This window comes from Uranotaenia lowii, chromosome 2, assembly GCF_029784155.1.
Source record: "Uranotaenia lowii strain MFRU-FL chromosome 2, ASM2978415v1, whole genome shotgun sequence".
Classification (NCBI taxonomy): Eukaryota; Metazoa; Arthropoda; class Insecta; order Diptera; family Culicidae; genus Uranotaenia; species Uranotaenia lowii.
The window spans coordinates 195681062-195825240 of NC_073692.1; the positions used below are offsets into that span (position 1 = coordinate 195681062).

Consider the following 144179-nt stretch of genomic DNA (forward strand, 5'->3'; position numbering starts at 1 on the left):
TTTGGCGCCGAATATTCGGCCGACCGAATATTCGGTACATCTCTAGTGGAGAGATAGAAACAGGGGAGGGAGCTCCCTTACATTTTCCAGCATAATTGGTAGGGTATTTGAGTAGTAACAAGGAATGTTTCTATAAACATTTTGTACTACTGCCTCCTTCCAGTGGGGTGATTCAAAGGAGAGAAGGAGGCTCCGTTACAATTTTCGCATAACTCGAGAACAAATCGAGCAAATGAAAACAAATTTGATATGGTAGGACATTTGGAATCGATAAATGGTAATATGCTTATTCGAGACTCCTTTCTCCTTCAATTGGGGATTAAGTTAGGGAAGAAGGGAGCTCACCTAAAATTGTTTTGCATAAACCAAGAACTTATCAAACAAATGGAACCAAATTTGACATGGGAAATCATTTAGGTACGCAGAATGATTCTATGATTATTTGAAACACCATCTTTTTCCAATGAGTACATAAAAAATGGGGAGGGGTTCCAATACAATTTTCTTGGTATAGAAGTAATCAAGCAGAAAAAAATTTGACCTGGAAAGGTATTTAAGTACAAGATATGTTTCTACAGAATTTTACAGACCCTTCTGCCTTGCAGTGTGGAAAGGTGAGGGACGGAGGGGTTCCATGTAAATGATGATGTATCGCTTAAAATTTATCAACCAACATAACCAAATTTGATATGAGAAATTGGATCCCTACCTCCTTCCAGCTGTTGCGGATGGGAAGGGGAAAGAAAGGCATCATACAAGTTTTTTGGTATGAACCGAGCACTTATGATACCTTAAAAAAACAATTTTAATAATTTCTTAAAATGTCATGAATTTTTGGAAAGTGTTGCAACGCATAGCGGGTCAGCTAGTCTATCTATATATATATAAAAATGAATTTCTGTCTGTCTGTCTGTCTGTCTGTCTGTCTGTTCCCTATAGACTCGGAAACTACTGAACCGATTTGCGTGAAACTTGGCAGGTGGGGGTATTGGGGGCCGGGAAAGGTTCCTGTTATGGTTTGAGACCCCTCCCTCTAACAGGAAGGGGGGGAGGGCTTTTTCAAACAAAAGACAATTTTTTGCATAACTCTAAAACCCATTATGCAAATGGTATCAAATTTGGCATGGGGTGGTATTTGGAAACGAGGAATATTTTTATGAATATAAGGTACCCCTCCCTCCTCTCAGTGGGTTGATAGGAAGGGGGGAGGGGGGCTACCTTACAATTTTTCATATAACTCGAAAACTAATCAAGATATTGGAACCAAAATTGGCACGGGAAGCTATTTGGATACGAAAAATATTTCAATGATTATTTGAGACCCCTCCCTTTTTCCAGTAGAAAGAGGGAGGGCCCTCTTTCATATTTTTTAAAAACTAAAAAACTAATAAAGCAAATGGAACCAAATTTGGCATGGGAGGGTATTTGGATACAAAAAAAAATTCTATGATTATTTGAGACCCTTCCCTCTTTCCAGTAGGGAGATATAAAGGGGGGAGCTTCTTTTATAATTGTTTACATAAATTAAAAACTAATTAAGCAAATTGAACCAAATTTGGCATGGGCGGGTATTTGGGAACGTGACATGTTCTAATGATAGTTTGAGAACCCTTCCTTCTTCCAGCGTGGAGAAGGGATAGAGGGAGGGGAGTTTCATACAATTTTTACTGCATAACTCAAGAACTTTTACAGCAAATGGAACCAAATTTGGCATGGAACGATATTTGGGTACGAGAGATGCTTCTATGAATATTTGGTGTCCCTCACTCCTTCAAAGAGGTGGATGATAAGGGGGAGGAGAGGTCTCCTTTACAATTTTCAGTATAACTGGAAAGTTGATCGAGCAAATTGAACTATATTTGGCATGTGAGTGTATTTGGATACGAGAAATGTTTCTATTATAAATTTAAGCCCTACCTTTTTTCAGCGGAAAGATATAATAAAGGGGAAAGGGAGGCTTCCATAGAATTTTTTAGCAGAACTCGAGAATTAATCGAGCGATGAAACCAAATTTTGCATCAAAAAGTATATGAGTACGGAAAATACATTTTCTATGTGAAACAATTCATTACTTGCAGTAGGAGGATAGAATTGGAAATATAGGAAGGGAAGAGGAAAGCTTACATTTAACTTTTTTTATTGCAAAATCCCAGAAATGGACAAAACTTAACATGGAAAATTGTTTTGGTATTATTCTATGATTATCTGACACACCATCCTCCTTTTAGTGAGAGTAGGTACATAGGAGGAGGGAGGTGGGCCCAATACAATTTTGTTAGCATAAATTTATGCTAACAAAGCCAACAAATGAAAAAAAATGTGGCATGGAAAGGTTACGAGATATGTTTCTACGATTGTAAAGAGGGGAAGAAAGGAGGAGGGTCCATATAAATTTTGTTGTAAAGCTTAAAAACTTATCAAGCAATGGAACTTAATTTGATATAAGAGATCTTATGGGAACGAAAAAACATGGGTATGATTATTAAAGTTCACGACCTCCATTCAGCAGGAGGCGAAGGGAAGGACAGGGGAGGGGGCTATCTTATCAGTTTTTTAGCATAAATCCAGAACATATCAAGCAAAAACAACCATATTTTATAAGGTAGTTTGTTTGCGTACGATTAATTTGAGACCCTCCAGACAAATTTATAAAGCTAGATTGAGAATATTAGTTTAAGTTATCTTTGTGTTACAACACGAAACTCCAGCTGCAGTTCTCATTTTATAGCAGTTGCTCATGAGTTATGTAATAATTTGATTTAAAATAATGCCAATAAAACAATGAAAATTTGAATAATTTTTGAAAATATCATTGGATTTTGAAAGGTGTAGCAAAGCACACCGGGTCAGCTAGTCTATATATATAAAAATGAATTTCTGTCTGTCTGTCTGTCTGTTCCCTATAGACTCGGAAACTACTGAACCGATTTGCGCGAAACTTGGCATGTGGGGTTATTGGAGGCAGGGGAAGGTTCCTATTATGGTTTGAGACCCCTCCCTCTTTCATGAAGGGGGGGAGGGGCCTCCCAAACAAAAGACAATTTTTTGCATAACTCGAGAACCCATCAAGCAAATGGTATCAAATTTGGCTTGGGGTGGTATTTGGGAACGAGGAATATTTCTATGAATATGAGGTACCCCTCCCTCTTTTTAGTGGGGAAATAGGAAGGAGGGAGGGGCCCTATCTTAAACTTTTTTGCATAACTCGAGAACTAATCAAGATACTGGAATCAAATTTGCCATGGGAGGGTATTGGAACACAGGAAATGTTTCTATGGTTATTTTTTACCCCTCCCATTTTTCAGTGGGGATGGAGGCAGGGATGGGAGGGTCTTCTATACAGTTTTTATTGCATAACTTGAGAACTATTCGAGCAAATGGAACCAATTTTTTCTTGAAGGAGTATTTGGGTACGAGAAAGGGTTCTATGAATGTTTGATACCCTTCGCTTCTTTTTGTGGAGAGATAGAAAGGGGGGGAGGGGACTCCTTTACATTTTCCAGCATAATTGGAAAACTTATAAAGTAAATGGATCTAAAATTGGCATGGGAAGGGTTTTAAAAACGAGAAATGTCTCTATGATATTTTGAGAACCCTCTGTTCTTCCTGTGGGGAAATTTTAAGGTGGGAGGGTGCACCCTTACAATTTTTTCATCACTCGAGAACTTTTCCAGCAAATGGAATTCCACTTGGTAGGGTATTTGAGTAGTAACAAGGAATGTTCCTATCAATATTTGTTATTACTGCCTCCTTCCAGTGGGGTGATAGGACGGAGAGAAGGGGGCTTAGTTACAATTTTTCAGATAACTCGAGAACTTATCGAGCAAACGAAAACAAATTTTATATGGGAGGGCATTCGGATACGATAAATGGTTATGTGCTTATTCGAGACTTCTTTCTCCTTCAATTGAGGATAACTTTAGGGAGGAGGAGAGCTCACATAAAATTGTTTTGCATTATCCAAGAACTTATCAAACAAATGGAGCCAAATATGACATGGGAAATCAATTGGGTACGAGAAATGGTTCTATCATTATTTGAATTACCATCTTTTTATCCAATGGGTTCATAAGAAATGGGAAGGGGGTTCGAAACAATTTTCTTGGTATAGAAGTAATCAAGCAAAAAAAAAATTCAAATATGACCTGGAAAGAAACTTGAGTACAAGATATGTTTCTATAGAATTTTACAGAACTTTCTGCCTTGCAGTGTGGAGAGGTGAGGGACGGAAGGAGTTCCATATAAATTTTGATGTATTGCTTAAAACTTATCAACCAATATAACTAAATTTGATATGAGAGTTTTTAATTACGAAAAAATGCGATCCCTCCCTCCTTCCAGCTTTTGCGGATGGGAAGGGGAGAGGGGCACTTTAAACAAGTTTTTTTTTGTTTTGAATAAACCGAGCACTTACGATACCTACAAAAAAAAACCAAATTGAAATAGTTTCTTAAAATTTATTTTATTTTTGGAAGGTGTTGCAACGCACACCAGGTCAGCTAGTGAAATATAAAAAATGATTAAACTCAGAAATTTGAACACTGGTACTTTTGAAACAAATTTTTAATGTTCATCGTTTCATCAAATTAAATTAAATTAAATTTCTAGCTAAATTTGAATTTTGAAAAACCCCTCCCTCCCTCACCCCCCACCCTGATTAAGCAAGGTCTTTGCGGATCTTTGTTTTACACTACTCAAAAAATTGAAAATCTTAATATTCCTTCGTTTCTCTCACATGTTTGTAGCTCATAAACTGACCTAAACTTTCAATTATCACTATGGGGCTGTTCACTAATTACGTCAGCACAAAAAGAGGGGGGAGATGTTTGCAATCTCTTAGCAGAAGGCAAGCATCTTTTCAACACGTTCATCGCCAAGAGTGTGTGTCGCAAAATACGTCTTAATTTGTATAGTTTGGAGAAACATTTTTTATTGAAAATTATCTCGGATTGTAACCATATTCTTCTCCGTATATTAGAAGAAATTTGGAACTGACACTGTAGGCACAATTTTCCCGTATGTTTGGATAACGTGCCGCTATTAAGCCTACCCCCATTCTGATTCTAGGCGAAACTAATCTTAAAATTAGTATCAGGTTTTTTTGCAGCCACGAACAAGTGATCACCTACTTAAACTTGCTCCAGAACAACTTCACGCACCCCAAGCTCAAAGTTAATGTCGATCAATGAGATTCATCGAATTCATTGCCAGCTTATTACCAGTAACAAGTAGGTGCCAGGGCATCGTACGAGTTACACGACACGACACTTAAAAACCAATTTTTAATAACCGGCTCAGCTAAATGCAACAAAAATGTTGTAAATTTTACATTCCACGGCAGATATGAGAAAATGCGAAAATGGTTCCAATCGGATCGATCTCCAAAGTGTCAACACATAGGCCTATTGCTCGTTCGGAAGGGAATTGCAGAGATTGATTTTGGCAGAGTGAAAAGAAACAGTCAGTGAATGACGCGCGAAGGGGGAAAACACAACTCCCCAGAAGCTGAGCGCAAAGGCGGACAACCGGTAATTAGGCATAAAAAATAGTTCTTAATACATGTTGCAAAATGGTTTGCGTTTCTGTTTATTTTTTTATTTTTGCTCTCGCGCACTTGGTCTGGGCTCTAAATCCGTCTTGTTTCGATTGCCTTGGTTCGGCACGCCAAATCTGCTTTTTTAACGAGTTGACCAGTTCTCTGCTGATGGTGAGTTGCTTTCATTGAGGGGTGGTTTGCAATTTTTCAATGACTCGTCCGGAGGTCGTAAGGCTATGGGAGCAGTTTGGTGCAAGGGTTTGTGTATGTACATGGCGGCGTGGTTCATAGATAAGGCTCTTTGGCTTATGTGTAGAACTGACGATTTTTTTTTGCTTTCTGGAAGTTCTCGGATTGGGCGTAGTTTCGGTTACTTTCTATGCATGTTAAGTTTTTGGCAATCACCCGGGGCCAGAACAGGATTTGAGGGTCATTGCTTCTGTGGGTGAAATTGGCAAGCAAAAGTTGTTTTGTTCTCCAGGGAAGTGTTCTGGGAAACAAAGGAAGTATAAAAATGGAAGGAAATCGATCGAATGGTATCAGTTGACTTCTACTTTTCATTCACTTAACATTCCTTTAACTCCTCACAGAAACTATAATGTCTCTCAAAGTAAGTCATAGGAACTTTTTGAATTCCAGTTCAAAACTAATAATTCTAATTTTTACACAGATCGCTGTTCTGGCTCTTGCCTTCATTGGAATGGTTGCCGCTCAGGGTTACCATCAGCAACAGCACCATTACGAGGAGGAACACCATGGACCAGTCCACTACGAATTCCACTATGATGTCCATGATGATCACACAGGAGATGTTCATGGACGCAAGGAGGAACGCAAGGACGATCACACCCAGGGCGAATACTACCTGATCGATGCCGATGGTTACAAGCGCACTGTCACCTACCAGGTCGATGGCAAGAGCGGATTCGTTGCTCAGGTTCACCGGGAGCCAATCAAGGGATACCAACAGCCACAACAGATCCACAAGGTCGTGGCTGCTCCAGCACACCATGGATATTATCATTAAAGGGATAGTTCAATCACGACTGAGCTGCATTCATTACTTCATCAATTTCTATTCATCCATCATCTAGCACAATGTAGATCAATTTGAATAAATGTTAAAATAATTTTGAATTATGGTTTTCTAATTGACAAACCCGAAATCGAACTCCACTGCAGTCATCGTCGATTCATCTTTTGTTTTCGATAAGAAAACTATCAGCTACCAAGTAAATTAAAACCATATTCCTATTGTGTGTGAGATAAATTGAAGTGTTCATGAAATAAATTAAATATGCGATAGAGAAACATGCAACAAATCGTGTGAACGAAAATCGAAACTAAACTAGTTTTCTGAGCTGTGTCTCGCCAGAGTAAGTTCGAAGCAAGATCAACCCACATAGACAAAAAAATTGCACAATGCATTTGAAAATATTTTCGGAGAAGGACTTTGATAGTTCAATTTTCTTCAACCGGTACTAAGGTGGCAGTTTAATTAAACTTTCATAATTCAATCAAAATAATCAATCGTTTTGAGGCATAATGTGATTGCACTACTTTTAGCTTAGTTGATTCTACACAGTCTTATGTATGCTGGGCCTATAGTATTTCCTCAAATTGCAATTCTGCATAGTCAAATTCAATGAAATTGCATTAATTTTGGCCATTTAATCACAAACATGGTTGGTCGGTTCCTTCCAAACAACAGCGAGACGGAAGAAAACAGCACTGTTTTCAGTTCGGCTTTCGAGTGCAATCCTCTTTCGCTAATCATGCTCTACCCGCTATTCGAGTTTATACGGGCTGTAAGCGACTCGGACAGCCAAGAGCACCCGAGTGTTGCAAACATCGCCTCAGTGTAAATGAAGAAAATATTTTGACTTCCATCACACAACGTACAAAAAATAACAACAATTACTTCCCCGCTGTCAGCGTTGCCACATTTAACCTCATTGAAAATAAATTGTCAAAAACCTGCACCGAAATGTGCACCAACAACCAAAATGGTCATCAGTTGAAAATATTTTTGAAAAAGTCTGTTTTTTTTGTTCGTTTGACAGTTGATTTCATTTCTGTGTTCTCAAAATTTCAAATTGAATAGTTCAAATCAAAATAATTACTTTTCAAAATCTCGAAGCTACTTTCAACCTACCTACCTACCTACGCATAAATCTGAATTCTGTCTTTCTTAATAAAATGTTCAATCGATTTAGTTTCTATTTCCTATTTCAAAATATCAAATTATGAACTCAAAACAAAATGATCTGTACCAAATCTTCAAAAATTTGTCTGTGAAGACAATATCTGTACCAAAAATTAAGGAAAAATCCGTAAGTACATATTCAGCATAATCTGTACCAGTGGCAAATTCACTGCTATTTCTTTTCTTGAAAAAATAACTGTCAAAGAAAGCCACAGGTGCCAAGTGGATTTGTCAAAAATCAGAACAGGACGTAGAAAAAATGAGGATTTTTCAGGATACCAGGATACTAGATTTATGGATATTATATGCAGCTCGACTTAAACTTCATGAATAAAAGCGGGTTTGTTCGTTGTTTTCATCATTTAAACTTAAAATTCGATTGTTATTGGGATGTTTTTTTGAAATCAGGACAATTCAGGAAATTTTGAAGGTAATTTTTTCAAAAATCAGGACAATTTAGGTGTTTTTGTTTAAAAAATCAGGACGGTCTCACAAAAATCAGGACAAATCCTGAAAAATTAAGACACCTGTCCCCTCATAAGGAGCGTTCGGAGAACAGCGTCTCTTAAACTTACCAAAAAATATACTGTTTTAGCTCTCATATTTTTCATGAACACGCGTAATAGATTTTCGGAGGAGGGAATTTCATCATCAGTGGCTGTGAATACTCTCGCTCACCGGGCGCGGTCATATGGAGGGGGTGTGTGATTACCCCCCCCCCCCCCCCAATTGAGAAAAATCTGTTAAGAATATACGACAATGCTCGAACTTCAGCGTTTCTCAAACAAATTGCAATAAAATTTTTCTTCAGATGCGAAGGACTTCTACTGGCAGCCCTTCTTTCATATCTTTTTTAAACATTGTAACTATTATTTAATGTTAAAGCTCTTAACCTCAATTTTTTTGCAGAAAAATCTAAGAAGTTTTGTTATGATACGTACTACTTTAGATCTACGAATAACTTTATCGTTTAGGAAACAATTACTACACTTTTCTCCGAAAATTTCATAAAGCTACATACATGGGGTTAATGACTAAATTTCAGTATCTACTTTTTCAGTTGCAACCATTTAAAATATTTGTTGAATTAATGTCGTTGTTTTTATTCGAGCCCCGCCATAAGACGTGTTTTATATTTCTTTATTTCAAGGTCCATTTCCAGTTATCTCATGTTACGGGTTTCTTAGTTGTAGCTTTTGACAACGATTGCCATTAGTATGGATTGCTAGATAAACACATTTTGAATCATTCTGTAAATTAAAATTGGTCAAGGCTTGGCTTTAAAGATGATTGTTGTGTAAACTCCTTGTACAAGCGGGGTTAAAGGTAAATAAATTTCAATTTAAGAAATTTTTTTCATTAAGTAACAAATAGAACACATACATGAAAAATATCGAAGGGCAGCATTTTTTCCATTTATTTTACCGTTGGCTGTGAACATGATTTTAATTTTAAAAAATTAGAACTTGAAATAAAGGGTATCTCTTGGTTTTTTTTCTGATAACTTTTTAAAAATTTCATTAAAATCATTAAAACACACTTTTAATAGGCAGTCCCGATTTTGACAGTAAGCATAATTAAGACAATAAAACTGGGTAGATAATTTCTATTAAGAAGATGCATTTAAATTTTAGAATCACACAAGAAGTTTAAAGATGTCCACAACACAAAAGTCTCAGTTTATTTAACATCTATGTGGAAGACTGCAAAACGTGTTGTTTTCAATAAAATCTGAGATTCATTTTGGTTAAAAATTTTTTATAATTTTGATCAAATTCCTGAATTTCCGTGGAAATATAAAAAAAAATCAAAGAGAAAACTCATGTAACTTTTTCTGATATGTAAAAATTATTCACTCATTTTATTGGCAGTCGTCAAGAAAGTTGGTCATTGTATCCAAACCTAAATTTTTAATGTATTTCTAACATTTAACAGTTTTTTTTAAATGCGCGAGTTTTTTAAAACTTCCAAATCAGTTAAAATCTTTTTTTTAAATTATAACTAAAACATCAAGAAAAAGGAAATTTTTATAAAAATGTAAGTATAATTTTCCATTTTATTCATTATATTTAACCTCTTTGTTGGAAAATTGTTACTATTCCAAACAAATGATTCAAATTTCAATTCATTCGATTCAGATTTGATGAAGTTCTAGAATAAAGATAGAATAGAATAAAATTTAGATTTAGAAATGAAATTCATGAAATGCAATTCACAATAAGAGATGAATTTAAGATTTGATTAAAAACAACATGATATTTTCGCATCATCATTCTGAAAAATATAACTGGATAAATAAGTGTTTAATCAGTTTAAAGTTTATTTCATTCACAATCAAAATATAATCTCAAATATTTGTTTCTCGAATGTTTAGTTGCGAAATGAAAATCATTTAAATTTCGTTTCGATTAATATGAATAATATGAATATGAAGAAGCTTATGAAAAATAAATAATGACATTTATAACAAGAGATTTCTAAATGAGCTCATAAAGTCTTCAAAACCTGTGAAATGTTATGCGCTGCAGGCCAAAATTGATAATAGTCCTAGTGCAAGATCTCATGCCAAATTTGGGCCAGATTGGATCACGGGAAGAAGTCGCTCAACAAGCCTGAAGTTTGTATGAGATTTTGAGACACTTTGTTCGAGAGAAACATGAAAAACCAGTTTTTCATCAATAACAATGGTTCTCGTAGGTCGAGAGGAGGTTTGGGAACCCTGCCAATGTGGAGTTTCAAAAAAGTGCTGAGGGAAACAATTTTAGTATATTATCCGAATAAAAGTGTCTTAAATTACTAGCGTTGAGTGATAATCATTCCTTATCAAGTCCTTAAACGCGGGGAAGTGAAATGTTATGGAATAAATTTGGCAGATATCCATAATTTGTGTTTTTTGCAAGTGGTGATACAATAAAGCTAGTGCTACGCCACCCGGTAAGCCCAGCATTTTCTTCCGCCCGGGATAGCATGATCCTTCCTGCACGAGATGAGCCCGAGTGAACTCAAAGATAAGTAGACTTTTTGTATTTTTATTTTAGTTTCAAATTGTTTAAAATAAGTAAAATTTAATGCTTTTAGATTGGGAACACATTCATTTCATTTTGTTTTTTTCTCCAGTTGGGTTTCCCTACCCAGCCGGAAATATTTCAGAAACATTTCACTACGTTTTGGTATTACGGAAACTTGAATGCAAGTTGTGGTACAAGTAAAAGCTCTGAAAGTTCTGACTGTTCAGTGCAGCTTTTTTCTTATATGAATAGAAAGCTAAAAATTGTGAAGATAAATCTGGAGTTTTTGAATCAAATTTCTATTCCATGCTTAAGCGAGGTGAGATATTGTCGGTTTAGCCGACAGCAAGGATTGAATAGTTTTTTTAAGAACGAATTTGTTTTTCTTACCGCTATTGTTGCTTAAGTAAAGGTTATCACTACGGAACATTTTAAAGTTTACATATATAGTAATCCAAAGTAGAGGTGATTTGCTGTTATTAATTTTTTTGTTAAATTTGTTTCGTAGATATTAGGTAGTTTAAATTATTCAGGTTTGTTTTGTGGTATATTTGGTAAGAAGTAATAATACCGTGTGAATCAAAACATATTGTGTGTGTGTGTGTGTGTGTGTGTGTGTGTGTGTGTGTGTGTGTGTGTGTGTGTGCGTGCGTGCGTGCGTGCGTGCGGGCGTGCGTGCGGGCGTGCGTGCGGGCGTGCGTGCGGGCGTGCGTGCGTGCGTGCGCGCGCCACATATACACTTAAAACATGGTGCCAATACTTTTTAATGTAACTGATTGCTCGGTATTTTTTTCCGATCACCCCACTTACTTCAAAGATCAACCAAAGTCATTCAACTTTATTTCAGTTATAATAACAAGTGGAGCTGTACGATTTTCTATGCACTTTAAGAAGAACATACTACTCTGAAAAAGGGTTTCGATTCTAAAAGCTAAGCTCAATTTGACTTCAGTTTTATTTCACTGGCGTTTGCATCGGTAAATTTGGACTTTTGGGTTTGTGTGGGGAAGTTGAGTGTCTTGTTGAGTGAGGGATCTCCATGGTTTTTGTTTCTTCTGTGGAGCCGGGCCTGCTGATGGTTTTTGTGCCTACTTATGGGTTTTTTGGGGAGGATTTTCCGCTGAACAGCTTGGTCGAGGACCGTAATTTCGTGTCTCGTTGGACAAGAAAGTTATTGGGTGTTGAATCGGAGCATGTCTTTTGGCATTGAACAGCAGTGGATTCGGTTTGCATCGCTGTTGGGTGTCGAGTTATTGCATGACTTATTTCCATGCAATACTTCACCCAGCAGTGATCTCGATTGAGTTTATTGTTTTTCAAGGCCAAAGGACATGCCCCTGTTTGCTAATAACTTTTTTGCCTAGTTACATACTGGGTTGCGGTTTTCGACAGGGTTGTTCGGGGAAAGGTTTCCTTTAGGGAATCTATGGGTTGGCGCAGGTGCCGTTAGCGGGCTCGGTTTCACGGAGAAGGCAGAATTGGTGTTGGTTTTTCGGTGCAAAATATTCAATTTGGGGATTCTGCGAGGAGTCTCCAAATCGTATTTCAATTCCAAATTGATTATTTTTTTCATATTCAGGGCTTTTGATAGGGCACACTACTTGGTAGATTCAAATCTCTTCGTGTTCTCGAATTTGATATACTGAACGGATGAAGAATGAGTTTATTTTGATTGAGAATAGGGTTGAATGATTCATAGAAATGAGTATTAAAAATGCTTTAAGCGTTATAAATATGATAAAATCAGGATTAGAATAAACTTTTGTATTTTAGACATAATCTTTTTTAAACGTAGTCCATTCATACTTTGAGATAGTTTGTCAAACGTGTGTACATGTATGTATATTATATGATATTTGTTAAGTTTAGATACTGATAAATGTTTCATCTACTACGGCAAACGCAGCTTTGAAATTTTATTGCACGTGCAATGAGATGTTATTATTAAAAGGCCTTTTTTGTCTTAATCAGTTAAGGTTTGGATTTTCATTCAGTTGATTTTTTGCAATTTCAATCTTGTTAAGTCAATCTTATTAATAACCAACTTATTTGGTTAATGAATTTTCTCCGTGTAATTGTGAAATCAATATGAGGCAAAAAGTTGATTTGCACTAATGAGTTTCCAAAAACGACCTTATTCGGTTATCACAACCTACATAAAAGTTAAAAATTGAAAATAACAAATAGGGGCTTTACTTCATAAATCGACAAAATTTTAATATTTTAAATATCTCCTGATAATATTCCGCGAAGTATAATAAAAGTAACTTTATTCTAAAAGGTCGTTTTTGAAAACACATTAGTGTATCAGGAACAAGGATTAGGAAAACAAGTTAGTTCAAACATAATTTAAACACATTCTAGCTTTTCTATTAAACTTCTTATTACTGCCTCAAAGATAGAAATAGGAGTTTCCTTAGGAAATATCTAGGAGCATAGGAGGTGTAGGAAAACTCGATCACACCATTCACCAAAATGGATCCTGATCTATAACCTCTCCCCTACTAACAAAAACCCTTTCCATGGATATTTGAATATAGATTCGCAGACGTACAGACGGTTTCCATTTTTTTTTTTTTTTTTTTTTTTTTTTTTTTTTTTTTTTTTTTTTTTTTTTTAAATATGTCTTTATTTGTATCAATTCATCATTACATTTATATTACATTTTTTCATTAAATTAGGTGTTCAGCTCAATAATGAACTGTTCAGAGCCCTATAGTTAACTAGATATTAAAAATTTATTTGTAAGAATTAAATTTGCTTAGCGCAATTAAGAATTTAATGTAGGAGAACATCCTGTAATGGCAAAAATATTTTAAACTTAAAACTAAACACTATCCTAAAATTAAACTAGTTATAAAGAGAACGAATCTCTGCGATGGAAGACTGCATCGATTTGCCTCTGAAGTTGGAGATGATTTTGTTGGCCATCTCTTCGATCGATTCAATGCCCGCAATCCGATGAAGATCTTCGGTGCTGTGCCAAGGTGGAAGCCGCAAAATCATTTTCAGAACCTTGTTCTGAATCCTCTGGATGGCTTTCTTCCTCGTCGCGCAGCAGCTAGACCAAATCGGAACTGCATACATTATCGCTGGTCGAAACACTTGTTTGTAGATAAGTAACTTATTTCGCAGACACAACTTGGATTTCCTGTTGATGAGAGAATATAGAGATTTAGTATATTTATTACACTTAGATTGAATATCTTCAATGTGATTTTTAAAAGTAAGATTCCGATCAAGTGTAAGTCCCAAGTACTTCACGTGATCAGACCATTCTAATGAAACCCCATGAAAAGTTATGGAATGATTTTCATTAGGTTTTAAAAAATTTGCTCTTGGCTTATGGGGAAATAAAATAAGTTGAGTTTTGGAAGCGTTAGGAGAAATTTTCCACATTTTCAAGTAATTCAAAAAGGAATTTAAATTTTGTGCAATCTACTGCGTACCACCCGTAAATTTCGACCTTTGGCTGAAAGCAAAGTGTCATCAGCAAATAATCTTCTACCTTTTCCTTCTGGTACATCAGGAAGATCAGAAGTAAAAATATTATATAAAATTGGCCCAAGTATACTACCCTGAGGGACACCAGCTCTAATGGGTGTCCTTTCAGAGCATGAATTTTGATAGCTTACTTGTAAGGTTCGGCTAGTCAAATAATTTTGAATAATTTTGGTGAGATATACAGGAAAATCAAATCGAGCTAATTTAGCTACTAAACCTTTGTGCCAAACACTGTCAAAAGCTTTTTCAATATCAAGAAGAGCAACACCAGTTGAATAACCTTCAGATTTGCTAGCGTTAATCATATTAGTTACACTCAAAAGTTGATGTGTAGTAGAATGTCCATGACGAAAACCAAATTGTTCACCAGGGAAAATAGAATTCTGATTAATGTGAATCATCATTCTATTCAAAATAACTCTCTCAAATAGTTTACTTAAAGATGGAAGCAAACTAATTGGTCGATAACTTGAAGGCTCTGAAGCACTTTTTCCAGGTTTTAAAATTGGAGTTACTTTGGCATTTTTCCATTTATTGGGAAAATAGGCCAAGTGAAAACATTTATTGAAGATTTTAACTAAAAAATTTAAAGTGCTTTCAGGCAACTTTTTAATAAGAATATAGAAAATCCCATCTTCCCCTGGGGCTTTCATATTTTTAAATTTTTTGCAAATCAATTTAAGTTCATCAATATTTGTCTCACAAGAACTTTCAAATACATTTTGTTTAGAAAGAATATCATCAAATTCAAGGGAAATTTGAGCATCAATTGGACTTACAACGTTTAAATTAAAATCATGAGCAGACTCAAATTGTTGGGCCAATTTTTGAGCTTTTTCTGCATTCGTTAAAAGAAGTTTATCCCCGTCTTTCAAAGTAGGAATTGGCTTCTGGGGCTTTTTCAGAATTTTAGTTAATTTCCAAAATGGCTTTGAGTAGGGTTTTATGTCCTCTACTGCTTTGGCAAAATTTTCATTACGAATGAAATTTAAACGACGTTTGATCTCTTTTTGAAGGTCGCAATAAATTAATTTCAAATAAGGATCCCTAGTACGTTGATATTGGCGTCGACGAATGTTTTTCAGTCGTATCAAAAACTGAAGATCATCATCAATTAAAGGTTGATTAAATTTATGTTTAACTTTGGGTATTGAAGCGGCTTTAGCATTGACTATTGAAGTTGTCAAATTTTCTACAGCCAAATCAATATCTTCAATTGAATTCAGTGGAACGTTTACATTCAAATTACGTTCAATAAAATTCCTATATCGCTCCCAGTCAGCTTTTTGAAAGTTAAAAGTTGATTTTAAAGGGTTTTCAATGGGATTTTGGGATAAAGAAAAAGTTACTGGAAGGTGGTCTGAATCGAGGTCCGCATGAGTAACTAATTGACTACAATGCTCGCCTAAATCCGTTAGAACCAAATCAATTGTGGAAGGATTTCTAATCGAAGAGAAACAAGTATGCCCATTAGGATATTCAACAGTGTAATAACCTGCAGAGCAGTCATTAAATAAAATATTCCCATTTGAATTTGATGAAATATTATTCCAAGATCGGTGTTTTGCATTAAAGTCACCAATAACAAAAAATTTAGATTTATTTCTGGTGAGTTTTTGTAAATCTCCCTTCAAAAAATTTTTCTGTTCACCGCTGCATTGAAAAGGCAAATATGCGGCAACAATTATAATTTTCCCCATAGAAGTTTCTAATTCAATTCCAATTGTTTCTAAGACTTTTGTATTGAAAGAAGAAAGAAGTCTAAATTTGAGACGACTATTGATGACAATAGCTACACCCCCACCTTGTCGATCAAGTCGATCATTTCGCAAAATTTTAAAGAAAGCATTGCTTTTCAAGTTATTGTCTGGCTTTAAAAAAGTTTCAGTGATGGCAGCAATATGTATGTTTTGAGTTTTCAAAAATAAAAAGAACTCATCTTGGTTAGCCAGCAAAGATCTAGCGTTCCAATTCATAATATTTAAACATCTATTTGGATCCATGAGGGAATCGTAAAGTCATAATAATTTTGTTAGCATAATTAAAAGAAGTTTGGAAAGCTTCAAACATTGAATTTGCTTTCAACATAAGTTGCATCATTTCCATTAAATTTTGATGCAAAAATTTTAATTTTTCCTCAGTAATCTCACCCAAATCAACAAAATTGTTAGGATCAGAAAATGAAAGAGAAGAACAAGTATTTGAATTTCGGGGATTTTCCCAAGCCTTCGCATGAACGTTGAGACTTGGTTTTTTCCCATTTTTATTAGTTATGCCTGGAGAGGGCAACCCATTTTCAACCACCTCTGAGAACGATAAACAACGAGTCTGTGGCGCAGAATCAGCCCAGGTAACATTAAAATCATTTCGGGTATTACCCAGCCGTGATTCCAATGTAGACCGAGGCTGACTGCGAACAGGCAGGTTATTTACCGGCCCGACGTGTGAAGACGAAAAAGAGGAAGAAGGAGAAGAAACTTTTCTGGAAACTTTGGGATTTTTCCTAGAAGCAATAATTTTTGCCCTGATGGGACAGTCTAGCGAATTCGAGGAATGATTACCTGCGCAATTTGCACACTTGAAAAATTCTGTTTTTGGTTTATCACCACCATAAAGGCATTTAGATTTTTCATGATCGAATGAGCCGCAAAGCATGCATCTGGCATTCATTCTACAATTTTTAGTGCCGTGACAAAAAGCTTGACAACGACGACATTGCGTAATATTTTGAAGGAAATTGGTTGAAGATTTTCGAAAAGGTTCGAATTTGACTCGACAATGAAACATAAGACGAGCCTTTTCAAGAATTTGCAAATTATTAACTTGATCCTTTTTAAAATGGATCAAATAAAGCTCAGGAGCAAAACCAACACTACTGGTATTATTCGTGTTGGTTCTTTTCCTCATTTGAATTACTTGAATTGGAGAAAAACCTAACAAAGAATTTAATTCATTTGTGATCTCATCCGGTGTCTGATCGCCGGTGAGACCACGAAGTACAACTTTAAAAGGACGATCACCTCTAGTGTCGTACGTAAAAAATTGGTGTTCTTTATTATTCAAATAATTTAAAATTTTTTGAAAATCATTAAAAGATTCCGCCAATATACGAGCAGTTCCCCTTCGACCGATCTGAAAAGAAATCTTCACATCCTTGACGGAAGTGACGATTTCTTTTCGAAAGGCATTGAAATCAGGAATCGTGACCGTTATTGGTGGAATCTTTTCGTTTTTAAGAGTATAAGAAGAAGAAGAAGGTTTCTTAGTACTCTTATCAGAATTAAATATGAATATTTCCTCATCACCGATGTTATGAAGGACATCGAATGAATTGGAAATTTCAACTTTTTTGGCAGATGGCCCTGGATTAGGTTCAGCAATCCGTTTTCTTCCGGCCCTTGAGCCGGCCGAAGACTTCCCCATGCTGGAAAGAAAAGAGAAAATATGAATAAAAGAAAATGAAAATAATTTTAGCACTGAAAAGTGCTGATTGAAATACAGGTAAGGAAAAAATAAATAATGTAAAAATGTTCCTGCAGGTACACAGCAACGATACGATGCTCCGGCGTACGTGTTGACGACTCAACGGTACAGATGGAAGTCAGACGGTTTCCATAGTTGGTGATATTGACCTACCTTTGTTTCTGAATTTTTTAAAGCTAGTCTTTGGAATATATAGGGACAAAAGGTTGTTGATTGAACCTAAAAAATATCCTACTAACATCCTTTCATGTTTCCCCCATTGACTACTAGGACGTGGCCGGCGCCGTTATTGATCTTATTCAAAGGGAGAGCATGAGTTTTGTGCATTGTGAATGAATTGCTAATCCCAAGCACCATTCTGTTGGCCCTTGCACAAAATTGATGGCCTCGATCAATCACGGAGTAGCAACCATTGGCGAGGTAGAACTTGTTCTGCTTAGCCACGCCAGCGATTATGGAATTCGAAATGCGTAAGTTGAGCAAAGCCCAATAAAATATGTTATCTGAAGTTTAACTTTTGTTTTTTTAATTTTTAATGAACGACCATATCTACACAGCATTTCAAGTTCCATGATTTAAGGTGGATATGAGTAGTCAACCAAGCTAAGCTAAGCTAATAACAATGGTTCTCGTAGGTCGATTTCTTTCAAAAACGGGCTTTCAGATGCTTCGATTGATCCTAGGCCGAGTTTCAGATCTTGTACTAGGCCTAGGATAAATTTTAGCCTGCAGCGTATAACTTTTTCAAAAATCGGGTCATTTGGGGCACTCTAGGCTACACACTGTATCCACAACTCCACCTGCCCCTTTACTCTTTCAAAGTGCACGTTTCTTCTTTTTGAAAGTTTGTAAAATCAAAAACTGAAGTTATTCATGAAAAACAAGCGGGACGTGGGCAAGAAAATGTCTTTTCAAAAAAAAGGATTGCAAAAGCAAATCTTTTCGTTTTCATTTTAACAAAATTTCATTTTAGCATAAAAATATATTCGAAAAAAAAATGCAACTCATTGTTTTGTGAATATCTTTCAAATGCAAGGATGGAAATTTTCAGCGAACCTGCTTAAAGCATGGATCATCTTAAATTATTGAAACGCATTAAAACGGGTCTATATCGGAGCTACTTTAACAAAATAAATATGTTTTGAACTCAAAATGTTGGTTTTCATTAAACTTTTAAGGAAAAATAATAATAAAAAAATTTAGAAGTGGTTTTGATGAAATTTCGTATTTTTCGTCGAATACCACTCATCATAAAGGGTGATACGGTCAAAATTTGGTCAATATCAACTTGACGTATTTCTTTCTACTTTGTATTTAAAAAATCTTGAACACCCCTCATTTTGAAGGTGTGTGTGTGTGTAGAATGTTGCTCCTATTTTGATTTTGGAATTCACTCTTTAGTTGTCAAAATGCCTTCCAAGGAAGAAGAGCAGCGTATCAAAATTTTGCTCGCGCATCGCGAAAATCCGAGCTACTCGCACCCAAAGCTGGCAAAATCGCTAAAAGTTGCCAAATCAACCGTTACAAATGTAATTAAAGTGTTTGGGGAACGTTTGTCGACAGCCAGGAAGTCTGGATCGGGGGGAAATCGAAAGCCGGAAGTCGCTGAGACGACAAAGAGAGTTGCCGGTAGTTTCAAGCGAAACCCTAACCTCTCTCTCCGAGATGCCGCAAATAAGTTGGATGTATCGTCTACAACCGTGCATCGAGCCAAAAAAAACGAGCCGGACTATCGACTGACAAGAAGGTAGTGACCCCAAATCGCGATGACAAACAAAATACGACGGCCAAAGCGCGATCCCGGAGGGTGTACACGACGATGCTGACGAAGTTTGACTGCGTGGTAATGGACGACGAAATCTACGTCAAAGCCGACTACAAGCAGCTTCCGGGACAGGAGTTTTATACGGTAAAAGGAAGGGGAAAAGTAGCAGATATTTTCAAGCACATGAATCTGTCAAAGTTTGCGAAAAAATATCTGATTTGACAAGCCATCTGTAACTGTGGTTTGAAAAGCAGCATTTGCATAGCTTCCGGGACTGTCAACCAAGAAATTGACGTGAAAGAGTGTTTGAATAAACGTCTGCTGCCTTTCCTGAAGAAAAACGGTGGTTCCGTACTGTTTTGGCCGAATTTGGCATCTTGCCATTACGGTAGAAAGGCTATGGAGTGGTACGCCGCCAACAACGTGCAGGTGGTTCCCAAGGACAAGAACCCTCCCAACACGCCAGAGCTCCGCCCAATTGAGAAATACTGGGCTATTGTCAAGCGGAACCTTAAGAAGACCAAAAAAAATGCTAACGACGAGCAGCAGTTCGAGGCAAACTGACTTTCTGCGGCGAAGAAGGTGGACAAGGTGGCTGTACAAAATCTGATGGCAGGGATTAAGCGTAAGGCCCGGAAATTCGGATTTGGAAAAGCGGAAGCCTAACTGAATATTTTTCCTGAATTTTATTCTACTCGGCTATACTCGGCTAAGACGGTGTTTGTCTTTTTTACTAATTAAACTTGAAAAAGAAATTTTATTTGATTTTTTAAATAAACGATTTCACCGATTTACACGCGTTTTCCCTTGACCAAATTTTGACCGTATCACCGTTTATCTGAAGCCATTGCGAACAATATTGTTCATTATGAAAATCCTAGTCTATATGTATTTAAAAAAGTATAAGAGAGCAAAGATGAAATAATTTGATCATATGGAAAAAACACTTTGGAAAAATCTTAATATTTGCTAGAAATAACTAATGATTAAAATGTGTGTAATAATTACGGATAGCATTAATTAGATTTAAAATGTTTGTATCTAGTTCTTAAGGGGGGAGTAGGGTCTAACATTTTTAAAAAATCGATTTGTTTATGGTTTTATTTTCTTATTGTAAAACATTTGAAGAATGTTGTGTCAAATTTTCAAGTCAATCGAAGCAAAACTGTAGAAATTATAGGCCTTTATCTCCTCTTTTCTAATACTGCAAGAATTCTAGAGCAGAAACTTCAAACGCGTTTTTCTCGAAAGCACATTTTTAAAGTCAGTGGACATCGTCATTTGAAACCTACTTCACCGATTCTTTTCAAATTTGGAACATATTCTCTACATATAAAATACCAAACCCCAACGATTTTCTTTTTTTTTACTTTGGGGAGATTTTACAGATAAAAAATGGCGGATATTTTCGTGAAAAATCGTAGTTTTTACTTCAAACAGCCACAAAAATTTCATTTTTTTTTAAGTTAAATAAAAGCGTTGGGGTCCAGAGAAACATCTATTAAAAATATTTTGCTCTGATTTTTTGACTTCAGATGATTCTGTGCTGAGATACTGTGTCCACCGCAAATGCTGTTTTCTAAAAGGCATCCTCGAATGTGCTCCGTCACCGGCTCATTTTTCAATATTTTTCTACGAAAAAATTACTAAAGGTTCTTTTAACAATGCTTTGTATAATGCAAAAAAATTGAATACATTTGTTTGAACGATAGCTCTAAAAAAAATTCGTGAAAATGGTGTTTTTTTATACCCGTTAGACCCTACTCCCTCCTTAAGTAAATACTGAATAAAGGTTTTTTTTATCAAAAAAAAAAAACTATTTTTGTTGATTTTTTTTATCAAATTGTCTAAAAACTCATAGCATGATGATTGGTGGTTTTGATTTTTTATCCATCCACCCTATGATCACCAGTAGTTTTCACTCATCTAGATTGACCAGTCAGTGGGCTGACATATGGTCATTCAACGTTGTTAAAATTATCCCTAACCCACTAAATGAACAGGTTACGATGATTGATTTGGTAACTATGGCTGGATGCAGCTTGTGCAGGTTTTAATTTTCGGGGGGACTGACCGAACAATATCTTTCTTCGTTTGTTGGTGTTTCGCGACTTTGGATTTGGGAGTGATATCCAAGGTCTGGTATAAAAGTTTGACCATGCATTAGGATTGTTATCATTCGCATCTCGTTTGCCGTGATCCTTAAACCATTCATTTGTTGGCCAGAAATTAAAGCTACGATGTTCAGAGTAAGTCTTGGATTTCTAAGTATTCATATATTAATTAACATATTTTGTTATAACTTCATACAGTTGATAGTCCTTATCAGTGCATTTATGGTGCTAACGGCAAATGCCCAGAATCATGGCAGCCATCACGGTCCATTGAAGTATATGTTCTCTTACACGGTTCATGACGATCACACCGGGGACAGCAAGAGTCACACCGAAACTCGTCACGGCCACAAAGTAGTAGGTCAGTATAGCCTCGTGGAACCGGATGGACATCGGCGGGTTGTTGATTACACTTCCGATAAACATACCGGATTTGTGGCTCACATTCGACGAGAACCTGTCGATCATAAACAGCAACCCTACCAGCAGCGCCCGATGATGTTGGGTCTGGCTCCTATGAGGGTGTATGCCGTTCCACCGGCAAGACCTGCACGCCACTATCAGCCACTGTACCAAGAAGCCGCCCCGGAAGTTGAACAGCAGGAACCGATCTTCAATTTTGAGCAATATGCTCAGGAGGATATTCGGCCTATCATTGAAGGGGGCCAGAGGCGATGAAGAACCACCGATGGGAGAAGCTTTACAAGACTTAGACTAGAAATTTAGAATTGAATGTGATGTACAGTTTTATAGATGCTAAAACAATTAAAATAAGTAATAAAAATGCTAATCATAAATGAAACAAAAACTGATTTTATTTTATCACTATTAATTTATGTAAATCCGAAAAATAAAAGCTTGAGTATTATCATATAGGGATGAAAGATTAAACAAATGGCAGATATGATTTTTTTTTAAAGAAGAGGTTAAAGTTTGTTATGAAAAATTCACTATGCTTGGAAAAATCAAAACAGTCCTTTTTTCCACGTTTTTGCGTTTTTTTAAAGTAAAACACACTGCTTCATGATGTGATAACATAATACTTCTTAAAGCAAGTATTGCAGTACAAATTCAGAATTTCGAATTATTATTGAATCATTGAGGCTATTTTTGAGTTTTTATAGATTTCTGAGAACAAAAAGCGATTAAAAACCAAAAATCTGTACAGCTCAAATGTGAACAAATTTTGGAACCTGCAAGGTAAAGCAAGTTATCTGAAATATTTAGATTTCACTTGATTCCAGACATCTAAAACACAAAGTATTTGACGATTTTCAAAAGATTACGGATTTCGAGGTTTTTCTCAACATGTTTTTCCTAGTATTTTTACATCCACCATCCCTTTTATTCAGATTAAGGGTGCCTTACCCCAGGTTTTTGAGTCGAAACATAATTTACTGCCAAAGAATTTTCAATTGAGTTCTAAGGAAGTTAACATATCAGCGTAACAACGCGAGAGGTTTTGAAAAATTTCGATGAATCAGGCTAAAAAATTAGAATTTAGTATTTTTTCCCACTGTATTCTGAATCATGGTCTGCAGTGTCAATTTTACTCTTTGGAACTCTTAACGGATGGAATCTCTATGGATTAAAGTCCCCTCTTTTCTTTTACCTATGGATAAAAAGCGAAAAACCTTTGAGGACTTTCAAGTCGGTTCTTTTTGAAGACGAGGATATTCGTGTACTATTTAAATCTAGGCATGTATGCGTTTATCGATAACCGCTCCAATGCAATGAAGTGAGGAGGCCTGCCAGTTTGATGAATACAACTTTTTTCACGCTGTGCGTAGGTGATATCTCAATTCAAAATAAAAAAAAAGAAAACTTCAACTCGTTTCCACTTTCGGGGGCAGGTTTTCATTAGACGAAATTAGATTTAGCTACTTGAAAACCGACACTATCGCCGAAGCTGATTCATTAGACGAATGACAGAGAAAAAAAAGTTGACCTGTAAACCTTGTCCGAGGAAGTAGTTATCAAATTAGCAGAATGTAACGGAAACTGATCGGTTGTATAAATTGGAGCACAAATTACACAATCCATATCATTCGTCCAACACTCTTAGCAGTAGAACTCAAGAATTCAACTAACAGCTCAAAATGGCTTTCAAAGTAAGAACATTTCGGGTTGGTGTAGAACTTTCCTGTTTAATAACTCGTAAATTTTCTCCAGTTCCTTCTAGTTGTTGCCCTGGTAGGTGCCGCAGCTGCCCAGAGCCTGCATCATCACGAGCATCATGAAGATGAGCATCATGGCCCAGCTGAGTACAAATTCGCTTACTCCGTCCACGACGATCACACCGGAGACATCAAGAGCCAGCAGGAGGAACGTCACGGAGACAAAGTCGTTGGCCAGTACACTCTGATCGATGCCGATGGATACCGTCGTGTGGTGGATTACTCCTCGGACAAGCACACCGGATTCATTGCCAATGTGCACCGGGAACCAGTCAAGGGACACCACGTCGTTGAGGCCCCCAAGAAGATCGTCAAGCTCATCAAGCCAGTTGTGGCCGTCCACCACGTTCAGCCAGCCGTCCAGGTACACCACGTGACTCCAGTCCACCACGTGACCCCAGTGCACCATGTTGAGCTGCACCACCACGAGCCGGAACACCATCATGTTGTGATCCCACAGGTCCACCATGTCGTCAAGCCAGTCGTCGTCGAGAGCCATCATCATGACAACCACAAATCGCACTCGCAAACCAGCTTCAAGAGCGGCAAAGTCAGCTATCAATACTAAACTAGGACTCTTAACGAATGTTGTTGTTGAACCGTTATCAAATAAATAGGACAATTAGGATTATGTTGAAATATTAGCAAGTGTGTTTCATTATTCCATTTTTATTCTTGAACATTTGAAAGAAAGTAAAAACAAGAATTGATTCAGTTTGTCTTCGATTCTTATTCAACATTTCAGATTTTAAAATCTCATATTATTTTTAAATTTGTCATTCGTATTCCATCTTGAAACTTGTATTCGTTTGAAGGATGAAATAGTTGTTCCTTAACCCTCATCCTTCCCAAGCAAAATGAAGGTCAATTTGTATCTTTGTACGTTTTCTACCTTAACAAGAACCGGTATGACATTTCTCTTCTTATCAATATTGTTTGATTGTGAGACCCTTGCGTTATTATTTATAATCAAAATTATTTATCTTTTTTTAAAGGATTTATCCCTGAAAATCGAATTTCTGAAACAAAACAGATTTCCGATAGGAATAAGGGATCGCAAATTCTAATCCTTCCCAGATAATTTTACAAATTAGAGTGTAAGTGGGGAGAAAGGAAAGAAGGAGGGGAGTTTCAAACAATTTTTACTGCATAACTCGAGAACTAAAACAAGAAACAGAACCAAATTTGGCATGGAACGATATTTGGGTACGAGAAATGCTTCTATGAATATTTGATATTCCTCACTCCTTCAAAACGGTGGATGAAAAGGGGGAGGAGTGGTCTCCGTTACAATTTTCAGTATAACAGGAGAGTAGATCGAGCAAATGGAACCATATTTGGCATGTGAGGATATTTGGATACGAGAAATGTTTCTATTATAAATTAAAGCCCCACCTGTTTTTCAGCGGAAAGATGTAAAGAGGGAAAAGGGGGCTTCCATACAAATTTTTTGCATAACTCGAGAATTAATCGAGCAAATGAAACCAAATTTGGCATCAAAAAGTATTTGAGTACGAAAAATGCTTTAATGAATATTTAGTTCCCACTTCTCCATTCAATGGGGAGAACGCAAGGGGGATGGTACTTCCTTTCAAGTTTATGCATAACTCAGGAATTTACTACGCAAATGAAACCAAATTTGGCATGGGATGGTATTCCAATACGAGCATTTTTTCTATGTGAAACAATTCTGTTCTTGCAGTAGGATGATAGAATTGGAAATATAGGAAGGGAAGAGGAAAGTTTATATTGAACTTTTTTTTTAACAAAATCCGAGAGAAGGACATAACTTAACCTGGAGAATCATTTTGGTATGATTCTATGATTATCTGACACACCATCCTCCTTTCAGTGAGTTGGTAAATAGGAGGAGGGAGGTGAGCCCAATACAATTTTGTTAGCATAAGTTCTCAATTTTTGCTAACGAAACCAATAAATGGAAACAAATATGGCATGGAAAGGTACTTGGTTACGAGATTTGTTTCTACGATTGTTATATACCCTTACGCTTTACAGAAAGGACTTCACTTAAAATTAAAATGGGTCATGGACCAGATGGCTTCTCTGTTAATGTCCTAAAAAATAACCATGAAACATTCTCGTACATACTCACACAATATTTTAACCAAATTTTAGAGTCAGGAGTTTTCCCGAACTGTCTAAAAATTGCGAAAGTTATCTCTGTTTTTAAGGCTGGCGATTCGCTTGACGTCAATAACTATCGTCCTATCTCGACCTTAAGCGTTTTTAGTAAAGTGATTGAGAAACTTCTTGTTAACAGAATTGTAGACTTTCTAAATCAGAACAATATACTCTATAAACTGCAATATGGATTTAGATCAGGTTCGAGCACTCAAATTGCCATCTCAGAATTAGTGGACTCTATCATATGTAAAACAGAGTCAAAAAATATTGTTGGGGCATTGTTTTTGGATCTCAAAAAAGCTTTCGACACTCTAAATCATGACATATTATTGTCCAAATTGCATAAATACGGTATAAGAGGAACAGCAAATAATATCCTTCGTAGCTACTTAGAAGATCGCAAGCAGTTTGTGGCTATTGAAAATACAAGAAGCGAATTGAGAAATATTGATATCGGTGTACCACAAGGGAGTAGTATCGGGCCATTACTTTTCCTCTTATATGTAAATGATTTATGTAACCTTCAACTTAAAGGCACAGCACGTTTATTTGCCGATGATACAGCAATTTTTTATTCAGAAACTTCACCTGATACTATAATTCAGCACATAGAAGACGACCTAAAACTGCTTTCAAAATATTTCAATTCAAACCTACTTTCACTTAATTATACAAAAACCAAATACATGTTGTTTCGTTCTTCACATAAAAAACTGCCTCGTACTAATGACCCAACTATGAATGGTAATACGATTGAGAGAGTTAGTTGTTTCAAATACTTAGGAATTTACTTAGATGAAACTCTTTCATGGAATCGTCAAATTGAACACCTGGAAAAAAAAATTACTCCTCTTTGCGGTGTTCTTTGGAAACTGAGAAATTTTGTTCCACAACATGTTCTCTTTAAATTTTATTTTGCGTTTATTCACTCTCATTTGAACTAAGGCTATGATCATTTAGTATCCGGGCAGTTACAAACGTGTGTATTTTAAAAACCATTCATTTGATCGAAAAACTTTCTATGGAGGTAATGAAGGTGTTAATATGACATTTAATGTAAAAATATATAAAAAAAATTTTATCAATAATTTTAAGAAATACTCTAACTTTTTCATAAAGTCTCTTTTTTATCTTTGCACACTTTTTTCAGTCAAGTATTGATTTATTTATTTTACCACAGAAGCAAAACCTTTGCAAAATCATGATATTTTACACTAATTCACCTGGAAAAACCAATTGGAATCTGGTTCGAACTTTTTCATGAGTTGGCATCTCGAAAAATTTGATCACTTAAATTCGGCTATATCATAAATTTCTTTGTCCATCAGAACACATCTGTCACATTGCGTAAAACCGGTTGAACAGATTGCGATCCATCGAACTTCTCATTATTAGTTATTTACTCGGTGTCTACTAGTCAGGCAACACTTTTTGCCAGCCGGAAACGGATTTACTGCATAGTTAAGCGGTCTACTTCTAGTTATTCTCAATAACCATAGTCTTTTTACCCATATTTGAGAGAAAGGGTCCCACTCTGATGCTTGGTTTGAACTTCGTGAGCATCCTAAAGTGGCTCCTTAACTTCTTAACCATTTTAGCAAAAAAAAAATTCAGAAAAAATCAACAGTTCATGAGTTTTCAAGTCGACAATGAAGAATTTCCGAGGTGATTGTGCAAACTAATTTTTACCATGTCTTTTTGCATCTTAAATATCTCAAACACACGTTAACTTAAAAATCTATCAAAAATAGGCAAGGTAATTTTTTTCATAACCAACACAACACTACTAAAGTTTTGCATATCCGAGCTCTAGTAATGTAGATATCACCGAAATAAAGTGCCCTGATACTAAATGATCATAGCCTTACCTTATTATGATATGGGGAAGAGCTTCTTTGTCCCACTCACAGAAACTTCAAACGCTCCAGAAGAGATGCTTGAAAAACATCTTAAAGCTCCCTTTGTTATTCCCTACCCTTCAGCTAAACTCTTTAAGAACGCATAACGTTCTTCCAATATCTGAACTCTGTGATTTGCAAACTGTTATATATGTCTATGATAATCTACACTCAATTGAAAATATTCAAAACCTCCATTTTACTAGGGGGTTGCGAGCTCATAACACTCGCCAGTCAGATTTCTTGCAACGAAGCCGATCCACAACATCATTAGGGCAAAAAAGAATTTCGTTTATTGGACCTACTAAATACAACACCTTACCAACTGAAATTAAAAATATAACCAATCGTTCCATGTTCAAAACCAAAGTGATACAGCTTTTGAAAGAAAAATTGAATCATTAAAACAGTCGATCATCAACCAGTCTTTGTTTTGCTTACCTTTTGTACATTTGTAGCATTAATTTCTAATAGTATTATTCTTTAAAAAAATTTTGTAGTTTGTAATTTTATCATATTAAATTATTGAACATAACTTGATAAAATAAGCAAAAAATAAATAGTGTAATAGTAAATATAGTATAATGAATCTCTTTAAAGGAAATTATTTTCCATTGAGATTCATATTGTAGTCAATTTAGTTAAATAATACATTTCCTAGCACGACATTAAAAAATTTTTGTGTTCCCAGCATGATTAAAATTTGCTCGCGTTAACTTTTATTATCATTGCTGCCAGACATGCTGAGAACAGTAGCGTCCATTACCAGGGGGCTCAATTGAGCCTTTTGGTGTGGGGGAGTGTGGTGGGCCGCTACAAAAAAAAGGAGGGGGTTCCATATACATTTTGTTGTAAAGCTTAAAAACTTATCAACCAATGGAACTTTGATTATTTGATAGAAGAGTATTATTGGGCTAAAAAAAAACGGCTATGATTATGAAAGACCACTACCACTATTCAGCAAGGGGTGAAGGGAAGGACAGGGAGGCTTATAAGAATAAGTTCTTATAGCATAAATCCAGATCATATCAAGCAAAAACAACCTTATTTTATAAGTTAGATGGTTTGCGTACGATTATATTGAGACCCTCCTTTTTCAAGGCGAAGCTTAAAGAAACAGACTAAAATTATCAGATCTTTAACACAAATTTAAAGAGCAAGATTTAAAAAAAAATAGTTAAAGTCATCTTTGTGTTGCTATTCGGAACTCCAGCTGCAGTTCTCATTTTTTTAGCGGTTGCTTATGAATTATGGTATAATTTGATTTAAAATAATGCCAACAAATCAATAAAAAATTGAATAATTTCTGAACATATTTTTTGATTTTGAAAGGTGTAGGAAAATGGAATGTACCATCAACGTTTCTACAAAACTTTATACGAAGACAATCATTTTTTATATATTAACGAAGCTTATAAATGTCGGACTAAAGATTTGGAAGCAGTTAGTTTGCTGTCAAGGGTTTTGGTGAATAGCAACTCATTTCCATTTCTGATGCACTTGTTTTACAAGTTACGATATCAATTGTTTGCTTTCAATACGAAAGTTTCATCACGTCAGTTTAACGGGTAGCATTAGAATAAACAAGCGTTTTGTGTTTATGAACTTTTCAGCATTTGAAATAGCATTTATTTGCACCGGTACATAAGACAGAATTCTCCTTAGTTTCTAGTATACCAAGGGCAATTGATAGTTGGTTGAGATGGTTGGTTGACAGGTCATTTGAATTACAACGTTTTAAATTTCATGTGAACCACTTTTTCTCATCTTACCCATTCGTTAAACTTTTCAACATGCTTTCAATGATAGACATACATTGTGTCAAATTATTGTTAACAAACTATCATATTTTTACATAATTTACAGAAGTCTTCATCTCGACAGCCTCACATATGCTAAAGTTTGCATCCCGCCAATAGAATAATTGTCTATTACTGTTGTAAAACTAACAGGGGAAGTCTTCATGGCGCCTAGCAGTCTCTTCAACTAACTATTTAAAAACAAATATTTTCGCCGGAAGTAGTCATCACGGTAATCTTTTTTAGGCGGAAGTCTGCATCGTGCCAAAAGCATCGTTTTCTATCAGGCGAATATTTCTCCATCTGCATTACGCCAAAAAATACAGATTCTTTAGGCGGAAGTCTGCATCGTGCCAAAACAACCAGATCAACTTGGCAGAAGTCTGCATCGCGCCTACAACAGTCAATTCAACTAGGCGGAAGTCTGCATCGTGCCAAAAGCATTGTTTTCTGTCAGGTGGAAATCTGCATCGCGCCAAAAACTACGGGTTCTTCAAGTGGAAGTCTGCATCGTGCCAAAACAATCAGTTCAACCTGGCGGAAGTCTATATCGCACCAACAGCAATCAACTCAACAAGGCGGATGTCTGCATCATGTCTTAAGTATCGTTTTTTATCAGGCGGAAGTCTGCATCGCGCCTAACGATTGATATCGATCAAACATTTAAACTTAAACGCTGTTGATGGAAGTCTTCATCGCGTTATTTTTACAGGCGGAAGTCTGCATCGCGCCATCAACCTTATAAAGCCAACCGAGGTCAGATATTTTCGAAATCTAACATTTCTACCGGGGCGATGTCTATATAGCGCCTCACAATTTTAACTCATCGAGCTATTCCAACTTGCAAAAACAACAATTCCAATTTGTAATCAAAACGATGGAGCCACTGCTAAACCAACAAGAATAATTGAACGAATGTTGAGAGCGAAACTTTTTCAGGCTTTAAAATATAAGTCAGTCAACGTTAGACAAAGCTATATCAATTTTTTTTTATCCATTTATCCGTTTTTTTTCTGCACGACGCCTAATCTACAAGATGGCTACGCATTTGCTATTCGGGAACTTACCTATCTTTTATGTTTGTCTTTTTGTAGGATACAAACAATTCACACACACTCACATTATGTTTCTGGTGCTTTGTTTGGCGGATGATAATACCAGCCAAATAATGCAACGATCAAAATGATCGACCATGAATAATAAATGAGACAAAAAAAAACGATTCGAAAAGGGATCGAATTCAGGTACTCTGATTACCTCTCCGACACCTTACCAATAGATCAAATCGTGAAGCTGTAGTTCTATAATTTAGTTAACTTCATAGAGTACAAAACGTACAAACAGACATATTGACTTTCATATTGCTTGGGAAGGATGAGGGTTAAGGAACAACTATTTCATCCTTCAAACGAAAATAAGTTCTAAGATGGAATATGAATGTAAAATATAAAAATAATATGAGATTTTAAAATCTGAAATGTTGAATAAGAATCGAAGACAAACTGAATCAATTCTTGTTTTTACTTTCTTTCAAATGTTCAAGAATAAAAATGGAATAATGAAACACACTTGCTAATATTTCAACATAATCCTAATTGTCCTATTTATTTGATAACGGTTCAACAACAACATTCGTTAAGAGTCCTAGTTTAGTATTGATAGCTGACTTTGCCGCTCTTGAAGCTGGTTTGCGAGTGCGATTTGTGGTTGTCATGATGATGGCTCTCGACGACGACTGGCTTGACGACATGGTGGACCTGTGGGATCACAACATGATGGTGTTCCGGCTCGTGGTGGTGCAGCTCAACATGGTGCACTGGGGTCACGTGGTGGACTGGAGTCACGTGGTGTACCTGGACGGCTGGCTGAACGTGGTGGACGGCCACAACTGGCTTGATGAGCTTGACGATCTTCTTGGGGGCCTCAACGACGTGGTGTCCCTTGACTGGTTCCCGGTGCACATTGGCAATGAATCCGGTGTGCTTGTCCGAGGAGTAATCCACCACACGACGGTATCCATCGGCATCGATCAGAGTGTACTGGCCAACGACTTTGTCTCCGTGACGTTCCTCCTGCTGGCTCTTGATGTCTCCGGTGTGATCGTCGTGGACGGAGTAAGCGAATTTGTACTCAGCTGGGCCATGATGCTCATCTTCATGATGCTCGTGATGATGCAGGCTCTGGGCAGCTGCGGCACCTACCAGGGCAACAACTAGAAGGAACTGGAGAAAATTTACGAGTTATTATTACACAGGAAAGTTCTTCACCAACCCGAAATGTTCTTACTTTGAAAGCCATTTTGAGCTGTTAGTTGAATTCTTGAGTTCTACTGCTAAGAGTGTTGGACGAATGATATGGATTGTGTAATTTGTGCTCCAATTTATACAACCGATCAGTTTCCGTTACATTCTGCTAATTTGATAACTACTTCCTCGGACAAGGTTTACAGGTCAACTTTTTTTTCTCTGTGATTCTTCTAACGGACGCACTTTATCGATAGTATCACCAACCTCCTATTGGTAAGTTTTGTTTCGGCTACCGAGCAGCTGCCACCGAAAGTGGAAACCTGGTATTAACGATATTTCTTATTTGCCGCACTTTGTTATCATTATCTCCAACGCGAAGTGGTTTCTCTTTTTCTACGACAGATCAAATGGACCGACAGCCTTTTTTGTTGATTGACATTTTAAGGGTTGCTTTCAATAGTTTACATTCTTCGTAAGGTAGCTACTTTTATAAGATATCATATGTCAAAATTAATGGATAATTCAGCCATCATGCTTCAGATTTCATGCTTCAGAAATCGCGTTTTGAGACAGCTGAATTCAAACTGAATAGAACATTGGTGTTAGATATGATTATTTTTAATCATACTAATTTTACTTTATGTTTGGAAAACGTTGTGCGACCTTATCTCAAACAATTTCAAAGAATATAAAAACCATTTAGATTGTTCCATCACTTTACAATTTCTATTGTAGGAAATTAAATAATAAGTCAAAACATTATTTTTATTCTTCGTCAGATTTTTATCACACTTTTTTTTTTAAATATATCTTTATTAGTATCAATTCATCATTACATTTATATTTCATTATGACATTAAATTAGGTGTTCAGGTCAATAATGAACTGTTCAGAGCCCCATAGTTTACTTATCACTTAAATTTGTTTATTCGACTTAAATTTGTTCAGCACAATTATGTATTTAAATGTAGGAGAGCATCCTGTAATGTAAAAAAATACTAATAATAAATTTAAAACTAAAAATTATCCTTATAATAAACTAATTTTTCTATCACACTTATTCTCCCATTTATCAAACGTCTTTGTAGTGAATGTTTAGATAATATATGTATGTACATTTTTTTATACTTAACGCAACATCATCTTTATTATTTTTTAATATTTCATAAATTAAAAACGTTATTTTGGATAATTTGGAATTTTCTATTCCTTAAAAGTATTTTTTTAAAAGATATTCACCGTCTTAGCCGATTTAGGTTTTACAGACTGAATAAAGGACGTAGACAACTTAAAACTAACATTTAACACCCGGTACCGAGATGGGAATCGAACACATGCCATCAGTGGACCAGCGATTACCGTTTCACCATGCTAACCACTCGACCATCGAGACGTACTTGCAATATTTTCAAGCCAGTCGGCGCTAACTATTGGCCATAAATCCAATGAAAAGTGAGTAGAAGAAAATATTACAAGGCGCACCAGTTAAGTATAATTGCTATTTACAGCGATACCAATCATTTAAGAACCAAATTGAACGTTTACGACGATTCAGGGATTAGGTTTCCGTATTATCGAAAAGAATGAATATGATCAAAACACGCTTTTGACTTTATTTTTGTAAAAAACTAAAACAGTCATAAAACAAACCGCGGCCGCGTTTGGCGGATTTTTGGAGCTCATTCATACTAACGTTTCTTCTCCGAAACATTTCCTGGAGTCAGGATAAAGTAGTGGAATTTCATGAGTCACGTCACTCGACTCGCAGATTAACCCCCAATATAGCAAAAACAGTGAACAAATAATATGGAGATATAAAATCTAAAACAATTGAGCGTCCCTCAAAACTTCTATGTGGAAATTTTCATCTCAATCCAATGCATAATAACGTCAATACCGCATAAACATTGAACAGTTTATATGGACGACCCCTTTGGACGATCTTTGACCCTGAGTTTGAAATCTGGAATCGATTGATCGTTCCTCAAAATACTCTTATGCAAATTTGCATCAAAATCAAATCTATAATAACGCCAATATCGCAAAAACATTGATCAGTTGATATGGACAACCCCTTCTACAAAATTTGATAACTGGAATCGATTGTTCGTTCCTTAAAATCCCCGTCTGCAAATTTTCATCTAAATACAATGCATAATAACTCCAATATCGCAAAAACATAAAAAAGTTGATATGGACGACCCCTTTGGCCGACCCCTGACTCTGAATTTTAATACCTGTAATCGATTACTCGTTCCTCAAAACACTCATGTGCACATTTTCATATCAATCCAATGCGTAATAACGTCAATAGAGTAAAAACACTGAACAGTTCATATGGACGACCCCTTTTGCCGACCCCTGACACAAAATTCAAAACCTAGAATCAATTGCTCATCTCTCAAAACCCCTATGTGGACATTTTTGTCACAATCCGACGAAAACTAACGTCAATATCGCGAAAACAATATTTGTCTTGTATGGACGACCCCCTTTAGAAAGGGTAATCCGAAAATCTGAAAACATTTTTCATCATTCCTGATCCTAATGAGTATCCATGCCAAATTTCAGCTCTCTAGCTCTTAAGATGGCTGAGCCTATAGAGGACAAACAAACAAACAAACAAACAAACAAACAAACCCACAGAAATTGCTTTTTATATATATAGACTAGCTGATCCCATACGAACTCCGTTTCGCTTTCAACTTGGAATATGTCATGACCTGTTTTTATGAAATTCAATTGCCAAGCATTTTCCAGCTGCACTTCCGAATTCATTGTTAAGTGATAATTGCACGGACACGTTCAGTATTTCGGAAATTACAATGTTTGGAAAAAATCTAATGATGGAAATATGTTTTCCTAGGTGTATTAACACTTCCGAGACCCTTTGTTGATTTGTAGCAAGCAAGGTCTCATAATAGTAAACAAAACAAACAAACATTTTCATGCTGCACCATTCGATGTAATTTTTGTACTCAGAAAAAAATCCATAACTCGCAACATTTTTGGAATTTTGAAGCGTTTTCAACGGTGGAATCTTTATAAGGCTTCTCATTGGCCATCTGGAGGAAAACCATCTAATTTTGGTCGATGGGCTTGAACTACAAACGTCTTAGAAAAAAAGTTGCTAGGTCGGGTAAGAAGGACACTTCAAGGTTGGGTAAAACGGACACATAAGTTTTTCCAGTTATTTTAATTTTTATATCGGTTTGATCTTCCATATGCTTTCAAAAGACCTTTGACTAGTGAAATTGTCTGTCAAAAACTACTCAGGTCATTAAAACTGCTTAAAGTTAATCCCTGATGAAAAAAGCCCTGTTAAAAACGAAATTACGAAAACCACACTGTTCCACAACCACACTGCTACCGGACTCGGACCAGTCGGCTCTATTTTGATTAAAAAACATTCTCGAATGCTTATTACAAAAAAAATGTACTAGAGATTTTTTTTCTGGTAATATCTACCTTTTCTACGCAGTGTCCGTTTTACCCGACCATTTTGAAAAACTGTAATTTGCAAGCATGTTTTAGATTGCTATAAAAACAGTCTAGATGAAGGAAATTTACTAATGCCAACGGTTAATATGATAGCAAACAACCTAAATTACCCATCTGACCGAAGACTGCGATGAAAAAGGCAATAACTGATTTTCTATTGTGATTCTACCTTAGGGTGTCCGTCTTACCTGACTTTCCCCTATAGACTGCTGACTATAGCTGACAAAATCGTTGAATATTCGAAAAATTACTGCTTGTGAGTGGTGGAAAAATATGCAAATACTGTCAAAAATGTCCACAAAGTTCAAATCAAGCATTGGAGTGAAGCATATGATCAGCAACTTCGGCTAAGAAGGGTCATCAGGGAAGTCAAGCCTCATACCAGCATTTTTAATTTTCAATAAGCGAAAAAGTAAGGGTAGATTGCTGAAATTTGAATTTTTTTCCTCCGATAAGCTGAAAGTGTTGCCTGGTAATGAGTCATGCAAACCTTACCTCCAACCACATTTTTCTTGTTAATTCCACAGCTCGTAAGCTGTATAGCCGATTCCGAGGCTATAGGACAGATTATTTCTGATGAACGAAAAATCATATGAAATACCCTATTTTAAACAAATTCCAGCGTTTGAATCCTATACCATGTCTGCTCATGGCAAAGCCCCGAGTATATTAAAGTATGTATTTGCTGGTTATTTTGTAAAAAATATAATGATTTGGCAAGATTTTGCTCCTGTGGGAAAAAAACAACAATTTTCAAAACGAAAACTACGGTTTTCACTGTTTCTAAAAGCCTAAAAAGAGTAATCTTTCATGTACCCTTCACAACCTACGATCTATACTAACCGATTATACTTTAAGTTCAATCTTATGATGGTTTTACTTCGTTATTGCAAGATTTTGCCAGCTAAAATTTCATTAAAAACGCTCAAAAATAATCAAATTTGTTAATTTCGAAACAGCTGTTTCCACTAAATTACCCTCAGTTTCTTTTAAAAGAGAATCATTGGTCCGAAAAGTAGCAGAAATTGAAGGAGGAGGATGTAGCCATCTTAAATACAGATTAGACGAAGTATGAGTTTGAAAAACTGATCAATATCATGACTGAAAAAAGTGTGCGCTAGCCGATGGGAGGTACCAAGAATAAAGTAGAATTTATTCTTACGAAAAAAACAATAAATATTTTTTTTCAAATTTTTTCATGAATTATCATAAGATTACCTTCATTTCCTTCATAGGAAGTATTCAGATCGAACGAAAGGTTTTTGAGATACACGCATTTGTTACTGTCCCATTTCTAAAAGAACTAAGCTTTATTGATCGTTTCTCGTGTTATGACGGCGATATTTTAAATCGTGACTCGAAAAAGGAGGGAAAAATCTGTTTCAACAGCTCTTGCATCACATGACGTGTTTTTTTTTATTCTATAAGTTATTTAGTTTATTGAAAACAAAATTCAATTGAATAGTTTGTACAGAGCCGTTTTGTTTCTTCACAATCACTAAAACATTGGCATCGAATATCCTCCGTTGAATTGCATGTAGTCAACAAATCAGTTTTCGGACGTTTTGATTATTGAAATGTTGTATAATTTATGTTTTGTCTTGTTTATCAAGATTTGAGTTTAATAAATATTTTGTCTATCATTTCAATTGTAGCTATGAGATGAACAACATGATTTATGGCACAGTTTGCAATGTCAATGCGGCGAATGGGTGATGACCTAATGATGATAGTAGGTAGGATAGGCAACCTTGGCAACCGGGACAGCAACCTTGGTCAGGACTGGAGCAACGACCTTGGCAACTGGGACTGCCTTGACGACCTTGTGTCCAAGTGGCTCTCGTCGGACGACGGCGTTGAATCCGTTATGCTCATCGGCGGTGTAGTCGACAATGCGCTGATAGCCGTCAGCATCGATCAAGGTGTACTGTCCGACGACGTTGTCTCCATGACGTTCCTCCTGCTGGCTCTTGATGTCTCCGGTGTGATCATCATGGACCGAGTACTGGAAGTGGTACTCAGCTGGGGCATCGTGGTATTCCACATGCTTGACAGCCACCGGAAGAACGACGGCACTGGCAGCAGCAACCAGAGCGAGGAGGGCGAAGAACTGTGAAATTTTTAAAATTTATGATTATAAAACTTTAACACTAAACACACTACACAACTTACTTTGAAAGACATTGCTGCGGGGGGATAGATTGAAGTTAGAACTTAAGATCGGAAAGGTAGAGAGCAAAATGATATCATTCTACGCTGACCGATCAATATTTATACCGTACGCATTCAGCAAGAACTAAATTGACCAAATTATGGGACCATTAAGAACCAAAAGAAAATCTCCATTTATCGGATTTGTCAGTGCGTAGATGCAAATGGTTACGCCTCGGCACTCAAAAACTGGTGCAGCACGTGATCAACTAGCAGGTATCTAGCTGTTGCATTTCGTATCCCCATGAAAATTGAAGGAACTTTATTAGCACTCTAAGAACTCAATCGTTTTTTTCTTTTTCCTCACCTTCCATTGCTGTTGGTTTAAGCCGCTCCGCCTAAGCAAGACAAGTTGGCGCCTTGCTCAAAGCTTAGCTCCTTTGAATGGGAATAAATCAGTGCACTGTAGCAGTGGAATAAGCTTTGGTCAGGAGCAACAATGAATAGGATAGTATCGGTAAAAAACATTGGGGCTTATCTTGGCGTCAATTTTAAACGCAGAACGTAGGTCAACAGGAATTTGGCTAATCTGATTTATTAGATTGTCCAAATTTTTCAACTTCAAATTTAAAAATGGTTTGTTAAACTGGCTCGGTTTCAATGCCTTTGCATAGCACAGGTAAATTTCATTTCGAAATTTTGCTAACTTCACTGTTCATTCCGATTTTCAAATTACATGGGTATGTTCAATGTGAAAATGTGTTTTTTTTTTATAGTTTTACGAACTTTCCAAATCATTAAGGCAGAAACACAATACAGCGTCGGTCGTCGCGTCACGTCAGCGGTCAACGCTGTCGATAAGTACTAAAACGAGGACGCGACGCACCCGACGATTTTTGCATCACAATTCAGCGTCAAGAGACATCTTAGATGTCTCTTAATGCTGAATTGTGATGCAAAAATCGTCGGGTGCGTCGCGTCCGCGTTTTAGTACTTATCGACAGCGTTGACCGCTGACGTGACGCGACGACCGACGCTGTATTGTGTTTCTGCCTTAATGTTAAAAAAAAACTATCAGTTTTTTCAGTTTTCCAAAAAAGGGGAAAAAGGGAAATTGTGATATAAGCATCCAGAGAACACATTTCCAGGTTTGTTTTTATCAAATGATTTTCCTTTAAAATCCAATCAATCCAATTGAACTTTAAGATTTCATTATCAGTCAAACCCGGATGAGCGGGAGTCCAGAGGACCGAACTTTGTTTTCTCGATTAGAGAGGTTACTCACTTATCCATGTTTGCTTTTATAGAGATTCTTGAACAATTGTTCTTCCTTATAGAGGGTTTCTTAAATGCAGTCAAAATACCTTCTCAAGAATTATATTGTACCTATATAATATTTTGACTGGAAGAGTGAACAAAATGATGCCTAACGTAATAAAAAGCCAAGTGTACATCTAACACTCGAATAAATCCATCAGTTTTTTTTTATCTTTACATATACAAATCAATTTCTGTGGGTTTGTTTGTTTGTCCTTTATAGGCTCAGCCGTCTTAAGAGCTAGAGAGCTGAAATTTGGCATAGATGCTCATTAGGATCAGGATTGCGATGAAAATTTGCTCATAGAGATTTTGAAAGCTGGGCAATTGATTTCAGTTATTGAATTTAGCGTCAGGGGTCGGCAAAAAGGTCGTCCATATGAAATTTCCGCTGTTTTTTTTTACAATATTGACGTTGTTATTTATTAGATTAAGATGAAAATTTGTACATAAAGGGTGATACGGTCATAATTTGGCCAATATCATCTTGACGTATTTCTTTCAATTTTGCATTCAATAAACCTGAACACCTCTCATTTTGAAGTTGTGTGTGTGTAGAATGTTGCTCCTATTTTGATTTTGGAATTCATTCTTCAGTTGTTAAAATGCCGTCCAAGGAAGAAGAGCAGCGAATCAAAATTTTGCTCGCGCATCGCGAAAATCCGAGCTACTCGCATGCAAAGCTGGCAAACTCGCTAAAAGTTGCCAAATCAACCGTTACAAATGTAATTAAAGTGTTTGGGGAACGTTTGTCGACAGCCAGGATGTCTGGATCGGGGAGAAATCGAAAACCGGAAGCCGCTGAAACGACAAAGAAAGTTGCCGGTAGTTTCAAGCGAAACCCTAACCTCTCTCTCTCCGAGATGCCGCAAATAAGCTGGGTGTATCGTCTACAACCGTGCATCGAGCCAAAACACGAACCAGACTATCGACTTACAAGAAGGTAGTGACTCCAAATCGCGATGATGAACAAAATACGACGGCCAAAGCGCGATCCCGAAGGCTGTACACGACGATGCTGACGAAGTTTGACTGCGTGGTAATGGACGACGAAACCTTCGTCAAAGCCGACTACAAGCAGCTTCCGGGACAGGAGTTTTATACGGCAAAAGGAAGGCGAAAAGTAGCAGATATTTTCAAGCACATGAAACTGTCAAAGTTCGCGAAGAAATATCTGGTTTGGCAAGCCATCTGTACCAGTGGCTTGAAAAGCAGCATTTTCATAGCTTTCGGGACTGTCAACCAAGAAATTTACGTGAAAGATTGTTTGAATAAACTTTCTGCGGCTGAAGAAGGTGGACAAGGTGGCTGTACAAAATCTGACGGCAGGGGTTAAGCGTAAGGCCCGGCAATTCGGATTTGGAAAAGCGGAAGCCTAACTGAATATTTTTCCTGAATTTTATACTAATTAAATTTGAAAAAGAAATTTAATTTGATTTTTAAAATAAACGATTTCACCGATTTACACGCGTTTTCCCTTGCCAAATTTTGACCGATCATCCTTTAGTAGTTTTGAGGAACGGGTAATTGATTTCAGGTATAGACTTTTTTCCTTAGTAAAATGATAGTTTTTGTGTGATTTGTATTTCGAGGTAAATTTTTGATATTTAAAAAAATAGGGACATTTTCCAAGAATAAGCCAGTCTAGAACAAAAGGGTAGAAACCCTATCAAATGGTAAATTTTGAAGAAAACAATTAAAGGGGAATAGTGCGAGGGCCTTAAGAATTGAATGAAGGTAAAATTCCAGTTTTTTTGTAGTTAAAATGTTAAAAGGAATGTTAAAAAATTTAGCCCCATAATTTATGCAGCATCATTGTCCTTCGTTCGATTTTAATTGTTGTTCGGCCAAAACACACAAACTGCCTTACTTTATCAATAACTAGCATTTGTAAATGTTATGAAAGTGTTTTGTTTTGCATTCTTTATGATCAAGAAAACTCGTTAAAACCGTCAAAATAGAGACAGATCAATGTGACCCCATAGCATCGAATTCTAAACAAAGACGAAATCGATTTTTAAATCAAATTTAAAGTAGTCTAATACATTTCTGCAACCATGTTTTACGTTCATAGAAGTCTAGTAGGGGAGATGGGGGCATAATGGCCACCTTAAGGAAAACGGTTGTTTAACCATAGAAAAGAGCTATAATATGGAGGTTACATTATTGTTTCGTGTTCAGACACTTGAAAAGCCTATTCCCTAACGGGCTGAAACGTGAAAAACTAGATAAAAACGTTAAAAAATGCATTTTAAAAAATTTTGCCAAAAGCTGAAAACCAGCCACTGTGGAGGCATAATGAGAACCCCCCCCTGAGGCAGTATGAGCACCATTAATCAGGGCAAGATGTGCGTTTTCTGCCGGGGAATCTAGCAGCGAATTCAATTCGATGAAGTCAGGTGAGTCCAGGGGCGGTCCTAGAGTTGGCTCTTGGGGGGGGTGATTTTCCAAATTTTCAAAAATCTGTCAATATGAAGGAACGTAATATCTGGTGAAAAAACGATCATTTTGAAAAAGCAAAAAGAGGGGGAGGGTTGCGGGGGGAGGGGGTGTGAGGGTTGCCATTTCCAAATGAGTACAATATAAGCTGCACACTACTCCGCCTCCCCCACTTTTCACTGAACAAAATCAGATGTATTTCGAAAAATATGAAATAAGAGAAGAATTTTTAAATCTTTTAATCAACTTTTTCATTATTTTTAGAACATCCAGCAAATCTATAATATTCACTGCAAAAAAATGTTAATATAAAGAAAATTGTCATTATTTGTATATTTGGTAGTTTTAAATAGTCACTTTTAAAGATTTTTAAAGAATTTCTTGTTATAAATGTCATTTTACAAATGAAAATTATAAGCACATTGTTGAGCTTCTGAATATAAGTGCTAGGCCAAACAAAAATTATAGTTTTGAGATAAGTTTTAGTTAATTATTGCTATGAATTTCAATTTGCTATGATTACGCAGAATGAATTTTGCATTGGGATAGTTTACTGCACAGTGATTTGGAAATTTCGTTATATTATTTTTAATTTGGAAATACAATCCTTGTTCGAAATTCTGGTTTTGATTTCTAAAATTTTTAAAATAAAAAATCAACACTCTTAATATGAATTTAGTTGAAAATAAGGTTATTAAAATCAGATACTGAAGTATGAAGCTTCTGGAACTAAATTTAAAATTCATTTGCTCTTAAATTTCATGTTAAAATACAACATTTTCAATTTTAGTTGTAATAAAACAAATGAAATAACAACAAATAAATTATAAAGAAAGTGAAACGTCGTATTTTTTTTCTTCATGTAAGTACCTATTCATAATTCCAAACTCTTGAAATGATATTTTTTTTGTTTCGATTATAGTTGTTTTACCATCTTTATGGAATTCGCGACTTTATCAACGTTGCAGTTGGCGGATCGTTATTGAAAAACTTATCCGGTACAACTGTGTTCGATGTTTACTCTTGGGCTCGAACTCGCGGACATCGGCTTAGGAGACAACAGACTTGAAATGATATGAATTTGTAATAAAAACAGGGAATGAAGCCATGAAAGGTTGAACTAGTGAAGAACATTTATCAATTGGAATTGAAATAGAAAAACTTTCAGTTGTAGAGTATCAAAACTTAAACTGGATTTTTACTTAAAATTTCTAAATTATTATGTGGATGAGCTGAAAGCAGTTTCGGCGATATAATTGAAATCCAGCAGTGTAAGTCAAAAGTCACAAAAAGCTCTTTCGAATGTTAGCTTGATGGATTGGCTTGATGCCGAAAAAATAATCTACTGATATAGGGAAAGTTTTAATCCACTAATTTGGGAAAATATTTGCGTCCTTAACTCGATTTTTTCGTCAGATGTTTTGTCAGAAAACTAATTTGTTTAGAATTTAATCGATCAATGATAACTGATGAAGGAAATGAACTACATGAACAACAAGTTATTAATTTGAATCTATAAATTATCTTTTATTCATTCATCGATTCAGGGGAAAAATGCCACTATATGACAAACTCCCGAAAAAACGATACAGATTTTGTACCTTAAAACAACTATTTGAAAAAATTAATTTAACATTTTTTCTTAAGTTTTATGATTTTGTCATCCAAAAGTCACGTTAAATTACTCACAGTCCTCAGAAAAATTGATTATGAAGTGTAAATCTACGCCGCAGCCCGTGGTGTAGAGGATAGCCTTCAAGTCTTCTAAGCCAGCGGGCATGAGATCGAATCCCGGTCACGGCACACATAGTACACTTTCTGTGAGTTGGTGGTTTTAGCATCTGTGAGATGCTAGCCATTATATCCTCGAAAAATGTACGCTTAGAGTTAAGAAAAAAGGAATCTCTTCGAGGAAACATCAAGTTTCATTGAGATCCTGTATGTGTTTGTGTTCGTTTTTTAAAATCTTTTTTTCTAAATCTTTTTGATACTGTACACTTTTGCTTAAAAGTGCACAATTTTTTTTTCAATGAATTTTAACCTTGTATGTTCAAAAGTTATAAAAGTTATACCGAAAAACAGAGCAGATAGAAAAAACACAAATTTGCATTCAGTACCTCTAAATAAGTCAAAGTCAGTTTTCAAATTCTTTGCACCTCGGAAAATGTGAATTTTGTGTCCTTGTGTTATAATTGTGAATGCAGATTTGAGTTTTGAAGATGAATTAAAACCTTTCTCTCAAAACACCAATTCCTTGATATTGAAATTCCTTTTTAAATAGTTTTTATTCCTTTTTGGCTCTAAAAACTCAGAGGGAACGCAAAAATTACAAACTCTGCTCACAATTTCTTCTTTTTATGTATTGTTGCTCTGGAATCTCTTGTGTTAGCGCATTAGCTTGAATCTAGAAATTTTTAAAAGGTTTTAGAAACTTAAACTCTAACTATTAAAATTTAAAATTTTCATATTCAATTTCTGTTTTGTAGTATGTACTTGAATCGATTCACGGTCATCCATTATATGAATGCTTAATGAGATAAATTTCAAACCAAATCAATTAAATTGGATCTAATTTATTTGAATTTCCTAATAAAGGTTAGTTCGAAGTTTCATAATTCATATTTTAATGATGTTAAATCGAGGGAGAGATGAATCGTACAAGAAAATCTTTACTATGATTCAAAAACTCTATTGTTTTTTTTTTTTTGCAATCAAATTATGAATTTCTTGTAAACGCAAGTGAGAATAGTACTGCATTGGATTTTGGGATGAGTTAGACATCACTTTGTAAAGATTTAAAATTGACAATAAACCAACTGTGAAAATAAAGAAAAAAAAATATAGAAATGGAAATTCTAATTGATATTTGAATTTCAGAATCGTCTTAGCTTTCTAATCTTGAAGTAAAGTTTTATTATAATATTTTTTCTCGATTCTTTCGGTTTTTAATATATTTTGAACTTCAAAGAAAAATCCCAATGAGGAACTTTCCGTTGCCGAATCTTCCTTGAAGATGGATTTCATACGGCCTCAACATTTTGTATATTACGATTGAATTTATTTTGTAAAATATTGTTGTCAAACAGAAAGATTAGAAAGTATCAAAGACTGTCAATTGAAGTCAGACGTTTCTTAAGCGTCTACAGGAAAACTGATCACTTCAATGGAGAACGTAACTACAATTTAAATTTCTTACTAATCAGGCAATTTAACACTTAAAGTCCAAAGGTATTTTTTCATTTATTAGAATGACCAAGATCTGTAAATCCATTAAACATGATAGTAATTTCTGAAAATTAAAGGAAATTGCCAATCTTATGATTCCGTACATATGTATATAGTTTGAGTCTTTTTATTATTTTCTTCTATCTGATCGAATAAAAAAGAAACTGCATGGTAAAGGCAATCAATATATGTATGACTTCAGAAGAAAAAATATTTAAGTATTTCAGTGTTACAACAATATTCACTCCTCTTTTTTGACTTTTTTCAAATTTTTCATTCCATTAAAATCCAAAACATAATGAAAAATTAAGAAGCTCAGATTTTGAAACAAATAGGTACAAAATTTATCACAATTTGCTCATGTAAATTCAGGCATATAAAGGATATTAGAAACAATTAAAAATATATCCCTACATTTCATTACCTAGCTCAAATTATAAGTAGATAAATGGTTATCAAATTCAAAGTCAACACACTTAGTAATTCAACAGAATCGAAAGTTGATTGGTATAATTCGGTCCATGGAATTGCCAGTTACAGCTGCTCGATTTTGGTAGACCGACTTTTCTTCAATTGAGCCTTTAAGTGATAAACAAACATTTTTGTTGATTAAACACCCCCACGGAGTGGAAATTTTTTGAAAATTCAAAAGCACATCTACTAGGGGAAGTTCGAAGTTTTTATAGAAATTCTATCATTTACGGGTATTTTGTAACGGTTTTTTGCCGCTTGGGGGGGGGTGATCACCCCGATCACCCCCCCCATAGGACCGCGCCTGGGTGAGTCGTAGATTCATCAAACAAAGCAATAACAAAATAATCTAGGTCTGTTTGTAGAATACAACCAATTCACGCACGCTCATACATTATGAGCTTTGTTCGGAGGATGATGCTACTAGCCGTATAATGTAACAATTAAAAAATCGATCATGAATTGTAAATGGAAAAAAATCACCTCGAACAGAAATCTAACGCTAGTCTTTTGATTACTTCTCCGGCACCTTACCAATAGGCTAAATCGTCGGATGAAAACTAGTCAAGGTGTGGCGCTATAAATCAATTTTAATTCGCTGCTAGATTCTACGGCAGAAAATGCTCATTATGCCTCGATAATATGGTGCTCTATATGCCCCTAGTCAACAAATTTAAGTAAAAACGTGTTTTAAAACTGATAAAAGTGAAAAATCAAAAATTTTATGATGGTAAAAATTGAGAAACAATGTGTACATCATGTTGCAGTGCGTACATTATAGATCAAGATTATTTTAAGATCATAAGAGCTTATTTCGTGGTGCTCAAAAATTATAATATTTTCGAAACTTGAGAACCAAGCTTGTTTTTTTTAAATATCTCTGTAAAGATGATAAGAAGATTCCTTTTTTTGTGAAAAATTAATACTCTAGGAAGTACGAAACAAATCCTCATGAAAATTTATTTCAGAAAATACGTACTTCCGTAGAAAAGAGTAGTGCTCATTATGCCCTGGGTGCTCGTTATGCCCTCATCTCCCCTACTGGTTTTGAAAATATGAAACATGCCACATTCCCAATAACAGAAACAATAATCGAGAAATATTGAAAAAGTGATCAATCTTACCCCGTTTTACGGTACTCTTTATGTTTGTTGATCAATCGTCATATTTATGAATTATTGTTTATTTTATAAGGCCTTTCAAAAATAACTTATTGCAGAAACAAGATTCTTTAGGATATTTTGTTTTTTTTTTTTTGTAACAGCGAGAAAACACTGCATGGAGAAAAAAAGACAACTATTAATCCAATTAATTCAGCATGTTTAACCAATGATCAAAGTGAATTTAATGTTTTTACATTCAACTATAAATATGAGTGTTCAACTGTAGTGGTAAAATTGATAACACCGTGATTTTTTTTAGATTCAACTACAATTGTATGATTGATATTACGCATTCAACTATGAATGTAATAGATTCAAATATCCATTTCTGATTCACCTCTCACATTGAACTATGAATATGATAGATTCAACTATAAATTTCTTATTGTTTCAATTCAAAATAGGATTCTTTTAACTACACATGACTTATTAGTTCTAGGCATTGAACTATAAATGTAATATCTCAATGATTGTGTCATACTTGAATGAATATGTACATGCACATGCAAACACTATAGTGTTCGAATGCAATAAAGAATCGTCGCCATCAGCGGAATTTTAAGGAGAATTCATGCACGTGTTCTCTGGCGATAGAAAAATTTTTTCCTCTAACTGTTCCTGGCAGCGGCCGTGGAGTCCGCCGACAGTTCCTAGAATTGGGAAAGATCGGTTTAACGAATGCGAGATTGATATAATAATATTGATTTATACGGCTCTATCTCGAAGCTACATATGTAAACAAAATAAAAATGTTTTTTGCTCAAAATGTTGATTTTTTTATTGCACTTAAAAGGAAAAATAATAAAAAAAAACCGATATGGTTTTGATTTAATTTTGAACTTTTCGTCGAATACCACTCATGATAGTTTAGACACCCTGTTCGCTGATCTCAGCAACCATTTTGTTCCACCATCTCTGTTGCATCTCGAGCCGTCCTATTATTCTTCGATAGGGTGGCATTGAGGGCAGTTGGGTGGGTTAATGTTCTTTTCGAAAAAATCCACTCCGTTGTAGTATCTTCCAGCACTGTAGTACCTTTTTGCTTTAGTGGCAGCTTGCCAAATCTGGTCAAAACTTTACTAGTCCTTTGTGAGATCTAATGTACGGAAGAATACGTTTTTTCAGGCACTCCTCTTTGTACATTTTGGAGTCCATGGTACTGTTTGTCACAAAAACCGGGGTTTTGAGAATCAATCATAAATGATAAAATCTATCAGCAAGTTTAAAATATTGTAACCAGCAAACAACATGGATTCTTCAAAGGGCGCTCTACTGCATCAATCTTCTCGAATTCGATACATACGTAATCAATTCCATGTGCCAAGGCTTTCACGTTGAGGCCCTTTATACTGATTTCAGCAAAGCTTTTGACCGCATCGACATACCCCTTTTGATTCTAAAATTTAATAAAAATTGGCTTTCATCCAAATCTTCTTTCTTGGCTTCAATCTTACTTAACTGATCGAACACAAATTGTTCGTTTCAAAACCGAATTAACCAAACCCATAGCTGTAACCTCCGGTGTGCCTCAGGGGTCTCATCTAGGACCTCTTCTTTTCATACTGTTCGTAAATGACATTTCCTTCATTCTAAAACGGATTGACTTTCTTATATATGCTGACGATATGAAATTTTTTTCTGAAACTCAAAACAACCGAAGATGTTGAAGCGTTTCAAAACGAAATCAATGTATTCTATGAATGGTGCAACAAAAGTCTACTTCAATTGAACGTTAAAAAATGCAACTCCATATCGTTTATTAGAAAACAAATTTACCCACTCATCGAAACTAAATAAGGCAGTGAACCGGTACAAAAATGCAAAATTGTAAGAGATCTTGGTGTCATCTTGGATTTGAAACTTACGTTTTTAGAACATCATTCATAAAGCTAATTGCATATTAAGATTTGTTAAGCGTTTCAGCCACCACTTTCAAGATCCATACACCATAAAGTCACTTTATATATCTTATGTACGTTCGATATTAGAGTATTGTTGTAGTCAGGGCCGTAGGAAGAACCGACTCATGGGGGGGGGTTTTGGAGACTGATTTTTACCTATGATGTTTTGCTCAACAATGTACGAAAAAAAAAATTATATTTGTTACTATTACTTTTGAAAAATGGTCCTTAGCCTAAAGGGTGAGCTTATTTTTTTATGAAACCTTTAGAAACAAAATGTGGAATGAGTTTTCATCGAAAGTTAAAATTTAAGAATTTTTTTAAGAGTCTGGTAGGTCGAAGCATAAAATAAGTTATTTTTTAGCTAGCCTTCAATTTAAAAAAAAAAACGTATTCTATGCTCAAATCATACGAGCCCAATCTTCCAAACTCTTTTGCAAATTCCAAGAATTCAACCGTTGAATAAAATAAATAAAAATTTTCGAAAAAAAAACAGTAAGCGATAACAAATTTTCGGATCAAATTTACTCGATGCAAACTTGAACTAAATTTATGATTTCGGTTTGAAACTCAGCTTTAAAAAACTTCAATATCAATAATGTTAATCAATACACCGAGAAAATATAGAATTTTGTGCAGATTTTTTAGGTGAAGAACAGATACATAGGTACTCGTTTTTTTTTAACAGAAAATATTTTTCATAAAGAATCAATTCTATAATGAAAATCCTGTGGGTAATTTTTTAAAACATAACGTGGGATATTTTGCATAAAACAAAAGAAACAAAATGAACTCAAATTCTTCATTAGATCTGTGATTTTCAGCTGAATTGTGTGTACAAACTTCTTCTGATTAAAAAAAAATTAAATCTGGAAATTGACAAGCAAATTTTTATATTCATGTTCTCTTGAATTCCTTTACAATTTTATGTTCATTGAAAAACTCGTTCACTCATTTCTGAGTTTTTAATCTGAATACTGAACATGAATTCAAAAATTAAACTGTTTCTGAATTTCTATACCATTTCTGAAATGTACAAAAAATACGATTTCTGAATCTAAATTCCAGATCAAAATTTTATGAGCCAATCATTCATGAATCTTTTATTTCAACTCTTTATTGCTGGTTTAATCTTAATTCATTTTTTCAATTTTATATTTTTAATCTGTATTGTGAATCAGAATTTAAATCTGAATTTCAAATGATGAATCCGAATCTGAGTTTTCAATTTTGGATTGCCACTTAAAAGCTTTTAATGTTTAAATTTTGTTTTAGAATAAAATTTGAGAACTTCGATTTAAAATGTAAAACAAAATTCTTCATTATTTCATATTCGGAAAAAAGTTATCAAAATGTTGAAAATGCATGATTTTCGAAAAACATGATTCAAATTTGATATGGAATGCAAAACCGAATCAGGAAAGCAGCTTTTCATTCCTTATTCCTTATGATTATTCGAACTGAAAATCAAGAATCCTAAACTTGATAAACAATCAGAAATACGAAAATATGTAGAAATATAATTTTGGTTATGGGAATATATAATCAGAACCTCCAAAATGGGTATAATTTTAAATTTAATATTCAATACGAATTTGAAGATAAGGTTGCCAGATTGTCCGACAAATAATATAAATATGCCCGGATATTTAATATAAAATTTGGAAAAAAATTTGCTCTGACCCGAATGCCCGGATTTAATTGTAAAAGCCGGGTTTGTTCTCATTCTCATTTTTAATAAAACTTTAAAAAATCAATTGAGTTGTAAAATATTTTTTATTCATGCGTCCGAAATTTTTGGAGCAAGTTTCAAAAAAAAAAATCAGGGATTTTTTTTCAAATTTTTTTTTCATGATTTTTGATAAGCAATTGCTAAGTTTTAATCAAAATTCCCGGAATTCCCCCCGGAATACCCGGATTCTGCCTGGTTTTTACATAAAACAGCCCGTATTTGTTAGGTCCGGATACGTGCTCAAAAAATTCTGAAAACCTTAGTCTATGAACAAGTGAGAAAATTTTGAAAAACTGTAGTATAATGTTGAACTTGGAATGTATTTTTGAAGTTTTGGCATTAATTTTTAGTCTAGATTGTTTTTATTGAATATATTTGCTATATTATCATAATATGATTATGGATTTAAAATTTAGAATGCAGAGTAGAATACCTCGCTTGCTTTTTTGGACCCTCATGGGGGGGGGTTTAACCCCCAAAACCCCCCCCGTTCCTACGGCCATGGTTGTAGTGTTATATGGAGTCCTTATTCAAATATTCACGAGCAACGTCTTGAATCTGTTCAAAAACAATTTTTATTGTATGCTCTCCGTAAAATAAACTGGATCACATTTCCTCTTCCATCATACGAATCACGTTGTAAGCTAATTGACATAGAACCTCTCAGTATAACTAGGGAATTTTCTCAAATCTCGTTTGTGAATGATATTGTTACACAAAAATAAAAAGCCCTGAGTTACTTTCAAAACTCCAATTTTATGCACCCTACCGTCCATAAAGAAACAAACAACTATTTTACATTAAATTTTATGACAAGGACTAAGCAAAATATCAACTCATTAATCAAATGATGTACAAATACAATGCACAAAGTAAAATTATATACGTAACAATAAATTAAACACAATTAAAAATCGCATTTAAAAAATTTAAATTCTCAACTTGTCAACATCGAGATGTGATCACGTTACCTTCGACCTTACAATGAAAAAAGAAATACGCATCATCCTATGTGATATGAGATCTAAAGTGATACCAGCTTTGTTCGCCAATAAATACGGCCAGATAGACACCCACCAGACGATATGCACTGATGGATCCAGCATCCATGGAGGTACAGGATTTGGTATCTTACATGGTTCATACACAGAATTCTTCAAACTGAACAGAAAAAACAAAAACAAATTCAAACTGAACAACCCTTCAACAGTATTTGTGGCAGAATTGGCAGCAATTAATCGAGCTCTTCAACTCATCGAAATACTTCCAACAAACACCTACTACATTTTTACTGATAGTCAATGGAAGCTGTGAAATGCTTCAGACACAAAGGTCAACACACGCATTTCCTCAAAGAAATACGAAAACAGCTATCTTTACTAAGGTCAGACGGCGGCAACGCTATTCAAACCGTATGGAGCACATCTCTCAGATTTCCCCTTTTTTGACAGAATTAAGCTTTTTTCTTCAGATTTGAGCTTTCATCTCCTATGCTCTCAAGGCAAAAAAAAGCTTAGATCTGAGGAAAAAAAGCTTAAAAACGAGATTCACCAATAATTATTTAAAAGATGTTGGTCACACGATACATAGACAAATCGTGTAACGTTGCCGGGTCCTGACTAGGGTCAAGAGCGTACGGGATTTCTTTTGTGTGGGTACCATCACATTGTAGCATTCCTGGGAATGGAAAGGCTGATGGGCTGGCCAAAAATGGTGCTGTCGAAGGGGAAGTAATCGACAGACCCATTGCGTATCACGAGTATTTCCAACTAGCTAAACAACTGACTCTTTCAGAATGGCAGAATCAATGGGACAATAGCGACAAAGGAAGACTACTCTATACAATTTTACCTAAGGTTAAAACTAAACCATGGTTCAAAGGACTAGACTTGACTCGAGACTTTATTCGAGTGATATCCCGTCTTATGTCAAATCACTACAAATCGAACGCTCACCACTATAGGATAAACATGGCAGACACAAATCTATGCGGGTGTAAAACGGGATACGACGATATTGATCACATAGTGTGGTCATGTCCACAACATAACGACACAAGACCAAAATTGATATCCTCACTTCGACAAAGCGGACGATCACAGACACTCATTCGAGACATATTGGCAAAGCAAGATCTATACTATTTAAAAATTTTATATGAATTTATTTAAACTAGTAATATTCACCTTTAGTATCGAAGTAGAAACAGCTTTATTTAAAACTATCTTTTGTACCTGATCCCTATTCCTTATACTTACATTCTCCATAAACTTCTCTTCCCTTTCTATGTCCTAACGCTTGTACGAGGTTATTCAACTTTACAAGACTATCACCAAGGTGCGCAGCAATGAAGATGACCACCATAGAACACCAGCCCAAGGATCCCCCAGGCAGAGGTCAGACGAACCCTTCAGTCAGAACTACGAAGATCTCTAATGAACGTACCAACATTCATACTTCAAAATGCAATGTCAAGATAACCACCAAGATTTATAACGTTATGCGAGGTTTTTGCGCCCATTTGAGAAGGGTTCTATCCAGTTTCCGAAATGTTTGACTTGAGCCACACTCAAATGGGCTTTTTCCCTCCACAAAAGACACTCGGCTCCTTAGGCCATCAGGCAGCTGAGCCTTCAAAAAAGAAAAATAAATTCTATTTAAAAAAAATAATTTCATTCACATATTACATTTAACGCACTCAAGCTTCTCTTTCTGGTTTGTGTGAACATAAAAATGCACATTTGCCTAAATGAAAAAGCCACCCTACCGAACCACACAATATTTACGGCAATATTTTGGTTGTTGATAATGAAGTCAATATTAAAACGAAAAAGAATTAGGAACATTCATGAAATAAAAACATCATATTTCAGTTTTGTCTTGTTTATCAAGATTTGAGTTTAATAAATATTTTTTCTATCATTTCAATTGTAGCTAGAACACATGAGATGAGCAACATGATTTATGGCACAGTTTGCAATGTCAATGCGGCGGATGGGTGATGACTTAATGATGATAGTAGGTAGGGTAGGCAACCTTGGCAACTGGGACAGCAACCTTGGTCAGGACTGGAGCAACGACCTTGGCAACTGGGACGGCCTTGACGACCTTGTGTCCAAGAGGCTCTCGTCGGACGACGGCGTTGAATCCGTTGTGCTCATCGGCGGTGTAGTCGACAATGCGCTGGTAACCGTCGGCATCGATCAAGGTGTACTGTCCGACGACGTTGTCTCCATGACGTTCCTCCTGCTGGCTCTTGATGTCTCCGGTGTGATCATCATGGACCGAGTACTGGAAGTGGTACTCAGCTGGGGCATCGTGGTATTCCACATGCTTGACAGCCACCGGAAGAACGACGGCACTGGCAGCAGCAACCAGAGCGAGGAGGGCGAAGAACTGTGAAATTTTTAAAATTTATGATTATAAAACTTTAACACTAAACACACTACACAACTTACTTTGAAAGACATTGCTGCGGGGGGATAGATTGAAGTTAGAACTTAAGATCGGAAAGGTAGAGAGCAAAATGATATCATTCTACGCTGACCGATCAATATTTATACCGTACGCATTCAGCAAGAACTAAATTGATCAAATTATGGAACCATTAAGAATATCTTATGAACCAAAAGAAAATCTCCATTTATCGGATTTGTCAGTGCGTAGATGCAAATGGTCACGCCTCGGCACTCAAAAACTGGTGCAGCACGTGATCAACTAGTAGGTATCTAGCTGTTGCATTTCGTATCCCCACGAAAATTGAAGGAATTTTATTAGCACTATAAGAACTCAATCATTTTTTTCATTCCTCACCATCCATTGCTGTTGGTTTAAGCCGATCCGCCTAAGCAAGACAAGTTGGCGCCTTGCTCGAAGCTTAGCTCCTTTGAATGGGATAGTTGAATCAGCTGAATGAGCATTGATCAGGAACATGTGATATTGATAACGATAGGTAAGATAAATTCTTCACTGTTTATACAAATTCAAATTAAAATATGCTTTATAATCTTTTGATCATAGATTATCAGAGTATTTATTTTATCGAAAGGTAATTTTTTTGGTAGCTTACAAATTTTTAAAATTAAAAATAATTAAAATACAAATTGAGAACTTAAAAAAAATTATGTCACTCATGCAGTAGCAGAAAACCAGTAAATATAATAAATCCGATTTGACCGTGCTACACTTATCTCACGCATGCGTAGGCTGATCAGTTGTTTTATATCCGACGCAAATGTTGTTGTCACTTGAGATGGTCGGATACTGGAATAATACCATGCCACCAGGGCTTTGCAGGCTTACTGCTATGTAATGGTGTGCAGTAAATAATTGAAAGCAACAAGTTATTTTTCAAAATTCAGCAATTGATCAGATTTTACTTTTCTGTATAAATATGATATCCTTGAAAACCTTCATCTCAATTTTTTTTACACTGTTTTATTTTATTTTAGATTTTTTCTTAATTTTATAAGACAGATGTTCGAGCATTCGCTTTCAAAATGTGTTTATTTTTATAATTGATTTGAAGTACATGTTTTCTAAATAAAATTGTAATGATAAGAGATATTTCGTATTGCATTTTCTATTTATGTATTTGAATTTTTGTGACTTCGTGTGGAGCTACCGATTACCCTTTTGAGTTGAGTTGTATTTTTTAGACAATCGATGGTAGTTTAACAACTACATAAATGCCAGTCAAAGACAATTGGAAGTTGAAAAAAAATAGCCACACTAATGTATGGCTCTGTTAACATTATCGCGTATGGGGGATTTAAGGCAAAGCAGACAATACACAACCTTAAAGTCAAAGTTTTTGAAAATATTCATCTTATTCAATTCGGCGAGATATAGAATTCAATGTAGAAATGAGAGAATTTAAGGCATTGATATGTGGAAACTGGAATGATCAAAGCTAGAGCGCTTTGGGTAGATGAAATCGAATAATTGATGAAAATGTAAGCTAAGGCTTTTGTATTGTAAATATCTTTGCAATTAGGGCAGGCCCGTGCAAAGGTCCCGTCCATGGTGGAGGAGGGGTTTCAACATTTAAATTTAGCTAGATATAATAACAATATAAAAAAAATCTATGTTTAAATAATAATTTCTGTCTGTCTGTCTGTTCCTTGTAGACTCGGAAACTATTGAACCGATTTGCGTGAAACTTACACAGATAAAAAAATGTAATCCTACTTGACAAGTGATTTTACATTTGTGCATCATCGCGCTGAAAAATTTGAAAAAGAGTATAGCATCTTCGCATTGGACGAAAAATTACATTAAAATGCATGTTAAAACGCAGTGTCGGCATGCGACGTCTGTTTTATTTTACATGGTCGTTGTTTTCTGCTGCTTTTCAGCTCCGTTTTGAGTTTAATTCCTGCGCTCAGAAGTCTTCATTAAGGTAAGTTAAATTTATTTGTTCAACTACTCTGGGGTTAACCAATAGTTTTGAATAACAGTGGTGATGATTGATTGAATGATTTGTTCATTTATATTTTACAGGAATTCAACAGCTGTGATTGGGTGTCATCCTGCAGTATCCTGAGGCTAATCAAACTTATTTCAAATCGGAAGCTGAAAATCCCTACTCACAAGCGACGAATATTGTTACTTCAATTGTGCGGCGGCAAATTCTCAGATAACAACAGACGATTCTACAGTCGGGATAATGTGATTGTGATTATGCGAATAGCGTGTCCTCGTGTCCTAGCAGGTCTTCAGATAAAATGTTGATTTTAATAAAAGATCTTTGTCCAAAAATATGTGTGTTTTATATTGATTTTTGAACGCTTCTTGCATGAGAGTATTATGAAACGAGACTGAAAATGTAAATCTACATTAAACAACCGACATGAATGGGGCCGGATATTTACATGCCAAGACCAGTATTCATACATGTAAATACCCGATTCCCTTCTACCCATGCTCTTGCATGTAAAATTCCATGAATATTTTTAAGTGTGTAGAAGGTGGGGGTATTACAGGCTGAGGAAGGTCCCTATAATGGTTAGAGACCCCTCCCTCTCACAAGAAGGGGGCCTCCCAAACAAAAGACAAACATTTTCATAACTCGAGAACAGATCAAGCAAATGGTACCAAATTTGGGATGGGAGTGTATTTGGTCACAAGAAATTCCTCCTTCTAGTGTGAAAATTGAAAAGGGGGAGGAGCTTCTCATAAATTTTTTTGCAAAATTCGAGAACTTATCAAGCAAATGGAACCAAATTTGACATGGTTGGTTATTTGGGTACGAGACATGTTTTTATGATTATTCAGAACTCCACCTTCTTGGATTGGGGAGATATAAAGGGTGGGAGTGGGTATTATATACACTTTGATGCATTTTTCGATAACTAATCATGCAAATGAACACAAATTTCACGTTGGAAGGTATAAGGCTACGTACGAGTCAACGATGTTTGAGACCCATCTGTCCTTCCACTGGGGGGATTAGAAAGAGGAAGGAGTAGCCTAAACAGTTTTATGTAGACGATTTTCGAACACTATTTTTTGTCACTTTTTATCTACACTAGAGGCCCTTTAAAAATTTTGCACCGTGTGTTTTCCTAATGGCTGTCTAATTCACTTTGAGTCAGATTTTTAACCGCTTCTAGTAGCTTGCGTCTTGCGTTCTTGGAGACGTCGTGAAGTCGGTTCTTGTCGTCGTGTTTGGGATCGTCGTTTTTTAATTTACTCTTGATAACGAAATGAATAATACTTTGTGATTCTTAGATCTCAAACCCTCCAGAAATCAAGGAAAAGTTGAGAAAAATTGGTACACATAACACTGGAAAAACGCATAAAAACCATAAAACAAGTCTTAAACAAAACTCCAGGGCCACATAATTGACAAATCATGCTCTTGAACAACACCACAAATTTGAATTTGAAAAGGCTTATATTTTAGAGAGAGTGAACCAAAGAAAAAGAAAGACTGTTGAAACATTGCATATGAAACTGAAAAAAGGAAATACAGTAAACATAAAACAAGACGCTATCGAGATCTCTAAAATATACACAGCTTAATAATTAATCAATAACCTAAGAGCGACGTCACAGTTTTCGAAGAAAACAAAGAATTTAAAAACGACGACTTCACGAATTCACGAATTCAAAAACGACGATCCCAAAGACGCCGACTTCACGACGTCTCCAAGAACGCAAGACGTAAGCTGCTAGAAACGGTTCAAAATCTGACTCAAATTAAGTTAAACAGCCGTTAGGAAAGCACACGACGAAACAATAGTAAGGGCTTCTAGTGTGGATAAATATGACAGAAAATTGTGTAAAACTTGCATTCTAATTTTTTGTATTCTATTTTTTTTATTGTTTTTTAAAATATAGTTCTGAAAATGGCCGAAACAAAATAGTAAGTCGAAGCGTACAGAAGTTGTTTGGATTTGACTTAAATTTCACCGAAAAATATCAACCAAAATCGATAAAAACAGTTTTATGCATTACTCGAGAAATGATCGAACATAAAAAAAAACAAATTTATCATGGAAATATATTCGAGTACGAGATGTTTCGAGACCCCTCTCTTTCCAACGGAAAGATGGGAAGGAGGAGGGAGATTTTCATACAATATTTTTGGATCAATCGAGAACTTTTTATTCAAATTTAATGGCAGAGTTTATTTCAGTAGATTTTTTCTATGATTGTTTAATGCTTCTTCATCCTTTCACTGATTCAATAGGAAGGGGGAAAGGGAGCTTCCATTCATTTTTTTTTAATAACTCGAGGGCTTATCTAGCAAATGGTATCAAATTGGGAAAAATATTTAAATACAAGAAATATTTCTAAGATTTATTCCCCTTCCAAGATAGGAAAGGTAAGAGAGGTACATTTATTTTGATAAATTCAAGAGCTCATCGAATAAATGTAACCAAATTTTACAGGGAAAAGTAAAAGCGTACGATAAATGATTCTATGGTTATTAAAAAAATCCTTTTCACCTTCCAGTGTGGGATAAGAGAGGGAAATTTTTCGAATGACTTGAGAACTTATCTAGAGTGTCTGTCCCGGGATTTCCCGGTTGGGAATTCCCGGGAATTTGAAAAATTCGGGAATTCTCGATTCCCGGGAATCATAGTTTCATTCCCGGGAATTTCCGACATGTATGAAATTATTTCTCTGGAAAATCCTGATAACCTTCGGAATCATTCTTATTGTTCTTTTTGAAAATATATTCATTCGAAACTCATTGAGCAATTGCCTATTCCTGTCGCAGTAGACATTTTGCAGCCATTTGGTGCATTTTATTTATTTAAATAGATAAATTTAAAAAGATTATATGTACAAATTTCGATTCCGTTTTCATTGAACGAAAACCCGCAACACTTCGAAAAATATATGAAAAATCGTGCAACTGGTAGGCAGATTGTGTTTTCTCGAATGTAATATTCATGCACTTGTTTCCCTCTGGCTTTGAAAATCAGATGAAATTCAAAACTTAAATATGACGACATCGTTTTTTTTACGAAGAGAAAATCTCGCGTGAACTTTTATTACGTCGTATAAAACAAAATGAAAACGAACAGTTTTATTACGAAAAAATACAAAAACTAGCAAGATCTTTCTATTTAGAATATTCTTTAGAATAATATTAGCTTGGACAACATATTCTATATGTGAAATACAAGTTTTGAAGTTGTTTTGATAACTTTAGCAGCAGTTTTATGTGAATTCTCAAGATATTTCATATGATTTAAAGTATTCAGAAATACGAAAAAAGGTTGGATTAATCAAACAAATAAATAAAAAGATTTTTTTGTTTACCCCTAATTGCATGAATGAAATCTTCATTTGACTTATTCAGGATATTTTATAGTTCATTTGACTGTTTTTAATCTATCATTTTTGAAAACAGTTTGATTAATTTTATTAATTGATGAATTATCCTAGAGGATGAAAGTCCCGTACAAAAAAAAGATTAAAAATAAGTTTCAAAAACATTATGAAAGGTACATTTTGAACAACTTATGGGCTTGTACGCACAAATGGTTCAATTAAATATTTCCCGGGATCCCGGGAATTCCCGGGAAATAGGTTACAAAATTTCCCGATTCCCGGGAACGGGTAAATGGCCGGGAAATAGACACTCTAAACTTATCCAACAAATGGAACAAAAAGTACAAAAAATGTTTCTTTTTTTTTTAAAGGAAAGATTCCATAAATAAAAACGAGTTCTTAATATCAAATTTAAAACAATTATTGAAAAACAATTTCAGATCAAGTTAAATAAAAAAAAATCATTTCAGAGAATTTAATCTTCTTTGTACTCCAATAAAAATTTAATTAGCGTCCATTGTAAAGATAAAGATAATCACACATTTTTTTTTTTTTTATTTTAGAAGGTTTTGCAAAGCACACCGGGTCAGCTAGTGTACAATAAAAAAGGAAAATGTTTGGTAAAACCATTTTCCTACTTATGAAGACCTTATAAACTCAAATAAATAATATATTTATCTGATACGCTTCAAAATTATTCTGAATCGAAGAATCAAATCAACGCTTTTACCGGTAATTTGTTCAAAATTATATTTCTTTTTTAAATAAGAAATTTCTTTGAAATCTTGTTTAAGCCATTCTAATTTACAAAATTGAAATCAAAATTTTCGAAACACCATAAAAAAACGAATTAAAATTTCTAAAAAGAATCAGTGCACAGAAAATGAAAACATTAGGTGAATATAATAACAGATTGAAAAAAATAAATCTGGATTCAAAAATAAATTTCAGATCAATTTAGAAACTGAACATGATTTGAAATTATTCAGCAAAATTGTAAAAGTTGTGAATTATTTATTAACTGTGTTTAAAATTCCGCAGTTATATCAATAAAAATATTTAACCATGTTTTGAAATGTTAGTTCTAAATAAAGAAAGAAAAATTATTGATGAGCTAATGAAACTTAATCAAAAGATAGAAAATATTTATTTTTATTTTAAAATGCCGATGATCAAAGTAAGAGATAAATATGTTTAGATTTAAAAAAATCAAGGGCTTTTAAAGTTAGTTTTTTAAGTTTACACTAGAAGAAGAACCAAAATTAAATTAATAAAAATAAAGAAACAGTTTTGAAATTTTCATGCGTAGGATTTAAGATTAAAAATAACAAGTTCTGAGTATTTTGCCACAACCAATTGAAATATTGGGTCCTGAAAAAGACAAAAGGTACAAATAATGTTTTTCCTTATTCAAAATATTGATTTTTAGTTTAGATTGTTAATAGAACACAAACATTCAAAATTAAAAACAAAAGACAAACTATGAAAAAATGCAAAAAATAAAGATGGAAAAGATGAGTTTAAAACATTTAATTTTGAGGATTTTTATTTAAGAAGAGATCTGACTTTTTTTTAAAAAAAAGCCTGTGTTTTAAATCATCTTCTGTTTTGGTGATACAGCGTTTATGAGGTGAAAAATGAATAAGATTTGATTGTAATTATTCAATGATAATTAATGTACAAACAAACCTGAATAAAAGACAAAATTTGATAATCCTACCTTGATTCCAATAATAATATTCTGCCTAGATGTTTTTTTTTTTCATTCTGCAATTTTAAGAATTTTGAAAATATTTCATTACAAGTAGTTTTGAAATTTCGAGAAAAAGTTGGTGTAACAAAATGGTTTAGTTCCATTAAACAAGTTTGTTGAAGACTCCAAAACTATTCGACTTATGTATTTAAAATATCTGAAATTCAACTTTGTTTAAAACTTTTTTTAAAATATTCTTGAATATAGAAAAAAAAGTTTCTATAACCTTGATCACAGATAACAGATTTTTGCAATTTCGAATTTGTTCCCAATTATGAACGTCATTATAGTGTCGTAAAATGAAATGACTTTGTCCTAGAGTGATATAGGTAAAAAATCCACCGGAGATGAGCCAATTTTCAGACATGTTTGTCAATACCTTTCCTGTGAAGAATGGACTGCCAGGAAAATAAGGCTAGTCGGTGATAAATCTTTTACACTTAATAACTTTTCTGTCGTAACTAATATTACCTGATGGTCTTCAAAGGAAATATGTGAGGATATGACTTTATTTAAAAAACAAAACTTGTAGAGCAATCGGTGCAATGGCATTAAAGTTAGAGCCAAAAAAAATTATTTTGCAGTTTCCCAAGAATAAATTATTCCAAATTTCTATACAAACTTGAGCGTCTTGTTGAGAGACCCCTAAGAGGTCACCAATTGAGCTAAAATGTGGTATGGGGCCTTCTAGTAGGAAAGAATGATTACAGACCTTAATGTTTTAATTCCGACGCATAATCCTATTTTTGAATCACCCTAATGAACTACCCCACTTTAAATTTTATTTTTAATTTGCACAAACAAATATATCTACAAATTTGAGGTTTCCATATGAAACAATCCAATTTTTAGAAATGTTAGAATTTTTTGCATCATTAAAGCTTTCGAAAAGTGTATAAAACAATAAGCTATATTTCTAATTTGAAATAGATGAATAAAAAAACAATTGAATTCATTCTCTGTTCATTCTCCTTGGAATATTAAGTACGAGTTTTATTCTGTTCATGATCAAAGCATTTAGTTCTGAAGATGAATTTTTAACCACATACAAATTTTTTAAAACTTATTACAGATCTTCGAATTCAAATTTGTTATCTGTAATAAGTTTTAAAAAATTTGTATGTGGTTAAAAATTCAGCTGAACATGATTCAAAACAGTTCCTAGTAAAAATTTAAAATATGTTTTGATTATTTTTCAAAATAAGAATCTGCCAGAATTATTAATCTTATTATGAAAAACGGGATCCCAAGGATGGTTTTGAAATCATTGTTATCAATTTCACAGTTTCTTTCCGGGGAATCAAATTTGTTTAGAATTGATATTAAACTCTAAACTGCCTTTGTCATGTTTTCCGTTTTCCCTGAACGAATTTCTTACAGATTCCGGATTTCTTCCGGATTTATTCGTTTGTTATAATTTTTGTCATTTCAATTTTTGTTTTCACGTCTAAAAACAAAATATTTTGACGAAGTTTTGTTTAATGATAATGACAATTTTTTGGAAGCCTTAACTACGATGCATAATCTGTTGATATGTTTTTTTTAAAGTGCAATACTTTAAAGTATTGTTCCATATTCACCAGGACATTGCTAATGTGTTGGGTTTAAAAAAATAAAGGTCAAAGGCCCAAATTTTATCAGGTTTTCAAATAATAAAGCCCTGATTTTCCTGACCCGATTATATGCGGTTGCTTACGGACTTTTTAAGGGGATGTTTGGTTGGAGGACCTTGAGAGAGGGCGGGGAGTATTAATCCCAAACCCTCCTCTCTCTTTGTTTCTACGGCCATGGTATTTGTTAAGGCTTTATTATTATTATAATCTCCGAAATGTGTAATTGAGAGATTAAATTAGAATTGTTTCTTAACTGCTTTGATTCTACTCATGCAATCGGCTCACAACTAGTTCGCTTACCATGATTGAAATAAATTCATTTTGATTTAAGAGAAATTATTAAAAATATTTTGTTACACCTTTTGGAATTTTGTATACATATTTTCTATGAAGTTTTGATAAATATATCCATGACTGAAATGTAGAAGGCACTGACTGGAGAAAATTAATTGAATTCTTTTAATAAATTGAAAAAGTGTCGTAAAAATATACTGTTTTAGTAAAAAACTGAATTGTATGATTAACATATTATCGGTTTTTGTCCAAAGGTCAACGCACTATTACTGTGTTGTGTATTGCAAATTCCATCATTCCAGTTAAAAGAGCACACTAAGAGCGAAAAAGAATTTCTTAATTTTTTGTATTGGGTTATAAAAAAAAGTATAAAACGGGTGGTTTGTTTGTGCTTTTGAACACATGAATTTGGGGTTTCAAAATAAAAAATTCTTCTCGGAAAAATTCACAAAGCCTAATACTTTCAATACTGGCAAACCTCAAGAAAACATAATACAACGCTACCGCTTCTGAACCTCGTTTCGTGTCCATTTGACGCTGACTTCCCCATGCTCTCATACCGTTTGCCAACTTGATTATGCAAATAAACCATTTCTCAAATGGGTGATTTGGGAATAAAGTTTTTTTTATCACCTCCGTCGGGCTGCAGGTGGCGGCGTCTGGTTGTCACCTCTAAATCTTTGGCTAACATGAATGTCCGCCCGTCCATCCGTTCGTGTCCATTCGATAGAGAACTTTGACCACCAAGTACCCGGTTAGTATTTTCGATCTCTTGACGGGGGCCATTAAGGTGGCTGCAAGTCAATTTGGATCAGCAAAGTTGGATGCATTATTAATGGCGTGGGGTGTTTTTGATATCGTGGAGAGTTTAAGTTTACATTTTTTTCAATGCGATACTACTTGAGCGCTTGAACTGATTTAGCTGAGGCGTATATCAAAATTGGATTAAAATTTGTCACGTAACAAGCGGGCTTTAATTTACGGCTTAAGGTGGGAATTCTGACTTGTCAAAGGTCAAAATTTCATCTACTACCAGTTTTTCGACTCAGCGGCTCGGAAACATGTAGGAGACATGTAATTTTAAGATCAATCTCACTGAGGTCGTTTTTTTCAATGGTTTTGGTGGGTTTGTTCTTCAAAACACTTCAATGGGCTGGTGGTTACAAGAACGAAAATGGTCAGTATAAAAGTTTCGAAAACGATTAGGAAATTATCAGTTGAGCAATAGCATTAGTTCCGATCATTTGTTCTACTAGAACCATTCCAATCCTCTAAAATGGCTTTCAAAGTAAGTAACCTGCAGAAGTTTTGTGAGACTAGTTTGATAACACAGAATTCAATCCTGATTTCAAATTTCAGTTCCTGGCTCTGTGCGCCCTGGTTGCTGCCGCTAGTGCTGCTGTCCTCCCATTGGCTGTTCTGAAGCATGACGATCATCACGATGCTCCAGCTGAGTACCACTTTGCTTACTCCGTGCATGATGATCACACCGGAGACATCAAGAGCCAACAGGAAGAACGTCACGGAGACGATGTCAAGGGACAGTACACCCTGATCGATGCCGATGGTTACAAGCGCATTGTGGACTACACCGCCGATGAACACAACGGATTCAACGCTGTCGTCCGACGTGAACCAGTCCAGGGACACAAGATCGTGAAGACCGTCACTCCTGTTCTGACCAAGGTTGCCGTCCCAGTTGCTCACCACTACGTTGCTCCCGTTGCCAAGGTTGCCATCCCGGTCGCCAAGGTTGCTGTCCCAACTGCCCACCTTTCCACTGTTAGCTTCTCGGCCCCAAGCCTGAGCTACCACTATTAAGATGACTGACTGCGCTGGGACGATCTCTGTTTTTGTTGATTGTTTGAAATAAAAATGATAGCTCAATTTTAAAACTGGATTTAAAATGATGTTCGTTTATCACAACCTTGAAAATGTCAAAAGTTAACTTATCCTCAAAGTACAGTTTTTGAAAAGTTACCTAAGTCACTGAAAACAGTTCTTTATAATTATTAGAAAATCTCTGAATTTCTAAATATTTTTGCGAAATTTTACTGTAAGAGGGATCAAAACCTAACACAAGCTTAGCGGTTTGCTTACACAGTTTTAAGCGCCGCTTATTTGATCTCTAACTCTTGACTACGTTTGCGATCGCTCATCTGATCCGCTAAATGTTTCTTTAAAGTTAGCAATCACTTATCGTTGAGCTAATGTTGCCTGAATTTTTTCCACTTGTTTCTGGGCCAGAAAAATGTCTGTTTTTTTTTTGTCTAAAAGCCTGACAACATTTATTCAATTTAAAAAAAGTTTCAAACTTAAAGCTACTTATCTAACTTATCTAAAGGAAAAGTGCACCAGCGTACCCAATATTGCTTTATTTGTTCCTGATTCTGCATGTTTTTTATTAGTTTAATGAGAAGATTCTAAAAATATACTTTTTTATCATAACTTTTATAATAAATTTTGAAATATGAGCAGAGAAAATATGCCTTTTAAAATTCTTCACGAAATTCGTTTATACCAGTTTTGAAGAAAATAGTGGATGTTAAGCTTACAAATAATCAAATTTTCCATTTTTAAGTTTGGACTGTTGAATCTTGTTTTTTCAATATTTTTTTTTCATTTAACATTTATTATATTTGAATAGAATTATATTTATTCATACTTTTTTTCAATTTTCCATTTCAATTCTGTTCTTGTTTAGAAGCTCTCTGTCATTTGTTGGTTTACTTTTCTAATATTTTTGAGTCTCAATCCTTTGTTTTTTCCTTTTCAAACTACCTGTTTGCATCCATTTCTTTGGTGATTTCGTCAATGCGGGTTCCAGTTGAATTAGAACAGGAAAATATTTTATACTGTTGTTACGATATTTCTTTTTTCTTTGTGGTGTCTGAGGTAACTTCAAGAGCTGCAAAAAATTATCTGCTTTGCGAGTTTGTTTATTATTAAATTTAAAAAAAAATAATTATTCGGAATTAAATAATTTTCTTGGATGAAAAAAAAAACCTTCGAGTGCTTCTATATCGCGTGGAGGTTTGTCAAATTGGTCCTCGATTTGAGGACGAATTGAAAAGCTTTGGACTATCATCGCCCATTACATGTGACAATTTTCGATTTTCCAGGTTTGTTGGACTCAAAGGACTCAAAGAAGTTTTCCCGTTGATCTTCAATTGTTATTGAAAGATCGATAATATCAATATGCTCTGATTCGAGCAGGTTTTCAGCTGAAATATGTATATTATAAATACACATGAGCAGACAACTGTTTTCTATACATTGGAGTTATTTATATGTTGAAAACTCCTGCAATTTTCGATAAAGATTTAATTGTCAATGTTGTCTAAATTGCCGAACCTCAAATCGTACTGGTTAAATGCGCTTATTGATGATGTTAGAAAAAAAAGCACTTTCTTTGGCAATATTTTCAAACTGATATTTTCACACAACCAAGCTATTATTTATAAAAATCTACGTTTTTTTAAATTATTTATAGAATATAACAAAGATTGGGGTTCCCATATTTTGAAATCAGTGCATCCATTTTAAAAACTTTATCATAACTGTTTTGAGAACTTCTGATTTCTGTTGGGATGTTGATTAGAGCCTAGATTCAAAGTTTAAATGATGAAAATCATAAATTTATTCTGTTTTACCTGTTTTTGGATAGTAAATTTTTTTTTTTTGATTGAGCCTACAAAAACATTCTCTTATTCCACTTACTAATCATGGTTAAGCCTTTACAAAGACCTTAAATTTGTTGTACTTTTGATGTTCAACTGAATTAGAAAGCTAACTTAAATTTTAAATGGTCCAAATATTACATCAATAGTTGTCTGAACATTTTTTTTTTAAAGTTCGAGATTGTATACTCAAAAATCTTTCAAGAACCTTTGTTTCAAAGCGTATCACCCTCAAAATGCATTGATTTGATTTGTATTTTATCAGCCATTTCGTGGAACGGCTAAAGTCAAACTTAATTCTTAAGGTATGAATTTTTTTCTTTTTTTTTATAAGATTCATGAGGAACCACCATAAATAATAAATAATGAGGGATGAATCATTCATCCTCCCGGATAAAAGACAGACAGACAGACAGACAGACAGACAAAAAAATTCATAATGTTTGGATGTCCCTACTGAAAAAGAAACCACTTTTCACTGATAATGCCGGTAAATTATAGTAATAAACATAAATAACGGTGATTAATCTCTTCATAAAAGCATACATGTTTTATAAAAGCCTTATGTTATCTTATTTTGATCGCCGCTGGGATATATTCTTATCTAAGTTTGTGGCATATCGGCAAATTGAAAATCTAATTATAGAGCAATTATGATAGACATGAAAATTGATAGGTGGAAAGGTCAAAGCTAGAGCGCTTTGGGTAGAAGAAACGAATAGATGGTGAAACTGTGAGCTTAGGGCATTGTTTTTTATCGACAGCATGAAACTGCTTGTGTGATTCTTTACCCGGCATCTGCTGGCTGTTTGTAGTAAGTGACGAAGAAGCCACATTGCTACCCACAACCAGCCCAGATGGGTCGAACACATGAGGTTGCGTCCGGCCCGGTCAGCATCTTTTTTATTTAATTCCGAGAACCGAGAAAACCGGGAAAAAACTTGAATTTTCAATCAAAACCGGAAAATTTTGTTATGAATCTTTTTTTTTCGCTCAATAAACAAATTAAATTCTAAGTTTCATTCAAATTAACCTTTTTTTTCACAAAAGTGATATAAAATCGGGATCTAAATTCCATGGAGAAAATGTGGGCAAATGTATGGCGAATGAAATGAGTTCCAAAATATATATTGAGATTTATTTATGTGAATTTACTTATTTTTGACATTTATAAATTTACAACTTTTTGACAAGCATCAAAAACGCGAAGATATAATATGTTTGAAAAAAAAAAAAAGTTTTTTACAAATACATTCAATTGTTAATCTTTGAGAATCGGGAATTCACAAGATCATGCGGAGGAAAACGCGAGAAAACAGAAAAATCCAAATGAGTGGCCACCATGTTTGTTCTTTAAAAAAAAATTGCACTAAAGGAAAATGAAATATTAAATGTTTTTGTGATTCTATTTTACATTTTGCGCTTAGCTGGTAATCGCATTCTTTATTGATTAAAAAATTAAAGAAAAAAAAACAGATCGTATGAATATAGATTAACATGGCAAGTCCAAAGTCAAGCACCCAGATCTCAGGCTCTAAAAAAAAAATTAAATGTTTAATAGCTTAGCTTAGCTTAGCTTGATTGACTACTCACATCAACCTTTGAACTTTGGAACCCGAAATACTTCATCTTGAATTTATTAATCATTAGGTTTTTTTTTTTTTTAAATATATCTTTATTAGTACCAATTCATCATTACATTTATATTACATTAATACATTAAATTAGGTGTTCGGTTCAATAATGAACTTTCAGAGCCCTATAGTTTATTAATCACTATAATTTATTTATTTGAATTAATTTTGCTGAGTGCAATCATGTATTTTTATGTAGGAGAACATCCTGTAATGTCAAAAAATATTTTAAACTTACTACTAAAAACTAAAACTATCCTAAATTAAAACTAATTATAGAGAGAACGAATCTCTGCGATGGAAGACTGCATCGATTTGCCTCTGAAGTTGGAGATGATTTTGTTGGCCATCTCTTCGATCGATTCAATGCCCGCAATCCGATGAAGATCTTCGGTGCTGTGCCAAGGTGGAAGCCGCAAAATCATTTTCAGAACCTTGTTCTGAATCCTCTGGATGGCTTTCTTCCTCGTCGCGCAGCAGCTAGACCAAATCGGAACTGCATACATGATCGCTGGTCGGAAGACTTGCTTGTAAATAAGCATCTTATTCTTCAGACAAAGTTGGGATTTCCTGTTGATGAGAGAATAAAGAGATTTAGTGTATTTATTACATTTAGATTGAATATCTTCAATGTGATTTTTAAAAGAAAGATTCCGATCAAGTGTGAGTCCCAAGTACTTGACGTGATCAGACCATTCTAAAGAAACCCCATTAAAAGTTATGGAATGATTTTCATTAGGTTTTAAAAAATTTGCTCTTGGCTTATGGGGAAATAAAATAAGTTGAGTTTTGGAAGCGTTAGGAGAAATTTTCCACATTTTCAAGTAATTCAAAAAGGAATTTAAATTTTGTTGCAATCTACTGCGTACCACCCGTAAATTTCGACCTTTGGCTGAAAGCAAAGTATCATCAGCAAATAATCTTCTACCTTTTCCTTCTGGTACATCAGGAAGATCAGAAGTAAAAATATTGTATAAAATTGGCCCAAGTATACTGCCCTGAGGGACCCCAGCTCTAATGGGAGTCCTTTCAGAGCATGAATTTTGATAGCTTACTTGTAAGGTTCGGCTAGTCAAATAATTTTGAATAATTTTGGTGAGATATACAGGAAAATCAAATCGAGCTAATTTAGCTACTAAACCTTTGTGCCAAACACTGTCAAAAGCTTTTTCAATATCAAGAAGAGCAACACCAGTTGAATAACCCTCAGATTTGCTAGCGTTAATCATATTAGTTACACTCAAAAGTTGATGTGTAGTAGAATGTCCATGACGAAAACCAAATTGTTCATCAGGGAAAATAGAATTCTGATTAATGTGAATCATCATTCTATTCAAAATAACTCTCTCAAATAGTTTACTTAAAGAAGGAAGCAAACTAATTGGTCGATAACTTGAAGGCTCTGAAGCACTTTTTCCAGGTTTCAAAATTTGAGTTACTTTGGCATTTTTCCATTTATTGGGAAAATAAGCCAAGTGAAAACATTTGTTGAAGATTTTAACTAAAAAATTTAAAGTGCTTTCAGGCAACTTTTTAATAAGAATATAGAAAATCCCATCTTCCCCCGGAGCTTTCATATTTTTAAATTTTTTGAAAATCAATTTAAGTTCATCAATATTTGTCTCACAAGAACTTTCAAACATATTTTGTTTTGAAAGAATGTCATCAAATTCTAGGGAAATTTGAGCGTCAATAGGACTAACAACGTTTAAATTAAAATCATGAGCAGACTCAAATTGTTGGGCTAATTTTTGAGCTTTTTCTGAATTAGTTAAAAGAAGTTTATCCCCATCTTTCAAAGTAGGAATTGGCTTCTGGGGCTTTTTCAGAATTTTAGTTAATTTCCAAAATGGCTTTGAGTAGGGTTTTATGTCCTCTACTGCTTTAGCAAAATTTTCATTACGAATGAAATTTAAACGACGTTTGATCTCTTTTTGAAGGTCGCAATAAATTAATTTCAAATAAGGATCCCTAGTTCGTTGAAATTGGCGTCGACGAATGTTTTTCAGTCGTATCAAAAACTGAAGATCATCATCAATTAAAGGTTGATTAAATTTATGTTTAACTTTAGGTATTGAAGCGGCTCTAGCATTGACTATTGAAGTTGTCAAATTTTCTATAGCCAAATCAATATCTTCTATTGAATTCAGTGGAACGTTTACATCTAAATTACGTTCAATAAAATTCATATATCGCTCCCAGTTAGCCTTTTGAAAATTAAAAGTTGATTTTAAAGGGTTTTCAATGGAACTTTGGGATAAAGAGAAAGTTACTGGAAGGTGGTCTGAATCGAGGTCCGCATGAGTAACTAATTGACTACAATGCTCGCCTAAATCCGTTAGAACCAAATCAATTGTGGAGGGATTTCTAATTGAAGAAAAACAAGTATGCCCATTAGGATATTCAACAGTATAATAACCTGCAGAGCAATCATTAAACAAAATATTCCCATTAGAATTTGATGAAATATTATTCCAAGATCGGTGTTTTGCATTAAAGTCACCAATAATAAAAAATTTAGATTTATTCCTGGTGAGTTTTTGTAAATCTCCCTTCAAAAAATTTTTCTGTTCACCGCTGCATTGAAAAGGCAAGTATGCGGCAACAATTACAATTTTCCCCATAGAAGTTTCTAATTCAATACCAATTGTTTCTAAGACTTTTGTATTGAAAGAAGGAAGAAGTCTAAATTTGAGACGACTATTGATGACAATAGCTACACCCCCACCTTGTCGATCAAGTCGATCATTCCGTAAAATTTTAAAGAAAGCATTGCTTTTCAAGTTATTGTCTGGCTTTAAAAAAGTTTCAGTGATGGCAGCAATATGTATGTTTTGAGTTTTCAAAAATAAAAAGAATTCATCTTGGTTAGCCAGCAAAGATCTAGCGTTCCAATTCATAATATTTAAACATCTATTTGGATCCATGAGGGAATCGTAAAGTCATAATAATTTTGTTAGCATAATTAAAAGAAGTTTGAAAAGCTTCAAACATTGAATTTGCTTTCAACATAAGTTGCATCATTTCCATTAAATTTTGATGCAAAAATTTTAATTTTTCCTCAGTTATCTCACCCAAATCAACAAAATTGTTAGGATCAGAAAATGAAGGAGAAGAACAAGTATTTGAATTTCGGGGATTTTCCCAAGCCTTTGCATGAACGTTGAGACTTGGTTTTTTCCCATTTTTATTAGTTAAACCTGAAGAGGGCAACCCATTTTCAACCACCTCTGAGAACGATAAACAACGAGTCTGTGGCGCAGAATCAGCCCAGGTAACATTAAAATCACTTCGGGTATTACCCAGCCGTGATTCCAATGTAGACCGAGGCTGACCGCGAACAGGCAGGTTGTTTGCCGGCCCGACGTGTGAAGACGAAAAAGAGGAAGGAGGAGAAGAAACTTTTCTGGAAACTTTGGGATTTTTCCTAGAAGCAATAATTTTTACCCTGATGGGACAGTCTAGAGAATTCGAGGAATGATTACCTGCGCAATTCGCACACTTAAAAAATTCTGTTTTTGGCTTATCACCACCAAAAAGGCATTTAGATTTTTCATGATCGAATGAGCCGCAAAACATGCATCTGGCATTCATTCTACAATTTTTAGTGCCGTGACAAAAAGCTTGACAACGACGACATTGCGTAATATTTTGTAAAAAATTGGTAGTAGATTTACGAAAAGGTTCAAATTTTACTCGACAATGAAACATAAGACGAGCCTTTTCCAGAATTTTTAAATTATTAACCTGATCCTTTTTAAAATGGATTAAATAAAGTTCAGGAGCAAAACCAACACTACTGGTATTATTCGTGTTGGTTCATTTCCTCATTTGAATTACTTGAATTGGAGAAAAACCTAACAAAGAATTTAATTCAGTTGTGATCTCATCCGGTGTCTGATCGCCGGTGAGACCCCGAAGTACAACTTTAAAAGGACGATCACTTCCAGTGTCGTACGTAAAAAATTGGTGTTTTTTATTATTCAAATAAGTTAAAATTTTTTGAAAATCATTAAAAGATTCCGCCAATATACGAGCAGTTCCCCTTCGACCGATCTGAAAAGAAATCTTCACATCCTTGACGGAAGTGACGATTTCTTTTCGAAAGGCATTGAAGTTAGGAATCGTGACCGTTATTGGTGGAATCTTTTCGTTTTTAAGAGTATAAGAAGAAGAAGGTTTCTTATTACTCTTATCAGAATTAAATATGAATATTTCCTCATCACCGATGTTATGAAGGACATCGAATGAATTGGAAATTTCAACTTTTTTGGGCGATGGACCTGAATTAGGTTCGGCAATCCGTTTCCTACCGGCCCTTGAGCCAGCCGATGACTTCCCCATGCTGGAAAGAAAAGAGAAAATATGAATAAAAGAAAATGAAAATTATTTTAGCACTGAAAAGTGCTGATTGAAATACAGGTAAAGAAAAAATAAATAATGTAAAATGTTCCTGCAGGTACACAGCAACGATACAATGCTCCGGCGTACGTGTTGACGGCTCAACGGTACAGATGGAAGTGAACGAATTACACATCGCCAATGGTGCTATTCCGTGATTGAACGAGGCCATTAGTTTTGCTCAAAGGTCAAAAGAATGGTGCTTGGGATTAGAAGCTCATCCTCAATGCACAAAACAGATGCTCTCTCTTTAAACATCAATAACGGCGCCGGCCACGTCCTAGTAGTCAATGGATAGATTGGAAAAGGTAGAAAGGGATGAAAGATCAATGTTGTGCTTAAGGACCGAGGTTACCTCTGCATCCTAGCAAAATAATTTAAAGGAGGAGGTTTGGGATAAAAGGACATGAGCAGGATACACTTTTGACTAGTGTAATTATGTGAGAAATCAAATCCTATACATTTTACTACGCTCGTGTTCTTCCCTAAAGACACTCAAAAGTTTGAAAATGCATAATGTTTTTCTACTATTAACTTCCATTTTTGAAGAATCAAATTGAAGAAAAAAAAATATCAGTGTAAAAAAAATCTTTTAATGAAACAATGGTGACTGTCTTTCTTTCCTTTAACCATCATCATACTAAATTAATTCTAAACACAAAAAAGAATGTATCTGATTAACCCTTTTAAATTTTGTCAAAACTTATTTTACTTTATGAAAATATTACTTATGTGTTACCAAACAAGTTAATTATCCATTAAAGGTTTAGCCAAATTTCAAAATTATGGAATCCAGGATTTATGATCCTACAAAAATTGGAATTCCAATCAAAACTGTAACTTTCCACCAATTTTCAACTTACGAAAAAGCACTTTAACGCCGATGAGTTCTGTAGTTTATTCAAAGTCAATTTTGTAACAGAAAAAGTGATGTAGATTAACAATATAGGTATGTATGTAACTGCATATAATAATACATACGGTCGATAATAAGAAACATAACTAAACGAATAACTCAAATCGATAAACCCGACGAAAATGAAGTCAAAGTTTTCCTTTAGAAGCTAAAATTGTGTTACAATTTGGGAACTGTAATTTATCAAATTCAAACCTTACTCTAAGACTAAAAATTATAGAAAAAATAATACTTAGCTTTGTGCTATCAGGCTGATCAGATTTTATAATGAAGAGCATTCCTGGAGGGAAACCATCCGAGTCAGGAATCGGGAACTTAACTGGTGAGAATAATCAAGGATCGATCACACCAAATTCTTCCATCGTTTCCTTGTTGAAAATATCGTAGGTTCAGCAGTCCATTCCCTTTGCTTGGTAGCCTAGGTCCGCAGAGCAGTTTGGAAAAACATTCGATCGAAAATTTCTGCAGCTCGCCCGTTTGGAGAATTGGGTATTATTTTTCTCTACACCCACACGATTGTTCCTAAAAACTCTTGAAATTTTCGGAGCCTCTGTCAATCACGTTTTTCTTGTATCGTTGACTACTTAGATCTCCTAAAAAAAAATAAAATGTTTAGTGAAAAATTACTCTCAGTATTCAAGATGAGAAACAAAACAAAATTTTACAATATTTGGAGGAATATAATTAAATGAATTCTGTTCTCAAGATTGCAGAGGAAAAAATTAAATTAGAGTATCAATCAGTCAAAATTCGAATTACAAATACAGACTAAAAGTTGTAAAGTTTCGATTTATAGATTCGTAACTCACCTGAAATTCATCGTTGATGACTACATTTCGAATTTCAGAGTTCAGAAACCAGAGCTTAATAGTCAAATTCTGTGAGCGATAAAGTTATTTTGAATTGGAACATCATCGTTTCAATTCTGTCAAATTCTAATAAAAAAATAATCATAGTTTTACAGCAGATGTAGATTGAGGTATAACGAATTGAATGTATATTTAACTCAAAATTGACGATTTTAACACCTCATTCCTCTGATTATTATTATTATTTTCTTAATCCTTTGCATTTAAACCTGCTTCAACGATTTTCTGCACAATCCCAATAAACAAAACCGTTGTCTGAATAACCATCTTCATGTATTTCAATACTGGGAAGATAATAAAATCCCGATCGAAAAAACCGGAAATTTGAAAATGAAGACTCGCTGGCCACCCTGAATTACATTACATCAAAAATAACCAACAAATAGGCAGTGAGAAAAAAAAATTAACCTGAGTATTATGGTTTCGTATGGCTGTGACGAATTATTAAAGTCACATTTTTTAAGTAAGAATTTTGAAAACCCCCTTCCCCCCCTCCCCCCTTTGTAAGATATTGTAAGCAAATGTGAAACCCCCCCCCCCCCCACCCCCTCTATGTGCTTACGTAATTAGTGAACGACTCTTACGTAATACTGGAACGGCCCATTACCGATTTGTTTTTCTCAAAAAAAATGTTATTGCTCTAGGAAATTTGAGCAATCGATCTTCATTTAATTGTTCTTGTAAGTTTAGGAGCATTGTGGCACTAAATAAATCATATTTTATCTGGCCAGCTCCAAAAATATAATGAAAAGATACGATGCTTATCTTTTGTTTGAGTCTGAAAATATTCTCGAATTTAAATCGCCGATGAAATGGTGAGAATTGTAGTACCTAATCTTTGTTGATGTTGAAGATGCCGCTGCTGATTTCGATTTCATTGTGTGAACAAAATACTTCTTGGTTTCACTGTCTCTTGCCTTGAAAGGTAAATCTTCAATTCTTGAAGCTTAATTCTTCATCAAAAAGAAAAAATTACAACATTCACTGCTTCAAAATATTTGATGTCAATAATTCGCCTGTTGAAAATATCAAACAGTGATAAAATCGAAAAACTACTGTCATCCATTTTACTTTTTTACTTCACTCTCAAAAAAAATGTCTCAAAAATAATTTTTTTGTTTATCTGCTATTAATCAAATTGTAGAAAAATATGAAGGTCAAACTGAGATCTGAGGAAGTGTAATGAATGTTAAAATGAGATCTAAAGTTTATAAAATTAATTTTAAAATCATTCCAGAAAGAACTACAAACTAACAAAATAAAATTTTAAATCCAGGAATTTGTTTTGAATGCTGTATAAAGAACTAACGGGTGGATTAAGATATTGTATAATTTTAACTCGCATAAGCCTGCCAAGTTCTGATAAAATCTTCTCCGTCAATCGTGGAACATGATCATGGCTGAGCTAGCTGCCTAGTTTGAGCAGCTTTTCATCCAAATCAACCTCGTTTAATCTCCATGTACCTAGATAGATAGACCCCCGAATGAGCCAGAGCAGTGAATTTGCTCTTAATCACCATGTCCCCCATACGCCAGACAGCCAACCATACGCGACTTGATCGACTTTCGATTTCGTTTCACACAGGAATTTCGATTGACACACATCGAGAGTAACCCTTTTAATGATCGTAAAACAAATTTTTAAAATTATAAAGAATTCTTTAGAGTGCAAATGAAATTCCGTTTTCATTTGGAAAATCCCTTATCATATCTTTACAACACATAAATTCTCTTTTTTTTGCAAAACTATATTCTGGCTATTCAAGGGTTAAACGAACTTGTCCATGTCTTTCACCTCTATCTACAGGACAGGTTCCAGGTTGTTTTGGTTTTTGGTCTGTGATCCAAACTTGTCTTTCTTCGCGGAGGTTGAAGGTTTCTTTTTTAATCTCTACACTAGTACTCTGAATTCTCCTCCCTACCCGCAAAAAAAAGATAAATAAATGAGCTACATATCGAGCCTGACACACACAAGATACTTGAATTCGAGTATGTATATCATGTTTTGAATTACATAACCATTTTCAGGGTCAGCATGATTTGAAGGAGCGAAAAAGAGAGGGGGAAAGGGGTCTGAATGGACCACACGCTTTTCTCCTCTTTCTTTTGTCCCGTCGCCGGGCACTTGCTTGTTTCGGCTTTCTGCCCTCCTTCTCCTCGCCTTGAATAAGTGTATTAAATAAGCGATGCCGGGATCGATCAATGGACTTGAATTGTGTGCTCGAAAGTGAATGGTTTCGTTTCTGCTTTGGTTTGAACTTGAATTTATCAGGTTTTCGGACCGAACTTCTAAGAACTCTGGAAGGAAAACGCCGCAACGAGCGGGTAGTTTTTAGTTATAGATTATTATGCTCGAGGTCAGAAGGTTGTTTTTTATTTCTTTAATTTAGAGGAAATTGAGATTTTGAAGTTGTTACCGAAAAAGGAGGGGTTAAAATCTTGTGAACCTCCAATATCAAGCGTCATTTATAAAAGGAACCCGTAGCAATTTAAAAACTGTAATCTGTTTTGGTTTACGGCAAGATAAGGTGCTATAAGTTTGAAATTTCCTTCAAAATGGGACCCTTAATGCCAAAAAGATATAAGTGCTGAAAAGATACTTTCCAGACTTTACATAACTTGTTTAAATATGTAAGCATTATCTGTTGTTTTTATTTAATTTACCAAAACAAATGTACCTACATATCTATTAATTATTTCAAGCACCCACGAATTGCACCGATGCAAACTAAACATTTATAAAGATGCTTATATGTATATTTTTACAATTTTGCATTGCTCTTTAACATCGGAATGGAACTTTTCATGAAATTTCAACATTATTTGTTTATTAAAATCTATCTATTAAAGTATCTTTCTTTTTGAAGCTCAAATATGTGTAAAATTTAGAACTTTTCCTAGTGCGTATATCCTAGAAATTTCAAAAATTTTCGCTTCGTAGGGGTATTTTTCAAATAAAAGAACTTATTTCAAATGCCGCTATGGTAAGAAATTAAAATTGTAGTCAAATTTTCCAAAGGGGTAATCAATTTTCCAATAAACGCTTCAATGGCGAAGGACTTCTACTGGCAGTCTAACCACGTCTAACTTTCTTATCATTCGTTTAACATTGAAACAATTATTCGAAGTTGACTGCCTAAAACCCAATTTTCCTTGCGTTAAAATATTCACCAATGTTTTTATTCCCTTATTATATAAAAATGGAGACGATTTCTTTGTAACACCGTCACGTATAAACGGACAGTGTGAATCAACATATATAAAAATGAATTTCTGTCTGTCTGTCTGTTCCTTATAGACTCGAAAACTACTAACAATTTGCGTGAAACTTCGCAGGAGGGGTCTTTTAGGGTCGGAGAAGGTTCCTTTAAATGGTTTGGTACCCCTCTCTTTTCTAATGGGGCAATAGGAAGCGAGGAGGGAGGCTCTCAAACAATTTTTCGCAAAATTCGAGAACGAATCAAGCAAACGTAACCAAATTTGACGTGCAAGGGTATATGGGAAAAAATAGTATTTCAAAGATGATTTGAAACTCTTCCCTCCTCGCAGTATTTTTTTTATTAGATGACCACCCAGGTAAAGCCTTTTTACGGATTGCATTCCAAGGCACGGGGAGCCACCGCGTCCCCCCAGTATGCTAATCTGGGTCCATGGGTGCAATTGGTCGACTCATGATACTACCCCTACGCCATAAAGTCCACTTAGTGTCTCTGGTCATAATTTCCACCCAGACCTGCATCGAAGGCTGTACCCGAATATGAGAGACCAAGTCTACGCTAAAGCGCTTCGGCTTACTCAGTTTCAAGTCCAAACTCCAGCATATATACCCTGCGTTACGATTCAAGACTAAGGAACTCTCCTCTGACGACTCAAGGTCCGGTCTTCACTCGTAACTCGAGGCTCGCTTGGTTTGTACGACTATCGTGCGCTCCACCTCTGTTCGAGGCCACTGCAAGACACCAATGACCTCTGCTCTAACGACTCGAGATCTTGGCTCCGGTTGGTTTGACTCGAGGCCCTCTCTTCTTTGCCCGTCCGTGTGCCGAATCGAAAGCAGCTTATCCTAGACTCGCGCCTGTCACAGCACAGGTCCGGGGCTTTACGAAATACTACTCGAATGATTCCCGGCGAAGACGTCATCCTACACCGACTCGAGTGTCTCTACCGAGTCACTCTACCCGAGAGCATTTCGCGGCGTAAATTCTTTACCCCCTACAAGTTCGACTGCGAAGAAGGTCTTATCCCCGCAGTTTCCGTCGTAGGGAGCGCGTTTTACTCAGATACTCCGCGGCGGTGGAAGTATCCTACACAACGTTCGCGACGTACCTAACAGCTCGGCATACGCAGAAGGTACAGTCTTATATTTGTATGTTTTACTGCTAGGATCGGACGCACACTACTCGAATGCCACCCTCCGAAAGGGCATTCTACTCCGACCTTGGTTCGGTCTTCCTCCTTCCTTTGGCTTGCAAATTTGGGGCTGGTAACCCTAGGTGAATTGAGAGCAGCTTATCGTAGACTCGCGCCTGTCACAGCACACGTACGGGTCTTTAACGCTTGCGACTTAGATGAATCCCGACGGTTATGTCATCCTACCCGACTCGAGTGGCTCATCCGACGGCGACGTGAGACCACTCTACCAGAGAGTACTCCGCCACGTGAATACTCTTCGCCCTACGAGCTCGACTGCGGAGACGGTCTTGTCTTATCCCTCTCTGGCACGTTTCCGCGCATCGGGCATGTACCTGTGCTCGTAGCAAAAGATATTTTCCTTTAGCAAGATCGAGATGGCCATGACCCCCGCCACAACATTAGCAGCTACCGAGGACACCGTTTGGTATGCGCTGATTAAAGTCGGTTTCACATAGAATCAGGTCGCATCTTTTCATTTACTGCAGCGCCCCTAGTTGTCACATCGCGAATCTATTTACAGTGTTTTGATCCGGATGGTTTGTTTACTTAGTGGTGAAAATTTCATCAAGATTGAAGCAGTCAGTCAAAAGTTATCGACGATGGAACGCGAAAGGCGAGAGAAAATTCAGCACACTCACGTAGAGAAACCGACGTGGTCAGGGGTAAAGATCGCGAAATCCCTGAAATATCCAAAATCGACTGTAAATTCGGTGCTGTTACGTTACCGGGAGACCCTTACGGTGGATCGAGCAAAACAAACCAGGCGTAAAAGTGGAACATATGACCGGAAGTTCCGAGCAAAGGTAATTCGATCAGTTCACAATAATCCTGGAATCTCCTTGCGTGATTTAACGAAAAAGTTCAAGACCAACCATAGTACAGTTCGACGAATTTGTTTGCGAGAAGGCTCGCGGTCGTATCATGCAAGCAAACACCCCAACAGGACACTGAAACAAAACCTCGTTGCCAAAACCAGGGCAAGGAAGTTGTACGAGAAAGTGTTGACCAAGTACAACGGATGCATTTTGATGGAAGACGAAATTTACGTCAAAATGGATTTTGGACAAATACCCGGTAAAAAAAATTTACCTTGCGAAGCGTAAAGGGAATGTTGCGGGTAGATTTAAGATTGTTTTCGCAGATAAATTTGCTCATAAGTTGATGATTTGGCAAGGGATCTGTAGTTGTGGGAAGAAGACTAAGATTTCCATTACTGGGCGGGGACACAATTAATGAAAATGTTTACAAAGAAGAATGTCCCCAGAAGAGGGTTTTGCCATTCATTCGGTCTCACAAAGGTTCGGTGAAATTCTGGCCGGACCTGGCAAGCTGCCACTACAGTCGGGATGTCGTTAAGTGGTATAAGGCTGATGTCATGCTAAGGCGACAAGCAGCGCAACACGTTCACGCGACATAGCTGCTCTCATTTAATCTCCATGGAAAAGCGCAGACCTGTCATGCTGAGCGCATTGGAAAGCGCGACAAAGCTGATGCCAGGGTGTTTGGAAGCGCGACAAGTAGGAAATCCAATAAGAATCTTGTTTTTTCTAGGTTTGAAGCAGTGATCTCGGGTTTTAAGCACAATAGTTCGAAGATCCATCCGAATTTGTGGTAATAAACTAAATAATATCTTTATCGACGAGATAATTTTCTTAAATTCTTAGTTCCTACAAAAAAAAACAAAGAATTTTTTCGGTTGAAATTTCGGCATTTTCGCAATCCGGATCATGATCTGATGAGTTTTTAATGGCTCTAGAAAGAAAGGAGACGATTCCAAGCATTATCAAATGTAGAGAAGTGATGATTTGTAGTGAGTTTTGAAAGCACCATGGCGCGCCAGCATGACATACCAATGCGTTTTATTGCTTTCTCATTGGAACCTAGAAAGTAAAGCGATGCTTGTCGCCTAAGCATGACATCAACCTAAGGAGAACAAGATTGATTTTGTTGAAAAAAGTATCAGTCCACCAAACTGTCCGGATTTTCGTCCCATCGAGAAATATTGGGCAATAGTTAAGGGCAAACTGATGAAATGTGGCAGAACCATGAAAAAAACCACTCAAATGGAAAAGTGGTGGAACGAGATGGCGAATGAGGTTACCAGCAGTACTGTGCAGAAAATAATGGTTGGTATCACAAAAAAGGTTCGAAAATTCATTCGAAAAGCTGACGAATGATTTTTATGTATTTTTTTCTTTAAAGTGCAATAAAAACCCTACAAAATGACTTTTTTACTTTTGTTGTACGTTATTTCTTTGCGGAGAAAGGATCTATTTTATCCGACCAGATTGTTTGTGAAACAGACTTTACTCGCAGATTCATCAGCCGCTTCACACTGTAGAGCTTTTGCAGGTTACACTGCCTGCTCAAGGATGCGTTCCAGGCTGCCGCTCCGTACCGCAAAATGGACGAGGTCACACTGGCCAGGACCCCCCTTCTGCTGCAGAGGATCGCCGAGCTATTCGACATGGCCCGTGAGAGGGCTGTTATCGTAAGGTTGCCAGATTGCCCGGTTTTATCCGGGTTTGCCTGGATATTTAATATAAAATTTGGAAGAAATCCGGTTCGGCCCGGTTGCCCAGATGCCCGGATTTTACCCGGGTATATTCTCATTTTCATTCTTAAATCAAACAAAAAAATACAAATTGTGTTATAAATGCGGGTATTAGAGATGTCGACTGTATTTTTGATGCTGTTTTTTGCTCAGCAAGGCAGTCAAAATTAATTCAAAAACGATGTTCTGATTAGTCCGACGTTTCGATGCTGATTAGCATCATCATCAGGGAATTCTAAAATAATTTGTTTTATTGTAACTAACTTATGCGAAAATATAAAAATTGGTTCATCCTACTTACAATCGAATCGTTTTTTATGTTTTTGTGAAAGCTTACTGTCTACCTTTTTCTCCATTTTTCCCTTTTTTCCTGTTTGTTTACACTGTAAAATTTGGCAAATAAGTATTAAACTTAAAAATTGTTGATTTTGTTTTGTTAATTACACTTATCGCGTTTTTTTCGCTTTTTTAGATTTTCCTTGACCTTAGAAAAAGGCCTGTGCTTAAAGGTTTTCGTGTGTAAATAAATCAACAATTACAATTACAATTTCAATTTTCAAAGTTGTAACTTGTCACTACTGTTGGTTTGTCTATGGTATTTCAAGCGGTATCGTGCTATTTGCCGCTAGTGAGTACGTGTCATAATTCAGGAGTACGTGTCATAATTCAGGAAGTGTTACAAATACTTTTCAATTTCGGGAACATTAACCTGAAAAACGACCGTGTTCGTTGACTGGCTGTCACGTTTTTGCACTGAAATTTGTAATGAGTGTTTTTGAGGTTAATTGTCCCGACTCATCTGTACACGCTCAGCAAGTGTGCGTAAGAAATGTCAAAAACAACTCTATAATATTTAAACTGGCTACCAAAATGGCTACCAAACGGGAGGTGTTTTTATGGTAACCTATTTTGTGCCTTTCGTTTTTTTTATATTCTTAGAATTGTTCCTGTTGTTGTGAGATTTAACACGTTCGTCGCCACGCTCATTTTGGTAGTTTTGCTAGCCGGGCCCAAAGAAATTTCCAGAGAGAGAAAGCAAAGAGGGTGAACTCCCATATTTGAAACGTGTGGCGAAGCTGAGCGGTAAACTCAAGTAAGAGAGTGTCACCTGCTTTTTGATGTGACGGGGCCCCCCAGGAAATACACCCGTCTGCCGAATATGGGTGACGTGGCGACGAACGTGTTAAGAGGTAAAAATAGCTGAGTAAGTTGAACTGAGATTTGCGACGTCTGCTCTGTAGTTCACTGTGTTGGGTGTGTTGTAGATGTGACACATTTCAAGGAACTTAAGAGTGTGGTAGTTGAGAGTGGTGTCCAATATTTCAACGTTGTCTAAATCAAAACAATGCCCTGTGTTGATACAGTGATCTATGAGAGCGGTGGTATCTTGTTCAGATCTTTCTCCATCTTCCTTCGATTTCTCTGCAGCACTCTGTCTGGTTCGCTTGGTGGTTGTGGTCCCCTCTAATATTTTCGGGTTGATCTTGCTTTTGTATTTCTCCATCATTTTTGTGTTACTCTTGTGCCCTGCAACTCGCTGGTCGAGAGTGGTGTTCCTGGTCAGACCTATGTATGATGAGGGACAAGGATCATTGCAGTGAACGTCTCAAAAAATTCGCAAAAAACGTCGCCAATCTCAGTTCAACTTACTCAGCTATTTTAACCTCTCTTAAATCTCACAACTACAGGAGCAATTCTAAGAATGTCAAAAAAAACGAAAGGCACAAAATAAGTTACCATAAAAACACCCCCCGTTTGGTAGCCATATTGGTAGCCATTTTAAATATTATACCGCTTAAAATACCATAGACAAATACCATAGACAAACAGTAGTGACAAGTTACAACTTTGAAAATCTTAAAAAGCTATAAGTGTAATTAACAAAAACAAAATCAACAGTTTTTAAGTTTAATACTAATTTGTCAAATTTTACAGTATAAACAAACAGGAAAAAAGGGAAAAATGGAGAAAAAGGTAGACAGTAAGCTTTCACAAAAAGCATACAAAAACGATTCGATTGTAAGTAGGATGAACCAATTTTTATATTTTCGCATAAGTTAGTTACAATAAAACAAATTATTTTAGAATTCCCTGATGATGATGCTAATCAGCATCGAAACGTCAGGCTAATCAGAACATTGTTTTTGAATTTACTTTGACTGCCTTGCCGAGCAAAAAGCATGTGTTATAATTTTTTTTTTATTTATGCGTCCCAATAAAAATTTTCTGAGAGATTTTCATGAAAATAATCATGAAAAGTTTTTTGAAAGCTTAAAATACGATTTAAAATCTATTGATAAAGATTGCTGAGAACAACTTTTTTCTTGATTTTTAATGAATAATTTCTAGGTTTTGACCAAATTTTCCCGGATTTTGCCGGGATTATGGTCTTCCTTTATTAAATCAAATGCCCGGATTTTGCCAGGTTTTCAGATAAAAATAGCCCAGTTTATCCGGCCCGGACACGTGCTGAAAAAAATTTGGCAACCTTATGCTATCGTCATTGCCGCTATTTTACAGGCGTAGTCGACGTGGGCAGTAAAGCTCAGCCGGTCGTCGATCATTACCCCTAGATACTTGATCGCACGCTTGGATTCGATTGCGCACGGTCCAGCTGCAATTGTCCTGATTGTGCTGAAATCAAGTTGGTGATCAGCACCATCTCCGTCTTGTGGTGAGCCAGACGCAAGCTCTTGGAGCGCATCCAACTTTCCACCTTCTCGATCGCTGCTGTGGCTGGGAGCTGGACCTCTCCGGTTGATGGGCCCGTACATCTGTAGTGATGCAGAGGCCTACACTTTTTTTTTTGTAAATTTGAGAAGTAATCAAGCCAATGGAACCAAATTTGACATGGATGGTTATTTGGGTACGAAAAATGTGTTTGTGATTATACAGGACTCCAACCTCTTCGATTGAGCAAATACAAAGGGGGGGGGGGGAAAGTAAAATTTAGTGCATTATTCGATAATTAATCATGAAAATGAACCCGAATTTTACATAGGAAGGTATAAGGCTAAGAGTCAAGTTTATATAATATTCGAGACCCATCTGTCCTTTCATTGGGGTGATAAGAAGGGTAGGAGAGGTCTCCTTTTACATTTACATTTACATTTACATTTACTGTACTGTACTATTTGAAAAAAAAATTTAAACTTACGCGTTTTTGAGGTATTCATGATGCAAGAAAAAAAGGAAAACATAATTTTGCACAGTTTCCTTCAAAATTCATCATCGTCCACAAAGTTCAAATCAAGCATTGGAGTGAAGCACATGATCGGCAACTACGGTTGAGGGTCATCAGGAAAGTCAAGGCTCATACCAGCATTTTTAATTTTGAATAATCAAAAAACTAAGTGTAGATCACTGAAATTTGCAATTTTTTTCTCCGATAAGCTGAAAGTGTTGCCTAGTGATGAGTCATTCAAACCTTACCTCAAACAACAACTTTTTGCTAGTTCTAGAGCTCGTAAGCTGTATAGCAGGTACCGTGGGTATGGAACAGATGATTTCTGATGGACGACAAAACTTATGAAATACCCTATTTCAAACAAATTCCAGCGTTTGAATCCTATACCATGTCTGCTCGTGGCAAGGTCCCGAGCATATTGAAGTATCTATGTACTGGATATTATAATATCAAAAATTTAAAAACGAAAACTTTGGTTTTCGCTGTTTTTAAAAGCCCAAAAAGAGTAATCTTGTATGTATATTTCGCAACCTACGATCATTTTATATTTTACTAGCTGATTTTACCCGGCCTTGCTCGGGTTCACAAAAGATATTAAACAAAATGAGTCGTTTGATTATCGAAATGTTGGAAGCGTTATGTTCATCATTTTAAAAAATTGGGCCCATGTTTGGCCACGTAAGTTTTGTAAGTCATTTAAAAGTTCTTATTGAGATTATTCACTATGTTTATCGATTTAATTTTTTTAGAAGAAGCTTATAGTTTTAAGGATTATGAATTTAATTTCAAAATAATTTCCTTCTTCTCTATCACAAAAAACTTTAATCTCTTTTGGAGACTATCCCACTTTTCAAGATGGATGATCTCCCTGTACAATGGTATATTTAAGTTTGAAATTTCTAAAAACATTTCCGAACCTTGTTGAACCATGTTTAAGACTCATTTGGCTTGTTTTCAATTGTATGTGTGCTTTTTTTCGCTTTTTTAATTTAACACTGTTTTTCTTAAATGTTGAAAGTTGCACTAAAAGTTTCTTGGAGTTATCGAAAAGAAATCATCTCTGAACCGAAATAACCATTTAAATGTTATGGAAATGGTCTTATTTGAGTTCCATTAATTATTTCGAAGAGTGATCCATGTTAAAATTCTTTGAAATAATTTGTTTGAACTCGCAGTACCAAACGGTTTTTTTTTTCAAAATTGGATGGTAGAATTGATCACATTGATGACCAAAAATAAATCAAAAAGTATAAGTAAATTGGCCAATGAAATAGAATTCTATAAAACTGTAAACCTCAGATTGTATTATTTAATCAATTTTCTAATCCCCCATTTAGATTCCCCGGCGGCTATCAAAGCATTGAAATTGCAGCCTTCAACATATAACTCTGGATCTAATGATTTTTTCTTTCTCTATAAGGAATCCTAAAAATTTGAAAACGGTTGGTTAAAAGCTGGAGTTCATGAAAATCGGTTCATTAGTTTTTCAGCATTCAGTCCAAATAGTAATTTAGCTGAGGAAGCCAATTCACTGTTGACTGTTCAGTTCACTGTATATCCTTGTAAACTCTCAAAGCCCCCAGCGAGGCGGTAGGCAGCACATTGAAAATCACTACAATTTTAGTCAATATATTCTTTACAGGATAGTTGTATTTTTCAATACAAAATGTAGGCTCATTATTGCATCTAAATATCTCGTACCGGTACCACGTGTTTTGAACAGTAGAAGGAAAAAACACCCGCCAAAATTTTACCTTTCAAATCTTTGATGCTCAGCAAGCTTTGATTTGCTTTCCAGTCCACGTGAACTCTTGATGGTCGTTTCTAATGCCCGTCCCATGGTGATGGTGAAAACAACCCCGCAAAAGGGAAAAAATTGGTTCTGAAAAATGGGTGCCATGACTTTTGGTTTGTGGAAAAAAAAACCAAAGTTCTATGGGAGGGTCCCTTTTCTCAGGTAAGAGGGGCTCGAAACTATTACTAAAACCTTCCCATGGTCCAAACACATAACTGTACCAAATTTCAGGCTGATCGGTTAAGCGGTGTGGATTTGTATAAGGTGCATACAAACATATATAGTCCAACTCATCTTTATATATTAGATTTTTTAATTACATAGTATTCCGTCTCACAACATAACTTGACGAACATAATTCCTAAAACTCACTCGGTCCATGGTAACCGATCTCCCATTTCTCGGACACCCCACGTTTGCCAGACCTTGCTCCACTTGATCTAACCATCTCGTCTATTTCCGATGTCTCAGGTCTCAGATCTCAGGTCTAAGATTTCAGATCTCAGATCTCAAGTTCATGTCTCAGGTCCCAGCTAGAAAATTTTAAACATATTTTGTAACTAGCAAAAAAATTTTACAAGGTTTTCTGGATTATACACGTTTTATGCTTGTTTTTGCTACCTGGAATGTATCCCCTTGAAATAAAAAAAAAACCTTGGTTCAAATAATAAAATAACTTATTGTTGATTAATTGTTCAAATGCTTTGTAATTACTCCGTTCAAATAGTTTATTTCTTATATTATTATAAGTTTTTCTATGATATCATTGTATCTTTAGATTGTTCTATCTTATATGTTTGAAGAAAAAGTTTAGAAAAAGTGCTCTAGTCGCCCCATCAAAGATGAGCGCATTGAAATTTCTCAGATAATTGAGATAAACGCTCTGGCATACCGCGGACGTGTAATTATATTAATGGAAAACTTTAAGATACCAATCTGTGTCATATTGTTGCCCAAGCTCGAGAGCGATTTGCATAGTGCAAAAACGAAAGCCCTCAATGAGGTATCACCAGTTAACGATTCCGCGCGGCCCGGATGATGATTGGACCCCGCATACCCAACTATTTAGTGCAGTTTCTTTTCGCACATTTCTACACACTTCTACTTCCACTGCACTGCCGCACTACCGTTTAACGCGCGCCGGCTTAATTTTTGTCTGATTCGCTTCTCACCCTTTCGTCCTCCCTCGCACGCAGAATTCGCGCGCATAATGAATGGAAGTCGCGAATTCGCGGGTCAAAGAATGAATCGACGACGACGGTCGAACCATTTTTGCAAACATTAGGTCAGCCCTCAGGGCAGTTTTCGTTTATTGAGGGGAGTGCTCTGTTTCTCCTCTGACTGCGGGGGTCCACCTCTTTATCTGTATTTGTGTTGATCGTGCACTTTGACTGAGGTCGCCGCCTTCAATCGCCAGCAGATGCCGATGATGATGATGATGGAGTCATATTTTGCATGTGTACCGGCATTGGCAGCCGAAAACAAAAATAAATGCAAATTATTGACGTGACACGAGCGGCCGCGACTGATGACTGTTGACCGCGGTCTGATGGTTTTGACCATTCTTGTGGGCTCGATTCTCGGATGGAACTATATAAACCTTCCGGAGAACTTTCGGTCAGCACAGTTGAGCCAGATCCTTCAGTCAGAACATTTAATTTAGATCATTAGATTCTGATCTCACTAGAGTTTCCTGCAGTTAAACGATGGCTATCAAAGTAAGGATCTAGATCGCGTTACGTTCCCTGATAAATTTATTTTAACAAATGTTACCCTTTCTCTTAAGTTCCTAGCAGTTTTCGCCCTCCTGGCTGTGGCCAGCGCTCAGCACTATGATCCACACTACTATCACCAGCAGCCACAGCATTATCAACAACCAGCCTACGTCAAGACCGTCCAACCAGCCATCGTTAAGACCATCCAGCCAGCTCTAGTGAAGACCGTGAAACACGTGGAATATCCGGAAGCTCCAGCTGAATATCAGTTCCAGTATTCAGTCCATGACGAGCACACCGGAGATATCAAGAGCCAACAGGAAGAACGTCACGGAGACGACGTCAAGGGGCAGTACACCCTGATCGATGCCGATGGTCACCGTCGTATTGTGGACTACACCGCCGATGAGCACAACGGATTCAATGCCGTCGTCCGTCGGGAACCAATCGAAGGACACAAGATCGTCAAAACCATTGCTCCAGTAGCCAAGGTCGTTGCCGCCCCTATTCCAGTTGCCAAGGTCTACAGCCCGGTCCAGAAGATCGTCGCTCCTCAGGTTCACTACAGCCATCACGAACCTCAGTACCAGCATCACTACTAAAGTTCAAAAAGGCACAAAACCGTTAGGCAATGTACCAAGTGATCATCGGATGTGTCGTCTCCTTCCCGACCAATGAGATAGCCAATTCTCATCGGTTAGCTGAATCTCACTCTCACAAACTAGGTTTAATTAAATCTATTGTAAATAAATAAATTATTCAAATATAACTGTTGAAACGAAATTAATGAGTTTTGAGTAAATTTAAGTAAAGTAAAGACATTTGTCCGAAATTTCGAATACTGAAGCTCATTTAATACGCGTAAATTGTTTTCATTTGTTACAAAAACCAAGACTGCCAGTGCAAAGGATCCAAACAAATGATCTCAAACTGTCCACATGCAAAAAACTTAAAATGACTTTTCTGTAGTTTTTTTTTACATTTCATCAGAGGAGAATTTTACCTTGAAGCTATTTAAAAACGATCGTGCCATCTTACAATAACAATCTACAAATTCAAATCCGATTTTTGGATATTTTTAAATTATCGGTATAAAATTCTATGCCAGACTGGCATTAACAAGCTTTCACATAACTGGCATCGTCCTCCCAGCGCAACCACATTGCATATATCTGAAAGAAACCAACTAAAACATAGCCCATATTCTATCACTAGATAAAACAGGATGGAAACATTCGTCAGTAAGGATATTGTCGAATGATGTATCGAGCACTGTGTGTGTATATAAACTGGCATTAAAGCAAAAACATCTTTCCAAGCAAACATTTTTGTACGTATATTTCTAAACAAACTTTGTTCTACGTTTCAAATACATTATAGAATCATCTTATAAAACTCAAAAAAACGTCATTTACCTACCGAAGTGGAGCCAATATACAAACATATTTTTAACTTTTGGCTTAAGCGATAAGTATTGTAAAAATTGGACGATAGGCAACACTGCAACACCTTATACCGTACATCCCGACAGTATGCGAGAGAGCGCAAGTTTTGCTCTCATTGCATGCAAACCGTCGCCAGCGACAATATTTGCTGCTTCACTCATTGGGCAATTTATCCAAATGAACCCTCTAATTTTTTAAATCTGGTTTCATTGCTTATCGCAGAGAGATCAGCAAGGTTGATTTCTCACTTGAATCCCGCGCGGGAGAACAAATTTGCAAACATGGCGGACTTTTTGCCTTTCTTACAGAAAGGTATAGTTATCGGACGATTTGGGAGATCATTAATTATGGGTCTTAGATATACCTTTATATGTACCTATCGAATCAGCTCGACGAGTTCAGACGATGTCAGTGTATTTGTGTGTATTGGTGTGATTTTTTGTAAACTTTGTTCCACGCGTTTTTGCGAAACTGAGCAGTACAATAAAAATGATTTTTACCTTTAAAAAATTGTATTTTTTTTTCTCTTCCATGTATAAAAAGAAGAATAAAAAACAAAATAGTTTGATTTTTTTTTCATAGTAAATATCATCAAATCATCACTCCAAAAAACGTATCCATTTGGCTTGCCAGCAATGTCCAACAATCACTAATCAAGATGATCAAAAACATGGCGCGATAAGCGCTGGGTACGCTTTCACTCCGTGTAATTCCCCATATGGAAAACAGAGTGCGCCTTCGATCGAATGACAAACATGATTGTATTGACAGATGGATGTCAGTCAATAAACGAGGTCAAAATTTTAATTTTTATATTTTTGTATTCCAGTCCACCCTTAGAAAGGACCGGATCCAGAAATTAATTCTGGGGTTGAAACCCCAATTTAAAGTTCATGAAAAGGGATTGCACCATGTGATACAACCCCGAAATTGTATGGCTCAAGAATAAGGACTAGACCCTTACATCGCATATTTCTATAGTGATGGCAAGTCCCATCCTTCGCCCAACGATAGATTTTCAAGCACAGATTGCTCTGAGAAGGGGAAAACGACACGGGAACGCGGACGATGTGTGCACACCATCTCATCTTCTCACGTACCGCTCGTGCTCAGGAAACTTTTTCTAAGCACGAACGATAGGAGAGAATTTCGCCCGTAGCAGCAAATTGAATCCAATACGACAAATGCTACTGAATCCTCTCGAGCTTTAAGCTCTCGGGCTAGTTTTTTGTTTGCTTTTCTCTTCCTCTCTCCAGATCTAACGTTGCGCGATGAAAACTTTTCGTTCGCATGATCGAAAAACGTTGCGTTGTTGTTGTTGGGGTTGGTGTCTAGCAAAAACGATGACGGCTCGGAAGTCAATCCGAACTTTCACTTGCTGAAACCAATGGAATATAACAACCAAACAGTAGCGCCACCAAGCCCTCCATAGTAAAGTTTGAAGCATTTGGGATTTTTTTTGAGTTTAAAGCTAAAAAGCTAATAATCATAATTGACAAAGTTGAAGAAACAGCAAAAAAAACTCCGAATTAACCATTTGGCCAGGTTGACATAATTCAAAAATGACAAAATCGACAAAATTGACAAAATTAAAAAAATTGACAAATAGAACAATTTGACAAAATTGAATAAGTTGACAAACTCGACATAATTAAATGATTTGACAAAAATTACAAAATTGACAAAGTTGACAAAAATTGACCAAAATGACGATGACAAAATCGACAAAACTCACTAAATTGACAAAATTGACAAAACTGACAAAATTGACAAAATTGACAAGATTGATAAAACTGACAAATTTAACAAAATTGACAAATTTGACAAAATTAACAAAAATGACAAAATTGACAAAGTCATCATACAAGATATTCCAGAATCTAGTTAATAGGATAAAAGTATTTTTATATTATCATAATTTTTATAACAATAACATTATTTGCAACTAATTGAAGATTTTTGAATATCTCCAATTAGTTGCAAATAATGTTATTTTTATGAAATTTATGATAATATAAAAATACTTTTATCCTAATAAAATTTTTGAATCTTTATTTCCTAAATTGCTTTTGGATTTACTGCGTATGAAATTCATTTATCATAATTCATAATTCATTTTGTGCCATATGTACCAAATATAATTTACAGGCTGTAAGAAAGGCTACAAACCACTGTCAAGTGTATTAAATCGGGTTTTATCATATCCGAATCGGTAGACTTTAAGTAGGGGAGGAGCGGGCTATATGCGCCTATTAAGCAGAACACTGATTTAATCAAATATCACATCGAATATGTGTACAAAAACTATATACACGTGTGCAGGCATCTGTTTTCTATACATTGGAGTAATTTTTATGTTAAAATTTTCTTCTATTTCCAAGAAAATGATTTTATTATAAGTGTTGTCTAAAATGCCGAACATCAAACCGTGCGGGCTAAATGCGCCTATTTATGTTTTGAACAAAATTTCTGTTTTTTGGGAAATATTTCCGTATAATTTCACTGAAACTGCTAGAAAGTAATAATTTCCGTACGACAAAGCTGAAGTTTTATAAAAATCTATGTATATTATAATTTTATGGAATAAAACAAAAGTTAGGGTTGCCATACTATGGAGGCAGTTCATCCATGAGAAAAACTTTATCAAATCTGTGTTTTAGATCTTCAATTCTCTCTTAAGATGTTATTCAGAGCTTAGATTTGAAGGTTCAATGATAAAAATCGTTTATTTATTCTATTTAACCTGTTATTTTAGGATGGAGGCATTTTACAAACATGATTGGGGCATACAAAAACACTCTTTTATTCCACTATATAATCATTATTAAACCTCTACAAAAGCTGAAATATGTTTACTTTCTAAAGTTCATTGAGTAAGAAACAAAAACCATCCTTGTTTTTGTTTTAAGCTTCTTTACGTATAATTTTTAAAAGTCGAAATATTACATCAAAATGTATCAAAACCTTGTATGACTTTTAAAATTTTTTTGAGTTTGTAAATTCATAAAATTCTTTCTTGCCTTATGTTCTAAGCGTATCACCCTCAAAATGCATTGGTCAGATAAGCTGTATAGTCAGCCATTTCATCAAACAGCCGTAGGGTCATTTAACCCGATAGGCCCATTTAGGAAACCTTTCCCCTAACCATTTTTACGATCGTTTACTTATTTGGTAGGAATATTGATTCGCATTAACATTGTTAACGAGTTGAGCTATCATTTCTAATGCGATTTTATATTTGCTGGGTTGTTTCAAACCGACAGCAAAAAACCACCAGCCAAGATGAGCTGTGCACAGGGCCGAACATTTTTGCTTGAAAAATGAACACATAAAGAATAGAGATACTTAAAATATCTTATAAAATATCTAAAAGTTATACATTTATAATCATAACTTTCGAGAATAAGTCCAAAATGTGTTCAGTTTTTTGAAGCATTTTAAAATAAATGAGGGATCTAGAAGGTTTCATTTGAAGAAAAATTTGTTTGGAGTTCATATCAGATTTATTGTAAACTCGATACTTTCAGATTCTAGTATAAATCTTTATTTTTTTAAGTATTTTCAATTTAAATAATGTGAAACAACGAATCAATAAAATATATTTGTTCTGAACCTGAATATTAATTATAAGTAATTTATCAACAATGAACTATCATTAATAATTTATTTCAATGTTCAAATCCTGTGAAAACAAATTTACTCAAAATTTAAATAATTCTAAGAACGCAATCTTGAAATTGCGTTCAGATCAAATTTTAAAATAGTGGATTTCACCTGTTTTGTGGTTTGTTTTGGGCAATTTTGAATTTTAAATTCGAATTTGAATTCTGCATTTCGAATCTGAATAAAAATTCTGATTTTCTAATTTGAAATCAATTTCTGAATTTTAATCCCTAACGAAATTCCCAATAATTATGAATCATAAATGGCATTTCAAAACAGAATCCTTAAGAAGAAATCTCTTTGATTGTCTTTATAAATTCATTCTTCAATTGTTTATTCGTAATTCAACTAATGAATCTGGATGAACATTACGAATGATGAAACTTTGATATTTCAATTCTGGATCACCATTATAAAACACTTTTAAGTTTCAATTCTGCATACGAATTAAGAGTAAAAATTTAAAATTCGTTACTTTATTTTAAAAACTAAAATTTGAATTTAGAGTATCGCTTTATTGGTAAGCGAGATACAGCAATGCAAAGCCAAAATTGGGTGACTTTTTTGAAGTCAGAATTTTTTCTACCGAAAGTTCCGGGATAGTGGCCAAAACTTCCTTTGGACCATCAAAAACTTATACATCCATGGATAGATTTATTCTTGACAATTCCAAATATTATAAAATCAGCGCAATATTTGGAATCTGTCACAAGTTATAAGCATTCTAAAAAGAGCGCTTTTTCGGGACTTTTTTCACTCGGAATCAGCTACTGGTGATCTCGTAAAATATTTGGACTTATTTTTTCAATATTGAGAAACTAGAATAAATTATCTATACAATGAATTGAAATTCATCGAAATTGGTCAATATTTACGGCCAGGGGAACGTACGCAAACTTTCGGGTCATATAGACCCGAACAGCCTAATTACGGATTTTTTTGAGGGCACTTCCGGTGGTCACCGGAAGTTGCCTGGTACTACAGATTGTGTTTTTCGTGATTCCCCAGGGAGGTTTTTATAATCAAATTTTTGCGATTTTTTCTCGAAGAGTTATGATGATTAGAATGTGCGCTTCGGGTCATATTGACCCGAACGACTTTGGAAGGTTAATATTCCGGAATAGTGAGTTTCGAACATTGAAAATGAAACTTATTTTAGTTTTTAATGAAAAACCAATATAAGAAGGGTTTGTCCCGAGCTGAAAATCGAGAATAATAATCTGGATACAGATTTCACAATCCGGTCACAAGAAACATATTTTGTTTTTTTTTATAAAAAAGAATTTTATTGGATTTTCTAGTTGATGCTTTTCGGTGAATTTGAAATCAAATAAAAACAATTCTTTTGACGTTTCGGCCTGCTACATTCAGCCATCCTCAGAAAACTACAGTATAAACAAAAACTTAAATTAATACAAAAAAATTACAAATTACTTGATTTAAGTCCGGTTTTGAATCGCTTTTAGCAGCTGGCGTCTATCATTCCCGGTGTCGTCATGTTCGGTGACGTCGTTTTTAAATCCGTCGTTTTAGTTGCGAATTGTGGCGTCTCTCTTAGTTTTTTTTTTTTTTTTTAATAATAGAGCTATATATTTTAGAAATTTCAACCGAATCTTGCTTGATGTTTAGTGTTCTTCCTTTTTTTGAGTTTTATGTGTAGCGTTTCAGCTGTTTCTCGTTTTCCTTCTTGGTTTACTCATTCTAAGATATATGCTTTGTCGAAGTTAAACTTATGGTTCTGTTCTATGGCATGTTGTGTTAGTCCTGTGGCCCTGGTGTTTTGTTTGAGACTCGTTTTATGATTTTTAACCTTTTTTTTTATCCAATTATGTCATGATTTTTCAGTACTCTACTAACTTTTTCGCTCAATCCAGGAATGTATGTTAGTGAGACGTATTTTCCTAGATTTTCCGTAGTGCTGTTGCTTAGCGAGTTGTAAATTGCATCTACCCTCTTTTTTAAATATATTTGACAAATTAATCTGGGTAATTATTTAAATGAAGTATTTTTCTAACTTTAATGATGCTCATTTCATATCTTTCGTTTTCTTGTTTGGTGTACCGGTTTTTCACAATCTTTCCCTGACACCTAGAAAGTTTGAGATCCAAGAAACGCAATGAGTTTTCAGTTTTTTTTTCCAGCGTAAATTTCATTGGGTTTGGGCATTGATTGTTAAATTCGGCTAACACGCAATCTATGTCGTTTTCATAACCTACTATCAAACAGTCATCGACGTAAGCGTTTGTAACAATGTAACAATTTAATTATTCATGATTACATTGACTATCCCTTAAAACGCATTTGTACTTTGAACATATTTGGCTGTGATTCTAAATAAAAAAATATTTGAAAGCTTTCTGTTAAGATTATGATTGAATGTTTTGGCATTTTATAGTGTTTGCTTGAAAAGAAAAGAAAAAGTTTTACTATGAAAGAACGATGTTATTTATTTTGATGTGATTCCTTGGAGAATGTTTCCATTTAACATCAAGTTTCCATTTTAAAAAATGTTTCAAGAATATTATTTATTCATATAGATAGATCATCAGAAGTCGTCACAACGTGTTTTCAATAGAAATGATCATAGAGAATGCACCATACTATTTTTGTGAACAAAAATCAGTGTGCCCAGTTATTTTAAATAGCTAATTCAATAATATTTTTATTGATAATTTCTAAGTTTTCTTAAGAATTTGTATACTATTGCTAAAATTTTTTGATTGGAATCCTTGTCATAATTATGTTTATGAAGATATTATTCATTTGCCAAGTAATTTTATTATATCTTTGCTTGGAAATGAAAAATATGATTATTTAGAAATAACTAGAAATAAATTTTAAAAATTAACTCGCTAATCTTAAAAAAAAGTTATTCTGGACCTTCCGATTGATTTTTACCTGAATAGTGCGTTGAACTTCGGAGAGTCTCCTCTATGGTGTTGTAAATTTTCAAAAATGACGAATTTTCTTTTTGAAGGTCCCAAAAAAAACACCGTTTACATCATGCACTGACCACACTAACATGACATCATTCCAATATACCGAAGAACTGAGATTTCTTAGTGACCAAGTATGTTCTATTAAAATGATTATCAAATTACCGAGAAAAAAAACTTAATTTTCAGTTTAGAAATTCGATTTTTAGGGTGTGAGATTCAGCGAAGCAAAGCCAATGCTGGAAGTCTTTTCATAAGTAAGATTTTTTTTCTAATGGAAAATCCCGTTTAGGGATCAATTGTTTTATCGGACTTCCACAAATCATAGATTTCCCCTGAAACGGATATTTTCTGAACAGCTTTGCAGGGTTAGATTAATTTCTTGGCTATGGCTTTCATTCTGCTTACTTTGAATCCTTCAAATTCATCAGATCTTATTCAAAGGATCGGAGGTTGCTCATAAACGTAACTACATCAATCGATCATATTTCCTCAAATTTTGCCGCCTCATTGATCATTGGAGTTTTCCTCAGTCTGACAGAACACTTCACACTTCAAATTTAATTTACATGCATGATAAATAGTCATGCAATACCTCGCTAGGCACCCAGCAGTGAAGTCAATTGAATTTGTTGTTTATCAACAAACATATCCCTGTTAAACACCTGTTAAATACCTAATTACTTTTTCGCCTTATATGATACAAAGTTAATGTTTTAAAGTTGTTCAGCGGAAAATTTCCTTATGAAAATTTATAAATTGGCTCAAAAACCAAAAGCGTAATGTTGATTTTTCAGTACAAATTATTCAATTCTCCCATACAAATTTAAAAGTCAAAACTTACTCATGTGAACGTTATTTGAAAATTCTGCAAAAATCATGGATAAGTATTTTTAAACTGTGACCCAAAGATGGGTCTTGACTCAAACATTCAGTCAGCGAAACTTTTTTTGTAGAGAAATGAATCCAACTTAGATGATATTTCAGGGACTAGATAAGGGAAAACCGTAAGATGAAAAGATGGGAATAGAAATAGACCAAGAAAAATGATTATGATCACATGGGAGAACTATTCCCTTCATTCCGATAGACATCGACACTCAACCAGTATAATATTCATACGCCAGGTTGGTCTCCTGTAGTAGAATGTTAATACATGGGCCCCGGAGAAGCGCAAGATGTGGGTTCAAGTCTCACCGGGAGACAAGGCGAATTTTTTTCGCATTTTTTTCAACATCAATTTTCCCTTATCTAGTCCCTGAAATTTCATCTAAGTTGGATTCATTTCTCTACAAAAAAAAAATCATGGATAAGTTTTGAACCAAAACGGAGATTTTAGACCCCAGGGTTTGAGAAATTAAAAAATGACCCCAAATCGACTCAGTCTAATCAGTAGTCAATCAAGCTAAGCTAAGCTATTCCCTCAAATAGGTGTATTAAACTATAAACATATGAGCAGACATCAATTAACTTTATAGAATAAAACAAAAATTAGGGTTGCCGAATTAGTAGATCACAAGGAAAAATTGATTACATCTCAGAAAAATCAAAAATTTATTATAATTAACTTTTTTTTTGTTTTTGAAAAGGGCATTTTTCCAACATGATGGGAGCATACGAAAACACTTACTCATTCCGCTTACTAATCATTATATATTCTTCACAAAAGCTTAAATTTGTTGTACTTTTGATGCTCATCTGAATAAAAAACAGAAATTACCCAAATTTTCGTTTTGGGCTTCTCTGCATCTAATTTTTAAAAGTCGAAATATTACATCAAAGGTGTCCTTGGAGCACTTTCCCCTATGCCGTTTTCACCTCTACCCATCTTTTCCGAGAAGTGCATTTTCTCATAGGTCAGAGTGAAGCAGGACTTGCCCCGACTGTGTCTCGTGTTCATCAGGGTTAGGCCAAATGACTTCGCTCAGTCCCAAATATCGCTAGCTTGAGGCTACTAGCTTTTCTAGCAAGTTGAGCTAGCTTACCGTGCTGGGCAAGGGAAAAATTCCAAGTTTTAATTCTACTCTGTGTTTGTATACCAGAAGTCAGTGCCAAAGCATCAGTCGATTAACTCTTCTTTCTGTTTCCGTAACAAGGTCGCATTGAGGAGCAGTTTAGGTCCTTATCCCGCAATGAAGATGCTTGTACTCAGCTGCTCGGTTGGTTTTGCACGCCGCCCTATCCTGGGGACTAGACGCCATCAGAGACCCCCCCCCCCCTCCCCCATCTCAGTTAGTATTCTCCACTAAGATTTCTTGCATCCCAGCCGGGAGGTTGTGATTCGGAGTTATGGATTAAAGGCATGGCCGTAGGAACGGGGGGGGTTTTGGGGGTTAAACCCCCCCCATGAGGGTCCAAAAAAGGAAGCGAGGTTTTCTACTCTACACTCAAAATTTTAAATTCATAATAAATTTATGATAATTAATAGAGCAAAGGTATTCAAGAGTAACTATCTGAACTTAAAACTAATTCAAAAACCTCAAAAATCCATTTCAAGTTCAAAATTCTGTTACAGTTTTTTTAAAATTGTCTCACTTGTTCATAGAATAAGGTTGTCAGATGTTTTTACGGCACGTATCTGGGATGTTTTATATAAAAACCTGACAAAATCCGGGTATTTGATTTCGAAATTGTCAATCAAATCCAGGCAAAACCTGGCTGCTTTGGTCAAAACCTGGAAATTGCTCATCAAAAATCTAGAAAAAAAAACTTAAAAAACCTTTCATGATAATTTTCTGAAAAATTGCTGCAAAAATTTTGGACGCATAAATAAAAATAAATTACAACACAAATTTAATTTGACAATAAGAATGAGAACAACCCCGGGCAAAATCCGGGATTTCCAATTAAATATGGGCAAACGGGTCGGACCAGACTTTTCCCAAATTTTATATTAAACATCCGGGCCAATCCGGTTAAAACCGGGCAATTTGGCAACCTTATCATAGAAATTTAGGTCTGAATATTATAATTTAAATTATAGGTTCTGGTTCCATAATCCTATAACCAAAATTGTATTTCTACTTATTTTCCTGTTCAATTTTTGAATTCAGGTTAAGAATTCAGATTTAAAACTCAGAAAAAGTTTTAGCTTGTGAATGAGTTTTTCAGTCAACATAAAATTGTTGAGACTTGAGAGATTCAAGAGAACATAAACTTAAAAATTTGATTGTCAATTCAATTTCCAAATATCAAAGTTTTTAATCAGAATAAGTACACACAATTCAGCTGAAAATCACAAATATAAAATAGAATTGAAGTTAACTTTCTTAGTTCTAGTTGATGCAAAATATCCCAAATTAAATAAAAACAAATCATCAGCAAGATTTTTAGTATGATACTGATTCTTTATTAAAAATATTTCCTGGTTAAGAAACATGTACCTGATCTTCACCTAAAAAATCTGCACATTTTTTTAGTTTTTCGGTGTATTGTTTAACATTATTAATATTGCAGCTTTTTAAAGCCAAATTTCAAACTAAAATCATAAATTTAGTTCAAGTTTGCATCAAGCAAATTTGATTCGAAATTTTTTTATCTCTTACTGTTTTTTTTGGAAAATTTTATTTATTTTCATCAAAAGATAGAATCTTGGAATTTGCAAAAGAGTTTAGAAGATTGGGCTTGTTTGATTTGAGTAAAGAATAAGTTTTTTTTTAAGAAATTGAAGGCTACTCTTAAAAGAACTTATCTTATGCTCAAACCAAATAACTTTGATCTACCAGACTATTAAACAAATTCAAAAATTTTAACCGTCGATGAAAGCAAATTTCATATATTGTTTCTAGAGGTTTCATAAAAAAACATTTAGCTCACCCTTTAGGCTAAGGACCACTTTTCTTAAGTTACTTTTTTAAGGTTTTATTGATGACACTTTACCACCCTTGTGGCATTCTTGTCTTCTATAAAGTTACAATTTCATACGAAAACTATCAATGAGTACTTAAAAATGAATAATCATATAGTTACAAACATAATATGTTTTTAAATTTTTTTATTCGTGTGTTGTTAGACGAAAAATCATAGAAAAAAAATTAGTCCCCAAAACCCCCCCCATGAGTCGGTTCTTCCTACGGCCCTGATTAAAGGTAATAAGTTATAGACTATTATGGGGCCCTGTACTCCATACATTATCCACGATTAACCAGCCTTGGTGGCCTTTGTTACATTAAAAAAAAAAAATAAATATGGTCCTTGAAGCTCGACCAAGGATTATTCGATTGAGCCATAATTTCGCCTGTATCATTTAATGATTATAACTTGGAAAAACATTGTGGATTGGGTAATACCCACTAAAGCAGGGAAAAAGAGGCTGTTACAGTGGTCACACTGTAGTACAATTGGGTAGCATATTTAGATAAAATGTTTTCAATAAGGCTGGAATAAATATCAATTTCTTCTTTTGTCACCATTCGAAAAAAAATTATAAAATTCGAAAAAAATTCAAATACCCGAGAGATTACAAGACCAAAAAACAAATTTTGGAATGAGGAAAATATTTAATCTTTTTTATTCTAGATTTAATTGATTTTTCGATTTAAAATTACTTGATTTATAGGTTTTGTGCAATTAAATAGTATGCAATTTTGTTGCATACAAACTTTCGTGAAATTTATTCCAATTTATTTTTCTTCGCATTATTTTTTTAAAATACCCCCCCTCCCTCGCGATCTTCCAGCTCCGAGTGACATAAGAAGGATTTGAAATTTGTTCCGCCTTAATTGACTATTTGAATTAAACTTTTAGATATTCAATTGACTACGGTTTTATTTTCCGGTTAATATATCACTTATTAGTATTTGTACATATTTACAACTAGATAACACTTCGCACTTTGACGAATGCCAAAGTTCGAGGTCAATCAACTATTCGAGGTCCGAGGTCCAAAGTTTGGTTGCGTGTGAGAGTACCTTCGCTTCCTAGTAGTTGTAGTTAGCAGAGTGTCCGCTGAACTGAACGTGGTTGATGGTATCGTGCTGTGGGGCATAGGCAACCTTAGCGACCGGGAGGGCAACCTTGGTGACAGCTGGAACGGCAACCTTGGCAATTGGGGCGGTGTAAACCTTGGTTGGAGCTTGCTGGTAGTAGTGAGCTGGAGCAGCTGGGGCAATGTACTTGGTCACGGCTGGAGCAGCAGCATAAGCGACTGGGGCAACTGGAGCAATCACTTTGGCGATTGGTGCAACGGCCTTGACGATCTTGTGTCCTTCAATGGGTTCACGGCGGACCACGGCATTGAATCCGTTGTGCTCATCGGCGGTGTATTCGACAATACGACGGAAACCATCGGCATCGATCAACGTGTAGACTCCCTTGACGTTGTCTCCGTGACGTTCTTCCTGCTGACTCTTGACATCTCCGGTGTGATGATCATGGACATCGTAAGCGAACTGGTACTCAGCTGGGGTATCGGCGTATTCGACGTGCTTCACGGTCTTGACCAGGGTTGGCTGGATGGTCTTGACCAAAGCGGGCTGCACGGTCTTGACGATGGCTGGCTGAACAGTTTTGACCAGGGCTGGCTGAGCGTGGTACTGAGGCTGATGGTATTGAGGTTGGTGGTATTGGGGCTGATAGTGCTGCTGCTGATACTGCAGCTGAGGCTGAGGCTGATGCTGGTACTGTTGTTGATACTGCTGATGATGGTATTGATTCGGGTTGTAGAGCTCAGCAGCAGCCACGGTCAGCAAGGCGAAAACAGCAACGAACTGTGGAAAGATATTGATAAATAAATCTTGTCAAGGGGTTCGTGGTAATTTAAATAGCAGCAGTTAATACGAAATGAATCAGGGATCTATACGTGTATCTAAGATTATCAATAATAATGAGTCGACTTTTTCATATACCTAGATTTATATGGAGGAAAAAAATACACAAAACATCAAAACAGCATTGATTTCAATTCTGATCTTCCAATTATTATGGCGTTTTTATGCTTCCATTGTTGAGGAACATGACGTTTTAATTGATCAGATGTGTCGTGCTTTATTTAGTCTCTGCACAAGACCTCCTATAAAATAATAGAATACCATCTGGTTGAGCCAAAAATCATTGGAAGAAAATTATTAGAAAAAAAAACCCAGATTGATAAACTTATAATATTCTGCTTACTTGTTTTCAAGAGATGAAATCTAAATAATAGTATCGAATTTATATAGATACCTGTCTTTTTGTTGTTGAAATTATTGATAAAAAATCTGTATTTCAATTGAAACGATCATTGCAAAGTAATTCATACGATCTGGATTAAGTTACAGATGATCGGTAAATGTTCCAATATTATCACTCTACTTCACATGCTCCCTCTAATGACGACTAATCTTAAAAAAAGGCTATGAACATTTTTAATTCCTTACAAATTTATTAACACAGAATACCCTATTAAGAATACGATATTGACGATACTAAAGGCAAAAGAAGAAGATAAACCAACTTTCCCTCCATAGCATCATAAGGAACCTTAAAAATGAATTGATGAAACAAGTAACAAATGATAACAAATGACTGCAAATGACGGAGAATCTGACAAATTTCGCAAATTAAAAAAAATTATTCAATATGCCAAGGGAAAAGCTAGATTTTTATTAAATTTTGACATTTGGCTCTGATTTTTGAAAATGTAATGACATAACTTCATAATGAAACACTTTAATCAGGTTCACAAAATCCCTCACAGACTCTTGACGTCATGAAATAGAGGCAAAAAACTTTACGTCAAAGAAAACTGTTAAATTTTTAATCAAAATTCCTAAATTTTGTGAATGAATCTAAATCAAATATTTATTCAGTTCTTCCTTTTTCCCATGAATTTAATTGAAATGGTACACTGTATTCAAAAGTAAATTGTGGAGTTTTTCTTAGCACGCTTTTAAAACAAACAACAGTTTTAATCAATGTGAATTTTCCACCGTGTTATAATATTCAACTGCCTTAATGCTATTTACTTTTTATTGTGTTCTTTTAATATTACCCGAAATTTTAAAAACAAGTTATTTTATGATCAACAAAAACTTCTCCAAGTTAGCAAAATACTTTCCTGTTTTAATGAAAAGTTTCAGATTTTTTTTTTCAAACAACCTGGCAAAAGCAGGCTTTTCCAATTCAATTTTTTTTATACAAACCTGGTCAAATTAGTAAAAGATTATCAAAATTTAGGAACATAGGATAGAAAATCATCTGAGAATCAAACTTTTCATCGATAAAAATAACTTTTAAGGATTTATTTTCAGACCCAAAAAAAAACTCAAGTACGGGGCTGACTCGATTCTACGTAGAACCGATTCTAAGATGCCTCAATTATCGGTGATTCTATTTTTCGTGTACTTTTCCTCGATTATCAATTCAAAGGAAATTTTCGAGATTTTAACGATTTTTTTAAAGACTGTTATTTGAATTTAAGGTGATTTTTTCGGCTTTCAGTCTTTTAAAAATTTTAACGTTCTAATGTTTCAATCCATATAGAATCGTCATCACAAAATTTACTGATTCTTACCTAAAATGTGTCGTATTTCTTGTCAGGTTTGATTCGGCTGATTGGATAAAGCTGTCATTTGTGTCTGTTACAACATTTTGTGATTAATTTTTGATTTTAGTGTTTTGTAGTGCTATCTGACTTACTTTGTAAAATCCGTACGTGAGATTCTGCTTACATTGGAAATGAATAAGCAACTTGTGATTTTGCCTTCGTGTTAGAGATAATGTAATTTCAACTAAAAACAGAATTTCTACAATATAAATAATTTTAGAGTTATTATTCTAGAAGTTCAAGATTTCTTTATAAATCAACCACGTTATCATAATCATAATAAAGAATCACTTCAGAGTTTCAAAACACTCTTCACTATTTCATCATTTTTTATCTCATCAATCTAAAACATGATAGTTTAGTATTTGAGAAATGGGCTGAAACATGGCAGTTTAAGTGGTAAACGTCTAATATGTGTTGTGAGCCTACTTGGTTAAATAATTCTACTGAATCAAAGCAATGAGATTCCCTTCAAATAAACCACGGTATAAGAAATGTTCAGATACCGGTATTTCGTTGGCAACTCACTATCTTCTTCAGTGAACGTTTTCGTAAGCTGCTATCGAAATACCAGTATCTGAACTTTTTTGTATACCTTGGTTGTATTAAAGTGAATCTTTCGATTTCTTTGATTCAGTTTAAAAAGTCGGATTTTCATAGAATTCCTATATCTTAGGTCTGACATATTGTGGAGGTGTCAAATTTTTTGTGATAATTGTTTGTAAGTTGATCCATCATTTAAAAAACATGAAAAATAACATAAACGAAAAAAGAATTATAGAATAATTTATGAACGAAAAAAGCATTAAAAAATAAAAACATCAAATCCTTGGAATTAATATTAAGCTTAATTGATAAAGGAAGAATCGTAAGAATACATTATTTTAAATAGCCAGGAAACTTTCTACAGGCGTCATTTGAAGAGCTGAGTAAGCTTTTGAATGCTACGTGAACTAAGCGTTTTTTTTTCTCAAGACCACAACACAATTTTCCTCAAAACAGAATAATGTTATATTTTTACTCTCAAGATTTAAAACCACTCTACATATATTCGGAAATATCAGATATTGGAATATTATCTCCATATTTTTATGTTTTTGGTATGAAGAAATGATCGAAAACGCAATGAACTGAAAATGATACTTATTAAAGTATCCATCCATTTCCTGGCCATTTAAGCGTTCCTGAAAACCGAAAAATCTGACAATCCTTTTTCTGGAAATTTTTGGGATCCCGGCAAAAATTGAAAATTAAGATTTTAACACTCTACTGCATACGGAACCTTATCTATATGTTTTTATTTTAATTTTAAAGGTTGAAGTATTGCAAATCATTTCAAACTTGTTTAAAGCCTCAAAAATTCATTTAGAAATTTCCCAAAAACTAATTCCTTTATCTGAAAAACTTGTCTTATTCTTGCAGCAATAATTTGAAGTAATTAAGAAATATTTTTCATTATCGTTAGACTAAGGTTGCCAGATTACCCGGATTTCTCCGGGTTTGTCCGGATATTTGATACAAAATTTGGGAACAGTCCAGCCCGGCCCGGTTGCCCGGATTTTATAGTTTTATTTGGCAAATCATACAAAATCAAAATAAATTGTGTTGTAGAAATTTTTTTTCAGCCATCAAAACAATATTTTTAGAGCAGGTTATGCAAAACTAATCATAAAAGGTTTTTTCGAAGCCTAAAATACGATTAAGAATCTGTTTATAAATTTTGATGCAAAAATTATTTCTTTTCTTTTTTCTAAATTGATATTTGTTGAGTAATTTCTGGGCGTTGCGACAATTTGCCCGGATATTGCCCGGATTTTCGGTCGTCAATTTAGAAATGAAATGCCCGGATTTTGCCAGGTTTTTATAAAAAAATTTCCCGGTTTGTACTGAAAAAATTCTGGCACCCTTACGTTAGACGTTGGTTAGCTAAACTTCAAGTTATTCATCATATCTCGTAAATTTCAGTTAACTATCCTTTTGTTTCAAAATTTGTCATTTTTTTACCGATGGTTTTGCTACGGTCAACAGTAAAAAATTTGCAAAACAGAAGTACAACATCATGAGTGTTGCAAAATATAAGATTAAAATTCTTTTTGTAGCGAGCATTTCTTTATTGGCATTGTTTGGTTTTATGAATTCTTTATCGTTTTTCACTAAGTTGTCGAACGACAATACATTTTTATTAAATTCAATGAATCAACCAGTTTTTATAAAAAAAAAAAAGTTTCAGTCTAGGCCATACTTCAAGGTAGCACTATCATTTTTCATGCTCAATCTGCTCCATATTTTCAATTCAGATCGTGTAAATGTTTAGTAATTTAGCACTTTTTATTAGCTTCGGAAATTCCCGGGATTTTTAAGCGTTTCGGGATTCAAGAGTTGCTGTTGTTTTATTCCCGGAAATTTCTAGTCCGGAAATCCTAGGTAGGACTCTCTTATACTTATCAATTTGTATTAATCTTTGCTTTAGATCAGTGGTCGGCAACCTTTTGAGCCGGAAGAGCCAAAAACTTCAAATTTTCTAAATTTCAGAGTTTGAAAGAGCCACATTGAAGATTTATTGTTTTTGTTTTTAATTTAAAAAAAACATAATGTATGAATGATCAATAAAAATAAGATTGACGAACATAACTCAAAAATCTTTTTTTTTCTTACTCTTGGATATTTTTTTTTAATCTGTTTCTGATAACCATTAAGTACATGGATTCTCTTCTGGATCGTCACCTCTCCTAACATGGTTTGATTTTATATCAATTAGAATGCGTTGGCGAATATCGCGTCAAGAAAATTTTAAATCCATATCAAGCTTAAATGAATATATTGCATGATGTTCAAGTGAAAGAGTTCAACACATTAAGCTTAAGCAGAATATTCATAAATATTTGGACAGAGAAAAGCTTTTAAAATAACAAAATAGTTTTCTTAAAATTATAAAGCTATTTCTTGACATTTCCCCCGATTTAGGTAATCTTCTCCAAGTAGTATGAGTAGTATCAGGTGAAATTCAACTGAAATAAATGTAGCCTTAAATTTTAATCCTAAAAAATAAGGCTCCTGATAACTGGTTTCATTGTCATTCCAAATTTAGAATTTAAAAAGTTTATGACATAAAGCTAACATGTTTAAAGAATTTTATGCACCGTGTGTTATCAGTATTGTGCGTCCAATTAGAATGAAGAATGGAATTTTATACATTGTAGATTATTCATCAATGCTTGCTAAATCTTAGATTACTGGAAAAAAAAATCTGTGGTTCGATCAATATAAATCTATAATAATGTGATTTTTTTTGCCTTTGTTGAAAATTCGTGACAATTAAGAAAGAAACAGTAAATTTTAACTGGAAAGATCACTTCAAGGATACTTTAAAAGTTTCCAAACAAAAATAATAAAAATAAATCAACGGTAATAAACTCTTAATCAAAAATTTTGGGTGTCATGGTCAATTTACTTATTGATTACAAGTATATAGCCTGTGATCAAGTTTTCTAACAGATTTTCAGAATTGAAATTTTCATTCATTTTCGATGCTGATTCGAGTTTGAAAAGCTGACAAACTTTGGCTTGCAACTCTTAATAGTTTTGGAATTTTGTATTTGAATTTCATGTATCTTTTAACTTTTTCCAACCCGTTATTTATTGAGCAGGCTTTCAAAAAATGTTCTCTACGTATCCAGGCCGGACAAATCTGAGCATTGAGTTTCTAAATTTTCAACTAAAACCAGGTAAAATCCTGGAAAATCTAGCCAAAATTTAGATATTTTCAATAAAATGGCAAGAGAACAGCTGGAAAGTAAACACACGAAAATTGATTTTTACTGAGGTACGCGGCGTTTAAATCTAATTTGAAAATTTGTCTTTTTTCTCCGTGCAACCGTGTCGGCCTGGGCATTACCCAAGTTTTTTTTTGAAAATCCTGGCAAACCCAGCTGCAACCGGGCAGTCGGAATATTTATGAGGATTTTTATATTCAGATACATTAAAATAATAGTTTTCAATTCAAATGAATAGGATTGGATTGGGTTGGTTTTTCCAATGTTTTTATGATGTTACGCGGCAAAGTTTAAAATATTTTTCAAAATGGTTAATTAATTCCAATACGATTTTGGAAATTTCAACTGAAAATTGTTCATAGAGAGAAAAAAGTGATTGAGACTGCTTTGAAAAAATGATCAGGGTTACGCTGTTTAGTAAAAAAAAGAGGCAATCAAAGTACTACTTTTTGTTGTTTAAAAACAGCAGTTATGATTTGCATTTACGGTTAATCCTGAAATAATTCGGATGCTTCATAAACAGTGAAGAGCAAAATATTATAAAGATAGGTTTAAAAAATATCGTATTTTGCAATTTAGTCGTTTCCGTTTGTTCTTACGGCGGATGCTATTTTAAAATTTTCTTTTTGATCTATGATAATCCGTATGCCAGGTCATAAGACTCAATTATCGGTTTAGCACGATTTTTGAAATATTTTATTCAAAGATATATTCATAATATTTGCGCAGTGAGCTCAAGAGCCGCATGCGGCTCGCGAGCCGCAGGTTGCCGACCTATGCTTTAGATTAATAGATTTATTTTGAAGCTAGCGGAAAGCATAAACTAAATTTCCTTATGAAAATTTCGTATCATGGATCCGCCTGTGGGGAATTCGGGGGACATTGAAAGTGGCTTTTGAACCCTAAGAACCCTAAGATATATGCTTTTTTTCTTAAATGTACATAAAGAGCCCACAGCTCTCATCCAAGATGCTGATTATTCATAAAGAAATTCAGTTTCTGCTGTCCGCTAACTTTAAAACAAGGCAATTTACGTAAAAAAACTTGGCCAGCCATGATTTAAATGCATCAGAAATGCAACAAAAAAACTTTAATTCAAATAAAACAAATTTCGCTACAAAAGATGATGATATGGTATTTTGCCTAATAAAACCATTAAACATTCTTTGACTTCTCGTCATATGCGCAATAATAAAACTAAATAATCACCACAATCTTGAGTGTTGGTGGATTGGGTTTGACTTGAAATCAAAATCAAACTTTGTTTTTTTGTACACATTATTTTAAGTTAAGTTAATGCTTTGAACTTAAAAATTTCTTTTATTTATATTTGACATAGTCTTGCGATTATCTTTAAATTTTCAAACATTGAAACTAATGGGGTTTCTATCTCAACAAAATGAGAGATCCAAGACCAAATTAAAATGTAAATTAGAAGATAGTTTGTTCAATTTCTCGGTAATCAGTTTTTCTAACAGTGGCACAACACTGCTCTTCTCATGTCCATCAGCCATTTATCCGTTAACATAACTTTTGCATGTAGTACTGATTGCTTGTGCTTTATTGAATCTATTTATTCACAAAACAACCGTTAATCATTTTCAGATTTGATTATCATAAAACACCGATAGTTGACTTGTTTTTCATAACATTTGGAGTCAGATAAACGATTCCAGTAGATAACACTCGCTTTTTCCCACGTGTAAGATAATCCAACAGTCCCTTGCCCAAATATTCTTATCACTCACTTTGAAAACCATTTTGATTGATATTCCTCTTTTGTTAGAACCGCGAACACGAAACGGAATAGGTACACTTTACTTCTTCAGGAAAGACACCGCTGAACTGTGGCTAGAATGGCCGAGAATTTCAGTATATATACCATCAAAACCAATCTCAACCTGGATTATAGATAGGCACCATGTGCTATATCTTAACCCCGGAGCAGCAGAAAATCCGCACCCATTCAGATCCGCACATCCGAGAGCTAATTTTTCGGTGAAATGCTTCAAACTTTGACTTTAGCCACACGACCTAGGGCGTTCAATCAGACCAATGTATGTAGACATGTTCCGCACAAAACCTTTGCCCGGCAAATGAGGGGGGTAAGCTAAAGACCAAAAAAAAAATCACACACCGCTAAACGCTTCGCGCTGCTCCACAATGATTATTGTTATACCCCCTTTAAATTGCTCACATACCACGCCTAGATCACCGGGGGGCATCCGGCAGCAGCGAAGCCACAAAAATCTGCCCCGATTTGAGGGCTCCCCTGAACATATTCTCGAACACCTGCTGCACAGCGCACTTCCCCAAACGACATCACTTCAGCCCCCTTGGCTCGATCGGATCTCGAAGCGCGACCGATCGAGTCACATCTTGTGCGATTCTTGGGGCCTCCCAGCAGCAGCCCTCCATGCGTACTTAGGCCTAAGCGCTATTCTTGATGGGTGGCGCTGAAAGCTCATTAATGATCAGCTCTCTGATTCAAGACGCATGTTGTTGTTGTTCGATCTAGAGGCGATAATCCGGACTTCCCCTTTTTAGCGACTGTTGCTGCATTCCAAAACAAAAGTTGAGGCTGCCAGGTCGGGTGCTATAAATCCTGGTCTAGTGTCATAAAATCTAGCTCGATGTCTCTTAACCTCCGCGGATCGAATCGAGGCGCGGGTCCTAAAACGACCGTCGATTGGAAAGTGTCCTCACAAATTTGGATAATTTTTATTGCCAATCGCTGGCGGAGTGGCTGGCTGGCGTATCGAATTTCATGCTGAATCACTCGTCGGTCCTTGAAATTTGGATAATGTGAGCTCATGATATGATTATTGTTTTTCTAGTTTAAAATGCGTTATGTATTTTCAAAAATCGATTATTAATTCGATTTACCTCCACACCCATAAAAGAGGTTGCAAAAATCCAATGTCTATATAGCAAATCTCTGTGCCGAAAATGCGCTGAAAAGTGGACTGCACCAAAGATGATATGATTGGAAAAGCAAGCACTAATGGATTAAAGTATCGAGCTTCCAGTACACATTCCACCGTGACGTGAAATCGCTTTTCCGGACTTTTCGGAATTGTTATCATACTGGCAGTAAGCTTGAACATGAAAAAAATAGTATCAAACGGTCGCAAATTGAATTTCCTATAAAATGAATATAATTTGGTTATTACAAATTTTAAGTTGTTTGTTTTGTGATCGATTACTTTTGTGACGTGAATTCAAGCTTGAAGCTGACTTCAGCACGTATCACTTCGATTTCCTGTTCTCTCTGTGGAAATAGGATATTGGTGTCTTGAAATTAGTTGTAGAGAAAACAATCACACACAATTTGATGTTCATAGCTTTGCGATTTAACAGCAATTAACAAAGTTATACCTCTTTAATGTTGTAACGTGAATTCACTCAGTTAAAACAAAACAGGGTAGTGCAAGGTGTGTATACATAGGAGGTGTAACGATATGAGAAACTCTCGATTAAGCCATTTTGATTTGACTACTATGGAGTACGTGGAGTTTGTTTACCAACAAAGCCCTGAGAACGAACAAATTTGCCGATGTTTACAAACAAACTCACTGAACTTCACCACGCTCACCTCGCCTACTTACCGACAAAGTCAAAGAACCTTGTGATCTAATAACCTTGGGGTAGTGTACTGCATTCACGTAACTTTTTTTTTCTTTTTTGATAGGAGTTTAACGCGTTAGGGCAGAGATGCCAATGTGCCTGATTTTTCAGGATTTGCCTGATTTTTCGAGGCTTAGCCTGACAACTTGATAAGCCATTGAATTTCCCTGATTTTTTTTAAAACATGCCTGATATTGCGAATATGTTGAAAAATGGGTAGTAAGGAACTGGATTAGGTGATTGATTAATTCTCATCAAACTGAATCAAACTGAAAATGTGGCTGAGTCAAAGCAATCGAAAGATTCCCTTCAATTTTTATTCAAAAAAGGAATTAAAGGGATTCTTTCGATTGCTTTAATTTAGAAGAATTATTCAACAAAGTAGGCTCACATAACTCATATAGAGTGAAAATGTGGAGCGATGACTAAAAATAGGGCATCACTTCTGAGAAATTTCCGTAACTTTAACGTAGCCTGATTTTTTTTTCACCAGTTCCCTGATTTCAAAGAATTCACGTCACGAAATTTCAAGTTATTCTAAAAAATTCTTTAGAGCCTTCAAATTTTTTGTACACATTTAAAAGTGATATTTTGTTTTTCTGACTTGTAGAATCATAAATTTTCAGTATCTTTTCCTAACTTTTTCTTTATTTTTACTGGCATCAAATATATAATGTAATAAAGCATGGATCATGCAATATCTGGACGCTTTAAAACGGGTCTATTTCGGAGCTATGTAAACGAAACAAAAATGTTTTGTAATCAAAATGTAGGGTTTTATTGCACTCAGAGTTGCAAGATTTCAGATAATCATTTGAAATTGATACTCACCGTGATGAGTATCAATTAAGCAGCACAATGAATTTCGTTGTGATGCTCAAAGCTTTCGATGTCAAACGAAATTCACTGAGCATCACATCTAGAAAAAAATCAGAAATCCAGAATCCCATTAGAGAAATCTTCAGCTATATTCCCCACTTTTTCCCCTACTATTTTTTGACGATAGTTAAATTTGTAACGAATCTATGGAATATTTGAATGTATCATATAATGTGATTAGCTTTTCACACTAGCGACACGCCAAGTTGAACGACTCCAAACGCTTTGATATAAAGAAAATAAGAGCGCTTTAATGATTGGAGTTTATTGAAACTTTTTTTAAACGAAAGTGTTAAAGCTCGTGGTACCTATGTTTTAAAAAGTGTATATGTACACAACACACTACCTTAAAAATGTTGAGAACAACACTTTAATTTTATAATATTATTTGCAAATACGGCGCTTTGGTACTAAACAATTTATAACATAATTTCATAGTCAAGACGACTTAAATAAAAAAAAATAAAATTCAGTCGTTGACGTTTTGTTGGTTTTCAAAAATAAAAGCAATAACATAATCGAACATTTCTAATCGATTTTCTGGCTATTTGAAATCAGTTAAATATGCTTAGTTAGCTAAGCATAGAATACATTAATAGAAAAATCGATATTTGTTTTAACTCTCAAGGGCTGAATTTTACAAAAAAAGGTGAAAACTCAGATTTTTTTAGGTTTTTTTGTATTTTCTTGGCTATTGCCATACAAAAAAAAACATATGTTGAACTGTAATATGATCACAGTCATCAAATTTCATGCGGTCCTTTCTTCAGAGCATGTTGTGTACGAGTGAAGGATATCTAAATTTGGAAATATTAATAAAGATCATGTATTCTAACAAATTCATCAATATATTCAGAATTAAAACCTACTTTTTTATATCAACTAAATAAAAAAATAGAAGCCGTGATGTCAGTGATAAGCTGTCCTTTGTTTCAACTTTTATTTAAATCTCTATTCAAACGATCTTTTTTTAAACGTACTTGGTCCTTGACATCCCTTCTCTGTTCCAAACTACTCATTGGTAGTGCAATTTTCTGCCGAATTTTTTACAGTAATAGTCACTTAGAGACTGAAAAAGATCCGGAACAACCGTAGAGAAAACCAATTTTCGAAACCAATCTTAACATTCCCGATTTCACAAAAACTACTTCAAAATGATGTACTAGGCTGTGAATGATCAATTAACAGTCTAAACTAGCCATTTTTAATAAAATTGAACAGTGTTTTTTCCAAGGGTTCCACGAATTTCTTTTGAAGGGCATTTTTAAACGTACTCAAAAATCGTTAAAAAAAATCCAGCTATGATAATTAAAGAACAATTTATCTCTGATGCATGTGTCTAAAAGCTCATAAGATAATGATCAAAAAATTAGAAGTAAGGCCGCTTAACAAAAGAAGCAATTTTACAATTACTCCAAATGGTAGTACAATAATATTTGATCAATCTTAATATTCAATGGCACATTATTATTTCTGTCATATTCTTTTTTCTATTAAGAATTCTATAAATCTTCTGGAAACGCTCTCAATAGAATAAGTGAATTTATCGGACATTAGATAGGCTGGTATAAATCATATCCTACTTTTTGGAGCAACGATCATGTTTTCTACTTCAGAAATTTCCCACAGGGAATTTCAAACATCACGCGAGTCGAGATAATATTTGAAAAAAATCTGTGAACCGGTGCAAATAAAACCGGCTTTCCTTCTCTTGAAAAAGAAAATCGTTAAAATGCATAAAAAATCATTAAAATGTGTTTTTTAAATTGAAATAAAAAGATTAACCATTAGGATAGAAGCTACAAACCGCCGATTTCATTTGAAAGGGAAAATTTTGATATTTCTTTATTACTTTTTATTTGGTTGATAAATGCTTTTCACTTGTTGTCGATTCCAGCCGGTTGCATAAGCGGGATGCCATGCGTTTTAATTGGAATGGTTATTCGTTGGTAACAATCTTTTTTTAATTTTTATATTTTTAAATTTAATTTGTTTGGAAGATTAAGAAACAATTTTCTTCATTTATATTAAAACTCTACATAGCTACCTATAAATTTCAACTTTTTTTTAAGGTTGTCGCTACAAGTAAAAGCAAAGCATAGCTCGAATGCTATAAATAAAATCATAAAACTTTTTTCTGCAAAATTGACAAAAAATCTTTCGGTATCTCAAAGATACTAAATTAGTAAAATTAGGGCCCGGTGGATCCTTATAATTTTAGTTCTGAATTTTAGTGTTTCCCAGCTTAGTTGTCTTTGCGGTACTTTTTGTGTTAATATTTATAATAATCAAATATTTAGCAATTCAGATTTTGCTATATTTTTTTATAGTTTCTTGTAATGCCAGAAGATTTGAGATGTTTTTTTCTGGCAAGCACATTAAGCCATTGGGGGTTTTTTGAAGAATTTTGAGCTTGGGCATTTCAATGTTTGCGGTTCTTTTCCATGATTGCAAAACTTTGCATCAACGTTTTTATGAGATTTAAAAGTACATTACTGTAGGAAATACAATTTCATATCTTGCATGTCTTAAATGCTCTGAATACGAGCGATATTTTTCATAAAAATTCTGTAAAACTTTCATTAAACTTAGACATAAATAAAATAATCAGATTCTTACAAGTCATGATAATACATTCTTCAGAAAGATGTTTTAAAATCAAAACTATCATTCACAATCAACGTTAACGTTTCACACTGAGATTCAAAAAGGAAGAACCTCACTCGATAAAATATTAACTGAACGAGATTTCGCAACTTTGCTTAAGACATAAATAAAAAAAACAAATTCTTATCATCAACCTGATTGTACTGAGCTTTTAATAGTATGTTCTCTATAAAAATGTTTAAAAAAAGTATAACTGGCCTTTAACATTCATCAAGTATAACTGACAGTTTTTTAAAAAGTCGAGGTATGTTCAGCTTTTTCTGAACTATAAAACTTGTTTCATTGTTCAAGAGCTTGCACAAATATTATTCCATGGCATCTCTGCCTTCCAAAAAGTAGTTTTTCTGCTCGTGATTCTCAGTCTGAGAAAGCGTAGACATTCAAGACAAAAACCGTTTGTGATACTCACGATGAGATTACCTAGCATCACACTGAGATTCAAAAAGGGAAAATCTCACTCAAAAAAATCTCAATCTCTTGAGATTTCGCAACCTTGATTGCACTTCAAAGGAATAATAAGAAAAAAAATATTCCGATATTTTTTTAATGAAATTTCGAACTTTTCGTCGAGAACCACTCATCATAGTTTGGACACCCTATTCACTGACCTCAGCGGCCATGCACTGTCCTCAGCGGCCATTTTGTTCCACAATCTCCTCATCTCTGTTGCATCCCTTGTCGTCCTATCATTTTTCTTCATCTTTTGCTTGACAATTGCCCAAATTTTTTCGATAGGGCGGAATTGAGAGCAGTTGGGTGGGTTGATGTCCTTTTCGACAAAATCCACCCGTTGCCCGATACCACTGTAGTACCTCTTTGCTGTAGTGGCAACTTGCCAAATCTGGCGAAAACTTTACTGGTCCTTTGTGAGATCTAATTTACGAAAAAAAAACGTTTTTAAAGGCCCTCCTCCTTGTACATTTCGGAGTCCATGGTCTTGTTTTTCACAAAAACCGGGATTTTTCGTCCGCAGCTGCAAATATCTTGCCAGATCAAACACTTTCTTGCCAACTTATCGGCAAAAACAAATTCGAACTTGGCGGGGACATCACCCCGACCAGTGGTTTTGTCAGGAAGCCGCCCAAATTCAGATTTCAAGATTTTTCAACCAGACCACGTCGGGTTTTTGGCGTGGGTGTCTCAAATTAATTTTCGCCTCGCGGCTTCCATTACGTGTAACTTGATTGGAACAAAACGAATCGTTATGAAATTTTCAGCACTGTTAGAAGAAACATTTCCGAACAAAGTATTGTCAAAACATTCCAGATCCGACAACTAGGAGCGCTATGGTATAATAAACAGTGCGTCCAGATTTTGGATGAAACATGCTTTAGCAACATATTGAGGAATTAAACGTTAAAATTACTGTATCTCACAGTCTTTATTTAAAGATTTCCAAAAAAAAAATAATTTTTTTCCATATTTTTCTTCTTTATTTAACAAATCAAAAAAATCTACTAAATTATGTTCGATTTGTAAAAATCCGACCAACTGGAGGGTCAAAACAGCTTCCAGCGCATATTGCTGTTACAAAATTTAACTAAAAACAAAATTTTGCGACGTGAATTCACTCATTCGCGCTGTTGTAACTCAGTTGGGTTCCAACCGATTTCTATAAAATTTAGTGTTTCAGAATCCTCTCATTGTTTTGAAAGAAGATCTTGTGTTACAAATTAAAAGCTTCCTTTTTTGTGACGTGAATTCACTATTTGCGACTGGTTTTGTTCGCTTTTTTAAATGACCCCATTGGATATACAAAAATCTTTTTTCTACAAAATGAAGCAGTATTTGTTGGCATCAAAACGCATTATAAAAATATAGAAAAAAATCTAATTATATATTTGAATTAATTATTTTCTAAAAAAATGTCAACATTCACACTTTTTCCAACAATAAAATTGATTTTCAAAGTTATATAAAACATGAAAATTTTTTCCCTCTTTTCGTTGGTTTTGTGTGATTTGAAATATCAAAATTATTGACAAGTTTGAGACTTTTTGATACGCTAACGTGTAAAAATCACTTGTGAGCGGTACAAGCGCGTGGAATGTGTCTCAGGCTAAAAGATGCATGACCAATACACTCAAGCGAAACAAGAACACCATTTTATGGAATTTTCAACCTATTTCTAAAATAAAATATAGAGAGGATCGAATTCACTGCAACATCTCATCTCGGCTTGATAGTCCGATATTTCACCCAGTGCACCATCTGACCTGAGTCGGTTAGGAAACGAAATTTTTTTGTCATTTTAAAAATATGTACAAAACTAACCTAAAATTTCGGTTTGATTCTTAACATTATAAGAAAATTGGCATATCATTGGTGTCGCAATAGTTTCGTGTTCACCTTTTAGTCCTTCTGCCATCGCCGATAATAAAAAAAACCCGATTTAATACACTTGACAGTGGATTGTAGCCTTTCTTACAGCCTGTAAATTATATTTGGGTACATATGTCACAAAATGAATTATGATTAATGAATTTCATACGCAGTAAATCCAAAAAGAATTTAGGAAATAAAAATTTGAAGTTTTTAATTGGAGATTTTTGAATGACTAGATTCTGGAATATCTTTCTATGACATTATAATCTAACTCAATTTACTATTTTTGGAGTTATAGCATATGGTAACTTCAAAATGGAAGGGGTATAAAAATTAAGAATACAATTTGAAAAATGATGCATGACCATGTATTTCAAATAATCCAACCTCTCAAGTAATGGATACATAGATAAATTATTGGATAAAATTTCAATTGCTAGAGTAAAATACGATACCGAAACGTAGAAAATCGGTAGAATAAATTTTGAAAATCAAAAATTTTGAAAATTTTGAAATCGCCATATTTTTAATTATGTAAGTTTGCCAATTTTTCAATTGCCAAATTTTTCAATTTTGTCAATTTTGTCAAATTTGTCACTTTTGTCAAATTTGTCAATTTTGCCAGTTTTGTCAATTTTGTCAGTTTTGTCAATTTTGTCAATTTAGTGAATTTTGTCGATTTTCTGATTGTCAATTTGGCCAATTTTAACAATTTTTTCAATTTTCTAAGATTTTGTCAATTTGTCAATCTCTTCAATTTTGTCAATTTTGTCAATTTGGTCAATTTTGTCAATTTTGCTAGTTTAATCAATCTTGTCAATTTATGAATTTTGTGGATATAGTGAATTTAGTCGATTTTGTCTTAGTCAATTTTGTCAATTCTGTCAGTACTATCAATTTTGTCAATTTTGTCAATTTTGTCAATTTTATCAATTTTGTCAGTTTTGTCAGTTTTGTCAATTTTGTCAATTTAGTGAATTTTGTCGATTTTGTCATCGTCAACTTGGTCAATTTTGCAAATTTTCTCGACTTTGTCAATTTTCTCGATTTTGTCAATTTTATAAATTTTGTCAATTTTCATGATTTTGTCAACTTTGTCAATTTTGCCATTTTGGTCAAATCAGTGAATTATGTCAAGTCAGTCAAGTTTGTCAATTTCGTCAATTTGGTCTATTTTGTAATTTTTTTTTTTTAATTTTGTCAATTTTGTCAATTTTGTCATTTTTATTTTTGACAACCTGGCCAAAATGGTTAATTCGGATAGTTTTATCTGTTTCTTCATTCAACTTTGTCGAATATTATTATTAGCTTTTTAGCTTTATATGCATGTTCCAAAAAAAAACCAAATGCTTCAAACTCTACTATGGAGGGCTTGGTGGCGCTACTGTTTGGTTGTTATTTTCCACTGGCTCCAGCAAGTGAAAGTTCGGATTGACTTCCAAGCCGTCCTTGTTTTTTCTAGACACCAACCCCAACAACAACAACGCAACAATTGCACACACTCAGGCAAATTTTTATTACGATATTCATAAGATACCTCTTATGAACCGCTTTTAGGGGTGCAAACTTATTGTTCATAAGAATCTTATGAAATTCTTTCGTTTTTCATAGGAAAATCTTATGAAAATTAGAAGAAACGGCATTGTGAAAAAATAATGAACACATTCATTCATTCCATCAGTTTTTCGTCCTCCAACGACACGAAGCACTCGCAAGTTGATAGCTATTAGTTTTGCTCAATAGCTAAATGTTATTGTCATCTTCTGAATGGTAAGTTAGATTTGATCTGTTTGCTGTGAACGTTTAATATATTAGTAAACTAAAACATATTTTTTATTTACTTTCAGCATGCTGATCGGCAAAAACAACGCATGGTCGAAGAATTGGATGCGGCAAAAAAACTTTGGTTGAACCGGGTGTTGATGTGCTGCTTATGGTGACCATTAGTGATTAAATTTCAAACAAATTAGGTTAACAATAAAGTGAATCTTTTCAGCATCAAATATCTCAAGTTATTCTTATTAGAAACTGATTTCCTATTTCCATAAGAGCCTCTTATGAAAAGCAACAAATCCCCATTACATTAGGTGTTCATCTTCAGAATTCATTCGCGTCATTAGATAATCTTATGAATTTCAATGATTTTTCTTATGGCGCCTATTCATAAGAGAATCTTATGGCATTCATAATAGTATTTTTCTGAGTGCAGGTTTTTCGATGCGAACGAAAAGTTTTCATCGCGCAACGTTAGATCTGGAGAGAGGAAGAGAAAAGGGAACAAAAAAACCAAGCCCGAGAGCTTAAAGATCGAGAGGATTCAGTAGCATTTGTCCTATTGGATTCAATTTGCTTCCACAGGCGAAATTCTCTCCTGTCGTTCGTGCTTAGAAAAAGCTCCCTGAGCACGAACGGCACGTGAGAAGATGAGATGGTGTGCATACACTCAGAAAAATACTATTAAGTATGCCATAAGATTCTCTTATAAAGTGGCGCTATAAGAGAAATTATTGAAATTCATAAGATTGTCTTATGACGCGAATGAATTCTTCAGATGAACACCTTCTCCAATGAGCTTTAGTTGTTTTTCATAAGAGAGTCTTATGAAAACAGGAAATGTCATGTTTAATGTAAATAATTCAAGAAAGTTGATGGTTAAAACTTTTATTTTATTTTTTCGGCACATTTGATTGAAACTATAACCATGGTCACACACATAAGCACATAATCACCCGGTTCCATCCAACACAATTCTTCTTCCTCATCCGGTCCTTTGACCTTGTGCATTTTGCCGGTGATTTTCTGAAAAGTAAGTGAATGAAAAAGTATTTTAATTCACAAATGTTTTCAGCGTCACAAAAAATAAACTATTACTCAAACTTACCATTTAGGAAATCACTTCTAACTATTAAAAAAACTCAATAACTTCGTACGACGATAAAAAATTACTGATAGAATGAGTGAATGTGTTCATTATTTTTTCACAATGCCGTTTCTTCTATTTTCCATACGATATTATTATGAAAACTGAAAGAATTTCATAAGACTCTTATAAAAAAAAAATTTTACACTCTAAAAAGTGGTTCATAAGACGCATCTTATGAAAATTATAATAAGAATTTGCCTGAGTGTACATCGTCCGCGTTCCCTCCCGTGTCGTTTTCCCCTTCTCAGAGCAATCTATGCTTGAGAATCTATCGTTGGGCGAGACGGGACTTACCATCACTATAGAAATATGCGATGTGAGGGTCTAGTCCTTCGGCTTGAGTCATTCGAATTTGGGGTTGTACCTCGTGTTGCAATCCCTTTACATGAACTTTATATTACTGGACTGGTATAAACTTATATAAATTCTACGTTTACTGGTAATATATAATTTATGATATTTCGTTTACTGACATCTATTTGTCAATAAACTCATATTTATCGTTCGATTGGAAGCGCCCTCTGTTTCCCTTATGGGGAATTACACGGAGTGAAAGCGTACCCAGCGCTTATCGCTCCATGTTTTCGATCATCTTCATGAGTGATTGTTAGAAAATGCTGGCAAGCCAAATGGATACGTTTTTTGGAGTGATGATTTGATGATAATTACTATGAAAATTTATTTTTCAAACTATTCTGTTTTTTTTTCTTTCTTTTATACATTGAAGAGGGAAAAAAATCAATTTTTTTAAGACAAAAATCATTTTTATTGTACTGCCCAGTTTCGCAAAAACGTAGTGACAAAGTTTACAAAAATTCACACCAATACATACAAATACACTGACATCGTCTGAACTCGTCGAGCTGATTCGATAGGTACCTATAAAGGTATATCTAAGACCCATAATTAAGGATCTCACAAATCGACCGATAACTATACCTTTCTGAAAGAAAGGCAAAAAACGTACTGTAGGAGAACATGCTTTATTATGCCCCACTTAAGCAAATCACTGATTTGCTATGTATTTTGCGTACATCTTGTGTAAAAAACGTGTGTACTCGTTGAAGGAAAGTGTTTTCGCTTATGATTTTTTATTACTTAAATTTTTTAAGTTGCTTTGAAAATTTGATTTTTCAAAACCATATTCAAAGCCACAGAACAAAACTGTGTTGCAAATACGCGCTGCTGTGTTTTTATACGCGCCTAGAAGCCGAACACATCCGAAAGCAGCCAAAGGCCGAAAACACACTAATACTTACAGACACTTCGACTGGAAGAAAAATCAAAATGGACTAAACAAAATTTCAAAAAAAATTAAAAGTAGATTTTTCTTGGCTAAACCAACGCTCAAAAAATGGTTTTAACTTTTTGTATACTTTTAATATAAATTGGCCATTTTGAAAATTGAATGCTATTTTCAGCATATTACGATTGGCGCGTTATAACAAGCGCATAAGCCGTGATAGAACATACCCTTAAAAATCATACCTTAGCAAGTTCAGTATGCTTCTATAGCATAAAATTAAAGTTAAGATTCTCCTCTATCGATGCGTCAGAAAATATTGTCTTATTCGATTTTCTCTGCTTGGTGACACCTTATTGGAAGTGTTTTAAAGTTTAGATCGAAATAAAAAAAAACCTAAATTATGAAATTATCACGACACAGGGACATTTAAAGAAAAAAATCATACTTGTCACGACCAATCACAGCATTTAAAACAAATTGGTAATATTTAATTTATTTCTATTATTTAATTATTTATTCATTTATTAATTTATTTATTGGATCCTAGGCTTCAGCCTTTAATCTTTGCTAGTCTTAAAATATTTAAGAATACGCTAACTTAAATCTATTTTTCATTTTTTCTTTGGACATTTCTAGCTTAATTACATCAGCATGAGCGTTGCAGAGCGCCATCAATCTATAAATATGTAGGTTCATTCCGAGCGTAGTTCTGGATACGGTTTGTTAGCTGAAACGGTCTTATGCCGCACAAACTGCCACGTCCTTCGTTAGGTGAGATTTGTTGCAACAAATACGGTGAAAAATATTTTCCACTTGTTAGATTTTTAAAAAACAACACGTCGACTGATTTCTTACGATTTTTCATGGCATCCAATCCTACCAGCATACATAAGGCTCGATATTCCGGCATTTCGTCATGCCAACCAAGGTTCCTTAGGGCGTATCTCAGAAATCTTTTTTGGACTCATTCTATTCTGTTTTTATGTACATTGTAGTATGGCTGCCACACTATACTGGCGTATTCGATGGCAGTTCGGATAAGACAAACATAAATTGAAACAATGGTGTAAGGGTTGTCCAGCTCGTTGCAGATCCTACTTACCATACCGTGCATGGAGTTTGCTTTGGCAACAACTTGCTCAATATGTTTTGAAAAACTGAGTTCCGCACCCAACTCAACGCCTAGGTCCTTCACCGACGATTTTCTAGCAATGATACTGCTGTTTTAGAAACAATGTTCATGCAAGATGCTATTCATCTTCCGAGAAAAGGTTATAGTGTTTCATTTTGAGGCATTCATTTTCAATCCAAACACGCTGCAGCACTCAGAAAACCTTTATACCATATTTTGTAGAGTTGAGCAATACTTGGGGTTTTGAACTGAAAGAAACATTTCAGATCATCTGCGTATATCAAAACATACACGTCACGCAAAACTCCGGGAAACTCGTTCATAACAGTGATGAAAAGAAGGTGTCCCAAGTGACTTCTTTGTGGTACACCACTGTTAACCGAGAATACGCTGGATCTCGCATTTCCAAGCTTCACGAATTGTACTCTTTCTGTTAGGTATGAACCAATCCACTGCAGGCAAGTACCGGTAATTCCATTTTTACATAGAACTGACAGGAGAGCATTAATGTCGATCACGTCAAAAGCCTTTGAAATGCCGGTATATATGGTAACAACTTGTAATCCCTGCATCATCCATTGAGTAGTTCGAGAAAGGAATTCCGCCAAGTTGGAGCCTTTTCCTTCAGTTAATTCCTGATTTCAAATTTAGTAGAAGAGGACAGAAAAAGTAATCGTCCAATATTTTTGCAATTATTACTTAACAATGGATTCGTAAGTGCATCTGGAAAATGCTTGGCAATTGACTTTCATACAAACTGTTCATGACATATTCCAAGTTGAAAACGGAACGGAGTTCGTATGGGATCAGCTAGTATTCAATAAATGTAACATACACATACCTACATGTCATTAAGCAGACACAAATGTCACAAGGATTGTAAAGTGTCGTTTATAAAAAAAAATACATGTACAATACAAAATAAATGATATTGACAAAATCAATGTCTGTGTGTTTTGTGATAATGTTTGGCACACTTTTTGATTATATGTGAATTTTCCTGTGTTTAGATATTCCTCCTGCTTAAAAAAGGGATGATTTTGGTTTAAAATTTTAAGGATTATTTATTATCCTTCCTATTGTTACTCTTTCAACCTTCAAACATTCAAGTCACATACGTTTAGACTCAAGACAATTCAGATGCTCAGATGCCATGAAAAATATTTTTGTTGATACTTACGGTTTCGGAACCTGCAGCAGAACCGCTCTTCCGGATCGGGCCGATCCATTAGCGGAACGTTATGGTTTCACCGCGACGAAACCAAACCACATTGCTGCCGATTGCAGCAGAACCAAAACAATATTTGTTTTGGTTCCTCTTGTTTTTTTCCAATTCGCAATCGAGAACAATAGATCGATGATTGCTGATGACAGGTGATGATGGTAAACACGGTACAAATGTTTACATCATCACACGGTTAGGCGGGAATACTCAAATTGGGTTTGTGGTAACACAACAGTGTTGCCAGATATTCTGGGTAAGAATATCAAAGTACTCCTTGAGAAATGAGGCAAAGCACACCGGTTCAGCTAGTAATCTATAAATTAATGTTCCAAACTAATACATAATTTATGAATAAACAGAAAACCTCTTGTTAGTAATAAAAATCTTAATCGTTTCCGCAAACAACATTCTAATTTTTCCCTTTTTATTTCCCTTTCCCTTTTACCAAAAATTAATGATCGAATACTTTGCTTCCTTTTAGCATAATGTAAATGATGACGAAACATGGCACCTGACGGATTTTACCATGAAAAATTAGGTTTCACTGATTTCCATTTGGGACGAAACTTGAGCGAATAGTCTCAAAGCTAAGATTACTTGATGGAGATTGATTGATACCATAACAGTCAATACCCAGCGTAAAGTTAAGTTATTAAGAATATAAGCGGCAAGCATGTCGTTTTAGAATGTGACTACAAATCGCACCATTCAAAGCGTCTTAAAATGTAGTAAACACGAATAAAAAAATCTAAACTGATTAATATCCCCATTCCATTGTTTACGGCCTTCCTCATATTCCTTTAATCAACAAATCATGAGCCAAATCAAAAATTTAGATCTGCCCAAATATTATCGAGATTTTATCAGTTGTTTTACGATATGTTGATCTCGCTACGATATCGTTCCGATTATCTACAGTCATGTTGTTCCTATTCCTTGGCAAAGAATCCGATTACATCAATCATTTGTCAGCCCTAATGATCGCCGGAGAGGTTAATTTAACAAAACCCAAAAGCGGAATGAATCTGTCAAGGGTTAATCATATTAATCCCTGCAGCATTTTGTAAACACAATCAACCATTTCTGGCCCTGTCAGTCCTGGCCGGTGCAACCTCCGGATGTTTAAAATCCACGAGGGCTGACATAAATCACCATGAACTTGAAAAGCACCCTAAGACAGCTCACCCTTTTGGGCTGACCGGATCTGTCAATTGCGGTTCATGAGAGGCGATGTTTACACCTTCATAGGCATGCGTGCCGTCCATTATTGAGGGAAACAATCGCTCAGTGAACTGATCACGCTCTAATTTGATTAAACGTGATCCACGATAGGGCATTGTGTGCGGTCAATAGATTTGTCAGCGTCAAAAGTAAACCATAACCTATTAAGCGTCACGGTAGAATTAAGAATAATGGTTTGATCGTTCCAGCAAAAATCAACAGGTATTGTGAGAATGTTTCAGAGCTCAAAAAAGGGTAATTTTCAATATTTCGGAAAAATTCAGGAAATTTAAAAGCCTATAACTATAAAGGGCTATAACAATAAACTTTTGTTTGCTAACCGACTCAGATGGTGCACTGGATAGGATATTGGACAGGTAAGCCGAGATGGGATCCTTCAGTGAGTTCGATTCTCACTAAATACTTTTTATTGGGATGTGTTATCCAATAGGATGACAATTCAATAAAATATTGTTCTTGATTCGCTTGAATGAAGTCAGTGGTCATGCATCATTTTGCTTGGGAGCTAAAGTTTGTATGCCAGTAGTGCTTTTCCAATCATATCATCTTTGGTACAATATTCTTTTCAGCGCATTTTCAGCACAGAGGTTTGCTTATTTAAAAGGAATTTGATTATTGCATCCTCTTCTATGGGTGTACATTAGAGTGCCCTAAATTTTTATAAGAAATTCAAAACCAGTGAAATGTTATTCGCTACAGGCTAAAATTTATCCTATGCCTAGTACAAAATCTCATGCCAAATTTGGGTCAGATCGGATCACAGGAAGGGGCCGAGCCTGAAGTTTGTATGGGATTTTGAGACATTTTTTTTCGGGAGAAACATGAAAAACCAGTTTTTCATCAAAAACATTGGCTTCCTCTCTTCTTTTTTCTTAAAGCCTAAACTATGACAAATATTCCATCTAAAAATCATTCGATGAGAGTTTAAAAAAAAGTTATTTGGCTTCAGAAATGTACCACTTTTTTAAGGGTGGATTTCATCACTGTTGATGAGACGAGATGGTCGAACATATTGACGCCTCATTCCCAAGCAACCAAAAGGCTCATATCTATTTAAACTCGTTCCTCCAAAGTTCTAATTTCGCTGAATAAAGGTTTCAAAGAGAATTGGTACCGATTTTTTTTCGAATGTGAGCGTGAAAGTTACAAAAGGTTCCTCAAATAGCCTTGTATGGACTTGAAGTTCCAAAAAGTTCCTCAAATAGCTTTTTTTGTGACTGTCAATCGCATCCACACAGTATAAAAGTTATAAATTAGGTCTCAAATAGCCTTCTGCGATCTTCAAGTTCTAAAAAGTTCCTCAAATAGCCTTCTGTGAACTTCAAGTTCCAATAAGTTCCACAAATATCCATTTCTGTGACATGTCAATCGCATCATATTAAGAATAAAAGTTACAAATTGGGTCTCAAATAGCCTTCTATGGACTCGAAGTTCCAAAAAGTTCCTCAAACAACCTTTTTTGAGACTTGTCCGCCATTTCATGAATTTGTAATGTGAACGAACATCATAAAAGGGCATATAATAAATAAATAATTTTTTGGAGCTTGGAAATTGTTGAAATGCATAATTTATATTAAAACTTCAACTCATAACAACTTAAAGCTAACTCGGAAATTATTGTTTTTAAAAGAGTTAATACTTTGATTTTATAAAATTTCGTCCAACTGTATTTACTTATCACGAATTTATCACACATTGAAAGTTAGTTAAAGCGATTCATTGATTAAATATCAAGATAAAATCAGAAATTTGTATAATATTATGCTTAACAGTTATAATCATGGAATTTCATTTTTTTAAACCGATATCATAACGGATGATTGATTTAAACACCGTTTCGCAATGTTTCTTAGTAATAATCAACATGCGTCTTTGCTGTTGGCCGCTGGCTACCCCTGCGGGTATTCTAGGAAGTTTATAACCACTTCGAATTTTAGCTGCCAGTAAGGCAACATCTAGGCGTGGCGTCGTGGCAGCGTGTTCGGCTATCATCTCGGAGGATGGGGTTCAAATCTGGTACCAGGACTAATTTTTTTCCATTAGGTTGTTTGATTGCTTGAGTAAGCGAATCAAATAATTGTGTAGCAGAACTGGCGTGCGTGCTGGCATGTATCGAACAAAGTTAAAAACAAAGCAATTAAGTAAGATCAATTGAGGGAGGTGATGGGAGGTATAAAGATGGATGCCGAGAAACCAGCAGCACCAAAGTAAGAGAGGACAGGAAAATTATTTTTTTGTTTTCGCTGATTAAACGTTTACTTGTGGGCTGAATAGAAGGCCGTTCAAATCTGTAATGGAACTTCGAAGTTTCAATAAGAACTTAAATTTTGGGCTGAATAAAAGGAACTTCAGCACATTGATTATGCTGATTAAGCGGTGTTCGACCTTTTTAACGAGACTTTTGGTTGCTTGGGTTAACAGTGATGAATACCACCTTTAAAAAAGAAGCCCATTTTTGAAGGCTTGTAACATTTTTGTCTTGTTAATTTCTATTCTAAAATTTAAATTTTATAATGAATGTAAATTGATCTAAACAATTATTCTTCATTTGAAATGTAACTTTGTTGAAAATCTAGCTATGTCAAAAAAAAATGCAATATTATATGTTTTAACATAAAGCTATATTTCAAACCTGATGAGAGATAAAAAATAATCACTGCAAATTTGAGCTCTAGAATCGCTGAGGATCGCTCTAGAGCAGTGGTTTTCAAACTTTTTTCATTCATCGCCCACTTTTGCAAAATTTTCGAGCTCAATGCCCCCTGGAAAATTTTTAAGAAAATTTTTTAAAAAATAATAATCTGGATCGTCAAAGAACCATTATCTTTTGGCTTAATGTTATTGTAAAACTTAACTCATAATTCATTCAAATTTTTATGGGACCCAAGGTGTGAAGGTATTATAAGTATAGAAATTGTTGATTTTAATTTGATAGTGTCAAACGATTCTTCATATTTCAAACTATGGGCCCTATTACATAAGACGAGTCGAGTAACTTGAGCCGTGACTGAAATCGCCGAAAATCAATTTATTCATTACCCAACCAGTCGATAGATTTTACTATGAAATTGTAAATTTTCAAAATGGAAATTGACAAAACATAACATTTGAAGCGTGTTTTCTCGAAAAAAGCTTTGATGCACTTATACTAAGGTTGCCAAAAAATTTCACGGACCTATCTGGACCTGACAAATCTAAGATCAAGAATCAAGATGTTTAATAAAAAATCTGGGCAACGTCCGGGAAAATTAAGTCAAAATCACGGAATAATTTAGTAAAAATAAAAAAAGAGTACACTTGAAATTTTTTTCTCCATCAAACAACATCGGAAAATCTTCAAACGAATTTCAGGCTTCCAAAACACAATTCATGATTATTTGGCTTAAACTTGCCATAAAAAACTTTTTATTTAACGAAAAAATGAAAAATCTTAATAATTCAAGTTGAGATTTTGTAAGACTTTCCAAATAAAGTGAATAATTCTGGGCAAAACCGGTCCGGAGAAGACTTTCTTTAATTATTTTGTGAAATGTCCGGGCAATATGGCAACCTCAACTTACGCCCTTTTGGCTCCTAAAGCCTCATATTGCTGTACACATCCAGTAAACACTTAACACTATGTAAGGTTTTCTGGACAGTTACCTCAACTTTTAATTATCAATCACATATTTATCAAATCAAATTAAATCAAGATTCTATATTCACCATTGATTTGAATTTTTTAAAACTAAATTAATTCTGTCAAGCCGTTAAATAACGTAATAAATTGCATGAATTCTTGATATCTGAATTTGAGTCCTGTTCAATGTTATGCATCATTCACGGAACTTAAAGTTCTATTAAGATTCTAATAACTGAATTCCAATAATGTTAGGGATTGTCGAATGAATTGAAAGTTTTTCAATGTCACATGGCACAATTGATTTTTGAATGGATTATAAAAAGGATGAACATATAAGCATTTAAAATCAAAATTCTGTTACCTTAAAAAATCTTCCATATTTTCATCACAGATGAAGCTTTTTACTCAGATTTACATTCAACAGATTACATTTTTACAATGCATTTTAAAGACGATCATGCATTGCGATCTAAAATTAATCTTTTTGGATATAACTCAAAAAACTCTTACAAAACGAGATCAACATGTAGAGCGTTTACAAAATCTTTGACAATTTAAAAAGAAGCTTTTAAATATATTTTTAAGAAAACAAATTATAGAGATACTGGATCAAAAATTTGCTTGCGGCATTGTGAAATTGTATATATTTTAGTCTTGAACCTGATGTTTAGTTCTGTGGCGTAATTTCATTGTTTCGCATCGAACTTACTCGTTGATATTCCAAATCTACGTTGTTTCGTGAATTGTGAAAATGTGGGTTACGACCTCACCGCCCCCCTGAGCCCTTCCAACGCCCCCCAAATTCCAAAATTGAGCTCACCGCCCCCTTGAAAGCTTTCAACGCCCCCAAGGGGGCGGTAGGGACCACTTTGAAAACCACTGCTCTAGAGGAATTCAACGCGATTTTCAGAATGAAAATCGAATCAGAAGGTGTGAGTTGCACCCGGGTAAAGAATATGGTGTGACGTCACGAAAATTGATATACTCGAAAACGTTCAAGATTTTTTACTTCATCACTATCTTTTAATTTGAGTGAGTGTTTTAAAGGTTTTTTCATGAAAATATTTGATCTGAAAAACGCATTTCGATAAAAGTTATCATAAGCTTCAAAAACGAGTTTCTAAGCGTCGATCAACGATCGTTCATGTATTTTTGGTTAATTGATCTTCGGAAGCTAATTTTTGAAACTCAATAGGGTAACGGACTTATTTTCGACCGGGTACATATTTTGGACCACCTTTCAACTTTTTTTCCAATATTTCCCTCATAAATCATTTTAATCATTGAAATTTTGAACACATATAGTTAAAGATACTTCTTATGATTCTAATCATATCTAACATTCTATTCAATTAAGTACACCCAAAATAATCCGCACGTCGTGGCTACGTGAAAAACTAAATAATTTTTATCCAATTGATTTTCACGTAAATTGTATGAAAAAAATAAGTAAACGCTCCCCTAATAGGAATTTTTACTTGGTGAATATCGCGTACAACTTACGTGAATTTCAAGTGAATTCAACGCGATGTGATGATGGAAGCTACGTGAAATGTGTTTAGTATTGAAATGATGTTTGAATCTTTTCTAATTATATTTTTTATATTTATAAAATTTAATTTTATCGCAAACATAATTTATTTGAATCTTGTGAATAATGTACCTTGTGCGTAATTCCCTTGCCACTTGAAAGATACCTCCAACACCTACGAAAAAAGTCTCCTCGATGCCGACGGCTTCTTCTCACGGTCCTTCCTTTTCTACTCGACGGAGCTTCTAAAAGCTTTCTGCGAAGCTGGAAACAAACACAAATCTCAGTTTAGAATGAATTAATTTTTGACCGGGAAATCCTATACACTTACCTCCACGCTGCTGACGCTCAGATTTGCAATGCTTGTGCTAGGGCTCCGCAGTATGACAAGTGTGGTCTACTGTTCGACTTCCGATGACAGCAAAAAATAACAAGTAAGGGGCCGTTCAGATATCACGTGGACAGAAAAATTAGATTTTTGACCCCCTCCCCCCCTCCGTGGACAAGCGTGGACATTTTGCAAACCCCTACCCCCCTCCCCGGATGTCCACGTGGACAGATTAGATTTTTTTTTTCTAAAAAGAAAACCCCACTTTTTGCCTTTTTGATTTTGAAAAGGCTGATTTTCAAAAAAAAAAGATTAATCATTTCCTGATATAGAATAATTTAAAAATTTTTAAATTTGTTTATTATCATATTTATAACATGCTTTCAAGTAGCTACTAATTGTATAAACTTAAACTGGGAAGCTTTGAAATTTGAAAGATTTTGATTTGAACATCCTAATACTTATTCCCCTTTAGAAATTATTTTGAAAGTAAGTATGTCCACGTGGACATGACCAAAACCCCTACCCCCCTCTTCGTGGACAAGCGTGGACATTTCTATACCCCCCTCCCCCCCCCCCCCCCCTAAGTTGTCCACGTGGTATGTGGACGGCCCCTAAGCTGACTGACGAGAAGCCCCTTTTCGAATAAGAATTTATTACCACTATCATCCACTTGGAATTTACGTGAAATTCATGTGTAAGTTATGTGAAAGTAAAGTAGCTTTCACCAGGGCATCCTTGTTACTGTGTGGTTACACAAAACTCACGTACAATCGATAGGCTGCAACAAAACCTAAATTTACTTGAAAAATCCCGTAGAAAAAATTTCAAAATTATTTTGGGTGTAAGTAAGGAAGAGAAAATTGAAAATAATTTTTTTAATTTTCACAGTTGGGCCGAATCAATCCCATTTCAGGAGAACGTGCCTTTATTGGAGTCAACTTTCAAGAAGTTTTCTGTATAGCTGTGATGAGTTTAACAATTACAAATATGTTCACAGCTATGAAAAAACATTTTAAAACTAGTTTGCAAGCTCGAAGAACCAAAAAATCATGTTTTGATAGCAATTTGACTTAGGTCCTACTTAACTCCTTAGGGCTGTCCCAACGGTAGATGCAAAACACGGTTTTCGACCACGCTAAAACATTTCGGCTGGCACCGGTGGCGTAAATTGCTGTTTTAGCACAGTTATCGATTTCAAAATTCCCAACAGTTATACGCCTTTGTTCCAAATTCATGCAAATTTGGAACAGGATTTCAAAATATACGACAGACCGATTTAGTTCACGGTGAGAAAATTTGAGCCAACAATGATTTCTTTCACACATGTTTGGGTAACATTGGGTGTGATAATAGTTTATTTTTGAGATATTATTTGAATTTTTTTTTTCGCTTCAACCACCCTATACGTAACATAAATTGAAGAAAGATGTTAATTAAAACCATATCAAGTATAAATAATAGATGTCACATTATTCTCGATTTAATATAATAAAATAAAAAGCTTTTCATTTGGGCTCGACGAATTAGTGAATCCAGTCAGCGTTCTAAAATTCGAAAAATGAGGTAAAATAAATGGCAAAATAAAGGTAAAAATAAAATGCTTGTTCTATAATTTTTGTTTTATTTGAGATATTGAGAGATTTTTAGTTTCGTATGGACTGCTCGGACTTTTTGTCAATATCAGCATATTTTTCTGTATCCATACATAAATTCACAATTAGTGAAACAAGTTTTTGTCAAACAAAAATGTCGACAAATCAAAGGAAAATTTCCTTTGACTTTGGGATAAACATTTCTCGTTTTCTTTATCAATTTTTTTTTTAACAATTCTTTATTTGAAACGGCTCATACCTTTAGGCTTTAAAGAGCCAAAATCGATTTTGTTGTTTACAATTGTTTTCTTAACTTAACACTTTGTGAGAGGAGAAAGGAAGATAGAAAGGGAAATATGAAAATAAAAAGGAAATTATAGACGAAGGTCGATAGCTTTTAGAAAAAGGTAGATTTCGAACATGTAGTCCAAATCTAGCACAGCTAGTACATCTCTCACTGGAACATTAGATGGTTTTCCTCGGGCCCTAAGGGAGTCTATTAAATTCGTTCTGGCGACAAGATGGACCTCACACGACCAAACAATATGCTCGATGTCATGGTAACCTTGGCCGCAACTACACAAATTGCTGCCAGCAATGTCAAAACGATAGAGTACCGCGTCTAAGGAACAATGATTGGACATGAGACGGGAAAATATACGAATAAAATCCCGACTCAGGTCCAACCTATTAAACCAGGGTTTAAGGCTTACCTTTGGGATAATCGAGTGGAGCCACCGACCATCCTCATCCTCGTCCCATTTGCGTTCTTTATCAATGTCAGCAATAACTTGGAAAAAAGATTGCTTTTTCGTTTCATTTATCAAAGCCTTATTCCATTGAATCAAAGCAATTTGATTTAATTAATTGAAAAACAGTACTGGACAAAATAAATATTAGCGGTGCTTTTGGAATTTGTTCGAATCTTTGTTTTTTCGACATAATGGCCAACATGAAGGACAAAAAGCATTGTGGAGAGTGCCAATTAGCGATCAACGACCTCGAGCCGCTAGGTTGCGGATTCTGTGGGAATTTCTTCCACATCAGCCAGCAATGTTGCGGATTCAACATTCGGCTTAACAGGGAGCTGTTTACACAGGGTAAAGTTATGTTCATCTGTACCCCCTGTCGTACGGAGGTTAACGGCAGAAGTATTCGCTGCTATGTAGACGATTTGATCGACCGCTCCGCTCCAAAAACCGATTACCCCGATACTGCTTTGGACAAACTAACGCATCAGCTCGACCTTTTGTCCAAAAAAGTCGATGATATGGCTTCGAAGCAGTACCCACCAATGGCAGCTTCTTTGTTTCCACCACTGAAAGGGACTCCACAAGCATATCCGTCACCAAATATCAAGCGACGCCGTGGTAATGATGGACTATCGCTAGTCTCTTCAACAATGACGGGGACTAAGTCTATCGATCTTAGTGATCTTTCAGTCCCGTTTGTTGTTCCTCCACCACCGATGAAGATGTCAACAAAATAGTTTCTCGTTGCTTGGATATAACATCATCAGTGGAAGTGAAACGATTGCTCCCGAAAGGTGTAGATGGCTCCACTAAAAGATTTGTTTCTTTTAAAATCGGATTGGATCCTTCGCTCAAAGATGCCGCGCTGAACACAACGACCTGGCCCACGGGGATGCAGTTCCGTGAATTTGTGGATCAGCCAAAAAACTTCAACCGCCGGCCTCAGACTCCTGCCCCATCGGTTCAACTCTTTCAGCCTACTGTCGAAGCTACCACACCGATAGTTTTTGGCACGGGTCGGTCCACAACCGTACCGGTGTCCTTGAGGTAGATTCTTTTAGAGGTTTGAAGGTTGATGGGAATCACATGGTTCTCATTCCAACTGACAACGACGACGAGACCCTAGCTCTCTGCTGTTTATCTCTTGACCGTTTTCCTGCTGTGAGAGGATCAGCCAACGCTTCTGGGTGTTCTCCACTGGGACGCAACGAACTTGGTACTTGGGAGGCCTCAAAGCCCCTCGACTCAGTCGCGCTGTTTCCAGCCAGCGTCTTCAGCCGTCCCAGCCCTGAGTTCGAATGCGGCGATGAGGTCCTCCAGCCTACTCATCCAGCCCATCAACACATCTCGTCTACAAGTGCCTCAATTGCTTTTCGGAGTTCGACACCAGGACGCACAGTTTTGAGCCTTTGGGAGACCCCTGAGCCCTTCGACTCAGTCGCGCTGCTTCCTGCCTGCATCATCAGTCGTCCTGGCCCTGAGTTCGTTGGAGGCGATGGGGTTCTTCAGATCACAACTACAGGCAAGTACCCTGTTATGACAAGAACATCTTCTTTGTGTAGTCAGTTTCCGCTTTCCGACAGATGCACCCAGCCATACACTCCTGACCTCGGAAATCCGGCATTCTCTACTGGGCCTCCAGCACCGGGACGCAACGAACTAGGCACCACGGAGACCCCGGAGCCCTTCGACTCAGTCGCGCTGTTTCCAGCCAGCGTCAACAGTCGTCCCGGCCCTGAGTTCGTCTGTGGCGAAGGGGTTCTCCAGCTTGCGCTATCAGGCAAGTATGATATCATAGACAGTTCTTCTCCACGTGATGAAATCTGCCTTTCCAGCTATCTTCGTTCCGGTACTGCATCTGAATCGGACTACTCTATCAGCATTCTCTACCAGAACACGGGCGGTGTTAATTCCTGCGTGATCGATTATCTGCTTGCTACTTCGTGCTCCTGCTACGATATCATTGCCTTTACCGAAACATGGCTTAATGACCGTACCCTCTCCAGTCAGATTGTTGGCCCAGATTATACTGTGTTTCGTTGCGATCGTAGCCCCCTCAACAGCAAAAAATCTACTGGTGGTGGAGTGTTACTTGCCGTTAGATCTACACTCCCGGCTTTGCTTATCGAAGACGTTTCCTGGGACGATCTGGAGCTTCTTTGGACCCGCATTGATCTCGGTAATCGGAAACTCTATCTATGCGTAGTGTACGTGCCACCTGATCGTTCTGGCGACCTGGTTTTAGCAGAGTCCTTTTCGCGTTGCCTGTCCAAAGTCAGCTCTTTTTGTTCTCCTGAGGATGACATACTCGTCATTGGCGACTTCAACATGCCCGGCCTAAAATGGTGCTCCTCTCGAAGTGGCTTTCTGTTTCCAGATCCAATGCGTTCTTCGTTCTCGGCATCTTCTAGCGTATACTTAGACGCCCTTAGTACAGCGACTTTACGTCAGATAAATGATATCGAGAATGAAAATGGACGTATGCTCAACCTCTGTTTCGTTAACGAAGGCTTAAGGGTTCCGACGATTGACTTAGCACCCGCTCCCCTTGTCAAAGCTGTTCCACATCACCCAGCCTTAGTGGTCTCTCTCGATGCCGCAAGGATATTTGCCCCCGTGAAAAAAACGGCATCCTTCTATCAAGATTTCAAGAACGTGGATTTTGAAGCTATATCTCTCGTTCTTGAGTCCATCGAATGGGAAGTTGAGCTCGATCCTTCTGATCCAAACGCAGCTGCTGAGACATTTTCGAACATTCTCAACTACATCATTGATCGCCATGTTCCGAAACGTAGGTTGGCTACAAATCTACGGGCTCCCTGGGTCACTAAAGAACTGCGGCGACTGAAGACGGCCAAGAAACGTGCACTCCGAAACTACAACAAGCACAAATCCCCTTACACTAAGGGAGAATACCGCAAACTAAACTCTGCTTATAAAAAAGTCAGTAAGCGTAGCTACTTAAATTATCTAAACCGGTTACAAAGGAATTTTAAGATCAGTCCGAAATCTTTTTGGAAACACGTAAAAAATCAACGGAACGAACCAGAACTTCCGTCTCACATGTTCCTTGACAGCGACACAGCGAATTCTGATCCAGAAATTTGTGAACTTTTTGCCGAGAAATTTTCTGGAATCTTCATCCCTGGGGAAATTTCCATGGAGCAACTGGCCAGGGCTGTCGGAAATATATCACCCCTAGGGTCATCTTTGAATGGTATTCTGGTCGACGATGCAGCCATCCTAAAAGCGACAGCTAAGCTAAAAAAATCATCCTCTACGGGCCCGGACGGTATACCAGCTACTTTTTTGAAGCGTTTTATGCCATCTCTGCTGACACCTATAAGGTACATCTTTCAATCATCGCTGGACTGCGGAATCTTTCCATCATTGTGGAAAGAAGCTCACATGTTTCCTGTCCACAAAAAGGGATATAAGAGAGATGTGAGCAACTACCGCGGAATCTCCGCTTTATGCGCAATCGCCACACTGTTTGAACTGGTTGTTTTGGATCCAATTTTTTCGTTTTGCAAGCATCACTTCTCCAACGAACAGCACGGGTTCATGCCTAAACGATCCCCGACTACAAACCTACTGAGTTTTACATCGTTCGTGCAGGACAGCTTTGCCAAGAGAACTCAAACAGACGCCATTTACACAGATCTCTCTGCTGCGTTCGATAAGGTGAACCACGATATTGCAATCGCAAAGCTCGAACGTTTAGGCTTCTGTGGTTCTCTACTGGATTGGTTCCGGAGTTACTTAATGGGACGAAAGTTATCCGTTCGTACTGGTGAATTCTTTTCTAGGCAGTTCGTTGCCTCTTCAGGAGTGCCTCAAGGAAGTCATTTGGGACCGATCATTTTCGTGATCTATTTTAATGATGTACTCTCGCTCCTCGGTGGCACAAAGCTCGCATATGCCGATGACCTGAAATTTTTTCACACCATAAACGGCCAAGACGACATTAACTTCCTTCAACAGCAATTCACCGCTTTTGCTCACTGGTGCGATATCAATTGCTTGCCCTTGAACCGCAGTAAATGCTCGGTAATATCGTTTACCCGTAAGCGACATCCTCTTCATGCAGAGTACATCCTCGGAGACCAAACCATCATCCGCGTGGACCATATCAAAGATCTGGGCGTTATCCTTGACCGACGGCTGGAGTTCAAGACTCATACGAACTATGTTGTTGACAAAGCTTCTCGAAGCCTTGGATTCTTGTTTCGTATGGCCAAAGATTTCAAAGACGTATATTGCCTGAAAAGTCTTTATTGTTGCATAGTTCGTTCTATTCTCGAGTACGCTTCAGCTGTTTGGTGCCCGTTCTACCAGAATGGAGCTGAAAGAATCGAGGCTATTCAGCGGCGTTTCTTGCGGTACGCTCTACGACACCTAAACTGGCAAGATCCGTTTCGTTTACCAAGCTATGAAAACCGCTGCCGTCTCATAGGCTTAGATACGCTTCAAGTACGCCGAAATGCTACACGTGCTCTAGTTGTAGCGGACCTTCTAACATCTAGAATCGACTGCCCCGAACTGTTGGAGGCCATACCTCTCAGCGTACGACCACGAGGATTACGAAACCAGAACCTGCAGCTCTACGTACCCATTCGCCTGAACAATTACGGTGCTAACAGCGCTTTCATCGGCATTCTAAAAACTTTTAATCGGTTTTCCGAACATTTCGACTTCGACGTCTCAAGGAACGTATTCCGAAGAAAAATTTTAAGTGTATCTAGTATTGTGTAGTTTTACGTAGATATTAATTTTAATTTGTTAGTTATAGTGTAGTCATTAGGATCAACATGTGATCCGTTGATGTTTTAAACCATAAACAATAAACAATTGTAGAATTGTTTCAATTGACCTTCTTTAATCGTTGTGTAGTCATTTTTGCTTTTAAAGTAATGAAATCCTGGTAGAATAGTTGAAATCATTGTTCTGTCAAAAAGAATATTCGTAGAATTAATTTTAAGACAATTAACTGTGAAACTCAAAACTTATGCATTTTTTCTAATAAAATGGGTTTTTTTTTCTCAATTATTGAGTGTCTGCAATGAAAGTGTTGCTCCTACACCGGTGGGGAGTGGATGTTTTAGCCGATTCTAAAATTTCAAATTGTGCTAAAACTGGTATACTTAAAATCAATATTTACGCCTGAACCGTTGCAGGTGCTCTTAGGGACTTATTTTGGACCACTCAACATAACCTGAGTATTTAACTTGCTGTTAAATGCTTATAAACGTTACTAGACGTTATAGGTCGATATGGAAATAATTGTGTACACGTTGAAATATTTTTATTTAAAAAAATTGGAATTTTTGAATTATTTTATTCAATCAACTCGATAAAGCCCAAATCCCCTTTAGACGGGGTTCACTTCAATCGGTATAAAACCAAGCCAATCATTGTTTAAACTTACTTTTTGTGCTTTAATCCACATTAATGGCAACTGTTTGATAAGCAGTTGTCAAAAGCTACAGCTTAAAGAAGCTTAAAAACATGAAAAAAGTGGACATGCACCAATTTTTTATTGAGTCATTTTTTATGCTTCATGAAAAATTATGGACAGTGAAACACACTATATATAACAAAGGAGTTTTTCTGTTTTTACTCTAATTCGTTCTCGTCGTTTTAAAGCAAAAGAAGTTTAAGAAAAAAGGTTGAAATATTCAATAAACAAGTTTGCCTAAATAGACGATGGGGAAAGTTGAAGAAAGTTAGTTCAGAAATGAATTAGTGTGAACAAACCAAACTTGACTACAAGAATAACAGAAGAAAAGATGACCTGGATTATTCGCATAATTGCGTATTGATCGCTGTCGTAAATTTAGCAAAATTGAAAAAAACACAGATTTAGTTTAGGGGTGGTCCAAAATACTTCATAATCTATCTTCATAACGAACGGATAAAGCAGTGTAAAATTGAAACATGTACTTTATTAATTTAGAAAATAGCATAGCCACTTCCCAAAGCGGTCCAAAATAGGTCCGTTACACTATCTATTCTTATCGTACCCTTATCGAAATGGATCCTTTAGATGAAATATTTGTCATAGTTATAGCTTCGTGAACAACTATAATGAAAAAAAAAATCGGCCGAAAGAGACTTAAGTACTTCCCAGACAACCATTTGGTGGGTATTTCGAATTTGCAACGCAAATATAGGGACGTGCAAATATACGTGTAAACATGTCGTATATAATGCAGCAAAAGTAGTATATACGTATCATTTTGTTGGCCATATAGGTACATTAGCACACATATTCTTGATTTGGATTGTATTGAATTACGATTTGTACGATTTGTCATGCGCATCATTTACGACTACCCTGATTCTTTTTGGAATATACTATGACAATTTACATCATCATATAGATGATTGAGGTTGTAATCTTGTAGATCTTCCCTCAATATGCGATTGGGAATATCTTTATATATGAAATTTTTCGTAACAATATGGAAAGTTTGACGACTTATTTGGTCGTCTTTTGCGACTTAAAAGCGGCTCTCATTTTCCGTCAGTTGAATAAAAATAAGATTTTTTTTTTGGATTTTAAACCAATTGGTTTATTCATCCCCTAAAATAAAAAAATTAAATTATTTCAAAGAAATGTGTTTTTGCTGTCAAATTCAAGTTTATATGTTAAACCAAAAGCAAATCGTATATTACTATAACTTAAATCTTTTAAATCGTAGAACACGTCATCGATGATCTAAAAATAGATCAACATTTTGAAGCCCCCTTAAATATGATTCTAATCATCGATGTCTCATTATCATAAACGATTTTATTGAACTTATTTGCATTCTTTTACGATTGCCAGCAAATGCGTTTTACGAAAATAAGACATGCGAATTAATTTGCATTGGTATACGTTTGCATGCACATTATTGCAAATCAATGCAGTTATATACGATTTTATGGCATATATCTCCAAGTGGCAAGCATAGTTGCGAGCTTATTTCCTTTCTGCTAAGATCCAACACCTGGTTTTATGATAATATAAATCGAATTTCATGTTAAAAAAATCTAAATTTCGAATTATTTTATGCATAGCACGACAAACTCTGTCAATCGTGGCTGGCCATCGTCTCAGACAACCATTTGGTGGGTATTTCGAATTTGCAACAAGAATATACGTGCAAATATACATGTGAACATATCGCATATGATGCAGCAATATCAGTATATACGTATTATTTTGGAGTCCATATAGGTACATTAGCAAACAATTTCTTGATTTGGATTGTATTGTCGTAATAAAATCATGCAATGTATTCAAATACGATAAAGAATATGCATGGGCCGCACATTGTAAGTGGATATCTACGAAAATGAGTTTAAATTACATTGTATACGATATAATCTGTAAAATAAAATACGTCTTCTGGATGTCTGGGGTATATCGATCGTTCACAGATTTTTTGCGAATTGTCGTACACAAAGGTCGAGTTCATATGTACATAAATACGAGTCTCTCTTCTTGTCGTAATAAAATCATGCAATGCATCTAAATATTATAAAGAATAGCATGGGCCGCACTTTGTAGGTACAGGTATACGAAAATAAGTTTAAATAACATTCTATACGATATAATCTGTAAAATAAAATACGACTTCTGGTTGTCTGGGTGGTGCAAAACTGGGTTGTCATGTTCTTGCAAACACAATTTCTCATAATTTCATACCAACTTCAGAATTATTGAGCCCTCTTTTTCCGTTGTTCAATCTCACAAATTTAGCATAAGACTTTGTGCTAGGCCTAGGATAAATATAAGCATACAACTTAAAAGATTTTCATAAGTCAGCTGATTTGAACAAAATAATATTCACGGGATCGCACAAATAAATTTCGAATTAAATTTATGAGCGCAGTGAATAAATGGGTCTATTCCATCACCAAACCACATTATTTGTTAAGTTTCTTAGCTTTTTAAGTAAATTTAGCGTTAATTTTAAGATTCTTTTTTGATGTATTTCATGTCGCAGAGTAAACATTTTCGTGACGTCACAAAGCTTTGCAAAACCGTGTTTTAAAAAATGGCACATTGTGAGGACACGAATCCAAATCGATCTTAACAAATTGAAATCAAAATTTAAAAAAAATTATAACGGAAATTTGTTGAATAGATACGTTTCTGAAATTTTCATAAAGTTTGATCAAATAGAAGAGCAGAAAAAGAACGGTTTAAAAAAAATCAAAAAAGCGTAGAACTTGCGCGTTGTGACGTCACAATTTCTTTTTTTTATGCTTTGATAACCATTGGTCCAATTAAAAAATCTTTTTTTTCCAAATTGTAGCGATTGAAATTCTGAACAAAGAGGTGAAGCTTTTTCCAATGTTCGCAATGATCTGTAAAATTTACATACAATATACCAGAAAATTGTTTGGCAAACTTCGTGACGTTACGCTTGAATGGGTCTTGTAATAAATTCTACCGGCTCATTTTTACCATATTTCATTTCTTCTTACTTTCTCTCCGTCTATTAAATTTCATAATCTTAAGATGTTATTATTAAAAAGGACATCACTTTTCACCGATAAGGCCGATCAATTAATACTAAATGTCGGGAGGGGCCAAATGACATTTTTGGAATTTCAAATGACTTTAACTCCTATTATAAATGTGTTTTTGCATATTTTTCTTCATGACTTTTTTTAACTTCCAAAAGGCACGTGTTTTTTTTCTTTAATTTTTTTTTTAAGTTTGTAGATTTCGGAAAACGTCATGATTTTTTTTCCATACAGTCTTTGCCACCCTACTGTAGATGTATCAGCTATAGAACATAATTTTTTTTTTGGATACATAAACTTTAGACCTAAACATTGATGATATTCTGAAATTTCTTCTAGTAGATGAATGCTCCAGTTTACGGTGTGTCATAATATGGTTGAGATATGGCAACCGAGAAATTGGAGAACGGTTGTCATGGACCGAGTGAATTTTAGGAATTATGGTCGTCAAGTTATGTCGTGAGACAGAATACTATGTAAATAAAATAATAATGGCTGCTCAAAAATTTGTCGAACATTAGTAGGTAACTAGTATTAATCATTACAGGAACAGTTGCGATTAAGAATCCTGAAATGATATCGTCTTATTTATGATCATGCGACTTAATGGTTCGATCGTCGTATTACCCTTTTGTCAAATATATTCAAAACCAATATTTACCACAGTCGTTTTCACCATATAACGGAAAGGCGACAGCATCAGCATTCTCTAGCGAACAAAATGGAAGCACTTATTCGTGAAATTCGTGTGACTCGTCATAACGGGTATTCCGGACATGATTCAATGAGGGATGCCAGCTAAAATATATTTTTTAAATCCTATTCTTGCACCACGAAAACTTTAAGAAAATTTAATAAATAAATGAAAATGAATGAAAATAAATGAAAATATTTTTAAAGAAAATTTGTCGATATTTTCAAAGCATTTACCCTCAGAAGCTTAGTTCATTCTATGCTCTAGGATTTGACATTTAGTCCGGTTCCTCGACAGCCAGATTGTTATGAGCCCACTAAATAGTGGGCCCGTAATTTTGATGGTTGTTAAATTCAATGACAAAGAATAAGGATGCCATCCCCCTGGCCAAAACCGATCAAGCTCGACAGGAGGATTCATTTAGACCTGACAAAAATTGATCGAAATCATTTGGAAAAAGACAGGTGATCAACTGTCAATCCATTTCTACTTGTTTCGACCTATTTCGAACAAACTTTATTGAACAGACTTAAGATGTATCAGGACAATTGATTTCGATTAATTCATCATTTTCAAACTAAATGATTATGATAAACTGCTCAACTTTGCATAAAATGTTTGAAAACTAACAGGTTATAAAATATATTTATTTATTCTGTTGCCATGTTACATCCAATACGTATCAATAATAGATGACGGATGAGTAATGAGAATTGGATAGAGTTAACAGAAATAAATATATATTTTTTTTTGCAACTAGGTATTATAAATTTTAAAAGCTAATACATCTTCAACGAGTATAAATCAACATAAATCCATCCACTATTATTGTATCATAGTATTAAATAAAAGTTATTCTGACTAACGCCAAATTAACTAAAACAAAAATCTAATTATGTTTAATGAATCGATTACCGCAAAGGTTTTCGTGCTGACTAATAAAAATAGTGAATATCAATCAGATTTCTATTCAAATTTTTTTTTTAATCATTCTACGTAAAATAAAAAAAAAGTGATTAAAATTGATTCGGACGGCATCCCTGCGATTGTCTTAAAGACGTGCCAGGTAATATTGTCAAATAACAGGAATTGATTTATTTTTTAGGACATCCCTAGATTGCATAAACATGTGATGTAGACGCCTTAATACATATGCAGTAAAAGTGAGCATCTTCTTGGCTGAACTGCAGTTAATGCAATTTGATCCTTTTTGAGATTTTTTTTGAAAATCAGGAAAATTCATGACATTTTAAAGACATTTTTTCAAAAATCAGGACAATTCGAAAAATTTTCAAAACGGTCCTTGAAAAACAGGACACATTCTGAAAAATCAGGACACCTGACATCTCTGATCAAAGTTCCGAAAAAAATCACAGTGTAACATATCCATTTCTGTCGACAGATCGCGCTTTTCGTCTCTCCCGTTTTTTCGTTAAGTGGTGAATATCGGTTAAAGCATATCTGTTTTTGTCAAGTTCAATACATCGAGCTTCAAATCTGTCACAAACTTTATTTCGCGCACAATCGGTCTAGCCATTTTGACCAACTTCAGTTCAACTAATGCGCATTTTTCTAACAAATTGATCTTCATTCAACAGGCTCATTCAAAAACGAAAAAAAAAAATCAATTTAGTCAAAACGTTTTGCCTCAACAAAGTTCACTCCGTTGGACCACCAGTGTATCAAAACATTAGCAATAAACCGAAATCGTCACCAACAGCAAAAGCAGCGGCATCCACGGCATGGAAGAAGGTAATTTCCAGCCAATTAGTTTGGTGTCAATTTATTAATGGATGCCGGACTGGGGCTTCAGAGAACGCTATGATCCGCCTATCTGTCAGTCTGTCCCGATGCGATGTCTGACTGGGGCCAACAATGAATGGTCTCCATCGTCGATCCGCCGAGATGATCGATGGGATCTTTCGAACTGACGCAGAGTCCCAAAAATGGCAGCGGAATTCACCAGGGTCAGTTCTTCACTTCTTGGCGTGAGCGATCACTAGTCGTAAGTAGATGTGCTGTTCAATAATGATGACGACGATGATGATGATGATGATTAGGCTGCGCCATGCTCGCTTGCTATACTAATGATGATAATGATGGCAGATTAATGGGTGGACTGGTTCCTCTGGGTTGACACATCTGTACCCTTGGCCATGTCGTGGATAAGAATGGGGTGACAGTTCATACAGTTTTAATGAGAAAAGATTAAAATATTTTTGCCCGAAGGGTTTCGGAACAAGGGCAACCGACAAAAGATACCCTAGGTATTTTATTTTGATAAGCCAACCTCGGGGGTCGAAGAATCAATTTCTCAGGTAACAATCAGTGATTGGTTCCAAGGAAAAACAGTCAAGAGGGCTCAAATCGTAGTATCTGACACGTGTGGATTTTAATAAATAATTAAAAAAAACATTGATGCGAAATGCAATAATCGATCCCAAAATGTTTGGGAGGTAGTTACTTATTCGTTTATGTTGAATGTTTTCTTCCCATGCTATACAAACGAAATTTCAATTAATTAAGAAAAGCCTTCTTAAGACCACAAAGTGATGAGAAAAGGAAGAAAATATGTATTTCGATATTATCAAACTGAATTATATTTTTCATTGAAAGAAATAAAGAGTTATTAGGAGGAAGATCGCCGTGAGTTTAATTTTGTAATTGGCCTCAACATAGGACTCATATTTACGTCTCTCAACTTCACGCTCATTCAAATTCACATAAATTATTCAGTCATGTAAAGTTTGCACTCTTTCACTCATGTCGCTCACTTTTGAGACAAATCCAAAACTGTGATTCTTCAAGCTCCTAGTCATATCCTTCCATTTCCATAAACCGACCAGACATCCAGAAGTCGTATTTTATTTTACAGATTACATCGTATAGAATGTTATTAAAACTGATTTTCGTGTATCTGCACCTACAATGTGCGGCCCATGCATATTTTTTATCGTGTTTAAATGCATTGCATGATTTTATTACGACAATACAATCCAAATCAAGAATATGTGTGCTAATGTACCTACATATGGCCTCCAAAATGGTACGTCTATACTGCTTTTAAGGCATTATATACGATATTTTTACACGTATATTTGCACGTATATTTGTGTTGCAAATTCGAAATA

General features: G+C 35.2%; 8 protein-coding genes across 8 annotated transcripts; 5 read left to right on the top strand and 3 right to left on the bottom strand.

Annotated features, from left to right (window-relative positions):
* The first annotated feature begins 6038 nt into the window (after positions 1-6038).
* Positions 6039-6673, top strand: LOC129749471 (larval cuticle protein A2B-like). Its single transcript, XM_055744445.1, has 2 exons — positions 6039-6146; positions 6207-6673. Exons 1-2 carry the CDS (start codon positions 6135-6137, stop codon positions 6561-6563), a joined length of 369 nt encoding a protein of 122 aa, XP_055600420.1. The 5' UTR covers positions 6039-6134; the 3' UTR covers positions 6564-6673.
* A 15069-nt stretch (positions 6674-21742) lies between these two features.
* Positions 21743-22294, top strand: LOC129742227 (cuticle protein 8-like). The gene is made up of 2 exons (XM_055734100.1): positions 21743-21751; positions 21815-22294. The coding sequence occupies exons 1-2, from the start codon at positions 21743-21745 to the stop codon at positions 22292-22294; spliced, it is 489 nt and encodes a 162-aa protein (XP_055590075.1).
* A 1375-nt stretch (positions 22295-23669) lies between these two features.
* Positions 23670-24392, top strand: LOC129749730 (pupal cuticle protein Edg-84A-like). Its single transcript, XM_055744785.1, has 2 exons — positions 23670-23727; positions 23789-24392. Exons 1-2 carry the CDS (start codon positions 23716-23718, stop codon positions 24359-24361), a joined length of 585 nt encoding a protein of 194 aa, XP_055600760.1. The 5' UTR covers positions 23670-23715; the 3' UTR covers positions 24362-24392.
* A 6861-nt stretch (positions 24393-31253) lies between these two features.
* LOC129749756 (pupal cuticle protein Edg-84A-like) lies at positions 31254-31933 on the bottom strand. Its single transcript, XM_055744826.1, has 2 exons — positions 31922-31933; positions 31254-31857 (listed from the first exon to the last, which is right to left on the bottom strand). The coding sequence occupies exons 1-2, from the start codon at positions 31931-31933 to the stop codon at positions 31285-31287; spliced, it is 585 nt and encodes a 194-aa protein (XP_055600801.1). The 3' UTR covers positions 31254-31284.
* Positions 31934-36970: 5037 nt separating this feature from the next.
* LOC129748412 (cuticle protein-like) lies at positions 36971-37677 on the bottom strand. The gene is made up of 2 exons (XM_055743027.1): positions 37555-37677; positions 36971-37492 (listed from the first exon to the last, which is right to left on the bottom strand). The coding sequence occupies exons 1-2, from the start codon at positions 37564-37566 to the stop codon at positions 37103-37105; spliced, it is 402 nt and encodes a 133-aa protein (XP_055599002.1). The 5' UTR covers positions 37567-37677; the 3' UTR covers positions 36971-37102.
* Positions 37678-52648: 14971 nt separating this feature from the next.
* LOC129742228 (uncharacterized) lies at positions 52649-108610 on the bottom strand. The gene is made up of 7 exons (XM_055734101.1): positions 108486-108610; positions 100361-101147; positions 87694-87990; positions 63529-64078; positions 62865-63025; positions 53240-53253; positions 52649-53177 (listed from the first exon to the last, which is right to left on the bottom strand). The coding sequence occupies exons 1-7, from the start codon at positions 108495-108497 to the stop codon at positions 52788-52790; spliced, it is 2211 nt and encodes a 736-aa protein (XP_055590076.1). The 5' UTR covers positions 108498-108610; the 3' UTR covers positions 52649-52787.
* LOC129747943 (larval cuticle protein A2B-like) lies at positions 63443-64126 on the top strand. Its single transcript, XM_055742372.1, has 2 exons — positions 63443-63519; positions 63591-64126. Exons 1-2 carry the CDS (start codon positions 63508-63510, stop codon positions 64050-64052), a joined length of 474 nt encoding a protein of 157 aa, XP_055598347.1. The 5' UTR covers positions 63443-63507; the 3' UTR covers positions 64053-64126.
* LOC129747942 (larval cuticle protein A2B-like) lies at positions 87250-88178 on the top strand. The gene is made up of 2 exons (XM_055742371.1): positions 87250-87398; positions 87467-88178. Exons 1-2 carry the CDS (start codon positions 87387-87389, stop codon positions 87995-87997), a joined length of 543 nt encoding a protein of 180 aa, XP_055598346.1. The 5' UTR covers positions 87250-87386; the 3' UTR covers positions 87998-88178.
* Positions 108611-144179: the final 35569 nt, after the last annotated feature.

What these genes read in the sequence shown, in the direction of transcription:
- LOC129742228 (XM_055734101.1), bottom strand. An exon ending in GTTGGCTCTTGATATCTCCG is followed by an intron (nt 64,079 to 87,693) that starts GTGTGCTCGTCA and finishes CAACAAAAACAG; the next exon opens with AGATCGTCCCAGCGCAGTCA. An exon ending in GTCTCACAAAACTTCTGCAG is followed by an intron (nt 63,026 to 63,528) that starts GTTACTTACTTT and finishes ATTGACTTGCAG; the next exon opens with CCACCTTAATGGCCCCCGTC.